Source organism: Quercus lobata, chromosome 5, assembly GCF_001633185.2.
Source record: "Quercus lobata isolate SW786 chromosome 5, ValleyOak3.0 Primary Assembly, whole genome shotgun sequence".
Classification (NCBI taxonomy): Eukaryota; Viridiplantae; Streptophyta; class Magnoliopsida; order Fagales; family Fagaceae; genus Quercus; species Quercus lobata.
This window is the reverse complement of record NC_044908.1, coordinates 49,080,889-49,225,067: the sequence shown is the minus strand read 5'-3', so window position 1 is coordinate 49,225,067 and position 144,179 is coordinate 49,080,889. Positions and strand designations below refer to the sequence as shown.

At 35.8% G+C, this 144,179-nt stretch overlaps 2 protein-coding genes across 2 annotated transcripts; both read left to right on the top strand.

Annotated features, from left to right (window-relative positions):
* Positions 1 to 78,227: 78,227 nt before the first annotated feature.
* LOC115990617 lies at positions 78,228 to 79,277 on the top strand. The gene has a single exon (XM_031114428.1). It carries the CDS (start codon positions 78,228 to 78,230, stop codon positions 79,275 to 79,277), a length of 1,050 nt encoding a protein of 349 aa, XP_030970288.1.
* Positions 79,278 to 91,830: 12,553 nt separating this feature from the next.
* On the top strand, positions 91,831 to 99,803 carry LOC115990616 (kelch-like protein 12). The gene is made up of 11 exons (XM_031114427.1): positions 91,831 to 91,926; positions 93,115 to 93,294; positions 93,994 to 94,175; positions 94,286 to 94,990; positions 95,087 to 95,164; positions 96,517 to 97,033; positions 97,122 to 97,321; positions 97,509 to 97,585; positions 98,004 to 98,105; positions 98,770 to 98,953; positions 99,437 to 99,803. Exons 2-11 carry the CDS (start codon positions 93,123 to 93,125, stop codon positions 99,524 to 99,526), a joined length of 2,307 nt encoding a protein of 768 aa, XP_030970287.1. The 5' UTR covers positions 91,831 to 91,926; positions 93,115 to 93,122; the 3' UTR covers positions 99,527 to 99,803.
* Positions 99,804 to 144,179: the final 44,376 nt, after the last annotated feature.

The window sequence follows — 144,179 nt, the reverse complement described above, 5'->3', positions numbered from 1 at the left end:
TTTTCTTTTTAAGGAAACATTCATTTAAAAAAAATGCATTCCTAACACATCCTACTCTACAGGTTACTGTGAAGAAATATATGCCGGCTATGTTGTTATAACAACATATTAAATGAAATACAAACTAATTAAGGCAAGTGCGTGTGGTAATAGTGGCTAGATATAATGCAGATAGAAAAATTATTAAGTAATCTCGGAGTACTATAAATGCGTACTCTCTCCTCTCAGGTGAATAGTAGGTCTCACTAATTAAATTAATGGTGAGACCTACCATTTATGTGAGAGGAGGGAGTACGCATTTATTGTACTCCGGGAGTAGATAAATACTAAAACAAAATTGACCATGGGAATATGTATATTTTTTCCATTTTATTTATTTTTCCAGATCAGTGAGGATATTTGCATATTCAAACAAAATTATGAGAACATGCCATTGGATCTTCCCTTTTCCAAGCTGTTTCTGTCCAATCTTTTGTCCCTCATCAGGTGGTCCTGCGTTAATCTTTAGCCAAAGTTGATCCACTTGTTTGGTCTTTGTGTGAAAATGTTGAGAAGGATTCAATTACCTTTCTGCTTGATATGAGATTGCCACTTTTAAGTAACGGCCGGGTACGTGCAAACTCGGCCAATCTTTTGGCCTAAATTGATGATCACACAAAAGTATTGAGATTGTTTTACATTGTTCAGAGCCAACCTCCATGTAGACCGGCAATTCAAACTTGTTGTAAATTCCAGTTTGTATAACCCACGAATAAAATGTTTCTTCAATGGTGTTACACACTAATAGAGTGATGCAAACATAATCCACAACCTAAAATCCTCACAGCACTCTGCAAACACTATGAGAATACATATTTCATTCTTTATTTAGTGGGTACCACTTGTCGTGTTTATATACACACCACTCCATTAATATTGTGTGATAGTGGGCACATACTGGGGTAGAGTAATGGTTCAAGTCATTACTTTGTGACTCTTGGATGTTACTCGGTGAGGTATATAGAGGGACATGCCCACTTTGGGTGTCCTTCTATTTTCCTCTTAGTTTCTAACATCATCCTATAGAAAAATGTTAAAGGTACTCCAAATTTGTTGGTCTTCAATTATATTTTGGGATGTTCCAAAATAAAATATGGGAATTTTTTAAAAAGTCAATAGATATACTATTGACATACTTCCAAATATAACGTGATTTTGAAAGTCAATTAATCTATATCCCTAAAGTTTAAACATGTTAATGAAAGAGTTTTATTTATTTTATATACAAAATAGAAAGCTTCAAACACATGTATACTTAGATTAAATTATAATTTAATCTAAGAGTACATGTGTTTGAAGCTTTCTTTTAGAGACTTGAACCCTGGTCCTTACCTCTCCATCTCTACATAAATTTTATACTTGTGGAGTAACTATCATGCCAATGAAAGAAATTTTGAAAACTTGAATATTTTTCTTTTTCTTGGTTTGAAATGTAAACTTGTATATTTTACTTATAAGGTTGGATTTCTAAATGAGTAGTTTTAGGATCAAAACTTCTTTGCCACAATTTTGACGGGACAAACTATGAATAGTTGACTACAAAGTGTGTATGTATATATATATATATATATATAAATTATCACTCTTATTATAAAACTATCACTCTTATTAGTGACCGTAAATTGTAGAAAACCTAATGTAGGGGGCTTTAGCCGTGTTTCTAAACGCAGCTCAAAGATGGTCTATAGCCGTGTTTTAGAAAACACAGCTATAGGTCCAGGCTATAATCGCATTTTAAACGCAGCCCAAAGTAGGTCTATAACTGCGTTTTTTACAAAACACAACTAAAAGTCTCAACCTATAGGGGGTGGAAAAACATAGCTATAGGGGGACTTGTAGCCGCATTTAAAAAAAAACGGCTATAGACCCCATAGGGGGCTATTGTTGCGTAGTAAAAGCCTCGTTTGTAAACGCAGCTATAGAAAACGCAACTATAGCCTATAGCTGCGTTTTTAGGAACTATAGTTGCATTTTTGAAACGCGGCTAAAGCCTGCATTTTTTGTAGTGCTTGTAGTTTTTTTTAATACAAGATAAGAATTCTATTTTAACATAATTTAAGTGTATATGTGTGTGAAACTCCATCCTGAAGGCTTAAACTCTAACCTTTGCCCTCCACCTCATCACAATAACCTTGTACTCGTGGAGTGACCATTATGTTAAGAATGCGCGGTAGTAAAAATCTTGAAATTGATGGTTGATATGCTTAGGTAGCATTTAATAATGGTAATGGTAGTACCTAATATGTAATCTAAAAAAATTGGGTTTGATATTATGTTAAAATTTTGTTTTAAAAAAAAAAAATGATTATACTAAATGTAATTGCGGTTGGCTATGAGTTATTGTGAACTTCATTTTTTTCCAATAACAATGGTTCCAAAATTTTCTTTTTTTAATTAATATTTAATTTTACATGAAAATTCTTATTTAAAATACATATAGTTTCACATACATGTAAATAGGGAGGAATGAAAGCAATATACATGTACAGGCAATTTCTAATTACATGGATCTGCAATTTCTAATAACAAGTTACATTTAACTTATTTTAGTTAGATAATTATGTTAATAAAACACTTATAACATTAAAGAAATGTACCCTGTAATAATTTCCCCAAATTCTCCCAAAACAATTGGACCAGTTTTAACAAATTCTCTACTACTTTTTCACAATTGAAACATAACCCAAAAACCAAAATGTGAGGTGGAATTCTGATCCAAACAATTCTAGTTTACAATTATTTTGCCGACAATCATATTCAGCTCTAATCTATTCGTAAGAATTCTAGGCCTCTGGGACCATGGAGAGGTGTAAACTTGTGACTTCTTTCTTGTACAGTCCTCATCAGACAACGGGACAACGATTGAACAATTAAACTTCATATATAATTAAATGCTTCTACTAATTTTTTGTATTCATACTCTTACATGCTTTACTCAATATTTTTTTATTTAAGGTGAATTTTGATAAACCCATCATTGCATTACATTTTCTTCTTATATTCTCCATGCTTGTAAAATTTCTAGAAAATTTAAGATCAATAGCTATGCTATCAATAATATTTTTTAAATTTCAAGTTTTTGTAATTTAAAATTATGCATAAAATATAAGCTTATAGATAATGTAATAAATAATATATAATTGATACAAAATTTGATATTTGTATTAAGAGCGTAAAAAACATGCAAATCAATAGTTATATTTTCAAAATATATAGTAATATATATTTTTTTGAGTAAGGATTTTCTTAAGCTACAATTAATTTTGTAGTTAAACTTTATTCTGTTAAAAATTATTGATTTCTTATTTCTTTCAATTACACCATTTTATTATGAGAACCTTAAAATTGATTAAAAAAACACTTTTTGTTTTATAAAATTCTTTAGATCCATTTGGTCGAAATTCACATTCTCTTTCAAAATCTCAAGACCTTAACTTCATAGTCATAATACATTTCCACAAATGTTTTAATTTTCTTAAAGACTTAAAATACCTCAAATTTTTATTTTAAAAAAGAAACCCATGTTTTCCAACTAAAATTATCAATGATGTGAAGCAAATAGTTATTCTTATCAAGCAATGATGATTTGATCTGTCTGTGAAAATTTTTATAGATAAACTATAGTCTTTATTTTTGTTGTCGTCGTATTAGTTTCATTTAAAAAAAAAAAAAATTTAATACTAAAAATCTATTAGTATTATTACGTAATAATAAAAAAATTGGCCATAAAGTGAATGTCATAAGTTGAAATTCTATTATATAATAATAATAATAAAAAGATTTTGATGAAGTTATTGTCAATTCTTCAATGAAACAAGTGTGCATTAGATAAGATTGTTGCAAAGTTACATATTGTTATCAGAGTTGTAAAATTAGCTAAATTGGTCGGTCTGTTAGTTGTTAGTTACTGCTCTACTGTAACAATTAGAGGATTTATTTAAAAATGGTTTTTAAATTTTTATTCTCATTATATATATAAATATCACCCTTGTATAGATTAGATTCACACAATCTCTCAAGAGTTGGATTTCACTCAATTGCTTTCCTTTCGTCTTTGCCTATCTCAATTGACTTTCCGTGTCAATTTTTTTTCTTCTTCAATTTCATCAATATTTGAGAATCTTTCGTCTTATAACATAGAAAATGATAACTATATCTAAAATGGGGATGTACAATGGAGTGTTTTTGTTTGTTTGTTTTTATTTTATTTTTATTATTATTTTTTATTTTATGCTTCTTGCCACTGAAATTTTATTTACTTTTAAAATCTTGGAGGTATTTTGAACTTTTAGAAAAAAATTCTAAACTCATGTTGTCAATTTGTATTCAAGTAAGTACCAAAATAGTTGCTGATGATAAAGATTTAAGAAAATGTTAAAATTATTACAAAATTTATGCAATAAAATCCACAAACTGGTTTGACAATAAATATGTGATTTGTTCATTTGAAAAATATTATAAATAAAGATCTAAATTACTTTTTTGTTATCAGCAGCACATCAATTTTGTAATATAAAACATATTTAATAAAATTTATAACATCATTGACACCACTCAAAAATATATAAAATCGTTGCAGGTTGGTATGGTAAAATAAAAACAGAGAGGGTTGAGAACATGGGAAGTTTATTGGCGGGTCTAGAATTGTCCAGATCAAGAAGGAATGCCTAATTCATACAATGTATAATTATTTAAAAAAAAAATGTAAAATACACTTATCAATAATTCATTGATTTATAACCACAAGCATTGTGATTGTATATCATTTTCTAATATTTCTCCACAAGTTTATTTTATTTTATTTTGAAAAATGTATAAAAATAATATATAATGAAATATTAAATACACTTTAACAAGTGTATTTAGGATACTTATTAGCAAGAACAATAAATCTAATGAGATAGAATTTTACAATCTTCAAAGTGATATATTGTGCTTAGCGCATAAGTGATATTGTAGTAAATTTATATAAAAGTAAAGTTACTTTGATCACATGTTAACGCTTTAACAAGTTTCGAAAATGATATCTATTTAGCAGTATTAGTGGCATTTCCTAATAATGAGATGTTGGCAAATTTGAGGTTGAAAAACCTAGGACAATTCCCTCTATATTGAATAATTAATAATAGCCATAAGCTTGAAAGAACCTTGCATAAAGGGACCTCCAACTCCTAGTACTTCTATTATGGATGGAGTAACAGAAATACAGAATACTTTTGCCATTATGAAGTATTTACTACAAACAGTTTTCTTTTGTATGAAGCTCTTGTGTGGACTTTCTCCAAGTAGCTCATCACTACTTCTACACCCTCTTTGACTGGGAATGAACAATGAAAGGATCATTTTCAACACAAAGCAAAAAAGTCAATATATGAAACAAAATGGGCATTGCCATATTCATTCTTTAAACACAGAGAGAGAGAGAGAGAGAGAGAGAGAGAGAGAGATTACCATACAAATCAAGAAAGAACGTAGTGCTGGTGCATGGGAAATTAAGTAGTGAAATGGAACAAATGTAGTAGTAGTAGAATGGCAGGACAATTCTCCTTTGGCAGGAATTGGCACTCATGCATGCAAATGCACACAACATTACTGCCTTAGGAGAATTGCCTGTTATTCTTCTCTACCCTCTTAACACATCCATTGCCACCATTCAGTTCTGCGTTTTGCCAAAACTTCCACGGCCAGCCTTTTATTCTGTGTGATCCGCACATTAGATATGGATATTCCATGGAACTAGATTGGCATATGCTCTGGATTATTCCCTCTCGATCCACCTCATCACTTCTACTATGGCCATCGTGGGCCCCCTTTCCATTGAAAGGACTTTTCTTTCCCCAATCTTTTTCATTCCGTACATTTTAGACCTGGTTAAGAGCAAATGATCAAACAGACATTGGGTTTTCAGGACGGGTTTTGGCATGAAGCTAAATCAATATTTTATTTCTTCCCTCTGATTTTGATATAATTTAACCATTATTCCTAACACATGCCTTTTGTTTTCAAGGAAATATCAAATATTCATTTAAAAAGAAAAATGCATTCCTATAAAGAAATATATGCCGGCTATGTTATATACATATTAAATGAAATACAAATTAAGGCAACTGCGTGTGGTAATACCGTAATAGTGGATAGATAGAATGCAGACACAAGAACAAAATTGACCACGGGAATATGTATATATTTTTTAATTTTATTTATTTGTTATTTGTTTTTTTTTCCTGGTCAATGAGAACATAATATGTTAAAAAATATATATATATATATGTATATATATATATTTATATGAATTATACTATATACTTTATTATATATCTTTAAGTGTATCCATGCATATGCGTAGGGATGCAACTTACAAGCTAATATATATTGATAGGTAAAAGTTAGAAAAAGTTCAATTATAATTTGAAATTATAATCTAATTTTGCACTGTGTCTAAATTTGTGTGGAAAATTTATGTGGAGACCACACCATAATTATCCACTTACATTGGTGCAATGTGTTCACTTAAGTTTTTTTAATCTTTGTGCCAAGTGAGTTAACAAGTGCAAAATACTAAAAATCTAATATTAATGAACTATAAAATAAAATAAAAAATCACATATACTCAATAAAAATTACCACACATTCTATCTAATTAAAAATTAGAAAAAAAAAAATTATCATAAGTAATATTATGTTAGGAGCGTGGTGTGTGTGTGGGGTGTTACATGCGTATGGTGCTAATGATGGGTGCGTGTGGTGCTGATGAGGCATACGCAGGGGGATTCATGTGTGTGGTGCTGATGAGGTGTGCCTGTGTTCCTGATAAGGGGTGTGTGTGTTGCTGATGGGGCATGCATGTGTAGCTGATGAGGCGGGCTATGTTAGTGTTGCTAGGGTGTACAATATAACTGTGCCATAGATGGGGTTGTGATTGCCTAGCAGGCATTGTGTACTTATACTTTAGTATACATTTTTTTGATAATCTATACTTTAGTATACATATACTTGTATTAGAGGTGTACCTACATTAATATTGTATTGTATTAGAGTTAGTTATTGGAGTTAGTTAGTTAGGATGAGTTGGATGGCTTAGCTGGCTTGGGAGGACAGTTAGGAAATTGGTTATTGGACTGATGTGCTATTTAGGGTATTAAACTGGAAGGGTGATTGTAGAATGGGAACATGATTGATATTCTTACCAGAATTTTCCTTTCAATTCTCTCCATCTCTCTTTTCCTATTTTCTCTTTGTTCTAGGAGGCCTGGTTGTCCTCGAACTCAACTGCCAAACTCCTTAATTCCAAATGCTACTCATCAGCACCTCACACAAGCCTCATTAGCACCACACGTACCCATCATCAGCACCATACGCATGCAGCACCACATACATACCACACTCCTAACATATTAAGTTTAGGTAAGAATTTTAATATGTGATTAATTATGTTTACTTTTTTTTTTTATATAAAATAATTTGAATCATTATATATATATTTTTATGATAAAAATTCTGTTTAATTTTAAATTTATTCATACGTATGCATGTGTTATACGTTATTCTTTTTTTAAAAAAATAATAATTTTACTAAGTATTTATAGGGCAAATTACAACTTACCCACCTATGGTTTGGCCGAAATTTAAATTACCTACCTGTGGTTTGAAATTTGACACCTTACCCACTTGAGGTTGGTTCAATTAAATTTCCTTAACCTCTGATAAAAACATGGCTAAATATGTGATTTTATTTCACTTTTATGTTTCTTTCCTCCAAAAATGCAAAAAACATAAAAATACAAGATCAAATAAGATAAAAAAGAATCCAGCGGAACACTTGCATCATGGGATTTCAAATCATAGGCAAGCAACTTAAATTTTGGTCAAATCTCAGATGGGTAGTGTCAAATTTTAAATCACAGGTAGACAACTTAAATTTCAGTCAAATCATAGGTAGGTAAATGGTAATTTGCCCTTATTTAAATTTTTATAATAAAAATTGTATTTAATTTTAAATGTATCCATGGATTTCCATGGGTTACATGCTAGTTTATTTAAAGCTGAAGCTTAGAAAAAATCCAATTGGATTTCAATTTAGCTCTAAAATCCATGGGTTTATTGATTTTTTAAATATAAGAATGTTATAACAATTTTTAAATTTTGGTGAAGGTTTTAACTTCTCATCGCAATAATCAATGAGTTTGTTCAAAACATATTAAAAGTTTCTTACAAAGTTTTTTTTTAAGAGTTTAGAAAATATAAGAATAATCATTGATAGTATTTAACTTATATAGGAATTGAACTATTTTTTTTTTTAAAAGAAAATTTATGTTTATAATTATACATTTTAGGTGTATCTATTATTATGTATGGGGTTACAAGCTAGTGGTAATAACTAAAAAGAATGAAAAAGAATGAAAGCTATTGTAGTGGATGAAAAAGTTAGGAAAAATTCAGTAATATGTCTTTTATAGTAGTTTGAAAGAAAAATTGCATAACCTCTATATTTAATCATACAAAATTTCTTAATAAATACACTTAGTTTACTTATGCAACAAGAATTTGAAGATCAATAGATACGGTCATGGAACATACTCCAATTACATGTTACAAGGAAGCTTAGTATGTAATTAGTGGACCTGAGTGTATGAATTAGAGATTTGTTTGAGAGTTTATTTTCAATTAAAGGACCAAAAGTCCATATCAAAAGAAAAGGTTAAATTTTGCTTGTTTTTAAACATGAAAAATTTTCTTAATAATTTTTATGTTCATATTCTTGTTATGTTACAAACGTTTAAACATATGTTCAATATAATTTTTGAATGAATCATATATATATTTTTGAAATAAGTTTTATAATGGTGGAGACCTATTTAAGATTGAAAAAAAAAAAAAAAAGCAACAATAACAATTTGGTTCCTACATTTTAGGGTCACTTTCAATTTGGTTATAAATTTCGCAGCAGTGAATTTGGTCTTTATTATTTTTAAATTGTGGTTAATTTGGTCCATACCATTAACTCATGAAAGGATAATACTTACGTGGCATAAAATGTGCCCAGTTGTCAACATAAAGCTTATGTGGCTACTAAAATAATAATAATCAGAGATTCAGTCATGGAGTCATGTCCAAATTCCAACTAAGATAACTTATGGGGATGTGAGATGGTAGTAAAATTTTGGGGATCTTAGTTCTAGGTTTTGAGCCCTTTTACTCTCGATCCTTCTTGGTTTCTCTTTCAATTTGTTGTTTTTGCTGTCTATATGTTTGAGTGTGACTTTCATTGCATTTCTATAGTGGGTTTTCACTTCTTAGCCTAAAGTTGTTCACTAAGGTCTTAATTAATGGCTGGATTCTCAATTTTTTCATATTTATTTATTTTTTTCCCAAAATTGGATTGTTGAGTTTTTTGGGATTTGTTTGATCTTAATTGTTATCATGCATCTGTCAATATGGAAACCCATTCCACATTACATAGCTCTTATTTTAGATAAGAACAACATATATTATACTAAGAGATGTTATCATTTTGGTACAAAAACCAGAAAACAATCGTTGATTCTTAAGAAATTGCAAAAAATCAATCGTTGGTCAAATTTTGTATACAATCTATCTAAAAAAATATGTTAAGAGTTTTATTTATTATAATGTGAAATTAGAGTACATTACAATTAAGGTCTTTGCTCCCTTATATACAAAGCAAATCCACCAAGAAAGGAAAATAGAAAAGAAACTTCCTAGTCATTGGAGTGGTTCTAAAATCAAATGCCAGTCATTAAAAATTTAAATGAAGATCATATATTCCTTGCATTCGACACTATACTTTCTTGTGCTAGACCTCTTTGCTCGAATTGTAGGGTTATGCCTGGGATACGATTTTGTACTAATCTCATGAATTTTTCTCTCTTTACAAGAGGAAGTAGAGATTGAAAACAAAATTTGTTATGTTTGTATTCACTATTGTTGCATATATATATATATATATATATATTTGGCAATGTATTTTAATCACCGAAAAGATTTTTATAATTTTTGCATTATCAATCTTGTTATGTTATGTATGTTTAGACATATGTTCAATATAATATTTGAATGAATTCGATATTTATTTGGAAGGAAATTTTATGACGGTGGAGACTTATTTGTGGTTGAAAAAAAAATTTGTAATGTTTGTACTTATTATTATTTCATATATGTTTGAATATATGTTTAAGAAAATCTTTAAGAAAGAAAAGTCTCTATTTAAAGTTTGTATTCATATTTCTCAAGCAAGTTAAATTACTTCTGTTTTATAAAATGCTTTATATATCTGTACAGAACGGGACCCCTAGACCTATTTGGGCCTTGGGCCTTGAACTCCAACTTTGCATTACGGCCCACAGGCCCAACCCATTTGCCCAAAACTAGACTCTAGGCCTGCCAAGGTCATGGGCCCGGGCCTCATGACATTACGAACGGCCCAAAACCTGTTGAGCAAACCGCTATAATACGTGTTCATAGTATCTCGTAACCTAGGATATGCCTGGCAAGGCACACCTCAAACCGGGGCATGATTGATCGGGGACACTATGCCTCGGTTACACAGGTATTGCCCTGGGAAAAACCTCTGCCGAACATCCCTTCTGAAGTGGGGAGCTAGTTCCAATGCCATTCTCACCACACCTCACTCCCAACTAAACATCCACTTAGCAATAACAACATTGGACCTCTCCTACCACTAACCACAAGAGTAATCATGACTCCCCACTAATCATTGGGCTATAAATATGAGAAGATAGTGAAGAAGAGGAGGTTGTTGAAAGGTTGGAGAGAAAATTGAGGGCAAGAGCAAGAGAGCAACATGAGAACAACAACAGTAGGAGTAGGGGAACTCCTTAGAAGAAGTTGCTATGTTGGGTCTCTGTGTTCGGAACTACCCAAGTTAGGAAATCCAAAGCCCACATCAAAAATAAATTGTGAGCCCAAGTGAGGCCTAGCCCATCAGCCTTATTTTTGGCGAGCACAATTGGCGCAGTCTGTGGGAATCTCTTATAAAGCTATGGTTCAAAGGAGATCCACACTCGGGAGAAATGTTTGAAAGGCGTTTGGGGAGTTACGCTGAAAGCGGTTCGATAGGATCTTCTTGAGGATCCATATGGCGAGAACAGAGACACAAGAGGCACGAAGATAGGGACCGTGAACAAGAAGAAGAACGTTCTAGCCTTGGGGAGGGATCGTACCAAACCCATCTGACGATATCAAAAGCTTCAGGGCACGGGTAACTTGATGAGAGGGATGAAGAACTTAAGCGATTGCACAGACTAGTGATAGATTTGGAATTATAAGTAAGGGGCGGGCAAAGGAGAAGGGACCGAGACAACTGAGAAGGGAGGTCTGATAGTAGGAGAAATCATTATGGGGAGGGGTCCAACCAGTCCAATTCCCGTCGACATCAGGACCGCTCACCCTCACAAGAGTCCCGTCGACAAAGAGGTCGTTCACATTCGTGGGAGTCCTATCAACGACGGGATCGATCACGTTCACGAGAGTACATAAATCGGGGATCAGATTCCTCGGAAGAACGACGGCCCCGTAATGCAGCCATGGACACTATGAGCCGCGCCTTACGCAGGGCAGCTCGATCGCCATTCTTAGAAGGAATTGAACGGGCCCCAATGCCGAGTAGATTTGTGCGCCCACCATTCAATTCCTACGACGGGAAATTGGACCCGGTAGAACGCATCATTATATCTAGATGATGTCTCTGCATACTCATAATGACACCTTGATGTGCAAGGTATTTCCCTCAAGCCTCAGGCCCACTACTTTGAGATGGTTTAATGGGTTATGGAAGGGCTCCATTCACAGTTTTGCCTAGTTAATACAAGAATTTGGTGTCTGATTTGTTACTTGTAGCTAGGTACCGCAACCTCCTTCGCAGTTATGCCAGTCGGTATTGGGAGCTTTATAATGAGATCGGTGGATGCAATGAGACGATTGCGGCAAGCACCTTTAGGTTGGGGCTACCCGAGGATTCCGAACTACGGGATTCGTTGACAAGGAGGCCTCCCGAGGATATGAGGCAGCTTATGAGGCATATAGAGGAGTACAAACGCTTGGAGGACGATCGGCTACAAAGTAAGGGCAAGGCCCCATTAGCGAATCGTCCTTGGCAGAGTGAATTTCAGCCAAGGCCTTGAAAGGATTTAAGGATACAAGAGCCAAAGCTACGGCTAGGAGAGGTGAACATGACGTTTAAGGTGCCGATACACAGAATCGTAGACCGGATCAAGAACGAGCTATACTTCAGATGGTCCAACAAGATAGGGGGTGACCCATCCTGCAGGAATCAGAATTTGTACTATACCTATCATAGGAATAAGGGGCATACCACTAAGTAGTGCCGGGTGTTAAAGGATCATCTTGGACAATTAGTGAAGGCAGGATATCTTAAGGAGTTTGTGGCGGATGCAGGGAATAGGGATGCCGGGTAAGGTATTTAGCAAAGAGGGAACCCTCTCCCGCCCCCATTAGGAGTGATCGAAGTTATCCACGCTGCCCCGAGGGGTACTGCAATGGCCGGGAGGAAAGGGGTGCTGACCGTAGTGCCCGTGGAAAATAGCTCGGGCAAGCAGCCACCCGAGAAGAAGTTAAAAGTTGTTTAGGAACCCATCTCTTTTAACGATGATGACTTAGAAGGAACGATTCAGCCGCACGATAATGCGTTGGTGGTGACAGCTCGGATAAAGGGTTTCATAGTAAAGAGGGTAATGGTGGACTAGGGAAGTAGGGCCAATGTGATGTATCCAGATTTGTTCAGAGGGCTCGAACTGAAGAAGGAGGACCTCTTGAAATACGATACACCCCTGGTCAGGTTTGACGGTCAAGTGATGATTCTTGAGGGGTAAATATTGATGTTTCTCACAAAATCAGTAGGTTGGATGATGCGGATTAAGATGATGTGTCTGACCTAAAAAAGAATTGACAAAAGTTAGAGGAGACTAGGGTGATCAGCCATAAATCCTCCGATGATGAAGTTAGTTTCTTTCTTCAGGAAATTTGAAATTTCAAGATTCTAGGAATGTTGTCTAGAATGAACTTACCCTTCTTTACAGGAGTCGAAGTGTTTATATAGGTCGATGTAAGCGGTTTTTCTCATAACTCCCCCTATTATTAAGGAGTCCGTAGGATTTGGAGTCAACTCTTGTAATTGCTGTGGGAGTTACGTTTCTTTGACTATCGTTTCCATAACTGTCGTTGGAAACGATTCATCACAAAGTGTAGAGCTCGTCCGCCCAAACGTTTTTAAGGACGGACGAGCTTTTTAAGGAAGCTCGTCCGTCTAAACGCTTCCAAGGACGGACGAGGTCATTAAAGACACCTAGGACGATCACGACACGCACTTGGTTCGCCCTAATTGGTCTTTCATTGGACGAACCATATGGACGAGCTCAGGAGTTTGTGTTTTTTGTAACACCATCAAATATCATTTCCCGTGAATATGGAAGGAAGGGAAGTGACAGTGGCTTTTGAAGTTGTCACTTCGTTTTCTCTTTATACGGCTATTTTGGGAAGGTCGTGGATTCATGCGATGGGGGTAGTTCCCTCCATCCTACATGTGAAGGTTAAGTTCCACACCGAGCAGGGCATTGCTATTGTAAGGAAAGTCAACAAGCGGCTAGACAATGTTTACTGGCTGTAGTCAATTGGAAGCAAAAGCAAACTAAACAAAATGAAACCGTCGAGGAGGTTCCTTTATAGCAATTACAAGAGCCTCGAGATGAAATGGGGGCTAGTTATGTTGAGGAATTAATTAGAGTAAAGATACTACCAGATGTTGATCGGTATTTTCAGATAGGGGCAAATATGAAGGACTGGGAGAAGGTAGATGCATTGTTATTTCTTATAAAGAATGTAGATGTGTTTGCCTAGAGCTCGTATGAGGTGCCTGGGGTTGATTCTAAGTTCATTGTTCACAAGCTTAACGTAGACCCGTCATTTCCTCCAAAGAAGTAGAGGCCGAGAAGATCGGTAAAGGAGCACATTGAAGCAGTGAGACAGGAGGTTAGGCGGTTAAAAGAGGCCGGGGCGATCAAGGAAACCTTCTTCTCGGAATGGCTAGCGAATACTTTGGTGGTCAAGAAGAAGAATAGCAAATGGCAAGTTTGTGTAGATTTCATGAATTTGAACCGAGCATGCCCAAAAGACCTATTTTCTATGCCAAAGATAGATCAATTGGTCGATGCCACTTATGGGCACCCGAGGATGAGTTTCTTGGACGCCTTTCATGGTTATCATTAGATCGCCCTAGCTTCCGAGGACCAGGAGAAGACAACATTCATCTCCCTTGATGCAAACTACCATTACACCGTTATGCCCTTCGGGTTAAAGAATGTCGAGGCAACGTATCAACATATGATGACTAGAATGTTTCGGGACAAAATTGGGCGTACGGTTAAGGTGTACATCGACGACATGGTAGTAAAAAGTAAACAAGAAACGCGGCATATAGAAGATCTCCAGGGGGTGTTTGAAGTTTTTCGGTAACATAAGTTGCGCCTGAACGCGGACAAGTGTGCTTTCGGGGTGGCGACTAGTAAGTTCCTAGGTTATCTGGTCACTAACCGTGGGATAGAAGTCAACCCTGATCAGATTGAAGCCGTGCAATAGCTCAAGTCACCATGCAATCCGAAGGAAGTGCAGGTGTTGACTGGAATGTTAGCCGCCCTTAATCGGTTCATTTCTAGGTTTGCCGATCACTGTTGTCCATTCTACCAACTTTTGAGGAAGTGGAAAGGGTTTCAGTGGAATAAAGAATGTGAAAGAGATTTTTAGGATCTAAAGGAGTATTTAATGCGGGCACCCATGTTAACAGCCCTGAAACCTAGGGAAGACTTGTTCATATACCTCTCGGTGTTTGATCATACTATGAGTCTCGTGTTGTTAAGGGATCAAGGAGTGCAGCAACTCGTGTATTACATCAGTAAGACCTTGGTTGATGCCGAGACAAGGTATTTACCCTTGGAAAAATTGGTGTTAGCATTAGTACACACTACGAGGAAGTTGCCTCACTATTTTCAAGCTCATACCGACCACATCCTAACCGAGTATCCTTTACAATCGTTATTGAAAAGGTCCAACTTTATGGGCTAGATAGCTAAGTGGGGGACCCGACTAGGATCCTTTAATATAAGGTACAAGTCGAAAAGTTCGGTGAAGGGCCAAGTTCTTGATAATTTTGTTGTAGAGTTTTCCCCTAGGAACGGAGGGGAGGTGGTTTGTCATGTGGAATGTAGCCCGTGGAAGGTATTTGTGGATGGCGCATCAAGTGCTATGGGGGCTGGTGCCAGGATTGTCATTATCACCCTAGAAGGAATACGATTGGAGCATTCTTTCAGGTTAGGGTTCAGGACCTCTAACAACGAGGTTGAGTACAAGGCCTTGCTTGCCGGATTAAGGACCGTTTTGGGTATGGGTGCCCGAGATGTGGAGATATATTTAGATTCTCGGCTGGTTGTCTGCCAAGTGCAGGGCAGTTTTGAAACCGGGGATTCTCGAATGAAAGAATGCTTACAGGTAGTAAAGTAGATCATAAGTAAGTTATGTACAACAAAGTTGGCACAAGTTACCAGGGTACAGAACAGACATGCTAACTCTCTAGCCACATTGGCATCATCAATGACGGAGGATGTGCCTCGGTTAATCAAGGTAAAACTCATAGCAGAGCTGAGCATTAATACGGTGATTGATGTTGAAATTGTAGTAATTTCGACGACTGAGCCATGTTGGATGGACCCAATCATTGACTTTTTAGCCGAGGATCGAGTCCCAAATAATGAGAAGGAAGCCAATAGGGTTCGTCGAGTAGCTGCTCGGTACTGGTTGTCGGCAGATCACAAGCTGTACCGTAGGTCTTTTGGAGGGTCGTACCTTTTGTGTTTGCACCCTGAGAAAGTCAATGAACTCTTGGCCGAGCTGCATGATGAGGTGTGTGGTAGTCATGTGGGGGGACGTTCATTAGCACATCGAGTAATAACTCAGGGGTTCTGGTGGCCTCAGATGCAGAAGGATGCGGTCGAGTATGTATGGAAATGTGAACAGTGCCAAAAACACGCCCTCTTGATCTACCAACCGGCAAGCCATCTGAACCCGGTAAGCAGCACTTGGCCTTTTGCACAGTGGGGGCTGGATATCCTCGACCTGTTTACCTGGGCCACGGGCATTAGGAGGTTTGTATTGGTAGCTGTTGATTACTTCACCAAGTGGGTGGAGGCTGAAGCATTAGCCAATATTCGAGATGTGGATGTTAAGAAGTTTATATGGAAGAATATAGTCATGAGGTTTGGGGTGCCAGACTCTCTTATGTCTGACAATGGATTGCAGTTCGATAACAGAACCTTTCATGAGTTTTTCAGCGGTCTCAGCATCAAGAACAAGTACTCCACCCAGGCATATCCTCAGAGCAATGGCCAAGCATAAGCCACTAACAAGGCAATCGTGAACGAATTGAAGGAAAGGTTAGCTGGTGCAAAGGGTAGGTGGGCCGAGGAACTGCCCTACATCTTGTGGGCATACTGGACAACTCCTAGAAGGTCTACTGGGGAAACTCCATTCTCTCTCTCGTATGGAGTAGAAGCTGTAATACCGGCTGAGGTAAATTTATGTAGTGCACGGGTTGATAGATTTGTCCCCTCCCAGAATGATAGATTGCTGGTAGAACGTTTGGATTTGCTGGAAGAATACGAAGAAACCGTGACTATACGGCTAGCGGAGTATCAACAAAAACTTGTCTGGCGATATAACTAGGGCGTAAAGACAAAGGAATTCAGTGCTAGGGAATATGCAAGATACGAATGCCGGGAAACTAGCCCCAACCTGGGAAGGGCCCTACAGGGTTACTGCCATTGCGGGTGCAGGAGTGTACTATTTGGAGGACTTAAACGAGAGACCGTTTCCCTGACCATGGAATGTTTATAATCTGAAAAAGTTCTATCACTGATCATCTGTACATAGGGGTGTGAATTCAATAAGATCTTAAATGTACATTCTGTTAGCTAATATGATGATGATATTTATCCGTGCCGGTGCATCATTACTTATGATTTTATTGTTATTAACTTATTAAATTCCGGGGGACGCACACGAGAAATCTCGTATTACATTATTCTAAGGATAGAAACCTGTCCTCGGTACAATTTTCATCACCGAGCAAGTGGAAACCTTGAACCAAAACTACTCTAAGGATAGAAACCTATCCTTGGTTCAATTTTCATCACCTAGCAGGTTGAAACCTTGAACTAAAACTATTCTAAGGACAGAAACCTGTCCTTGATTCAATTTTCATCACCGAGCAAGCGGAGACCTTGAACTAAAACTGTTCTTAGGATGGAAACCTGTCCTCGGTTTGACTTTCATCACCGAGTAGGTGGAAACCTTGTACTAAAACTATTCTAAAGATGGAAACCTGTCATCAGTTCAATTTTCATCATCGAGTAGGCAGAAACCTTGAATTAAAACTATTCTAAGGACAAAAACCTGTCCTCGGTTTGATTTTCATCACCGAGCCAGCAGAAACCTTGAACTAAAACTATTCTAAGGATGAAAACCTATCCTCAATTCGACTTTCATCACCGAGCAAGTGGAAACCTTGTACTAAAACTATTCTAAGGACGAAAACTTGTCCTCGGTTCGACTTTCATCACCGAGCAGGTGGAAACCTTGGACTAAAACTATTCTAAGGACGAAAACTTGTCCTCGATTCGACTTTCATCACCAAGCAGGTGGAAACCTTGTACTAAAACAATTCTAAGGACATAAACCTGTCCTCGGTTCAATTTTCATCGTCAAGCAGGTGGGAACCTTTTCTCAAAAACTATCAATGTATATCAAATTTGATTATTACTGTCGAGAAGCCAATTCTTTCTAGATACAAGTGACCCCGTCCATGCTGGTTCGGGCCGTCATGAATGGCTGGCAATTACCTGACCTTTAATGAGTTGAGAAAGTAGTTTCAATCATCGGGTTAAACCACCCGATCATTTGGAACACGTGTATATTTATAAAACAGAAAGACAATCGAAGAACACAACAGGAAAAATAGCAGCAAACATTTGTAAACATGATTAAAGCAAGCAAATAAAGGTTAAAACAATGTTTTGTCACCACAGCCCGGTGACTATAGGAAAATTAAACGTGGAAAAATGATTGTTCCATCACCACAACCCAGTGATGTAGGTGAGCTGAATAAAGAAGTTAAGCTAAAGAAGAATAAAAAGTAGAAACTGAGTTCGAGAATCCAGCTGAAGGGTCTGTGAATTGGAATTGGGTGACGTCCTCAAGAGGCTGCTAGGCTGCAAGAGGTGGCTAAACATTCCCGCTGGGCTGATCACCAACATGCAGGTTGCTGGTGGCCTTTAGGTCAATTGGCTCCATATGAAAGTCAATTGCCTCCACCAACTCCCTCATACTCGTAGTCTCTTACTCGTCAATGGCACCGGCAGGGTTCTGGGCAGCAGTAGAAGGGCCCGGGAAAGGGATTTGATTGGGAATTCTTAAAAGAGAGTCCTCGGGGACCCCCAGAGCTTGGAAGGTAGCTAATCAACCCTTTTCAAAGGCCAGCTTCCGGGCTTCATGTATGACGAGTTCTACCGAGTTTTCCGCATCGGCGAACCTCTCGTTATACCATTTATTTTCACAAGCCTCCAGAGCTACCTTCAAGTCAGCCAACTTCTCTGCTTGCGCTGTGTTCAGACTTGCAGCCTCTGCTAATTTTAGCTCAGTTTCACCCAGTTTGGCCTCTAGCTCCAAGGACTTCTTCTCCGCTGACACCCGAGCCTTCTCTGACGCAGCAGCCTTCTTTTCCACGGTCGCGGCAGCTTTGGTTTTCTCTTTAGCACTCGCCTCGACCATATCCTTGAGGGCCTTCTCCAACTCAGCATCCTTTGCCAGCTCCTTTAGCTGCCCATCAAGGACGTGAGTCAGTTGAGCGGCCTGATAAAACAAACAATAATAAGTACAACACAAGCAAACAATAATAAGTACAACAAAAACAATGTGTAAAATCTAGTAGAGAACCAAGGGACGAGATTACTGCAATGATGTGCCATTGCAACTGCTTGCCCAGTGACTTGTCCATCCCGTCCTCGAAAGTGTGCAGGTCCTCGGGCAACAAGAGGCTGTGCACCAAACTTTGGGCAACGCGTCCCCCTTCACCCTTTTCCCACACCCGTACGTTCGTAGTCGCGGGAAGTGGTTTATTGTCTAGTTGGAATGAAGGTGCCATCTCCGCGCAAGTCAGGAGGTGGATGCCATGTTCGTCCCCATCTGGGTTGTTGGCTCCTAGATGACGATATTCCCTGATGGCCGGGGGGGAGTCCTGATCGATGTGTCATCAGAACTGGTAAGAGTCTGCTCGATCGTACGTTGTCTCTTCTGGGAGTAGCCCGAAAGAGGAGGAGGAGAAGGAGGAGGAGGGGGAGTTTGGCCCTAAACTTGGGGTTCTTGCTGCTGCGTGGCCGGTTGGGCTCTGGCACAAAACGGTTGATCATCATCGCCTTTCTCGTCACCATGTCAAATTCGATTTCTGAAGAGCTAACTGATTCAACGGCTGCTTCCTCGACTGCCTGAGTGGGAGCCTCGGGCCCTACTTGAACCTCAGGCTGAATGGGGGCTTCTGGCTAAACTGGCATGTGTGCTTGTTCTCGGCGGCGTTGAGACACGCATTTAGCTGACTCGTCCTGTATAGGTGCAAGTTCGTCCGAACAAGTGTACTGCGGGCCAAGGTCATTAGCCTCGGCTACTGTGAGCCTTGAAGGAAGGAAATTCGCGTGCCGTACATCGATGTATGAAAGGAAGGGACTGTCAACTACAAGGCTTGGCTGAATGCTTGCCAAGTGGAATACACGGGATCAACGCCGAGGGTTAAATGAGATGCTCGGAGTTGTCTGTCCCAATGTACAAAAATTTCTGACCTAAGCACAAAATTTAGGTCCCGAACGTACACTACTCTAAGATCTTTCTTAAATCTTTTGCTCTTTGCATGGAAGCAGCACAAAAACTGGTTAGCAATTACTTGATCAAATCAAAATTGATAAATTAATAAAATCAAGTTAATAAAGTATGTATGGAACCGACCAACGTAGCACGGTGAGAACACGCAGGGGAGCTCCTCGGCAAACCAGTTGCCGCTTACCCATACAAACTCTCCAACTGAGTTCTTATTTGAGTCAGGCAGGCATGAAATAAGCCGTACCATCATGTCTATGGTTTTTAAGTAATAGTTCGAATCGATATTACCGCACAAACTATACATGAAATTAATTTCATGGTAATTTAGTTGCAACCCGAACAACTGGTTCAACCTACTGACGCAACTCACCACTAGGTAAAAGTTAGGGGGGAGTTGGTCGGAACACAAACCGTAAAATCTAAGTATACCTATGACGAAGGGGTCAACGGGGAACCTAATCCCATCCTCAAGAATTGTCATTAAGGGAAAAAAAACTGTATTTGCACCATGGCGCCTTTGGATGTCAATATCGCCCTTGTGACAGTAGGCGATATCAACATCCTCAGGGACGTTGTAGGCAGCCCTAAAAGTAGTCAAGGAGGCTTCTGAGGAAAGGAGATGAGAATAGTCCATTCTCTACAATAAGATTCCTAGAACTAAGATTACGACAGAACAGAAAGAAATAGAACAAGTAGAAGGAAAGGGAAAAGGAACATACTGAGGGCTCTAAGCAGGAAGGATGTTCTGGGCTAGAAGATGAACGCACAAAGAGTGTATGCTCGATAGAGTGAATGTTTGAAGAATGCAGAATGCAAAAGTGAATGAGAGACTCAGGGATGGCTATTTATAAGGGCCAAAGGGGGAATAAATGGTATTTAATAATTGGGGAGCGGGAAACCCTACGAATCCTTATCTTAACTGCCACATGTGCGCTGCCTCAGTCCATAAACCGTCAGACAATAATGACGGCTGAACCAACAGCCAGATGCAACACGCTTTTTGGAGGCGCATTAATGGGTTTCTCAATTGTCCAATATCTACATGTTGAGCTTCCCAGATAGTTATTGCCTCTTGAATTCCTTGATTTGTCCCTGAGGACCGGGCACGAATCAAGGGGGGGCTAATGTACGGCATGGGACCCCCAGACTTATTTGGGCCTTGGGCCTTGAACTCCAATTTCGCATTACAGCCCATGGGCCCAACCCACTTGCCCAAAACTAGACCCTAGGCCTGCCAAGGTCATGGGCTCGAGCCTCATGACATTACGACCGGCCCAAAACCCGTTAAGCGAACTACTATAATACGTATTCATAATAGCCCGTAACCTAGGATATGCCCGGCAAGGCACACCTCGGACTAGAGCATGATTGATCAGGGACACTATACCTCGGTTACATCAGTATCGCCCTGGGAAAAACCTCTGCCGAACATCCCTTCTGAAGTGGGGAGCTAGTTCCAATGCCACTCTCACCATATCCCACTCCCAACTAAACATTCACTTAGCAATAACGACATTGGACCTCCCCTACCACTAACCGCAAGAGTAATCATGACTCCCCACTAATCATTGGGCTATAAATATGAGAAGACAGTGAAGAAGAGGAGGTTGTTGAAAGGTTGGAGAGAAAATTGAGGACAGGAGCAAGAGAGAAACATGAGAACAACAACAGTGGGAATAGGGGAACTCCTTAGGAGAAGTTGCTACGTTGGGTCTTTGTGTTCAGAACTACCCAAGTTAGGAAATCCAAAGCCCACATCAAAAATAGATTGTGAGCCCAAGTGAGGCCCAGCCCATCAGCCTCATTTTTGGCGCGCACAATATCCATTTGTTGGAAATTCACTTTGTCTTTCAAAATCTCAAGGCCTTAGCTTCATAGTCATCATTATACTTTTCTAAAAATGTTTTCATTTTCTAAAAGGCTTAAAATACCTCAAATTTTTATTTTAAAAAAGAAACCTATATTTCCCAACTAAAATTGTCAATGGTGTGTAGCAAAGAGTTTTTCTTACCAAGCAATAATGATTTGATAGTTCCATAATTTTTTATTATAAATAAGCTATAGTCTTTAATTTTGTTGTCATGTTAGCTTCATTAAAAAAGCTATTTTTTTACCTATACTTAAAACTAATTGGTGTCTTAGCATGAGGATAAAGAATAATAATCATAAAGTAGAGACCATAGATTGAAATTCTATAATATAATAATAATAATAAAGCTCTTAAGTTATTTTCAATTTTTCAATGAAATGAAACAAGGGTGCATTAAATACGATTGTAACAGAGTTACATATTGTTATCAGTTGTTAAATTGGTCAATCTGTTAGCTTTTAGTTACAATTCTATTGTAACAATTAGTGGATTCAATTAAAAACATTTTTTTTCCCCTCGTAAAAAAAAAAAAAATTAAAAAAACAGTTTTTATTCTCCTTATAGATATAAATGTCACCCTTAATTGCATAAATTAGATTCATTAAGTAATACAATATCTCTTGAGTTGGATTAATCCACTCAATTGCTTATCTCAATTGAGTTTCCTAGTCAATTTGTTTCTTCTTCAATTTCATCAATATTTGAGAATCTTTCATCTTATAACACATAGAAAATGGGAACTTAATCTAAAAGGTTGATGTACAAATGGAGATTATTTTGTTTATGCTTGTTGGCACTGAAATTTTCTTTACATATTCCTTTAAAATCTTGGCAGTATTTTGAAATTTTTGAAAAATTTCTAGACAATTCATATTCAAGTAAGTATCAAGATGGTTGCAGATAATAAAGATTTAAGAAAATATTAAAGTTATTACAAATTTTATGTAAATAAAATCAACAAACTAGTTTAACAATGAATATATAATTTGTTTATTTGAACAATATTATAAATAAATGTCTAAATTACTTTTTATTTATTGGTAACACATTAATTTTATAATACAAAACATATATAATAAAATTTATAATACCACTAACACCACTCAAAAATATATGACATCATTGGTTTTTATGGGAAAATAAATACAGATAGGGTTGAGAACGTGGAAAGCCTATTGGTGGGTCTACATTTGTGTACTTAAATACTGGAGTATGCAAGCCTTGACTTAGGGTTAGGGGTAACAATTTTTATCCATATCTTTAAACCCACCAATTACCCACCTAATTTGGATAAGTTTTAACTGAACCCATTTGAATATTTGGATTAAGGGTCCGTTTGGATACAGCTTAAAATTGAAAACTGAAAAACACTGTAGCAAAATAATTTTTAAATGTGTGAAATCGTGGGACCCATTTTTAATGAAAAAGTTGCTGAAAAGTGTAGTTTGTGGGACCCATGAACAGTGCATGAGAACACTATTCACAGAAGAAAAGTCAAAAAGTTACGGCTAGGGGAAAAAAAAATATATCTGAAACGCACTCTAAATGGGTAAAGACCCATTAGGTTATTTAATTATATGGGTCTTAATGGATAAACCCACTAATACCTACTAAAACTCATCTAAAATTTAAATAAACAACAGAAAATATAAATTTCTAGAAATTGATTGAAATACCTCCAAAACTTAAAAAATAACCAAAGTGATAAAAATACCCTTGAAACCTTAAAATTACAAAAATAATCGTGAAACTTAAAAAATGACCAAAATACCCCAAAACCTAAAAATTACCAAAATACACCCTAAACCTAAAAAAATGACCGAAATACTCCTAAAACCTAAGAAATGACCAAAATACCCCCTAAAAGCTAAAGATTACCAAAATACCCCCTAAACCTAAAAAATGACCGAAATATTGCCGAAACCTATAAAATTACGAAAACAGCTCCTAAACATAAAAGATGATCGAAATATCTCTGAACCCTATAAAATGACCAAAATACTCCCCGAAACCTAAAAATTACCAAATTACCCCATGAACTTAAAAAAATGACCGAAATAATCCCGAAACCTATAAAAATGACTAAAATACCCTTGAAACCTAAAAATTATTGAAATACCCCATAAACCTAAAAGATGACTGAAATACCTCCGAAACAAACAAAATGACCAAAATACCCTCGAAACCTAAAATTACTGAAATTCCCTCGAGACCAATAAAATGTCTGAAATACTCTTAGAACCTTTAATTTGTCGAAAATACCCTTGAAACATCCAAAACATTCAAACCTCTATTTTGATAATTTTAGATGTTTTAGGGGTATTTTGGTCATTTTTTAGGTTTCGGGGGTATTTCAATAATTTTTTAGGTTTTGGGGGGTATTTTGGTCATTTTATAGGTTTTTGGGATATTTCGATCATTTTTTAGGTTTAGGGGGTATTTTGGTTATTTTTTAGGCTTCAGAGATATTTTAGTCATTTTTTAAGTTTCGGAGATAACTTGGTCATTTTTTAGGTTTAGGGGGTATTTTATTAATTTTTAGGTTTTGAGAGTATTTTGGTCATTTTATAGTTTTCTGGGGGTATTTCGGTCATTTTCTAAGTTTCGGTGGTATTTCAATCATTTTTTTTAGGTTTCGAAGGTATTTCGGTCATTTTTTAGGTTTAGGGGGTATTTTGGTAATTTTATAGGTTTTGGGGGTATTTTGGTCATTTTTAGGTTTATGAGGTATTTTGGTAATTTTTTAGGTTTCGGGTGTATTTCGGTCATTTTTAGGTTTTTGGGGGTATTTTGGTCATCTTTTATGTTGCAGGGTTATTTCGATCATTTTTAGGATTCATGGGTATTTCGGTTATTTTTTAGATTTATGGGGTATTTTGGTCATTTTTTAGATTTCAGGGGGTATTTTGGTTATTTTTAGCTTTTAGAGGTATGTGGGTCATATTTGGTTAAATGGGTGGATTACTAATTATATGGGTTGGGTTGGTAATGAGTAATTAATTTATATATAAACTAGTCATAGATGGATAAATAGGTAATTACACACCCAACCTATTTATGATCCAACCAGCCCATTTGTCATCCCTACTTAGGGTTGATACTTCTCCTACAATGGTGTTCAAGAAGGGATGCATAATTCGTATTTTTAAAGTGTTAATTTGTATTTGTATGGAAACAAGTTAATTAAATATTCAATTACAAATTATAATGTACAATCTTAAAAAAAAATAAATTAAAATGCACCTATCATAATCCATCTATATATATTTAAAACCAAAACTTAGAGAAAATCCAATTAGATTTTAATTGGTTTCTCAATTTTGTACCACATTTCCCATTTAATTTTTAATTTTTGTTCTAAGTTAATTTTTGAGTGTAAAAATAAAAAAGTCCAAATTGAATTAGATTCTAAATTGGATTTCAATTGGAGTCCAATTTTGCACCACATGTTCATATAATTTTTAAATTTTTGGGGCGAGTATATTATTGTATATATATATATATATATATATACATATATATAATGAGAAACCATTACAGATTTTAGAAATGTATGGTTTGAAAAATGTATAAACTAATACAATGTATAATTTGAACATCTTCTAAAAAATAGATATAATTTTAACCGCAAAATTGTGATTATTTTTAATTGTACCCATGCATATGAACGGGGTTACCCACTAGTTGATCAATAACTACAAGCATTGTGATTCTATGTCCTTTTCTTAATATTTCTCCACAATTTTACTTAATTTTGAAAAATGTATAAAAATAATATCTAATGACGTATTAAATACACATTAATGAGTGTCTTTAAGAGTGTGTTTGGTAGAGTGGATTTTAGGGAGGATGAAAAAAAAAGGAGAGAAAATGAGGTGGGAAATTTTTTTGGAGGATGTTTGGCTGGGAGGTAGAGATGGGAAAGAGATGGTGGGGCTTGGGTGTTTTCTCCCTTGGTCGACTAAAAAGTTTTATCTCCAAAATGAGGAGAAAATTGGGTGGGTGGAAGTCTAATAGGTAAAAGATGAGATTGCCCATGTGCAGTGCACCTGAGTTTTGTTAAGTTGCCCTACTTTCCTGGGATGCTGCCTTGGTTTTTCTTTTTGAATTTTTCTTTTGATTTGTTAGGGCCTTGGGCGTGGTGCTTTGTTTTGTTTTTATTTTTTATTTTGTTTTTTTCTTGCTTAACTAGACATAATTTTTTTTTTTTGGACATGATTTAAAAAAAAAAAAATTTGGGTGATTTTTTTATCAAGGGTATATGGGTAAATTTATACAGGCTTACTTTTTTCATCTCTCCACTTTTCCACTCCCAACCAAATAAAAAGGAGGAAAATTACAATCTTTTCTATTTTCCCACTTTTCTACTCCTCCAACCAAATAGACCCTAAAACACTTGTTAGCAAGGACAATAGGTCTAATCATATATAATTTTATAATCTCTCAACTAATATATTGTGATTAGCATTATTGATAACAGTAATGACTTTATATAAAAGTAAAGTTACTCGAATCACATGTTAATGGTTTAACAAGTTTTAAAAAGGATATGTAAGAGCACTACCATCAGGTGTGTCAAATGCCAAATATTTGGCATTTGACACACCAAACACCACTATTCAAGCTTCATGAAGTGTTCCAAATCTCAAAAAATTTTGAAACATGCTATAGTGTGGTTTCATTTATGAAACCGCACTATAGCATGTTGCAAATTTTTTTATTACTTGTTTATTCACCGAACTTTCTCTCTCATATATTCACTCAGACTCTCTCTCTCTCTCTCTCTCTCTCTCTCATCTGAGTTCTTTTTTCTCTACCCGCCATTTCTTCTCTCTCGTTGATCTCGCTAAAGCCACCAATCTAGCCGAAGCCACCAATCTTGCCGGAGCCATAGTCATCCTCTATAGCTCCCTCTTCACTCTCATTCTCTTCCTCTCTCATCCTCAAGCCACTTGAAGCCAATCTCGATCTCGCATAAAGCAACCTCAAGCCGCTGAAACTGATCTCGCCTGAAGCTACCTGAAGTCGATCTGACCGATCTTGCCGCCTGAGCTATGGTTTTGTTTGATTTAGGATGGGTTTTAAGGTTTGTGAATGTGGTGGCTTGTGGGTTAGTTGTGGTAGTGGTACTGTGGTTGTGGCAGCAATTTGGTAGTTGTGTTGTTGGGTTGTTGTGGATTTTTTTTTTTTTAAGGTGGTGTTGGTGGATGTGGATTTGTGCCAGTGGTGGCTATCAGTGTTGTTACGGCAATGGTTGTTGGTGGCCGTTGTTGCAGTAATAGTGGTTGTGCCGTTGTTGTTGTTGATGACAATGCTGATGAGGAGGAGGAGTTAATATGGTATTTTAATATGGTGTAAATATTATTTTAATATATAGAATTGAATGATAAAACGTGTGATAAATTGAATATTGTAAAATGATGTGGTAAAATAATAAAGTAGGCTTTTGGTGTGTCAAAATTACATTTTTTATAGAAAAGCTGATGAGAATGCTCTAAAGGTGGCATTAATAGAGATGTTGGCAAATTTGAGGTTGCAAAACCTAAAATAACAACTCCCCCAATAGTTAACAATTAATAGGACCTTTATATATTCGCATTATACTTGCAATGTAAATTTAAATTATAGATACAAAAAAAAAAAAGTGAAAATGTTGTAGGCATTTGCAAAGAGTGGTAAATACACAAAAAGTGGAAATGTTGTACACAATTTACACTGTAATGTACAATGTAAATTTGTAAAACAAGAATTTCCGTAATTAATAATAGCCTTAAGCTTGATAGAACCTTGCATAAAGGGACCTCCAACTCCATGTGCTTCTATTATGGATGGAGTAACATAATACTTCTGTCATTATGAAGTATTTACTTCAAACCGGTTTCTTTTGTAAGGAAATCTTTGACAGCGAATGGATAATGAAAGGATTATTTTCTTTTTTTTTTTTTTATACAGAAAGGATTATTTTCGACACAACGCAAAGAAGTCAATACATGAAACAAGACTGGCATTGCCATATTAATTCTTGAGAGAGAGAGAGAGAGAGAGAGAGAGATTACCATACAAATCAAGAAAGAACGTAGTGCATTTATGGGTAATTATGTAGTGAAATGAAACAAATGTAGTAGTAGAATGGCAGGACAATTCTCCTTTGGCAGAAATGGAAACTCATGCATGCAAATGCACACAACATTTCTGCCCTAAGAGAATCGCCCTGTTATTCTTCTCTACCCTCCTAACACATCCATTGCCACCATTTAGTTTTGCGTTTTGCCAAAACTTCCATGGCCGCTTTTTATTCTGTGTGATCCGCACACTAGTCACTAGGTATGGATATTCCATGGAAATAGATTGGCATATGCTCTGGATCATTCCCTCTCAATCCTCCTCTTCACTTCTAATGTATCCATCATGGCCCCTTTCCTTTTAAAGAACTTTTTTAATTCCATACCTTTTTAGACCTGTTTAAGAGCAAATGATCAAACAGACATGGGGTTTTTCAGTAAAAGTTTTGTCATGAAGCTAAATCAATATTTTATTTCTTCCATCTAATTTCGATACAATTTAACCATTATTCCTAATACATCCTTTTTCTTTTTAACGAAACATTCATTTAAAAAAAAAAAAAAATGCATTCCTAACACATCCTACTCAACATGTTACGATGAAGAAATATATGCTGGCTATGTTGTTTATTTTTTTCGAGAATGAAATACAAACTAATTAAGGCAAGTGCGTGTGGTAATTGTGGCTAGATATAATGCAGATACTAGAACAAAATTGACCACGGGAATATGTATATTTTTTTTCATTTTATTTATTTTTCCAGATCAGTGAGGATATTTGCATATTCAAACAAAATTATGAGAACATGCCATTGGATCTTCCCTTTTCCAAGCTGTTTCTGTCCAATCTTTTGTCCCTCATCAGGTGGTCCTGCGTTAATCTTCAGCCAAAGTTGATCCACTTGTTTGGTGTTTGTGTGTAAAGCTTAGCGTAATTTGAAAAGCCTTTTTTTTTTTTTTTTTTCTCTCACATGCACATTGTTAAATATTAGCATTGATACACCATGTTGAATATGCGATTATAGATGCGAAAGCGAAAGCATAAAGTATAAAACACAGTAACACATGAGAGTTACGTGGTTCAGCTTAACGGCCTACATCCACGGAAGAAACTCTAAAAGACTACATCAAAAATATATTAGAGTGTAGTACAAATCATGTATTATAATGAAATCATAACATGTGTTAAATAGTATCTCTATACGTTAGAGTCAAATTTCCGTGTGGAGAAATTAAAAATGGAATAAAGTGACAAATAATCTTCATGTACACAAAAGGGATTCATCCACAGGATATGCTATTAGAAGTTGAACTTATTACACTTACAATAGAGGAGAGAACTGAGAAAGAGGAGAAATATATGAATTTCTTTATATTGTATTTCTTCTTTTTGGTTAGGAATGACGATTATGGGTGCAGGGCATGTACCCTTCGAATTCTTACATTTACTTCATAACTTTAAGAAATTCTTCATATTGACTTTATATGCATACTTTTAAACTTCATCTGTAAGAAACAGACATTGTAGCGAAATTTTAATAATCGGTTTTTCTATATATCTTTTTTGGCCTAAACTGATGATCACACGAGTTTTGAGATTGTTCTACATTGTTTAGAGCAACCTCCATGCAGACCGGCAATTCAAATTCGTTTTAAATTCTAATTTGTATAACCCACGAATAAAATGTTTCTTCGATGGTGTCACACACTACTAGAGCGATGCAAACATAACGCACAACCTAAAATCCTCACAACACTCCTCAAACACTATGAGAAATACATATTTCGTTCTCTATTTAATGGGTACCACTTGTCATGTTTATATACACACCACTCCATTAATATTGTGTGATAGTGGGCACATACCGGGGTAGAGTAATGGTTCAAGTCATTACTTTGTAACTTCTGGATATTATTCTTGGTGAGGTATATAGAGGGACATGTCCACTTTGGGTGTCCTTCTATTTTCCTCTTAGTTTCTAAAATCATCCTATAGAAAAATGTTAAAGGTACTCCAAATTTGTTGGTCTTCTATTATATTTTGGGATGTTCCAAAATAAAATATAGGAATTTATTAAAAAGTCAATAGATATACTATTGACATACTTCCAAATATAATGTGATTTTAAAAGTCAATTAATCTACATCCCTAAAGTTTAAACATATTAATGAAAGAGATTTTTTATTTTTTATTTTATTTTATTCATATACAAAATAGAAAGTTTCAAACACATGTACACTTAGATTAAATTATAATTTAATTTAAGTATACATGTGTTTGAAGTTTTCTTCTAGAAACTTGAACCCCGGCTCTTACCTCTCCAACCCTACGTAAACTTTATATTTGTGGAGTGACCATTATGCCAATGAAAGAAATTTTGAAAACTTGAATATTTTTCTTTTTCTTGGTTTGAAATGTAATCTTGTATATTTTACTTATAAGGTTGGATTTTTAAATGAGTAGTTTTAGGACCACAAATTATTTCAAAACTTCTTTGCCACAATTTTGACGTGACAAACTGTCAGTAATTGACTACAAAGTGTCTGTATATATATATATATATATATATATATATATATAAATTATCACTCTTATTATAAACCTATCACTCTTATTAGTGACCTAATTTAAGTGTATATGTGTGTGAAGCTCTATTCTAAAGGCTCGAACTCTAACCCTTGCCCTCCACCTCACAAGAACCTTGTATTCGTGGAGTGACCATTACGCTAAAAATGTGTGGTTGTAAAAATCTTGAAATTAATGGTTGATATGCTTAGGTAGCATTTAATAACGGTAATGGTAGTACCTAGTATGTAATCTAAAAAAATTGGGTTTGATATTATGTTAACTTTTTGTTTCAAAAAAAAAAAAAAATGATTATACTAAATGTAATTGCGGTTGGCTAAGAGTTATTGTGAACTTCATTTTTTTCCAATAACAATGGTTCCAAAATTTTCTTTTTTTAATTAATATTTAATTTTACATGAAAATTCTTATTTCAAATACATATAGTTTCACATACATGTAAATACGGAGGTATAAAAGCGATATACATGTACAGGGCAATTTCAAATTACATAGATTTGCAATTTCTAATAACAAGTTAAATTTAACTTAATTTTAGTTAGATAATTATGTTCATAAAACAATTCTAATGTAAAAGAAATGTACCCTGTAACAATTTCCCCAAATTCTCCCAAAACAATTGGACCAGTTTTAACAAATTCTCTACTACTCACAACTGAAACATAACCCAAAAACCAAAATGTGAGGTGGAATTCCGACCCAGACAATTCTAGTTTACAATTATTTTGCCGACAATCAAATTCAGCTCTAATTTATACGTAAGAATTCTAGGCCTTACGTAAGAATTCTAGGCCTCTGGGACCATTGAGAGAGGGAGAGAGAGAGAGTGGTGTAAACTTGTGACTTCTTTCTTGTACAGTCCTTATCGGACAACGATTGAACAATTAAACTTCATATATAATTAAATGCTTCTACTAAATTTTTGTATCCATACGGTAGACGACTAAATTTCTCGGTTCGAAATAAGTCAAACAAGTAAAATAGTGTCGCAAATGCGAATTTGTATTGATGATTGTGTGGTACAATTCTCTGTAATTATAAAAGAGTTATCCTCTGATTCGATCTCCTTAAAAAACTTGTTGATTGGATTTGTAGTAATGTGATTTTGATTCGAACACCCAATGTACTTCAATTTGGCTGAAGAATGGATCAAAGATCTTTGGAATAGAATTACAATGAATTTCTGGCTATGAGCTTGTTGGAAATCCTTTGTTCTTCACGTTCTTCGTGTTCTTCGTGTGTTCTTCGTCTTTGAAGGTTTGTGGTGGAAGTTCTCCGGGGCTTTGGAGGCTTGAATCCGTGGAGCTTCACTGATTTGTGGTTGTTTGAGGTTTTTGGAGGCTTTTGAGCTTGATTCCAGTGAACTTTGAGATCTAGGCAGATAGTTTGGATGATTTTGCTTCAAATGTTCTTTGTATTTGAAGATTTGTGGTGGAAGTTCTTCGGGGCTTTGGAAGCTTGAATCCGTAGAGCTTCACTGATGTGTGATTTGTTGATGTTTTCGGACCTTTGAGCTTGATTCCCGCAAACTTTAGGATCTAGGCAGATGATCTGGATGATTCTGCTTCGAATGTTCTCCGATTTTGGGGTTGAAGTTCTTGAAGTTCCTGGAGGCTTCAGGGCTTGATTCCAGCAGAGCTTTTTCACTTCTGAATCCTGGTCCTCTCAATCTTGGTCCTCTTGAATCTTGGTCCTCTTGAATTTTGGTCCCCCTAAATGTCTTAGGAAGGCTTCTATTTATAGGAGTTTGGGGGTGGATGAGCGACACGTGGCGGAGTCTGATTGGTGACACATGTCACAGCCTGATTGGTCCGCTTATGTCATTGCTTACACGTGCTAGACGGCTTGTGTCATCGCTTACACGTGCGAGGCTGCTTGTGTCATCGTTTACACGTGCGCTGATGTGTAATTGGTTTTTGCATGACACTTGGCAAATTTCTATTGGCTTCTGAATAGTGATAGCAAAACCTAGCAACAGTACGTGCTGCTTTGAAATTGGCTGTATTTTGTGGACTTGATAATGTGACGTGTCAGCTTGTGATAGGTTGTGAATTTTCCCTCTCTACAAATGCCCCCTCGAGACTCGCTCACGCACACAGTCTCAGAGTGTGGTGTGGGAATGAGTTTCGAAAAAAATGGATTTTTGGTACTTGACTCTTTAAGTGAAGTAGTTGAAGGTGGTGGAGCTGTTGAAGGTGGTGGAGCTATTGAAGGTGGTGGAGCTTTCAGAAGGATGAGATAATTTCTGAAGAGTAGACCCACCCATATGAAAGGCTTTGATGAAACTGAAAAAGGGTCTGCAAATATTTGAACGTACTTGCGTGATGGAGCCTTCTTAGCAGAGGTTAAGTTGAAGTAGTTTCAAAAGAGTATTTTGGATTGTTGGCGGCGATCACAAGATGTTGAAGATGGGGAAGATGAGAGAATGGTGGCTGGATACAGCATGTAGGGTCATGGAGCTAGCCTCGTGTTCTTAAGAACTTCTGGTGAAGTTATTTCAGAAGATCATGCTTTGGATTACAACGAGGATAGGTGGGAAAGTGGTTGAATGCGCCTACGTAATTGTATCACTCAAGTTAAGTCGAGGTAATTTCAGAAGCTTATGTATTCTGGGTATGCTGGTGGTGGCAATGAAGAAGATGGAGATGAAGCAAAGCAAATGGGCAAAACTTACACCACCATGGTGCTGGCCCTGTATGCTAGGACCCTTCTGGTGTAGATGTTTATGGGAAGTACACCTTTGAATATGAGACTGACTGTATGCTGAATGAGGTCTGGCAGCAAGTAATTGAATGTGCCTATGTAATGGGACCATGCTGACGGACGTTAAGTTGAAGTAATTTCAGAAGAGTATCTTCTGAAATATTTCAAGCTGATTTTAAGTTGGAGTAATTCCAGAAAGTGAGTTTTAAGGTACCAGCAACGATGACCTTTGGGTCCCATAATAGTGGGAACATGGAATAAGGTTTTGGTGACCATTTACCGGCACCAAAGGCTGAATTCTGATGAGCTGGCGCCTTGGAGGTTGTTTTAAGTGTTGGATGGAAAACAATTTGTAGGATACCCCAACACTTTTTACCATCTTCATCTACTGCCATTTGTTGGAAAAGCACAGAAAAAATGAAAGATGGAGCTAACTTGTGAACCTGGTTTGGAAACCAAACAAGTTGCTGTTTGTTCCGAACCACTGCTTCTGCTAGAAGACCAAGCAATTGGAAAGAGACTACAGGAGCCCTGAGGTTAGGAACAGGTGTGTCCGCTGGACTTGGATTTCCTGGCCAACCAAGTCCACGGAAGCATGGGAGGACGATGCAGGCCTTGTTATGAGTAATTTTATGGACAAAGGTGAACGTTAAGTGGAGAAACAAAGTTTGTTTGGATCTCAAAACTGCAATGATGTTGTAAATAGGGTTTCGACCGAACCATGGGAGGGTTGATCTTAAACCGATTATGAAGCAAAATTGGTTGCTAGGTGTTGAGAATGATGAGGCCATAGTGAGAAATGGTTGTGAAAAGGAGGATTTGAAAGAGATGAAGAATGGTAGGTAGGTAGTTAAGAATGGTAGTTGAGAATTTTTGGTGAGAATGGTAGGCACTGAACGGGAATGGTAAGTTGGAGACTGGTAGGCACCGAACGGGAATAGCAAATTGAACTAATGACCTAGTGTAATTTTAAGACACACTTGTGAGAGTTCATTTGTACTTTGAAAGGCAAGTCTTGATGAAATCTGGAGAATAACCCTGCGGGGATCCCAATTAAATGGATGAATCTCAAATTTTGATATTGAGGGCCTAAGTTTTGAACACTTGGAATTGAGTCATTTTTGCAATTTTCAAGTCTCAAATGACGGAACGGACTCCAAAATTGGAATGTACTCGAAAAATTGAGCAAGATAGGTCCATCTCAAAAATTTTGACATTTGGTCAACATTTGCACAAAAGTCAACTTTTTTGGAAATTGGACGTTTGCACAATTTCTGAGCTTCGAATGAAGAAACGGGTCCCAAAATCGGAATGTACTCGAAAAATTGAGTGGGACAGGTCCGTTTTGAAAATTTTGACTTTCTGGTCAAGGTCAAAAGTCCACTTGGTCAAAGCATTTTCTCTTTCTTCTTTTTTTTTTTTTTAGGCGGTCGGACCGGGTCAGATTTTCAGGTCGGTCCGGGTCGAATCTGGACAAACAGGTCAGCAGTGGATGACGTCATCCATGACGTCACAGTGCTGAGGGTGCGTGTGGCACGAGTGGCACGTGCGGCACATGTGGCACGTGCGAGCGTTGGCTGTCCTAATCGGCGCGTGGGACTAAAGGCCACGCCGCCGAATCTTTTGGCAGCGCGTGGAGGCGCATGCTTGGGCTTTTGGGCCCCAAATTTTTGGGTTTTGTTGATCTAAGGCTGTAAAAAACCATGGTATAGTCAGTTTTCCAAAATCATGGGCAGATTTGCACAGATTTGGAGGATTAGGCCGCGGGTCGTCGCGAATCTGTAGGGGTGCGTGGAGGCGCGTGCCTGGGGTTTTGGACCTGAAGTTTCTGGGTTTTGTAGATCGAAGTCCATTTAACAGCCTTGTGGTATCAGTTTTGTGAAATGAAGGCCGGTTTTGCACAGATTTTGAAAGACTATTCCGTCGGTCACTGTGTGTTCGTGGCCGGGCTTTCTGAGGATGATTTTCCTGGGTTTTGTTCATCAAAGTTCTTGGAAGATTTCTATGGGTTGATTTTTGTGAAATCTTGTCAGAAATTTTAGAAATCCGGAATGGGAAACCGCATTGTTGGACTTGCTGTCATTTTAGACATTTTAGTCCACTCTACGCTGGCTGCTCTGTCAGGAGGGTGACTGCGTTTAGACTTGAGGGTCAAAAGGTAGGTGGTGAGCCTCCATTTTTTTGTTTCTCTGCATTAAATGCCATCTTTTATTTTCAAAATACGGTGCAGATTTCCTGGACTTTGAGTGCATTTGAGCTTGCAAAATCCGACTTTGAGCTCCAATTGTTCAGTGGCAGCATTTAATGACTTACCTAGTTTTCTTTTTCCTTTTTTGTCTTGTCTCTCAGAAGTTTTCTATATAAAGCCACCGGGGTATGCATTGAGTTGTACAAGCAGCATCTCTGATGGGTAGCATAATACTCTAAGTGTAGAGAAATTATGCCTTTTTTTTTTTTTTAATATATATTTACATTTTTTTTTCTTTATGACCTCTTTATTCGTACTGTTTTTTTTTTTTTTTTTTTTTAGACGTGCCATGAGATTTTCTTCTGATAAGCTCTTTGTTGTTGCTTGTTTTTGTTATGTAGCATGCTTTCCTTGGCAATTAAGCTGCACCAACACTTGTCTTTTCAATGCAGCCATTTCAAGAGTCTTTGCAACGTAGCCGCATCAAGAGTTTTTACCACGAAGCCATGCCAGCATCTGTCCTTGTATTGAAGCCGTGCCAACATTCAACTTTGTCATGGAGTAACGTCAACACTTCATTCGTGCCAACATTCATCTTTGTCATAAAGCTGCCTCAACATTTCATTCGCCAAAGCCGTGACAACATTCATGAAGTCACGTCGAAACTTCATTTGCACAGAAGTCATGTCAACATTCATGAAGTCATGTTAACACTCCACATTGCCATTGAAGCTATGTCAACACTTTATTCGCACCGAAGCTATGCCAACGTTCATCTTTGTCATAAAGTAATTTTTCAGAGGCAACATCGCTCAGACATCAAGGGCGTATAGCACTGTAGCCAGACATCAAGAATCTTTACCATGAAGCCATGCTAATGTTTATCTTTGCCATGAAGCCATGTCAACACTTCATTTTTGACGAGGCCATGAAGCCACGTCAACACTCCATTTTCGCCGAAGCCGTGCCAACGTTCATTTTTGCCATGAAGACACGACAACACTTCACATTAGCACTTGCACTCACATTGAAGTCGCACCAAATTTTTTAGAGGCAACATAACTCAGACATCAAGGGTGCATAACATTTGAAGACGCCAGAGCATGCTACCAAGATTTTGAAGATGTTGAAACATGCTACCAAGAATTTTGATATTGCACGAACATGCTCGTAGAGGAGAGATGATGCCACACCGACTTCAGATATATAATTTATCATCATTCCGGAGGAAGTTGACGTCATCCAGATTTCAGAGACATGATGTGAAATGACACCACTCAGAAGGGAGATGATGTGGTTCTAATTTCAGAGCTATGAAGTGGCACAACCTAGAAGAGAGATGATGTAGCCTAGACTTGGAAGGTACAAGGAGATGCCCCCAGGAGATAAATGATGCAAAGTATACCTCAGAGATGTGGGAGGATGGCCACAGAAGATGAGCAATGCCATGAAGACTTCATTTCTCGCAAAAGAGGTTGGAGATTTTATTTTACTCCACAACCAAGCATCAACCTATGTTTATCATCATTTCAAAGAAAGTTAAGCAACGTCAACTCCTTACAGTCTTCATTTTCTACTACGTCGATCTTTGATCATCCTATTGAGCAATGCCTTGCCAACCGAAGGGACCTTAAAAGTGCATTGATGACTGTTGGAAAACTCCTCAAGTTAGACTGGCCATCCTTCTTCTTTTCATGTGACTGAACTTAGTGACAAGTACTAAGCTGCCTACGTACCCCGGAGAGGGATCAAGTCATCATGTGGTTCAACAGATTTTTGTTTTGTTTTGTTTTTGTTTTTTTTTTTCTTTTTCTTATGTGTTTTTGCAAAAAGGGGGGGCGCAGTGTGTAATAGTGGGTATCACCACTGATCGAACCCAAGACCTTGGCCTCAAGGGAGACACGGGCGTCCAACCGCTACGCCACACTCGCAATTGTTGACATGGAGTGAGATTAATTTCTCCTTATTAGTACACTTTCAAGCATAGAAGCGTTTGAGGAACTTCCCATTGATGGGGTCAATCCTTGCATCATCATTCTTGATCAACTTGTGAGCTTGGTTAGTGTTTGCCCCCTGCTTGAGAATTGGAAGTACATCATAAGTAACGGTCACATGGTTTGATCCGACAACTTCATTGAAGTCTAGATCAATCTTGTTTTCTTTGACAAAAAAAGGAGGGCTCACGTGTGTAATCCTCGCCCCATGCCCCACAGTATTTCATGGGTACCAATTGTGCAATAGTGGGTATCACCACTAATCGAACCCGAGACCTTGGCCTCAAGGGTGACACAGGTGTCCAACCACTACGCCACACTCACAAATGGTGCCATAAAGGGGGATTAATTTTTCTTTATTTGTACGCTTTCAAAGGTAATGGGAAGACATCATGTACCCTTGCAGCATTGTAGTGGGTAGTTTAAGCTCTTACCGAGGAGCAATCCTCGATTTTCAAGCATAGAAGTGTTTAAGGAACTTCCCATTGATGAGGCCGATCCTTGCATCATCATTGTTGATCAACTTGTGAGCTTGGTTAGTGTTTGCCTCCTGCTTGAGAGTTGGAAGTACATCACAAGCAACGGTCACGTGGTTTGACCCAACAACTTCATCAAAGTTTAAATCAATCTTGTTTTCTTTGGCAAGCTTCATGATTTGTTATTTGAAGACGAAGCATTTTTGTATTGGGTGGCCAATGATGCAATGATATTTGCAGTAGTTAGGGTCATCAACTTTCCCCATGTCTTCTGGTCGCCTGCATTCTGGTAACTCAATTAGCTTCAATTGCAATAGTTGTTCTAAGATGTTTGGCACATCTTCATCGAGGAACGGATATACTTTTTACTCACGTTCCTTAAAGGTCAGGCGACGCACTTCATTCTTTTGCCACCCTTCAAGCTGTTCTTCATTTGCCTTTGCTCCTCTTCTTGGAACCTTAACTATGGCAGTGTTAATAACCATTGGGTCTTTGAGGTTGGCTTTTGCAATCCTATCATTCTTCCTTACTTCCTTTTTGCTTTCCTCAAGTATGGGAGGATTTGTACATCTATGGCTAGAGATACTCAATTCCATGTCATGCGCACGAGTTGCTAACTCTTCAAATGTTTGGGGCTTTATGCCTTGAAGGATGTAAAGAAGTCCCCAATGCATGCCTTGAATGCACATCTCTATAGCAGATATTTCAGAAAGTCTATCCTTGCAATCTAGACTCAAAGAACGCCACCGATTGATATAATCGACCACTGGCTTATTTTCCCATTGCATGGTATTAGTGAGCTCCATCATACTTACCGTGCGACGTGTGCTATAGAATCGGTCAAGAAACTCTCTTTCGAGTTGCTCCCAACTGTCAATTGACTCAGGTTCTAAGTCTGTATACCAATCAAAGGCATTTCCCTTGAGTGAACGGACAAATTGCTTTACAAGGAGGCTTCCTTGAGTCCCTGTGTTCTCACAAGTTTCTACAAAGTGAGCAATGTGTTGCTTAGGATTTCCTTTGCCATCAAACTGCAAGAACTTGGGGGGTTGATACCCATTTGGCATTCTCATGTTGTCGATGCGCTTTGTGTAGGGTTTTGAATATGTGAGAGAACTTGTAGAAGAACCTCCATATTGTGCTTGGATGGTATTTGTTATCATGTCTTGTAATTGTTTTTACTGACAACGAAGCAACCGAAGTAGATTGTTCTCGTCGGGGAGTGTTTTCATCATCCTTCGTAGATGTGAATTTATGACCATGGCTTGATTCACCAAGATCTTGTACTTCGAGTTTGTTCATCAAAGTTGCAATTTGGAGGTCTTTATTTTCAAGTGCTTTTGTGAGAAGGACAACCCTTTGTTCCATTTCGGCCATCTTTTCTTCCATTGTAGAGGTGTTAGTCATCATGACTGACACAACTTCCCAAGATGATGGAGAAGAAAATGATTTGATGCAAGCACGTGGAATCTCATCTTTTGGGTTCCCTTTGATGGGAGAGAAATCGTGCGACCAACTTCTTGTGTAGGAAGAAGGGGATTTGGCCCCATACTTGAGGTGTTCCAAGGTGGAGATGTCCTTGTTGATGACCTTGTTTCTTGTAAGAGGGTCTAAGGAGATGATTGTCTGGACCTTGGCTTCCTTGGTTGATTGAGATTGAAGTTGATTGTTTGCTTTAGGTTGGCTACAATTGATTGCACCAATGCAGTTGTTGGTAGTAGCCGTACCAAGTCTAATTGAAGTAGCTATTGTTGAAACTTGAATGTTCTTGCTAGAGGCCATTGAAGTTGGTAGCAAGGTGATGTTGATTACTTTCTTTGAAGGAGAATGAGATGAGAGGCAGAGATGTCCCACTGGGCGTGCCAGAATTTGTAGACGACTAAATTTCTCGGTTCGAAATAAGTCAAACAAGTGAAATAGTGTCGCAAATGCGAATTTGTATTGATGATTGTGTGGTACAATTCTCTGTAATTACAAAAGAGTTATCCTCTGATTCGATCTCCTTAAAAGACTTGTTGATTGGATTTGTAGTAATGTGATTTTGATTCGAACACCCAATGTACTTCAATTTGGCTGAAGAATGGATCAAAGATCTTTGGAATAGAATTACAATGAATCTCTGGCTATGAGCTTGTTGGAAATCCTTTGTTCTTCACGTTCTTCGTGTTCTTCGTGTGTTTTTCGTCTTTGAAGGTTTGTGGTGGAAGTTTTTCGGGGCTTTAGAGGCTTGAATCCGTGGAGCTTCACTGATTTGTGGTTGTTTGAGGTTTCTAGAGGCTTTTGAGCTTGATTTCAGTGAACTTTAAGATCTAGGCAGATAGTTTGGATGATTTTGCTTCAAATGTTCTTTGTATTTGAAGATTTGTGGTGGAAGTTTTTCGGGGCTTTGGAGGCTTGAATCCGTAGAGCTTCACTGATTTGTGATTTGTTGATATTTTCGGACCTTTGAGCTTGATTCCCGCAAACTTTAGGATCTAGGCAGATGATCTGGATGATTCTGCTTCGAATGTTCTCCGATTTTGGGGTTGAAGTTCTTGAAGTTCCTGGAGGCTTCAGGGCTTGATTCCAGCAGAGCTTTTTCACTTCTGAATCCTGGTCCTCTCAATCTTGGTCCTCTTGAATCTTGGTTCTCTTGAATTTTGGTCCCCCTAAATGTCTTAGGAAGGCTTCTATTTATAGGAGTTTGGGGGTGGATGAGCGACACGTGGCGGAGTCTGATTGGTGACACATGTCACAGCCCGATTGGTCCGCTTATGTCATTGTTTACACGTGCTAGACGGCTTGTGTCATCGCTTACACGTGCGAGGCTGCTTGTGTCATCGTTTACACGTGCGCTGATGTGTAATTGGTTTTTGCATGACACTTGGCAAATTTCTATTGGCTTCTGAATAGTGATAGCAAAACCTAGCAACAGTACGTAGTGCTTTGTAATTGGCTGTATTTTGTGGACTTGATAATGTGACGTATCAGCTTGTGATAGGTTGTGAATTTTCCCTCTCTACACATACTCTTACATACTTTATTCAATATCTTTTTATTGGAGGTGAATTTTGATAAATTCACTATTAGATTATATTTTCTTCTTATATTCTCCATACTTGTAAAATTTTTAGAAAATTTAAGATCAATAGCTATGTCATCAATAATATTTTTTAAATTTCAAGTTTTTGTAGTTCCAAATTATTCATAAAATATAAGCTTATAGATAATGTAATAAATAATATATAATTGATACAAAATTTGATATTTGTATTCAGTGCATAAAGAACACGCAAATCAATGGTTATATTTTCAAAATATATAATAATGTATATTTTATTTAGTAGGGATTGTCTTAAGCTATAATAAATTTTGTAGCTAAATTTTATCCTGTTAAAAATTAATTGATTTCTTATTTCTTTCAATTACACCATTTTATTATGAGAACCTTAAAATTGATAAAATATATATATATATATATATATATCTTTTTGTATTATAAAATTCTTTAGATCCATTTGGTGGAAATTCACATTCTCTTTCAAAATCTCAAGACCTTAACTTCATAGTCATAATACATTTCCACAAATGTTTTAATTTTCTTAAAGACATAAAATACCTCAAATTTTATTTTCAAAAAGAAACCCATGTTTTCCAACTAAAATGATCAATGATGTGAAGAAAATAACTATTCGATCTTATCAAGCAGTGATGATTTGATCTGTTTGTGAATATTTTTATAAATAAACTATAGTTTTTATTTTTGTTGTCGTATTAGTTTCATTTAAAAAAAATATTTTTTAATACTAAAAATCTATTAGTATCTTTACATTTAATGCACACTTGTTACATATTGTTATCAGAGTTGTTAAATTAGCTAAATTGGTCGGTCTGTTAGTTGTTAGTTCCTGCTCTACTGTAACATTTAAAGGATTTATTTAAAAATGGTTTTTAAATTTTTATTCTCATTATATATAAATATCACCCTTGTATAGATTAGATTCACACAATCTCTCAGAAGTTGGATTTCACTCAATTGATTTCCTTTCATCCTTGCTTATCTCAATTGACTTTAATTTCTGCGTCAATTTTTTTTCTTCAATTTCATCAATATTTGAGAATCTTTCGTCTTATAACACAGAAAATGATAACTATATCTAAAATGGGGATGTACAATGGAGTGTTTTTGTTTGTTTGTTTGTTTTATTTTTTTGTTTTTTTTGTTTTATGCTTGTTGCCATTGAAATTTTATTTACTTTTAAAATCTTGGAGGTATTTTGAACTTTTAGAAAAAAAAATTCAAAACTCATGTTGTCAATTTGTATTCAAGTGAGTACCAAAATAGTTGCTGATGATAAAGATTTAAGAAAATTTTAAAGCTATTACAAAATTTATGCAATAAAATCCACAAACTGGTTTGACAATAAATATGTGATTTGTTCATTTGAAAAATATTATAAATAAAGATCTAAATTACTTTTTTGTTATCAGCAGCACATCAATTTTGTAATATAAAACATATTTAATAAAATTTATAACATCATTGACACCACTCAAAAATATATAAAATCGTTGCAGGCTGTTATGGTAAAATAAAAACCGAGAGGGTTGAGAACATGGGTAGTTTATTGGCGGGTCTAGAACTGTCTAGATCAAGAAGGAATGCATAATTCATATAATGTATAATTATTTTTTAAAAAAATATTAAAATACACTTATCAATAATTCATTGATTTATAACCACAAGCATTGTGATTGTATATCACTTTCTAATATTTCTCCACAAGTTTATTTTATTTTATTTTGAAAAATGTATAAAAATAATATCTAATGAAATATTAAATACACTTTAACAAGTGTATTTAGGATACTTATTAGCAAGAACAATAAATCTAATGAGATAGAATTTTACAATTTTCAAAATGATATATTGTGCTTAGTGCATAACTGATATTGGTAGTAAATTTATATAAAAGTAAAGCTATTCTAATTACATGTTAATGCTTTAACAAGTTTCGAAAATGATATCTATTTAGCAGTATTAGTGGCATTTCCTAATATGGAGATGTTGCCAAATTTGAGGTTGAAAAACCTAGGACAATTCCCTCTATATTGAATAATTAATGATAGCCTTAAGCTTGAAAGAACCTTGCATAAAGGGACCTCCAACTCCTAGTACTTCTATTATGGATGGAGTAACAGAAATACAGAATACTTTTGCCATTGTGAAGTATTTACTGCAAACAGTTTTCTTTTGTATGATGCTCGTGCGGACTTTCTCCAAGTAGCTCATCACTACTTCTACACCCTCTTTGACTGGGAATGAACAATGAAAGGATCATTTTCAACACAAAGCAAAAAAGTCAATATATGAAACAAAATGGGCATTCCCATATTCATTCTTTAAACACACACAGAGAGAGAGAGAGAGAGAGAGAGAGAGATTACCATACAAATCAAGAAAGAACGTACTGCTGGTGCATGGGAAATTAAGTAGTGAAATGGAACAAACATAGTAGTAGTAGAATGGCAGGGCAATTCTCCTTTGGCAGGAATTGGCACTCATGCATGCAAATGCACACAGCATTACTGCCTTAGGAGAATTGCCTGTTATTCTTCTCTACTCTCTTAACACATCCATTGCCACCAATCAGTTCCGCGTTTTGCAAAAACTTCCACGACCAGCCTTTTATTCCGTGTGATCCGCACATTAGATATGGATATTCCATGGAAATAGATTGGCATATGCTCTGGATCATTCCCTCTCGATCCTCCTCATCAATTCTACTATAGCCATCATGGACCCCCATTCCATTGAAAGGACTTTTCTTTCACCAATCTTTTTCATTCCGTACATTTTAGACCTGGTTAAGAGCAAATGATCAAACAGACAATGGGTTTTTCAGGACGAGTTTTGGCATGAAGCTAAATCAATATTTTATTTCTTCCATCTAATTTCGATATAATTTAACCATTATTCCTAACACATCCTTTTTGTTTTCAAGGAAATATTCATTTAAAAAGAAAAATGCATTCCTATGAAGAAATATATGACGGCTATGTTGTTATATACATATTAAATGAAATACAAATTAAGGCAAGTGCGTGTGGTAATACCGTAATACTGGATAGATAGAATACAGACACTAGAACAAAATTGGCCACGGGAATATGTATATTTTTTTCATTTTATTTATTTGTTATTTGCTTTTGTTATTTTTTTTTTCCTCGTCATTGAGAATATGTTAAAATTCATATATATATATATATATGAATTATACTATACATTTTATTGTATATCTTTAAGTGTATCAATGCATATGCATAGGATTACAACTTACAGGCTAGTATATATTGATAGGTAAAAGTTAGAAAAAGTTCAATTAGAATTTGAAATTATAATCCAATTTTGTGCTATGTGTCTAAATTTATGTAGGGACCACACCATAATTATTCACTTACGTTGGTGCCATGTGTTCATTTAAGTTTTTTAATCTTTGTGTCAAGTGAGTTAATGAGTGTAAAATACTAAGAATAAAATATTAATGAACTATAAATTTTTTTTTAAAAAAAATCATATATACTCAATAAAAATTACTACACAACAAAGATCACCATACATTAGTATTATGTTAGGAGTGTGGTGTGTGTGTGTGGTGCTACATGTGTATGGTACTGATGATGGGTGCGTGTGATGCTGATGAGGCATGTGTGGGGTGCTGCATGTGTGTGGTGCTCATGATGAGGTGTGCGTGTGTTGCTGATGAGGCATGCATGTGTAGCTGATGAGGTGAGCTGTGTCAGTGCTGCTAGGGTGTACAATGTAACTGTGCCATAGATGGTGTTGTGATTGCCTAGCTGGCATTGTGTACTTATATTGTAGTATATATATACTTGTATTGGAGGTGTACCTACATTAGCATTGTATTGTATTAGAGTTAGTTAATGGAGTTAGTTAGGATGAGTTGGATGGCTTAGCTGGCAAAGTAGTTATACAACTGGCTTGGGAGGACAGTTAGGAAATTGGTTATTGGACTGATGTGCTATCCAGGGTATTAAACTAGAAGGGTGATTGTAGAATGGGAACATGATTGATATTCTTACCAGAATTTCCCTCTCAATTCTCTCTATCTCTCCTTTCCTATTTTCTCTCTGTTCTAGGCAAGGATGTCAATACCGTACCGGAGGCCGTATTGGTTTGGTCACCGGTACGATATATTTCGAATACCGGTCAATACCGGTGTACCGTTTCGGGTTTACCGCTATTTTTTAAATTTATAAATATATATATATATATATGTATGTATGTGTCTGTGTATATATATATATATATATTATAATAAATATAAAAGTTTACCATAAAACATTTCCTCAATTCAGAACTAATTATTCATGGTTTTAGACTTTAGTATCAATTAAAAGGGAAATAAAAATAAAAAAATAAAATAGAAAACTTAAAAGTTACCATTGCATACTAAGAAAACAAATAATACTAATAAGTTAATGTAAATAAGTTACCATTCTGTCCTAACAAAAATTCAAAAATTACAAGGTTGTCGAGTTCAGCACCATACACCTGCAGCATCACACACACACACACACACCACACTGCTAACATATTAAGTTTAGATAAGAATTTTAATATGTGACTAATTACGTTTACTTTTTTTTATTAAATAATTTGACTAATTATTTATATTTTTATGATAAAAATTGTGTTTAATTTTAAATTTATTCATACGTATGCATGTGTTACATGTTATTCTTTAAAAAAATAATTTTACTAATTATTTATAGGGAAAATTACAACTTACCCACCTATGATTTTATCGAAATTTAAATTACCTACCTGTGGTTTGAAATTTGACACTTTACCCATTTAAGGTTGGTTCAGTTAGATTTCTTTAACCCATTTCTGATAAAAACATGGCTAAATATGTGATTTTATTTCACTTTTATGTTTCTTTCCTCCAAAAATGCAAAAAATAAAAATAAAAATACAAGATCAAATAAGATAAAAAAGAATTAAGTGGAACACTAGCATTATGAGATTTCAAACCACAAGTAAGCAACTTAAATTTCGATCAAACCTCAAGTGGGTAAAATGTCAAATTTTAAATCACAGGTAGGCAACTTAAATTGCAGCCAAACCACAGGTAGGTAAATTGTAATTTGCCCTTATTTAGATTTTTATAATAAAAATTGTATTTAATTTTAAATGTATCCATGGATTTCCATGGGTCACATGCTAGTTTATTTAAAGCTAAAGCTTAGAAAAAATCAAATTGGATTTCAGTTGAGCTCTAAAATCCATGGTTTTATTGATTTTTTATATATAAGAATGTTATAGCAATTTTTAAATTTTGGTGTAGCTTTTAACTTCTCATCGCAATAATCAAGGAGTTTCTTAAAAATATATTAAAAGTTTCTTACAAAGTTTTTTTTAAGAGTTTAGAAAATATAAGAATAATCAATGATAGTATTTAACTTATATAGGAATTGAACTATTAATTTTTTTTTAAAAAAAAGAAAATTTATGTTTATAATTATACATTTTAAATGTATTAGGCCTCGTCAATGGGCCGGGCTGGGCCGGCCCGACCCGTTTTTACTTGGCCCATGGGTCTAATGGGCTGGGCTTAATGGGCTGTTGACTAGTCAATGGGCTGGGTCGGGCCGGGCTAGATGGAAAAACCCTAGCCCATGGCTCTACCCATGGGCAATGCCCATTTGGGATTTAGCGGGCTGGGCTAGTGAGGTGGGTTTAATGGGTTACCCATGGGCATTTTTAACAGGTCTTCAATGGGGTTATAAAAATTTAACCAAAAAAATTATAATTATATATTATTACAAACTATCAAATTGAACAATTAAATCTACTAAAAGATTCTATTAAAAAAAATACTAAGACATACCTCTTAAAAAGGTACTAAAATAAGATTAATTAACTTTTATTGATAAGAATAAATAAGTACATTGAATTAAATATCAACTCTTAAAGGAAATATTTGAAGAATAAATATCAATTCTTAAAGAAATATATAAAGAATCAAATATCAACTCATTAAGGAAAGAATTTCTTCCAACCAACGGTAAGCTTTTTTTTTTTTTTTTAAGGAATTTCTTCTATAATTGTAACTTGTAAGGAAAGAATTGGAATTTATCAAAGGAAAGACTGACTTTCTTTCCAGAGGCACAGAGGTAGGGCAACAGTCATCTTAGTAACTTTGTTTTAAAAATCAAAACTACTAGACTAATACCAAAATATATATTTATTATGCATATTGTATCACAATCATTCCAAATATTTAGTGGTTAGGTGTGTGGTCTTAAAGTTTTTATAATGTCTAAAGTTCAATCCCTCACCCACCCAATCCCCAAATTATTTTGTTATAAATTTGGGCAATGAGTCAGGCTAACGGGTCGGGCTACTGGGCTGGGCTAACGGGCCGGCCCACCGGGCGCCCATGGGTAAAGAAACCAACCCGTAGCCTGTCCCATTGGGCTACTGGGCTGCCCACGAGCTTCAATATTACCGGGCTGGGCTGTCCATTAGCCAGGTGGGCTAGCGGGCTACTGGGCCAGCCTATGGGTCATGGGCTATTTGATGACCCTTAAAATGTATCTATTATTATATATGGGGTTACAAGCTAGTGATAATAACAAAAAGGAATGAAAGCTATTGTAGTGGAAGAAAAATTTAGGAAAAATCCAGTAATATGTCTTTTATAGTAGTTTGAAAGAAAAATTGCATAGCCTCTATATTTAATCATACAAAATTTCTTAATAAAAACACTTAATTTACTTATGCAACAAGAATCTGAAGATCAATAGATATGGTCGTGGAACTTACTCCAATTACATGTTACAAGGAAACTTAGTATGTAATTAGTGGACCTAAGTGTATGAATTAGAGATTTGTTTGAGAGTTTATTTTCAATTAAAGGACCAAAAGTCTATATCAAAAGAAAAGGTTAAATTTTGCTTATTTTAGAACATGAAAAATTTTCTTAACTATTTTTATGTTCATATTTTTGTTATGTTACGAACGTTTAAACATATGTTCAATATAATTTTTGAATGAATCACATTTTTGTTTTTTGAAATAAGTTTTATAATGGTGGAGACCTATTTAAGATTGAAAAAAAAAACCTGAAAAAAGCAAAAATAATATTTTGGTTCCTACATTTTAGGGTCACATTCAATTTGGTCATAAATTTCATAGCAGTGAATTTGGTTCTTATTATTTTTAAATTATAGTTAATTTGGTCTATTCCATTAAGTCACTAAAAGAAAATACTTACGTGGTATAAAATGTGCACAGTTGTCAACATAAAGCTTATGTGGCTACTAATATAATAATAAACTGAGATTCAGTCATGGAGTCATGTCCAAATTCAGACCAAGATAACTTATGGGGATGTGAGCTTGTAGTAAACTTTTGGGGATCTTAGTTCTAGATTTTGAGCCCTTTTACTCTCAACCCTTCTTGGTTTCTCTTTCAATTTGTTGTTTTTGCTGTCTATATGTTTGAGTGTGACTTTCATTGCATTTCTATAGCGGGTTTTCACTTCTTAGCCTAAAGTTGTTCATTGACGTCTTAATTAATGGCTGGATTCTCAAATTTTTCATATTTATTTCTTTTTTCCAAAATTGGATCATTGAGTTAATTTTTGGGGATTTGTTTGATTTTAATTGCTATCATGCATCTGTTAATATGGAAACCCATTCCACACTACGTAGCTCTTATTTTAGATAAGAACAACAAATATTATACTAAGAGATGTTATCATTCTGGTATAAAAACCAGAAAACAATCATCGATTCTTAAGAAATTGCAAAAAATCAATTGTTTGTCAAATTTCATATACAATCTATCTAAAAAAAATATGTTAAGAGTTTAATTATTTAGAGTACATTACAATTAAGGTCTCTGCTCCCTTATATACAAAGCAAATCTGCCAAGAAAGGAAAATAGAAAAGAAACTTCCTAGTCATTGGAGTGGTTCTAAAATCAGAAGCCAGTCATTAAAAATTTAAATGAAGATCGTATGTTCCTTACATCCGACACTATACTTTCTTGTCCTAGACCTCTTTGCTCAAATTGTAGGGTTATGCCTAGGATACAATTTTGTACTAATCTTAGGAATTTTTCTCTCTTTACAGGAGGAAGTAGAGATTGAAAAAAAAATTTGTTATGTTTGTATTCACTATTGTTGCATATATATATATATATATATATATTGGCAATGTGTTTTGCATTAATAATCTTGTTATGTTATGTATGTTTAGACATATGTTCAATATAATATTTGAATGAATCAGATATTTATTTGGAAGGAATTTTTATGACGATGGAGACTTATTTGAGGTTGAAAACAAAATTTATAATGTTTGTACTCATTATTATTTCACATATGTTTGAAAATATGTTTGAGAAGATCTTTAAGAGAGAACAGTCCCTATTTAAAGTTTGTATTCGTATTTCTCAAGCAAGTTGAATTACTTCTGTTTTATAAAATGCTCTATATAACCGTTTGTTGGAAATTCACTTTGTCTTTCAAAATCTCAAGGCCTTAGCTTCATAGTTATCATTATACTTTTCTAAAAATGTTTTCATTTTCTAAAAGGCTTAAAATACCTCAAACTTTTTTATTTTAAAAAAGAAACCTATATTTGCCAACTAAAATTGTCAATGATGTGAAGCAAATAGTTATTCTTATCAAGCAATAATGATTTGATCGGTCCATAACTTTTTTTTATTTTTTATAAATAAGCTATAGTCTTTATTTTTGTTGTCATGTTAGCTTCATTAAAAAGGCTATTTTTTTACCTATACTAAAAATTAATTGGTTTCTTGTCAAATTTTCAATGAAATGAAATGAGGGTGCATTAAATACGATTGTAGCAGAGTTACGTATTGTTATTAGAGTCATTAAATTGGTCAGTTTGTTAGCTTTTAGTTACAGCTCTACTTCTTCTCCAAAAAAAAAAAAAAAAAAAAAAAAAAAAGAGTTACAGCTCTACTATATAACAATTAGTGGATTCAATTAATAACGGTTTTTCTCCCCCCATAAAAAAAAATAAATAAAAACACGTTTTATTCTCCTTATAGATATAAATGTCACCCTTAATTGTATAAATTAAATTCATTGAAGTAATACAGTACCTCTTGAGTTGGATTAATTCACTCAATTGCTTATCTCAATTGAGTTTCCTTGTCAATTTGTTTCTTCTTCAATTTCATCAATATTTGAGAATCTTTCATCTTATAACACATAGAAAATGGGAACTTAATCTAAAAGGTTGATGTACAAATGGAGATTATTTTGTTTATGCTTGTTGGCATTGAAATTTTCCTTACATATTCCTTTAAAATCTTGGTAGTATTTTGAAATTTTTGAAAAATTTCTAGACAATTCGTATTCAAGTAAGTATCAAGATGGTTACAAATAATAAAGATTTAAGAAAATGTTAATGTTATTAAAAATTTTATGTAAATAAAATCAACAAACTAGTTTAACAATGAATATATAATTTGTTTATTTGAACAATATTATAAATAAATGTCTAAATTAATTTTTATTTATTGGTAACACATTAATTTTATAATGCAAAACATATATAATAAAATTTATAATACCACTAACACCACTCAAAAATATATGACATCGTTGGCTTTTATGGTAAAACAAATACATATAGGGTTGAGAATGTGGAAAGCCTATTGGTGGGTCTTCATTTGTCTACTTAAATACCAGAGTATGCGAGCCTTGACTTAGGGTTAGGGGTGACAATTTTTATCCATATTTACAAACCCACCAATTACCCACCTAATTTGGATAAGTCTTAACTGAACCCATTTGAATATTTGGGTTAAATGGGTAAAGACCTATTAGGTTATTTAATTATATGGGTCTTAATGGATAAACCCACTAATACCTACTAAAATCGATCTAAAATTTAAATAAACAATAGAAAATATAAATTTCTAGAAAATGATTGAAATACCCTCGAAACTTAAAATATAACAAAAATGACCAAAATACTCTCGAAACCTTAAAATTACAAAAATACTCATGAAACTTAGAAAATGACCAAAATACCCCCTAAAGCTAAAAATTACCAAAATATGCCCTAAACCAAAAAAATGACCGAAATACTCCTAAACCTAAGAAATGACCAAAATACCCCCCTATAAGCTAAAAATTACCAAATTACCCCCTAAACCAAAAAAATGACCAAAATACCGCCGAAACCTATAAAATTACCAAAACACCTCCTAAACATAAAAGATGACCGCAATATCTCTAAACCCTATAAAATGACCAAAATACCCCCTGAAACCTAAAAATTACCAAAATACCCCCAAAACCTAAAAAATGACCAAAATACTCCTGAAGCCTATAAAAATTACCAAAATACCCTTGAAACCTAAAAATTACTAAAATACCCCATAAACCTAAAAGATGATTGAAATACCTTTGAAACAAACAAAATGACCAAAATACCCCTGAAACCTAAAATTAATAAAATTCCCTCGAAACCTATAAAATGAATGAAATACTCTTAGAACCTTTAATTTGTCGAAAATACCCTCGAAAAATCCAATACACCCAAACCTCTATTTTGGTAATTTTAGATGTTTTAGGTGTATTTTGGTCATTTTTAAGGTTTCGATGGTATTTCGGTAATTTTATAGGTTTTGGGGGGTATTTTGGTCATTTTATAGGTTTTGGGGTCTTTCGGTCATTTTTTAGGTTTAGGGGGTATTTTGGTTATTTTTTAGGTTTTAGAGGTATTTCAGTCATTTTTTAGGTTTAGGGGGTATTTTATTAATTTTTAGGTTTTGGAGCTATTTTGGTCATTTTATAGGTTTCAGGGGGGGTATTTCGGTCATTTTTTTTTTAAAGTTTTGGTGGTATTTCAATCATTTTTTAGGTTTCGGAGGTATTTCAGTCATTTTTTAGTTTTAGGGGGTATTTTGGTAAATTTATAGGTTTAGGGGGTATTTCAGTCATTTTTATGTTTAAGAAGTATTTTGGTAATTTTTTAGGTTTCAGGTGTATTTCCGTCATTTTTAGGTTTTGGGGGGTATTTTGGTCATCTTTTAGATTTTGGGGGTATTTCGATCATTTTTTAGGATTCGGGGGTATTTCAGTTATGTTTTAGGTTTAGAGGGTATTTCAGTCATTTTTTAGGTTTCGAAGGCATTTTGGTCATTTTTAGCTTTTAGAGGTATGTGGGTCATATTGGGTTAAATTGGTGGGTTACTAATTATATGAGTTGGGTTAGTAATGAGTAATTAATTTATATATAAACGAGTCATAGATGGATAAATGGGTAATTACATACCCAACTCATTTTTGATCCAACTCGCCCATTTGCCATCCCTACTTAGGGTTGATACTTCTCCTGCAATGGTGTTCAAGAAGGGATGCATGATTCATATTTTTAAAGTGTTAATTTGTATTTGTATGGAAACAAGTTAATTAAATATTCAATTACAAGTTATAATGTACAATATTAAAAAAAAAAAAAAAATGCACCTATCATAATCTATCTATATATATTTAAAACCAAAACTTAGAAAAAATCCAATTAGATTTTAATTGGTTTCTCAATTTTGTACCACGTGTCCCATTTAATTTTTAATTTTTAATTTTTGTTTCGAGTTAATTTTTTAGTATAAAAATAAAAAAGTCCAAATCCAATTAGATTCTAAATTGGATTTCAATTGAAGTCCAATTTTGCACCACATGTTCATATAATTTTTTAATTTTTGGGGCAAGTATATTATTGTGTACAATATATATATATATATATATATATATATAATATGAGAAACCATTACAGATTTTAGAAATTTAAAAAAATGTATAAACTAATACAATGTATAATTTGAACATCTTCTAAAAAGAGGTATAATTTTAACTGTAAAATTGTGATTATTTTTAATTGTACCCATGCATATCACTAGATGATCAATAACTACAAGCGTTGTGATTCTATATCCGTTTCTTAATATTTCTCCACAATTTCACTTAATTTTGAAAAATGTAAAAAACTAATATCTAATGACGTATTAAATACACATTAATGAGTGTCTTTAAGAGTGTGTTTGGTAGAGTGGATTTTAGGGAGGATGAAAAAAAAGAAAGAAAAAAAAGATAGAAAATGAGGAGGGAAATTTTTTTTGAAGGATGTTTGGCTAGGAGGTAGAGATGGGAAAGAGATGGTGGGGCCCGGGTGTTTTCTCCCCTAGCCGACCAAAAAGTTTTCTCTCCAAAATGGAGAGAAAACTAGGTTGGAGGAAGTCTAATAGGTAATAGACGAGATTGCCCATGTGCAGTGCATATGAGTTTTGTTGAGTTGCCTTACTTTCCTGAGATGCTTTTTTTTTTTGGATTTTTCTTTTGATTTGTTCGGGTGTATTTCGGATTTCTTTTGGATTTTTATTTTTTTTTATTTTTTTTAAGTTTCGGGTGTATTTCGGTCATTTTTAGGTTTTGGGGGGTATTTTGGTTATCTTCTAGGTTTTGGGGGTATTTCGATCATTTTTAGGATTTGGGGGTATTTTGGTTATTTTTTAGGTTTATGGGGTATTTTGGTAATTTTTTAGATTTCAGGGGTATTTTAGTCATTTTTACCTTTTAGAGGTATGTGGGTCATATTGGGTTAAATGGGTGGGTTACTAATTATATGGGTTGGGTTGGTAATGAGTAATTAATTTATATATAAACGAGTCATGGATGGATAAATGGGTAATTACACACCCAACCCATTTATGACCCAACCCACCCATTTGCTATCCCTACTTAGGGTTGATACTTCTCTTGCAGTGGTGTTCAAGAAGGGATGCATAATTCATATTTTTAAAGTGTTAATTTGTATTTGTATGGAAACAAGTTAATTAAATATTCAATTACAAGTTATAATGTACAATCTTAAAAAAAAAATTAAAATGCACCTATCATAATCCATCTATATATATTTAAAACCTAAACTTAGAGAAAATCCAATTAGATTTTAATTGGCTTCTCAATTTTGTACCATGTGTCCCATTTAATTTTGAATTTTTGTTCCTAGTTAATTTTTGAGTGTAAAAATAAAAGAAGTCCAAATCCAATTAGATTCTAAATTGGATTTCAATTGGAGTCCAATTTTGCACCACATGTTCATATAATTTTTTAAATTTTGGGGCAAGTATATTATTGTGTACAATATATATATAAAATGAGAAACCATTACAGATTTTAGAAATGTATGGTTTAAAAAGTGTATAAACTAATACAATGTATAATTTGAACTTCTTCTAAAAAAGAGGTATAATTTTAACCTTAAAATTGTGATTATTTTTAATTGTACCCATGCATATGAACAGGGTTACCCACTAGTTGATCAATAACTATAAGCATTGTGATTCTATATCCATTTCTTAATATTTCTCCACAATTTTACTTAATTTTGAAAAATGTATAAATATAATATCTAATGACATTTTAAATACACATTAATGAGTGTCTTTAAGAGTGTGTTTGGTAGAGTAGATTTTAGGAAGGATGGAAAAAAAAAAGGAGAGAAAATGAGGAGGGAAATATTTTTGGAGGATGTTTGGCTGGGAGGTAGAGAAGAGAAAGAGATGGTGGGGCCCGGGTGTTTTCTTTCCTGGCCAACCAAAAAGTTTTTTCTCCAAAATGGGGAGAAAACTGGGTGGGAGGAAGTCTAATAGATAAAAGATGAGATTGCCCATGTGCAGTGCACCTGGGTTTTGTTGAGTTGCCTTACTTTCCTGGGATGCTACCTTGGTTTTTCTTTTTTTGGAATTTTCTTTTGATTTGTTCGGGCCTTGGGCATGGTGCTTTGTTTTGTTTTTATTTTTCATTTTTGTTTTTTCTTGTTTAACTAGACATAATTTTTTTTTTTTGGACATGATTTTTTTAAAATAATTTTGGATGATTTTTTTTTTTTTTAACAGGAGTATATAAGTAAATCTATACAAACTTACTTTTTCCGTCTCTCCACTTTTCCACTCCCAAGCAAACAAAAATGAGGGAAATTATAATCTTTTCTATCCTTCTACTTTTCTACCTCTTCAACCAAATAGACCCTAAAACACTTGTTAGCAAGGACAATAGGTCTAATCATATGTAATTTTATAATCTTTCAAGTGATATATTGTGATTAACATTATTGATAATAGTAATGATTTTATATAAAAGTAAAGTTACTCCGATTACATGTTAATGCTTTAACAAGTTTTAAAAAGGATATGTAAAGGTGGCATTAATATAGATGTTGGCAAATTTGAGGTTGAAAAACCTAAGATAACAACTCTCCCAATAGTGAATAATTAATAGGACCTTTATATATTCACATTATACTTGCAACGCAAATTTATATTGTAGATACATAAAAAGTGAAAATGTTGTACACATTTGCAAAGAGCGGTAGATATACAAAAAGTGGAAATGTTGTACACAATTTACATTGTAATGTACAACGTAAATTTGTAAAACAAGAATTTCCATAATTAATAATAGCCTAAAGCTTGATAGAACCTTGCATAAAGGGACCTCCAACTCCATGTGCTTCTATTATGGATGGAGTAACAGAATACTTCTGTCATTATGAAGTATTTACTTCAAACCGGTTTCTTTTGTAAGGACATCTTTGACTGCGAATGAATAATGAAAGGATTATTTTCGATGCAAAGCAAAGAAGTCAATACATGAAACAAGACTGGCATTGCCATATTCATTCTTTAGAGAGAGAGAGAGAGAGATACCATACAAACCCAGAAAGAACGTAGTGCATGTATGGGTAATTAAGTAGTGAAATGAAACAAATGTAGTAGTAGAATGGTAGGGCAATTCTCCTTTGGCAGAAATCGACACTCATGCATTCAAATGCACACAACATTTCTGCCCTAAGAGAATCGCCCTGTTATTCTTCTCTACGTAGAGAAGAATAACAGGGTATACCCTCCTAACACATCCATTGCCACCATTCAGTTTTGCGTTTTGCCAAAACTTCCATGGCCGCTTTTTATTGTGTGATCCGCACACTATGTATGGATATTCCATGGAAATAGATTGGCATATGCTCTGGATTATTCCCTCTCGATCCTCCTCCTCACTTCTAATGTATCCATCATGGACCCTTTCCTTGGAAAGAACTTTTCTTTCATCAATCTTTTTCATTCCATACCTTTTAGACCTGTTTAAGAGCAAATGATCAAACAGACATGGGGTTTTTCAGGAAAAGTTTTGTCATGAAGCTAAATCAATATTTTATTTCTTCCATCTAATTTCGATATAATTTAACCATTATTCCTTGTTAGAAATACTGAATGAATGTATTGTATTTTCATCAATCAAAGAATATACATCAGTGCCTTAATATAGGAGACCTATGTGTGCGGTACAAGTAAAGTGTAGTACAAGTACAAGTGTACTATACAAGTAACCTAGTTGGGCCTAAAGCCCATAACATAATATACGTTAACAGCCCCCCTCAAACTCAAGGTGGATGTGAGACCAGCTTGAAGTTGTCAACCAAATCACGAGTGCGTCCCTTAGGAAGTGACTTGGTGAAGATATCTGCAAGTTGATCTTTGGAGGAGACGGAGAAAAGCTTGAGAGCACCATGGACAAGATGATAACGGATAAAATGACAATCAATCTCGATGTGTTTAGTCCGTTCATGGAAGACATCATTGTGAACAATATGAATGGCACTCTGGTTGTCACAATAAAGGGGAGTAGCAGAGGATGTGGACACACCTAAATCCTTAAGAAGCCATCATAGCCAAAGGAGCTCAGATGTGGTATCAGCAAGGGCACGATATTCTGCTTCAGTACTAGAGCGGGCCACAAAAGTTTGTTTCTTACTTCGTCAAGAAATCAAAGAAGAACCAAGGAGAAAGCAATAACCTGTAGTGGACCTGCGATCAGTGGGATCTCCTGCCCAATCAGCATCAGAGAATGCACGGAGTACAAGAGGAGACTGAGCTGAGTAGAAAAGGCCATGAAAGAGGGTGCCCTTCAGGTATCGAAGAATGCGCAGAACAGCAGCATAGTGAGTTGATCGTGGAGCAGACAGATACTGGCTCACCTGATGAACAGCATAGGAGATGTCTGAACGAGTAACTGTGAGATAAACTAGGCTGCCAACCAATCGTCTGTAAAGAGAGGGATTAGACAATGGTTTCCCCCCTGAGGGAGTCAGATGCGCATTAAGCTCAACTGGAGTGTCAACAGTCTTGCTATCAGTGAGTCCAGCTCGAGACAAGAGTTCAGAAGCATACTTAGTTTGAGTAAGATAAAGTCCATCTGTAGAATGAGTGATTTCAAGACCCAAGAAGTAGCTGAGATGTCCAAGATCTTTCATCTCAAATTGCTGACTGAGAAAACCCTTGAGTTCTTGAATGCCACTGAGGTCATCACCAGTTATGATCATATCATCCACATACAAGAGAAGTAAAATAGTGCCTTTGTCAGTGCGACGAAGAAATAAGGCAGAATCATAATGACTGGCCATGTAACCCAAATGAGAGATGGTAGAGCTGAATTTGGCAAACCAAGCTCGTGGAGCTTGTTTAAGGCCATAAAGTGCACGTCGAAGGTAACAAACCTTGTTTGAGTCAACAGAGAGACCAGGAGGAGGTTGCATATAAACTTCTTCATTTAAATCCCCATTAAGGAATGCATTTTTGACATCCATCTGAAAAAGATCCCATTTACGGGCAGCAGCAACAGCTAAGAGGGCACGGACAGATGAGATACGAGCAACCGGAGCAAAGGTCTCTTCATAATCAATCCCATACTCCTGTGTAAAACCTTTTGCAAAAAGACGAATTTTGTAGCGCTCAATGGACCCATCAGAGCGAGTCTTAATCTTGTAGATCCACTTACAACCAACCACAGATTTCCCGGGAGGGAGTGTCACCAAATCCCAAGTATGATTTTTAGATAATGCATCAAGTTCCTCTTTCATTGCAATCTGCCATAAAGGGTCAGTGGAAGCCTCACGATAGGTGTGAGGCTCATGTAGTGTAGTAAGAGCAGTGTAACAATGATAGTCAAGTAAATGTGCAGGAATAGATCTTACTCGAGTTGAGTGACGAGGTGGAATGTCTTGTGCAAGATCTTCAGGCGGAGCAGGAGCAGGGGACCCAAGCTCAGGGTTGGGGTTGAGTAGCTCGTCTTCAACCTGTTCATCTTCCACCTGTTCATTAAAGGGTGAACTAGGAAAGGGATCAGTGATATCTGGTGGTTGGACAGAGAAGTCTACAAGAGAATCAGGAGCAACTACAGGAGGATCAGGAGCAGCTACAGAAGGAATATGTGCCTCATCTGGAAAAAGATCTAAAACAGAGGAGGAAGATAGGGAGGCACGAAAGTGAGAGAGCTCGACAAAGAGGCGATGTTCCCAAAAGACAACATTGCGGGAAACACGAAGGCGATGAGAGACAGGGTCATAACACCGATACCCCTTTTGAGTTTCGCCATAGCCAAGAAAACAACAAAGCCTTGACCGAGGCTCAAGTTTGTTATGCTCATGTGGCTGAAGAAGAACAAAACAAGCAGAACCAAAGGAGCGAAGGTGGTGATAGTCTGGAGATGACCCAAAAAGGTGCTCATATGGAGTTTGATTTTGGATAACCGGACTCGGAATGTGATTAATAGCATGAACAGCATGAAGAGCAGCTTCGCCCCAAAAAGGAGCAGGAACTTTGGCAGAGAGAAGGAGAGCACGAACAGTGTCAAGAATATGACGAAGTTTCCGTTCGGCTCTACCATTTTGCTGAGAGGTACCTGGACAAGTTAGTTGATGAACAGTGCCATAGGAATGCAAAACAGCTTGGAAAGCATATTGAGTATATTCAAGAGCATTATCAGATCGAAAAATTTTGATGCGTTTGGAAAACTGAGTTTCAACCATTTTTGCAAAATTAGAATATACTTGCAATAATTCAGAACGATATTTCATATTAAAAATCTAGCTATAGCGAGAGTAATCATCAACAAAGACAATAAAATATCGAGACCCACCAATACTAGAGACAGAGGAAGGGCCCCAAACATCAGAATGAATAAGGTCAAAGATATCAGTGGATATTGATTCACTAGTATTGAAAGGCAAAGCTGGTTGTTTTCCTAATTGGCACGAAACACAATCAAAATTTTTTGTAGACACTGAACCTAACAAACCTCTAGAAGCTAATTGTTGTACCCGAGAGGAAGATGCATGACCAAGTCGAGCATGCCAAAGTGCAAGGGAAGGAATTGAAGAAGCTGTAGCAGCTGCAGCAACAGAAACAGGAGCAACAAGTGGAAGACGAAGGTTGTCCACGGGAAACATATGCCCAACTCTGGGACCAGTCCCAAGCTCCCGTCCCGTCCTCGGATCCTGCACAATACACCCAGAATAATCAAAGATAATGCGATAACCCAACTCGGCTAATTGTCCAACAGAAAACAAATTATAAGAAAGGTCAGGAACATTAAAGACTCCAGGAACCGAGAGATTGGAGGTCGCAACGGAACCTATATTATGACCAGACATTGTGGAACCATTTGCTGTGCGAATATTAAGAGGGTGTGATGCAGGTTTAAGGTCAGAAAATAAGGACGAGTGAGGTGTCATGTGATTGCAACAAGCAGAATCCATAAGCCAAGAGGTAGGAGACATACCAGATAAAGCTGAGAGAGAAGAGGAATAAGATGCATTACCAACCATACGAATGACATTGGCGATGATATTTATAAGGTCATCTCTGGAAATGGTGAAAGTCGATCCAGAAGACTAAGACTTTGCAGAGACGGGAGCCATAGGTTGGACACTCTCAGTGTTAGCAACAGTAGCAGCAGAAATGGAAACAACTGATTTGTTGCGTTGATAGTAAGTCTCAATATTATGGCCAAAACGTTTGCAAAAATTGCAAAAACGTTTGTTGGATTGTCGGCGACGATTGTTGCAAAAGGAAGAAGACTTGTCCTTATTCTTCATTTTGAAGCAAAATATGCAAAAATGGACTGCAAAAACGAAATCTACACAAAAAACTGGGTAAGGAGCACCTGGACAGAAAAAGTCAACCCCGGTCAAAGTCAACGGTCAACGGTGGTCAACGGTCAGAAGATGACGTCACGGGATGACGTGGCAATGACGTCAGCAGAATAGTGGATGCTGACGCAGCTAGGGCTGACGTGGCAGGTGCGATGACGTCAGCAGACCAGGTGAGGGCGCGTGAGGGCGCGTGCGAGCGCGTGAGGGAGCGTGTGAGCGCGTGCAACGCGTGGCAGCAAGTGGACGGCGCGTGACGGCGCGTGGGAAGCGCGTGGCTTGAAATTTCGGCGCGTGGAGGCGCGTGTGGCGCGTGATCGTCGAAGCAGCAACTTTGAGCGGCGCGTGAGGGCGCGTGAGGTCTCCGATGGCGACGAGGCTTCCACGGATGTGTAGATCGGCGCAGGACGATCTCATTGGTACCTTCAAAAATGAAATCGGAGCAATATTCGCAGCGGTGATGCAAAGAGCAGTGGTCTGTGTAGTGTGAAACTCCTGAACGACGGCGGCTGCAGGTCCGGAACCCAAGGACGACGGCTGGATGACGTCGGAGGTTCAACGGCAATAGGCTGCGGCGGCAGTTGTGATGGCGGAAGCGTTAGTAAAAGAAAGGAAGTCACACAATGAAGACAAGACTGCTAAGAAAAGGTCAGAGCAGTGGCTCTGATACAATGTTAGAAATACTGAATGAATGTATTGTATTTTCATCAATCAAAGAATATACATCAGTGCCTTAATATAGGAGACCTATGTGTGCGGTACAAGTAAAGTGTAGTACAAGTACAAGTGTACTATACAAGTAACCTAGTTGGGCCTAAAGCCCATAACATAATATACGTTAACATTCCTAATACATCCTTTTTCTTTTTAAGGAAACATTCATTTAAAAAAAAATTCATTCCTAACACATCCTACTCAACATGTTACTATGAAGAAATATATGCCGGCTATGTTGTTATAACAACATATTAAATGAAATACAAACTAATTAAGGCAAGTGCGTGTGGTAATAGTGGCTAGATATAATGCAGATACTAGAACAAAATTGACCCCGGGAATATGTATATTTTTTTCATTTTATTTATTTTTCTAGATCAGTGAGGATATTTGCATATTTAAACAAAATTATGAGAACATGCCATTGGATCTTGTCTTTTCCAAGCTCTTTCTGTCCAATCTTTTGTCCCTCATCAGGTGGTCCTGCGTTAATCTTCTGCCAAAGTTGAACCACTTGTTTGGTGTTTGTGTGAAAACATGCCATTGGATTTACATTGTCCAGAGTCAACCTCCATGTAATCGGGCAATTCAAACTCGTTTTAAATTCCAGTTTGTATAACCTACGAATAAAACATTTCTTAGATGGTGTAACACACTATTAGAGTGATGCAAACATAACCCATAACTTAAAATCCTCATAACACTCCGCAAACACTATGAGAAATACATATTCAAGAAATTTAGAAAACTTGAATATTTTTCTTTTTCATGGTTTGAAATGTAAACTTGTATATTTTATTTATAAGGTTGGATTTCTAAATGAGTAGTTTAAGGATCACAAATTATTTCAAAACTTTTTTGCCACAATTTTGACGTGACAAACTGTGAGTAATTGACTACAAAGTGTGTGTATATATATTATCACTCTTATTATAAAACTATTACTCTTATTAGTGACCGTAAATTGTAGAAAATCTTGACCTTTTTTTTTTTTGAGAAAATAGAAAACCTTGTTGTTTTTTTAATACAATATAGGAATTCTACTTTAGTATAATTTAAGTGTATATATGTATGAAACTTCATCCTGAAGCCTTGAATTCTAACCCTTGCCCTCCACCTCACAAGAACCTTGTACTCGTAGAGTGACCATTATGCTAAGAATGTGCGGTAGTAAAAATCTTGAAATTGATGGTTGATATGCTTAGGTAGCATTTAATAACGGTAATGGTAGTACCTAGTATGTAATCTAAAAAAATTGGGTTTGATATTATGTTAAATTTTTGTTTAAAAAAAAAAATTATTATACTAAATGTAAATGCGGTTGGCTATGAGTTATTGTGAACTTCATTTTTTTTCCAAGAACAATGGTTCCAAAATTTTCTTTTTTTAATTAATATTTAATTTTACATGAAAATTCTTATTTCAAATACATATAGTTTCACATACATGTAAATAGGGAGGTATAAAAGCAATATACACGTACAAGGCAATTTCTAATTACATAGATCTGCAATTTCTAATAACAAGTTACATTTAACTTAATTTTAGTTAGATAATTATGTTCATAAAACAATTCTAACATAAAAGAAATGTACTCTATAACAATTTCCCCAAATTCTCCCAAAACAATTGGACCAGTTTAAACAAATTCTCTACTACTTTTTCACAATTGAAACATAACCCAAAAACCAAAATGCGAGGTGGAATTCCGAACTAGACAATTCTAGTTTACAATTATTTTGCCGACAATCAAATTCAGCTCAAATCTATTCGTAAGAATTCTAGGCCTTTGAACATAACCCAAAAACCAAAATGTGAGGTGGAATTCTAACCCAGACAATTCTAGTTGACAATTATTTTGCCGACAATCAAATTCAGCTCTAATCTATTCGTAAGAATTCTAGGCCTCTAGGACCATTGAGAGAGAAAGACTTCTTTCTTGTACAGTCCTTATTGGACAACAATTGAACAATTAAACTTCATATATAATTAAATGCTTCTACTAAATTTTTGTTTTCATACTCTTACATGCTTTACTCAATATCTTTTTATTGGAGATAAATTTTGATAAATCTACCATTGAATTACGTCTTTTTCTTATATTCTTCATGCTTGTAAAATTTCTAGAAAATTAAAGATCAATAGCTATACCATCAATAATGTTTTTTAAAATTTCAAGTTTTTGTAGTTTAAAATTATTCATAAAATATAAGCTTATAGATAATGTAATAAATAATATCTAATTGATACAAAATTTGATATTTGTATTAAGAGCGTAAAGAATATGCAAATCAATGGTTATATTTTCAAAATATGTAGTAATGTATATTTTATTGCGTAAGGTTTGTCTTAAGTTACAATCAATTTTGTAGCTAAACTTTATCCTATTAAAAATTAATTGATTTCTTATTTCTTTCAATTACACCATTTTATTATGAGAACCTTAAAATTGATAATACATATATATATATATATATATATATATATATATATATATATGTAGATTCATTTGGTGGAAATTCACATTCTCTATCAAAATCTCAAGACCTTAACTTCATAGTCATAATACGTTTCTACAAATGTTTTCATTTTCTTAAAGACTTAAAATACCTCAAATTTTTATTTTAAAAAAGAAACCCATGTTTTCCAACTAAAATTATTAATGATGTGAAGCAAATAGTTATTCTTATCAAGCAATGATGATTTGATCTGTCTGTGAATATTTTTATAAATAAACTATAGTCTTTATTTTTGTTGTCATATTAGTTTCATTTTTTTTTTAATTATTTTTTTAATAGTAAAAATCTATTAGTATCTTTACGTAATAATAAAAAAATTGGTGTCATAAAGTGATCGTCATAAGTTGAAATTCTATTATATCTACATGATGATGATAATAATAATAATAATAATAATAAAATACTTTTATGAAGTTATTGTCAATTCTTCAATGAAACAAGTGTGCATAAGATAAGATGGTGGCAGAGTTACATATTGTTATCAGAGTTGTAAAATTAGCTAAATTGGTCGGTTTGTTAGTTGTTAGTTATTGCTCTACTGTAACAATTACAGGATTTATTTAAAAATGGTTTTTAAATTTTTATTCTCATTATATATATAAATATCACCCTTGTATAGATTAGATTCACACAATCTCTCAAGAGTTGGATTTCACTCAATTGCTTTCCTTTCATCCTTGCTTATCTCAATTGACTTTCCGCGTCAATTTTTTTCCGTCAATTTCATCAATATTTGAGAATCTTTCGTCTTATAACACAGAAAATGATAACTATATCTATAATGGGGATGTACAATGGAATGTTTTTGTTTGTTTGTTTGTTTTTTATTTTTATTTTATTTTTATGCTTCTTGCCACTGAAATTTTATTTACTTTTAAAATCTTGGAGGTATTTTGAACTTTTAGAAAAAAAAATTCTAAACTCATGTTGTCAATTTGTATTCAAGTAAGTTCCAAAATAGTTGCTGATGATAAAGATTTAAGAAAATGTTAAAGCTATTACAAAAATTTATGCAATAGAATCCACAAACTGGTTTGACAATAAAGATGTGATTTGTTCATTTGAAAAATATTATAAATAAAGATCTAAATTACTTTTTTTTGTTATCAGCAGCACATCAATTTTGTAATATAAAACATATTTAATAAAATTTATAACATCATTGACACCACTCAAAAATATATAAAATCGCCGCAGGTTGTTATGGTAAAATCAAAACAGAGAGGGTTGAGAACATGGGAAGTTTATTGGCGGGTCTAGAATTGTCTAGATCAAGAAGGAATGCATAAGTCATATAATGTATAATTATTTAAAAAAAATAAATTAAATTACACTTATCAATAATTCATTGATTTATAACCACAAGCATTGTGATTGTATATCATTTTCTAATATTTCTCCACAAGTTTATTTTATTTTGTTTTGAAAAATGTATAAGAATAATATCTAATGAAATATTAAATACACTTTAACAAGTGTATTTAGGGTACTTGTTAGCAAGAACAATAAATCTAATGAGATAGAATTTTACAATTTTCAAAGTGATATATTATGCTTAGTGCATTAGTGATATTGGTAGTAAATTTATATAAAATTAAAGCTACTCTGATCACATGTTAATGCTTTAACAAGTTTCAAAAATGATATCTATTTAGCAGTATTAGTGGCATTTCCTAATATGTAGATGTTGGCAAACTTGAGGCTGAAAAACCTAGGACAATTCCCTCTATATTAAATAATTAATAATAGCCTTAAGCTTGAAAGAACCTTGCATAAAGGGACCTCCAACTCCTAGCACTTCTATTATGGATGGAGTAACAGAAATATAGAATACTTTTGTCATTAAGAAGTATTTACTACAAACAGTTTTCTTTTGTATGAAGCTCTTGTGTGGACTTTCTCCAAGTAGCTTATCACTACTTCTACACCCTCTTTGACTGAGAATGAACAATGAAAGGATCATTTTCAACACAAAGCAAAAAAGTCAATATATGAAACAAAATGGGCATTGCCATATTCATTCTTTACACACACACACAGAGAAAGAGAGATTACCATACAAATCAAGAAAGAACGTAGTGCTGGTGCATGGGAAATTAAGTAGTGAAATGGAACAGATGTAGTAGTAGAATGGCAGGGCAAGTCTCCTTTGGCAGGAATGGGCACTTATGCATGCAAATGCACAAAGCATTTCTGCCCTAAGAGAATTGCCTGTTATTCTTCTCTACCCTCTTAACACATCCATTGCCACCATTCAGCTCTGCGTTTTGCCAAAACTTCCACGGCCGCCTTTTATTCTGTGTGATCCGCACATTAGATATGGATATTCCATGGAAATAGATTGGCATATGCTCTGGATCATTCCCTCTCGATCCTCCTCTTCAATTCTACTATAGCCATCATGGACCCCCTTTCCGTTGAAAGGACTTTTCTTTCACCAGTCTTTTTCATTCTGTACCTTTCAGGCCTGGTTAAGAGCAAATGATCAAATAGACATTGGGTTTTTCTGGACAGGTTTTGTCATGAAGCTAAATCAATATTTTATTTCTTCCATATAATCTCGATATAGTTTAACCATTATTCCTAACACATCCTTTTTGTTTTCAAGGAAATATTCATATAAAAAGAAAAATGCATTCCTATGAAGAAATATATGCCGGCTATGTTGTCATATACATATTAAATGAAATACAAATTAAGGCAAGTGCGTGTGGTAATACCGTAATAGTGGATAGATAGAATGCAGACACTAAAACAAAATTGACCACGGGAATATGTATATATATATTTTTTTCATTTTATTTATTTGTTATTTGTTTTTGTCTTTTTTCCTGATCAGTGAGAAAATGAATGTTGATGAATTTTTATATTTACAAAAAATTATGAGAACATGCCATTGGATCTTCCCTTTTCCAAGCTGTTTCTGTCCAATCTTTTGTCCCCTCAGGTGGTCCTGCGTTAATCTTCAGCCAAAGTTGAACCACTTGTTTGATGTTTGTGAGAATGTTGGAAACGATTCAATTACTTTTTTCTGCTTGATATGAGATTGCCACTTTTAAGTAACGGCAGCATATGTTGAACCACTTTTTAAGAATTATATCATGTACACGGAGCGAAATGACTTGGCGTAGTTTCAAAGCATTTTTCACTCAGTTTCTCAATAATGTGCATTATTTGGGTTTAGAATGGCTGGAGGTTAGTCCCTCCAATTTGGGAGAAATTATAATATTTTTGTTGGGACCACATTATTTGTCCACCATTTTACTAAAAAACTCTCACAGATTTAAAATTGCTGAGTTAAAAGTTAGTTTCTTACTGATTCAGCAATTTTAAATAGGTGAAAGTTATTTAGTAGAATAGTAGACAAGTAAAGTGGTCCACTATAAGGACCGTATAATTTCTCCTAATTTGTATCTTTTTTTTTACTAGAAAAGGATAAGATATATACGTTGGGACTAGGGAGTTCGTAGTAAGGGAAGAAATTATTATAGGAGAAGGCAAGGAGTGGGAAAGGAAGAGTTATCTATATTTTTCACTTGGATGTTTAAAACAATGAGAGGCAAAACAGAAGGATAAGTATTCTACTCATTGTTCGTTTGTTAGTGGAAATGAGAGGTGGGGATTAAATATAATAGGAGAAATTATTATTAAAAAAAAAAAAAAAAAACCTTACACTTTATACCTGGTTTTAAATTTGTCAATTAAAGTCTCAACTTTATAAATCATTTCAATTATTATTTTCCTTGATTCTAGGAGTAACATGATTCAAAAAAGTGGAAACCATTGAAAAAACTTCCAGTTTCACATAAAATTTATTCATAAATCAATTTGACAACCATTGAACAGATGATAGAGAAAAAAAAAATTGTTCAAAAAGAGTAAAATTTTCTTAAAGTAACAAATTTGGTAGGTTTTATTTTTGATTGACAATCCATGAACAAAACATGTCTTGTTAGTAATTTTAATGGTTTATTTTTTAAAACAATACAGTTTCCAGATTCTACATTTTACAGTCAACTTTCAGTATGTTTGCCAACTTTCAACAGCTAGTCAATCAATTGAGATTGTAAGTATTTGATCAATTGAGCACTTAAGTTGATCTATTGAATGACGTAGAACATATTGTAGATTTTAACCCTGCCTATTGTCCAAGCATCTAGGGTTTTGTGTCACTTATGCTAGACTATAAAAGAGACCTTATATGACGTGATTACAGAGAGAGAAGAGCCACTTATTCTATATCTAAGGTTTTCTTACCCAAAGCTTTCTCAAAGTTTCTACAGATGATATTTTTTGAGGAAAATTTGGTGTTGTTGAAGTTCCTGTTTACATAGTTGCTGAAATCAAAATCTTCAAGTGGGTACTTGGATTCGTTGGTTGGAGGTTCGCATTCAACTAAGTTTGCTAATTACAAGAGTCTGTGGATTCAGAGATGTGTTGGGTAGCATTAGTAAGTTTTATTAGAAATAGGATTATTCAGTTTCTATAAAACTTTTAGTCAATTACTAGATATGTTTTACCTTGATATTTTTAGGTTAAATCCCACTAGTGTTATTACTGTGCAATTTTATTCCATTTATTTTCCCTAGGTCACTATATAGATGTGTGCTATTCTATCTTCATTTCGCTTTTCTTGATTGATATTGGTGATTATTGCATTAACCATGGGCACTTCATAGTTGATCTAATTAATAACTGTCTTAAAATTGGTTAATATTTGTTATAATAGGGTCTAAAAACCAAAAAAATTAATTTAATTTAGTAGTTTAGTTTTAATTTAATTGCTTTTAATTAGGTTAGATATATGCCTTAGGATAGAGCAGTGTAGAAATTTGGATTATGGATCGGTTTGTGTGTACATGATCAATCCTGTGTATGCAACTCCACGAGCCTGTGTGCGCAACCTTAGTCATGCACACACAGGTTCACCCAAAAACTCAAATATTCAAATCATTCTTTTTTGTTTGTTGATTGCTTCTCTTTTATTCCTTTGATTACTTGTTAGTAACAAGCTTCTTTTGATGCTTTAAAAATATGATTAGGAATTAGAAACATGTGTAGGATGTGAATAAGATGTGAGCATGAACTTGGATGATGGAAGTGAAGAACTTGAATGATATTAACATGCTATGATGTAATGATGATGGGATAAATGAATAAATGATGTATGTGATGATGTATGATGAAGATGTATGATGAAGATGTGATGTATGGATAGCATAGGGTTTGTATTAGAGTGTGTGTATGTGTTTTACTTCTTGAATGTTTAATGACCCATTAGGGGATTGCTTGATACAATTAGGCAATTGAACACAATGAATGAAGCTCAGCCTACACGATGGGAAGGCATGAGGTGCCAAACACCATCCCATCATTTACCCTAAATCTAGACCCAATGTCTGGTGTGTAGGCCTCTACAAGGGGTCCAAGTTGGTTGCTAGATATAAACTAGGGGCGACTCTCAACCCTCTGCCTTTTAGGCCTACTCCGCTGAGGCATACTCCCAAAGGCAACACATTGCATCACATTGTATACTTTTCAAATGATCATCTTATATTTTATGTCTATAGAAGGCTTTCATGATTTCTACATTTGAGACCAAATTTACATATGTTTATGTTTATTGAAGGCTTTCATGATTTCTACATTTGACACCAAATTTACATATGTTTATGTTTATTTTATGTAATTAATCCACACATATATAATGTTCAAGTCTAGAATAAACTATCCTATTTAAAAATGTAGTAACATTTTTTGAAATAAGTTAAATTTTCTGTATAATTTTTTTTTTTTTTTTTGGTAAGTGATGATTAAGAAAAAATAATAATAATCTAAGAGGCCCCCCTATCTCTATAGCTCTACAAGTGTCTCAATATGACCATAGAAGCTCTACCCTCAAGGGTAGTGATTTGGACAACACAAATATGCCTAGCTTTATCCTATGTGGGAGCACTGTATTTACTCTAGAGAAGATCTACCCTTAGGGATGCAAGGAAATTGCCATACCATTGTATACCTATGTTGCCATTATTAGTCTCGTATCCATATACCATTTTATTCATTATATAGTTTGGTTGGTTTTTTCAGTCATTCAAATTATTAAAAAATTAACTAAGTAAAGGAAAGTATTTCATTCACCATTGAAATAATATGATGTAGTTTGTCCACCCTATGTTATTTGAATATAGTAAAGTTATTTCCTATTAAAAGTGTGATATATAATTAATTGTGATCATAGATAGAATAACTCCAACCAAACATAGTTAAAAAGTAAGATCTCACACACCCCAGAGTAGGTGAGGACGTATTCAAGGAAAGAAGTGTTGGCCAGAAAATATTGTAGCTGCAGAAGAACTAATCTATCACTACACTTGATTCTTAGAGATCTTCTCTCAACCAGGATTTTTTCAAAAAGATCCATCCTAATTTTGAGTTTGTATTTGTATTGACATCATTTGTAATGAAAACAATGTTGTTAGTTTTGTAAACTCTCTAACTCTATGTACTTAATTCATCCCTTTTTTCTTTTTCATTTTCTTGATTGTGCCTATGAAATTTTACATACATTTATGTTATATTAATATTTATTTTATGTAATTCACACATATATAATGTTTAAGTCTAGAAAAAAACATCCTATTTAAAAATGTAGTATCATTTTTTGAAATGAGTAAAATTTTATGTACATATATTTTTTTTTTTTTGTTATAAGAAATATGGATGATAAAGAAAAAAAAAATTAAATAATCTAAGAGGGTCCCCTATCTCATTAATTGTGCAAGTGTCTCAATATGACCATAGTTTTTCCATGGAACTTTTCTACTTTGCTTTACCACAAAAGACACTATTATATGTAATTCAACCATTACATAGTTGAGATTGTGGACATGATGTCCTTCTTGATACGTATTTATTATTTTTGTATTCATTTTTGTCAAAATGTTTGACTCTTCAAATATTGAAAGACAATACCTAACTCAATATTAACATGAAAATCAAATCTATTTTTATAACATGGCTTACAAACAGATTGTGGAGTAATTCAGGGATTGGATTTTAATCTTAATATTACTCCACTATTTGATTATAAGAGTTCCTCAATTGTGGAACCTCACTCAACACTAGTATATGAAACCTCAATCAACACTAATAATTAATCCTTGACTCATAATTACTCATTACTCATTATGATACAATAAACTAGCCAGAGTTCCTCAATTTTGAAGAGTGTAACTCTCTAAAACAAGAAGTGGAAAGAAATGTGTGACAAATCTTAAAGCAAAACTGACCAAAGGCCTAAAAGATGTTATTATCCAAACGATGGTTGTAGATGTTGTGGCCAAACAATCCAAGAAGATGAACTATCACATTATGAACTTCGAAAGTATTATTTGGTTATCACACACACACACACACATTCAAAAACAAATGTATGTAAATAGGTATGTATGTATGTACATATGTATTTATCAATAAGGTTTATGTTTATGTTTATGTTGACACATATATACAATATTCATGTCAATGTTTTTCATGCCCATTGCACGTGAAATAATTTTTCATATTAAAAAAATTCATGAATTGACTTATGTTCATTTCTCAATATTTAGTTTTTTTTTTTTTTTTTTAAATTTTCTTGTGGACAAAAACACATTTGGTCGGGGTCATTTCTCAGAAATTAAAAAAAAATAACTCTAATAAAATTTAAAATATTAGATCCAAAAAAAAGAGTTCACCCTCAAAAAGTGAGAAATCACCTCCCAAAAGAGAAATTGAGCAACTAGCCTAATAATCTCAAGAAAGTTGATTAAATGGCCCTCACCCCATGGGTCCGTGACCTCTGAGTGGAAGGACCAGTGGGGTGACGATTCAATCCAGCTTTCTAAGGAATTCCCCGGGCCTTGAGTCATCAAAATCATTAATGATGAAGGACACGTGGTGCTTATTGAATGGCCATTCACTTGGATCGAAGTGTCCCTTCGTCTTCCGTGCCATTCTCCCTATATAAGCCATGCTTTCTCCCTTTTATTTCTTTACTTTTCTACCGAAATTCATGACTAGAGCGCACCCGTCATCCCTGTCAGAGAAGCACACTATCCATCTGGTGCAACCGTCATTTACATTCTCCTTACAACCCATTTCCAACTAGTAAGTCCCCTTCCTTTACCATTCAAATTTCTTATCCTTTTTTGGACTTTACACTATCATTGACTATTTTAGTTCCGTCAATGTCTTAGGGTTTACCGTCATGTGTAGGTGACAAATGTCTAGTGCGTCGAGTAATCAGTCATGTGTCCGCGATGGAGCGGGCTACGATGAAATGTATCCGTTGGGTCATAAAGACCCCGACACATCAAGTGAAGAGAGGAGTATGTCAGCTTCCTCTTTAAAGGATGAGGATTTGGAGATAGAAAGGTCAGAGGGGGACTCCAGTGACGGCCTAATTGGTGCTGAACCCCCAATCCAATCCATTGTAGGACCTGATGGGCTCAAGAAGTTCATCCTACTCCCTTTATGGACGGTCAATGATTTTGTTTCTAAAATCAAAGAATCACACTTCAAAACACTAAGGGATAAATACCAGATACCCGTCCATATACCCATGCATCTACCTTATAAGTCAGAAAAGTGTTATTACGAGGGTCTTGAGGACGTAGGAATCTATGAGCAAATGCTGAAGGTAGGGCTCAAGTTTCCCTTAAGCACCCTCCACCTTCGTCTTCTCCAATACCTTGGTATGTCCGTTACCCAGATCTCCCCAAATGCCTGGAGGGTCTTCCTGAGTGTAGAGGTCCTGTATGGTGCCATGTTAGATGGGGCACGAAGGCTGACGGTGGAAGAGTTTTTTCCCTACTACCGTCCGGCTGAGGTCTCCTAGTCCAAAGGCATGTACAACTTTACACCCAGGAGCCCGTTGCTAAGGCTCATTTGTGAGAACCCCGACTCTAATAGGGATTGGAAGAGTCATTACTTCTTTTTGGAAGGTGATGGGTGGATGTGTCACTCTAGTGACAATGAATTTATGCCCGTTGACAAAACATGGGGCATAATGCCACTGTCGGGTATGTGTCCGTCTACTGTGAGATTCTTTTTTATTCCAACTGCCCTTTACTATAAACCTAATTGTCCGTCTTCTTTTGTAGCTAGGGATCATACTGAAGTTTCACTTGAATAGTTTAGCTTTTTGGAGAAAATTTTTAACAAGACCAAGCTCGAAGAGAGAACATGGGCTAAATTGGTCAATTTGGATACCCTATACTAGTATTGTGACAAACCAAAGCCGACCATAGCCGCCTGTCGATACGATGCCCAAGTCCGTCAATGTAAGTCCGTCACCTTGAGTTTTTTTTTATGCTTATTTTCGCTCTTTAAATGCCCGCCCACTATCTTGCAGAAATGGATGCTGCCAAGAGAAGGGCTTATATCAAGCAGCAAGCTGCTATGAAAAAACAAGTAGAGGGTACCTCCAAGGGGACGAGTTCATCCAATCCGTCCATTAAGAGGAAACCACAGGAGAAAATGGACTGTCCTCCGAAAAAGCCTAAGACTGCCCTAGAGACTGTCGTGGGTTTAAAAGTTGATATAAAGAAGACGGTTACCCTAATCGGAATAGGACGAGGGAAGGGCTTAATGAAGGGTCCGGACACCGTTGCTAAGAATCCACCCGTCCTCCTTCGTGAGGATTCTAAGTACGCTTTGGAGAAGCTCACGTCCATAATTTCAACCGATGACTATGAGGACCTGAGCAACCATGCTACTGAAGCAATGGGAGAGACGGGGCTTTTCTGCATTGCTCAAGTAATCACGTCCGTCCATTTTCTATTTATATTTTTTATGTTGCCATATTTCTAATTCTGCTTCGCTTTCAAGCAATGTTGATGATGAAGGGGCTAATGGGTCATTGCCTGAGCCATGGGACAGTCTTGGAGCATGTCAGGGCGAAGGCCAATTCAATGGAGGACGAGCTGAACGGGCTAAAGGCTTGGAGGATGGGTATGGAGAAGATACTTGCCTACTCGGAGCAAGCCAGAGTGGAGCTTGAAAAGCATATGGAGTTATTGAGGAAGGTTCTGGAGGACAAAGAGAAAAAAATTGCCAACACCAAGAACCAACTCCGTTAGGTGAAGGAGGAAGTGGTACACGAGTATCGAGACTTTGACGCCCTCCTTTCAGAACTTGGAGAATCATTTGCTGAAGGTTTTGATGATGCCCTCCATCAGGTGAAGAGTTCTTATCCAGACCTGGACGTGTCCCATGTCTCCATTGAGACTCAGGCCCAATCAACAGCTCAGTCCGTCCTTTTAGAGAGTATGGAGGACCTTTTTGCTGAAGATGTAGACGATGCCACTGTTGTCCTTTAAGGTGACAAGGATGCTGCTCCAGGAGGCCAAGAGAAGATAGTTGAAGAAGGTACCCGTCATCCTGAGGATGCAAATGAGGACAATACCCCGACCGTTCAGCAATAGATTTTTGTTTTATGTAAAGACTAGAACAATTAATTTTTTGATTTTAACCGTCGTCCTTTTATAGAATTTATTGTTGTGGTTTTCAATCAATATTTACTTAACTTATCTGTCATGTAGTTGATGTGAATGTGATATTAACTTAATGTGGTGTTGACCCCGTTCACTGGTCATTATTTATAGAATGAGTCGCTGAGGGACGAAATGTTAAAGTTGTCCATTTAACGGGTCCATCCTATTTCACCCATCTTGTAGATTGTTATTTGTTTTGGACGAGTCCTCTCGGGATGAACCGTCCATTTTATGGGGCTAATAAATTGCCCATTTATATTAGACCCATCAATTTGTTTGACTGATAAAACTTTCACCTTCATGGGATGAACCGTCCATCTTGTGGATTTTCGTTATTTCATCCTTCAGGATGAGTTCGTCCACTGTTTATGCTTAACAATCAGATTTAGTTTGTTAATGGTTATAACAAGTTCGTTCTGTTGAATCCGTCCTGTGATGATCTTAATAACATGTTGAGTATTTCATCCTCCTGGGGCAATCCGTCCACAAGGACTTTAAGTATTCCATCCGTCCTAGATGGATTTGTCCATTTTATGGACTTGAATAATGATATGTCCTTCTTATGGATTTTAGAACATCTCATCCTCTATGGGTGAGCCGTCCATTTTATTGGACTTCGTAATAGATCCGTCCATTCGTTGGACGGACATTTTCACCCTTCTTGGATGAACCGTCATAAGAATTTTAATAATTTCTTCCTTTACGGATGTATTCGTCCACTTTAGGGACTTGAGTAATAATTTGTCCTTTTTATGGACTTCAGAACATCTCATCCTCCTAGGATGAAAACCGTCCACAAGGATTTCAGTTATTCCATCCTTCTCGGATGTACCCGTCCACTTTATGGGCTTGATAAAATTTTGTAGAAAAAAGAACACTAGTCATATCTGAATACTGCTTTTATTATAGTCATTTATTCGTAGGAGAGTAATTTCTCTAGGGAGAAGCTTAAAAAGATACTTAAAAATTATTGTAGCAAAAATAGATTGTCTAAATAGTGAACTGAAAAAACTGGAAAATGTAGCAAAAATGATCTAAAAGTAAACTGAAGGTTTGGTGGATGTTGCTTTCTACTTCGTCATCTTTACTAGTAGTACTTCCGTAGGTACACGCTAACTTTGGTTTGTTGATTAAATTTTTCTTTTAAATACTTGGTTTAACCCTAATTCTTTTATCTCTCTCAGGTTCACGTACGCACAAATTTTTTGGATTGCATTCAGGAGTCAATGGAATGGAATATTAGATAAGTTCAGGTGAGAGATTTTACATGAATTATTATATGTAATAAACCTCACATAAAGTGGTTGTTATCTAAGAAATTGTTGTAAAAAAATTTCTTTTGTAATAGAAACTATATTTATCATTTGTATAAATCTATGTCAAATTCAATTTAAATTTTTTATCTTTTAAATTTCCCTAAAATTTAGCCTTTTATTTTCTTTCAAAATCAGATATGTTAGTGCCTAAATATAAGGATATGGATGGAGAAGTTATAGTAATAGTTTTATAGTAGGAGTCTTTCTCTCTCTCTCTCTCCAAAATATGGAAGAGATTTAAAAGAAGAAGAAGAAGAAAAAAAAAAAAAAAAAAAAAAGAAGAAGAAGAAGAGATGAAGAGGAAAACGTGAATTTGGGTTAAAAAAGGGTGATTAGGTAGTTTTTAAATGTGGGATAGAAAGTGGGCTTTTTTTAAATAGTTCATGGATAGAACATGGGATTTTTTTTAAACGTGTAGTTTGTTTTTTTTTTTTTTTGATAAACTTTTAAATAAGGATAGGGTCACACCAATTCCCCAACTTAATCTTTTAAATTTCCCTAAAATTTAGCCTTTTATTTTCTTTCAAAATCAGATATGTTAGTGCCTAAATATAAAGATATGGATGGAGAAGTTATAGTAGTGGTTTTATAGTAGAAGTCTCCCCACCCCCCCCCCCCCGGCACAAATATGGAAGAGATTTAAAAGAAAAAAAGAAGAAAAAAAGAGAAAAATGTGAATTTGAACTTAAACGTGAATTTGGATGCTTTCCTACTGCTATGAACTTAAACTACATTTAGTGTACTTTTGTTCAATAAAAAATTTAGAAGAACAAAATTGAAGAATTAAAATAAAAGTTAATTATTATTCCTATTGGGTTTTTGTTAAACCACCTTTAATAATACTTTATAGTATTTTTTTTTTCCTTCTCAACAAACAATCATAAAGTTTTTATACAATTTTTTTTCTAGATACTTCTAATCACTAATTCCCAATTGTATTAGCCTTTTGTTAAGGTTAAAGCACCATTTAATACTTTATTAAAAAAAATCTCAAAATACAATTGTGGTTTTATACAATAAACATGTATCTCTTGCCATAAAATTTTCAATTTAAGCTTTTATTTACTTATGTTATGGATTTGTAGTAAATGGCTAAATTTTAGGATTAAAAAAAACTACATTTTAGGATTAGACAAAAAATGACAACTGTCATACATAAAATTTGAAAAAAGAACAACATCAACAACACCAAAAAGGAAAAAACGCAAAATAAAAGAAAGAAAAAAACGTGGATGGGTAGTTACTAAATTTTAGGATCTTTTTAGGAGCATTTCCTTTAACAAAAATCTTATTAATTTACTACTCCATAGAAAATGTTACGTACCTTATTAAATACAATATAAATATTGACTAGCCTCCCGCGCGTGCTTAGAGGCTCTTCTATTTTTTTAAAGGTTAATTTAGAGCATTTATTATTGTAGGGGTTAAATTCCCAGACTAACAGTGGGCCTAGGGACCCACCCGAAGCCTAAACATGACCCAACAGGGAACAGGGGCCCAAATGACTTCTGGCCCAATCCTGTTGGGCCTAGTTCGTTTTAGAAGACGTCCGAGGAGGAATGCCTCCTCAGACACGCAAATATGGGCCCAAAAAGCGCCCCCTCCACAGTGAAGAACCCATCCAGGCGAACATGGGTAGGAGGGTGAACCTCACGCAGCAGGAAAGAGGAAAACGTAAGGCATCAGGGAGAAGCCACAACTGCCGCAATGCAAGAAAGCTACATTTTCAGCTGCATTAATGTGGAGAAGACAGGCGAACAGTGTTACATTGGCCAGTGCAACTCACAGAAGGATAAGGGAGATGTCCGATGGGACAGGCACTCAAGTGAAGGTCCAGATGGCTAACAAGTGTAAGGTCCTTATCAATTCAAGGAGGCTATATAAGAGAAGGAGGTCTCTATGAAGAAGGGATCGAAAAATAAAGAAAAAAGAAAAAGAGAAAGGAGAAAGAGCTCTATAGTCTGTAAACAGAGCAAGAGGTGCACTTATACGTCTCCTCGGACCGATATCCTATTAAACGTAAATGGAACATTCTCACGTTCAACATGTTGCATAGCGTACATCTAATTGACGTTCACTTCGTCTAGACCTAGCTCTGTAACCCACTCTCTACAAATTCATTGTCTAGGAACTTTTGGGCCAGAACCACTCACTTGCTGGGCCTGGACCCCAAAAACCGCCCCTACAATTGGCGCCGTCTGTGGGAAGAACTTGTGTCTCAACAAGTGAAACAGTAAGAGATGGAAGGATCAGGTCCGCGCCAAACTGGACGTGCAGAATCTCAACGACAGGACAACTTTTTAAATCTCGAACGGGGGAAGGACCAAGATAATCAACGAGAGGGCAGTGTGAACACCTCTCACACGAATAGGAGCCGCTCAAAGGGGAAAGATCATGCATCCCATAAGCAGAACGAGCGAAAGGCTCTACAGCAAGAGATTGATGGTTTAAAGAAGAAGCTGCGTCGAGCGCAGCGAAAACGTCCTTCACCTTATTCGGACACTAGCAGTGATAAAGATGGCGAATACAGGCGAAAGTCGAGAACTCCCCTGAGTGAGACTTTTTCCTATGAGGAAGAGCGGCCTCGCAAACGCGGCCACAAAAGCCCGTCTTACCAAGGTCTAGCCAATGATGCCATGAGCAAGGCCCTGGATCGCATCTCCCAGTCGCCATTCACGCGTAGAATAGAGAGGGCGGTACTTCCTCGGCGGTTCAATCAACCGACGTTCGCCATATATAATGGTCGAACTGACCCGGTGGAACATGTAAGCCAATTCAACCAGAGGATGGCCGTCCACTCCAGGGATAAGGCGCTAATGTGTAAGGTGTTTCCATCCAGTTTGGGACCCATGGAGATGAGATGGTTTGATGCCCTCCAGCCGAATTCCATAGATTCTTTCAAATAGCTGACACAGGCCTTTGGTTCCCGCTTCATCACCAGCACTAGAGTCCCTCGGCCCTTTGATTCATTCTTATCCTTGTCCATGCGAGAAGGAGAAACGCTGAAGGCCTACTCCAACAGGTACTGGAAGATGTACAATGAGATAGAAGGAAATTACGATGACGTCACCATTAGCACGTTCAAAAGGGGCCTGCCGACAGAGCATGGCTTGAGAAAGTCCCTTACTGGGAAGCCGGTCACCAGCGTGCGCCAACTCATGGACAGAATAGACAAGTACAAAAGGGTCGAAGAGGACCAGTAAATGGGGAAGGGTAAAGCAAAGGTTGTCCCTCAGGAGAGGAGGGACTTCAGGTCGGACCACTATAACAGCAGCAACAGGCCGAGAAGAGACTACGTGGAGCAGCCCGGACCTACTGGGGCTCAAGCGGTCAATGCTATGTTCCGAGAACCATTGCACAAGATCCTGGAGAAGGTGAAGTGCGAACCCTTCTTTCAGTGGCCGAACAGGATGGCAGGCGATCCCTCAAAATGCAATCAGAATCTGTACTGTGCGTACCATCAGGAGCCTGGTCACACCACCGACGATTGCAGGAATCTGAAAAACTATTTGGATCGGCTTGTCCGAGAAGGAAAGCTGAGGCACCTATTGCACCGCCCTGAACAGTCAAATGTCGAAACCAGACAAGGCACATTGAGGCCACCCATTGGCACAATAAATGTCATTCTCGCCGCACCTAGGAGGACCGGTTCCAGCCCTTTCAAAGTGATGTCAGTGGGTAGGTTCCCGACTGGGCCAGACGAAAGGGAATCCAAGAGAGCCAGAGTAAGTGCCACGCCATTAATTGGGTTCACGGAGGAGGACAAGCAAGGGACTATTCAACCCCATGACGATGCCCTAGTTGTGACGCTCAAAATAGGAGGTTATGACGTGAAAAGGGTGTTAGTTGACCAAGGCAGCGCCGTGGAGGTAATGTACCCAGATTTGTACAAGGGGCTGAACTTGAAGCAGGAAGACCTGTCACCATACGATTCCCCTCTGGTCAGTTTTGAAGGAAAGATCGTCATCCCGAAAGGCATGATTAGGCTGCCTGTGCAAACTGACTCGGACGTGGTAGAGGTGAACTTCATTGTCGTGGATGCATACTCCCCCTACACAGCTATTGTGGCCCGGCCGTGGCTTTACGCACTGGGGGCTGTGTCATCAACCTTGCACCAGAAAGTGAAGTATCCGTCAGGAGGCCAAGTTAAAGAAATAATAGGGAATCAAGGAATGGCTAGGCAATGCATGGTGTCGGCAATCTCACGACAACCAAATAGGGAGCCTTCCACTTCAGCCGAGAGCGGCTTATAGCAATCAATGACCCCGGTCCAAACTGCGGGTAGTGGAGGACTGGCCATGGAGGTGGATTGTGAAGAGCTGGAGAAAGTACTTGTCGGATCAGACCCTGAGAGGTTTTTTCAGATTAGCTCAGAATTACCAGCACAGGAGAAGTCAGCGCTAGTTGATTTTCTTTGACGGAATGAGGACATATTCGCCTGGGATCCCTATGAAGCCCCCGGGGTTGACTCAGATCTCATATGCCATCACCTTAATGTTAACCCGGTCGTAACACCAAAGAAGCAACCTCCTCGGCGGCCGTCAAAGGAACATGCAGACGCTGTGAGAGAAGAGGTCGCAAAATTGAAGAAAGCTAGGGCTATCAAGGAAGTATTCTACCCCGAATAGTTAGCAAACACAGTCGTGGTAAAGAAGAAGAGCGGGAAATGGCGGGTCTGCGTAGATTTCACGGACTTAAACAATGCCTGCCCGAAGGATCCTTTCCCAATGCCGCGGATAGACCGACTGGTAGATTCGACTGTCAGACACCCCCGAATGAGTTTCTTGGACGCTTTCCAGGGCTACCATCAGATATCCCTGGCTGACGAAGACCAAGAAAAAACCGTTTTTGTCACCCCAGTTGGCAACTATCATTATAAGGTGATGCCCTTTGGCCTGAAGAACGCCGGGTCGACCTACCAGAGGATGATGACTAGAATGTTTGAACAGCAGATGGGTAAAACCGTTGAAGTGTATATAGACGACATGGTAGTAAAGAGCAAAGTGGTGGCCGACCACATCAGAGACCTCGGCGAAGTGTTTCAAATCCTGAAAAAGTACAAGATACGACTGAACGCATCCAAATGTTCATTTGGGATGGGATCAGGAAAATTCTTGGGCTATATGGTAACCCACCGAGGAATCGAGGTTAACCCTGACCAAATAAGGGTCATTCATAGCTTGCAGCCTCCTCGGAATCCCAAAGAGGTCCAGAAGCTTACCGACATGATAGCTGCTTTAAACCGTTTCATCTCCCGCTCAGCGGACAGATGCAGGCCTTTTTTCCTCCTACTACACAAGTGGAAGGGCTTCGAGTGGACTGAAGAGCTTTAGCTTTCCAACAGCTCAAGGAATACCTCGCTTGACCACCGATCATGTCCAGTCCCGACGTTGACGAGGTGTTGTTCGCATACATCGCAGTAGCCTTTCATGCGGTGAGCTTAGTGCTAATCTGAGAAGACAATGGCACGCAGCGGCCCGTGTATTACGTAAGCAAATCGCTCCAGGAGGCAGAGACCCGGTATCTCCCCCTCGAAAAAGCTATATTGGCCGTCGTACAAGCCACGCAGAAACTCCCCCACTATTTTCAAGCGCATATAGTAGTGGTGCTAACTCAACTTCCACTGAAATCAGTCCTCCGCAGCGCCGACTACACAGGTAAAATAGCTAAGTAGGGAACAATCCTGGGCGCCTTCGACATTAGATACATGCCTCGCACCGCCATAAAAGGTCAGGTCCTCGCCGATCTAGTAGCTGAATTTGCGGAGCCCACCTTAGAAGGGATGGAAATGTCGGGGTCACCAAGTGCTGATGGGAATCTGGTCAACACGGTCTCCCAGCATGAGCACAATAGGTGGAGAGCACACATTGATGGTGCAGCAAACCAAAGGGGCTCAGGAGTGGGGCTCGTTCTAGTGTCCCCCGAAGGGCTAACCATAGAAAAGTCGTTGAGGCTCGGATTCCCGGTCACGAATAACGAAGCCGAATATGAGGCACTGTTGGAGGGGATGTCAATGATCCAGAAATTGGGTGGGAAATGCGCAAGCATGTTCTCGAATTCGAGACTCGTCGTGGGACAAGTAAATGGGGATTTGGAGGCAAAGGATGAAAGAATGCAAGGTTACCTTGCTCGGGCTAAACACCTGCAGACCCATTTCGATGACTTCCGTTTAACGCATATACCCAGGAGTGGGAATACCCAGGAGTGGGAATACCTATGCTGATTCTCTAGCAACACTGGCCACCTCCTCGGCGCAGCCCCTTCCGCGGGTTATTTTAGTTGAAGATCTCTGCTGCCCAATAACAGAGGAGGCCAACGGTGTTCGGGTACACAACGTCGGGGCAGGGCCTAGCTGGATGGACCCTCTGGTGCTGTACTTAAAGCACGACACCTTACCGGACGATAAGGTTCAGACTGACAAAATCAGGAGGAAAGCTTCTCGATTCTGGCTGTTCGAGGACTCCAAACTTTACAGACACTCGTTCTCGGGGCCATACTTGCTGTGTGTGCACCCAGGGGCTACAAAACTCATCCTGGAGGAGTTACATAAAGGGATTTGTGGAGGCCATACGGGGGGCAGATCCCTCTCCCACAGGGCCATGACGCTGGACTACTGGTGGCCAAGCATGCATAAAGAGGCTCTGGAATATGTGAAGAAGTGCGACCAATGCCAAAGGTTCGCCCTGAACATACATCAGCCTAGCGGAGAACTTAATCCGTTGTCCAGCCCTTGGCCATTCGCACAATGGGGTCTAGACATACTAGGGTCGTTCCCCAAAGCGGCTGGGAACAAGAAATTTCTTCTCGTCGGCACCGATTACTTCACGAAGTGGGTCGAAGTTGAGGCGCTAGCAAACATCAGGGACGTCGATGTTAAGAAATTTGTCTGGAAAAATATTATCACTAGGTTCGAGACCCCGCACACCCTGATCTCGAACAACGACCTCCAATTTGACAGTAAGGCCTTTAGAGAATATTGCAATGAGCTGGGGATTATCAACCGATACTCCATACCAGCCTACCCACAGGGTAACGGACAGGCGGAAGCCATCAGCAAAACCATAGTGAATGGACTGAAGAAGAGGTTGGACGACGCGAAAGGGAAGTGGGTTGAAGAGTTAGCCCACGTCTTGTGGACATACCGCACCACGCCTCGCAGGTTCACGGGGGAAACCCCCTTTTCATTGACCTACAGAGCCGAGGTTGTCATCCCATTGGAGATTAACTTCCCGACCCAGAGGACCACTACCTTCAACCCCATTGCTAATAACAGCCTTCTGGAGAAAAGCCTGGATCTCCTCGAGGAAAAAAGGGAAGGTGCGATGGTTCACCTAGCCTATTATCAGCAAAAGCTCAAGCAGGGCTACGACGCCAAGGTGAAGCCAAGGCCCTTGGCGACCGGGGATCTAGTGCTGAGGAAAGTCCTGGGCACCGCGAGGAACCCTGCATGGGGAAAGCTTAGACCAAGCTGGGAGGGCCCATACCGTATCACTTCCGTAGCCGGCATTGGGGCGTACTTTTTGGAAGACTTGGACGAACATATAGTACCACGTCCATGGAATGTAAATAACCTGAAAATGTACTATTATTAATGAAAGACACCATGTTTGACGCCGTGCTACTGTAAAGCAACTTTCAATAAGTGTTAAATAGAACCCAAGTCCTGCATGGCTCCTCGAACCACAGACTTGGGAGAAATTAACCACGCAATGATTCTCAATAAGTGTTAAATAGAACCCAAGTCCTGCATGGCTCCTCGAACCACAGACTTTGGGGAAATTAACCACGCAACGATCCTCAATAAGTGTTAAACAGAACCCAAGTCCTGCATGGCTCCTCGGACCACAGACTTGGGGGAAATTAACCACGCAACGATCCTCAATAAGTGTTAAACAGAACCCAAGCCCTGCATGGCTCCTCGGACCACAGACTTGGGGGAAATTAATCACGCCACGATGCTCAATAAGTGTTAAACAGAACCCAAGTCCTGCATGACTCCTCGGACCACAGACTTGGGGGAAATTAACCATGCCACGATTCTCAATAAGTGTTAAACAAAACCCAAGCCCTGCATGGCTCCTCAGACCACAGACTTGGGGGAAATTAACCACGCCACGATTCTCAATAAGTGTTAAACAGAACCCAAGCCCTGCATGGCTCCTCGGACCACAGACTTGGGGGAAATTAACCACGCTACGATTCTCAATAAGCGTTAAACAGAACCCAAATCCTGCGTGGCTCCTCGGACCACAAACTTGGGGGAAATTAACCACGCCACGATTCTCAATAAGTGTTAAACAGAATCCAAGTCTTGCATGGCTCCTCGGACCACAGACTTGGGGGAAATTAACCATACCACGATTCTCAATAAGTATTAAACAGAACCCAAGCCACCACAGACTTGGGGGAAATTAACCACGCCACGATTCTCAATAAGTGTTAAACAGAACCCAAGTCCTGCATGGCTCCTCAGACCACAGACTTGGGGAAAATTAACCACGCCATGATTCTCAATAAGTGTTAAACAGAACCTAAACCCTGCATGGCTCCTCGGACCACAGACTTTGGGGAAATTAACCACGAAGCAATTTATAATAAGTGTTAAACAGAACCCAAGTCCTGCCTGGCCCCTCGGGCCACAGACTTGGAGGAAATTAACCACACAACGAGTCTCAATAAGCGTTAAACAGAACCCAAGTCCTGCATGGCTCCTCGGACTACAGACTTGGGGGAAATTAACCACGCAACGATCCTCAATAAGTGTTAAACAGAACCTAAGTCCTGCATGGCTCCTCGGACCACAGACTTGGGGAAAATTGGCCTTGCGGCAATTCTGTCTAAATTGTTAACTATCATTCTATACACATTCGTTCATTCACGCTTGGCTTTTAGCAATTAATGGCAGAACAAACATCCATTTATGATAAAGACAGAAGAGAAAGTAAAACAACGAGAATAAAAGGAAACGATACCATTCATTGAAATCCCCAAAAGCAATCCTTTTACAACCCTTAAACATAACAGAATATGAAAAATCTAACAAGAAAAATCCTACACTACTTTCCTAGATCTGTTCCCTGAGCAGGCCCAGCTTGGTCGTCTACTGGCTGGGGCCCCGGAACAGTCTCCTTCGCCTGTGCAACAACCTCCCTGATTGAAAGACTGTCCTCGAGCAACTTGTCCTTCACGGCCAGCTGCGCACCCTTAGCTTCAGGCACGGCAGAGTCCGAGGCTAAAGCCTTCGTGGGGAGGGGCACTTCAGTCCCGACCTCGTCAGGGATCTCACGAACGTCCTCAGGAAAAAAGATGTTCTCAGTTTTCCTAAGATCGGAATCCGCTGGGACTGCCGCCCGGTCCAAGGCCACACCCCAAGACAGGGTGATGTATTCCTTGCATATAGTGGCCACCTCCTCGGCCAGTCTGACCTCAGTGTCCTTGACCCCACGATCATAAGAGGCTGCCACTGCTTTCTTGGCCGCCTCCCTGGCAAGCCGGGCCTCCTCCTTGACCTTTGCAAGCTCGGACTTGAGGTCTGAAACCGCCAGCTTCTCTGTCGTGAGATTTTCCTCAGATTGACGGAGCTGTAGGCGCAGATCATCAGCCTGCTTAGTAGCGTTTTTAAGGCCGGCTTCTGCGCTTGCATGGTTCTTCTTTGCCTCCTTCACCTCGTGGCTTAGGCTCTCGTTTTCCTTCTTGAGGTCGCCAGTAGTCCTCTCGGCAATGCGGCGGGACTGAGCCTCATTATGAAGGTCCTCACGTGCCTTTTTAGCCCACTCCTCAGCAACAAAGATTTGCTGAGTAACCTGCACCAGGAAAACAAAAGCTTAATAAAAAAGAATGGTGAATAAATGGATGCGTAACAAGAAAACGAGATAGTAAAAGTTTTCGCTTACCATTGCCATGTCCCTCTTCAGCGACATGAAGAGTTCTGGTTGCTGAGTATTTTGGAGCCCCTTCATGTTGCGAGGCAAAAGAAGAGGCTGCTGCAGGGCCTCGGCTAGGAACGACGCCTCCCGTCGTTGGGATTCCCACATGGTTGCATCCCAGGAAATTGGAGCGCCATCCAGTTCAGGCCGCGGCAACCATATCCGTTGTTCCCTCCGAATAGCCGCCTCGTCTTGGCTATCAATGGATTTGGTCCTCTTCTCTTTGGGCTCCTTGGTCTCTTTACCCTTCTTCTGAGGTTTGGATTTTTCCTGGCCAACCTCACCCTCTTCCAACTCCCCCACAAGCCTTTTTAGCCTTAAGTTGGGCATAGGCTGCAGCGCCACATCCGACGTGGGAAGAGGAAGAATAGGAGCTTTGGAGGTCGTCTGCTCCTTTGAGGCTTCCTTGGAGGATTGCCCTTTATTCCTATTGGTGAGGAGGCCCTTGAGGCCAGACCTTTGTCTCAAGTCTATTCCTTCTTCTTTTTCGGGCTCTTGGCTGGTACCAACTTGTGCGGTTACTAAACCCAAGTCAGGGGCTGCTGAGGCGCGGTCCAGATCTGAATCAGAATCCGAGAGCTCCACTATTTTGGCCGACACCTCTTCCTCCTTGGCAAAGTGAAATCGGTCTATTTGATCCTCCAAAGACGAGTGCGAGGAACCGACTTCTTCCTATGGGATAACTACTGCGGGAAAGGCACGCTGAGCAGGCAGTTGGACGGGGGGCAAATCTCTTGAAGCAAGAAAGCCTGGTATGGAGACGTCTATCCGTGCCAATCACGGACTACCTGCCCTAATTGCTTGGCCAGGCTTCACTAGGGCACGAGTGAGGGGCACGTAGTCCAAAATCAGAGGCGCGGATCGCAATTGCCCGTCTGTACTCACGTAAATCTCAGACCTTAGGAGGAAGTTGAGTGCCTGGATGTTGACCAAACTAAGCCGAGGAGTCGTGTGCTTCTTGTCTACAAGATCCGAAGAGAGGGATATGTTAATTCGAGGAGACAAACAAGTAAAGTCAGAATCAAAATAAAACAAAAAAAAAGGGGGGGAAAAGATCAAAACTAAAATCCCTTCCAAGGGATCTAACTCTATGGAGCCCCACCTGGTTCTCCTGCCTTGACTGGGCAGTGAAGACTGTCGTGCCACCGTCTGGAGACGATCAAAAGGTCATCCTTCAAGCCTTTGTTGGACTTGGGAAGGCAGGATATCAACCTCACCTCATCGGACCTGGACTTCAAGTAATATGAGTCGCCGAGGCTGTGCAGTTCATATAAATGAACCACGTCATGCCATGTAAGGCCAAGGTTCATCTGATTGTTCAGGACCTCTATGCACCCCAGGATCCGGAACATATTCGCGACGCATTGGTGAGGGGCCAACCTATGACCACGCAAATAATCCCTGGTTATCCTCCCCATAGGGATGGTCATTCCTCCTTCCACAAAGGCTATCACTGGAATGGCGACCTCCCCCGTTTTCCTCTTGATTATGACCTCCTCCAGAGGACAATACTCTAGACCTAGCTCCGGCGGAATACGGTATTTGGCCTTAAAGCCCTCCATACTGGCCGGGGAATTTACCAATTTGTCAAGTTTACCCATCCCCCTAATCCTAGGTGACGCGAAGACGATTTGTTTAAGGAGTAATGCGGGAAAAAGGCAATGGAGAGGGAACGTACACTTACGGGTGAGAAATTTGCAGGAAATCTTCAAGGAGACGACTTCGAGGGCTTGAGCGCTTTGAAAGGGAGAGTGCGAGAGTACTCTGAGTGTGTGAGTGCTTGTCCAAAAATGAGAAGGGAATGCTTTTTGAAAATCTTATGTATCCAGGAGAAGCCGGACAGACATACTCCCGCATAGGGAAACGGAGATTATCCCAACCGTTGATCTAGCGTCCCACCGTCAGATCAAAATATATAAAACCGCTAAAAGCAATAATTAGCGCTGCATGGGTTATCAACCGTCCCCGTCATTAATGAGGCACGTGAGAAGCATACTTCCGCGCGAGTGAAGCAGGGACCCACAGTAGATAAATTCTATGAGTGTCAAAATCCCGCCCTTCCTCCTCGGACAAGAAAGAAGGAGCCGGAATTTTGAGGGGCTATTGTAGGGGTTAAATTCCCAGACTAACAGTGGGCCTAGGGACCCACCCGAAGCCTAAACATGACCCAACAGGGAACAGGGGCCTAAATGACTTCTGGCCCAATCCTGTTGGGCCTGGTTCGTTTTAGAAGACATCCGAGGAGGAATGCCTCCTCAGACACGCAAATATGGGCCCAAAAAGCGCCCCCTCTACAGTGAAGAACCCATCCAAGCGAACGTGGGTAGGAGGGTGAACCTCACGCAACAGGAAAGAGGAAAACGTAAGGCATCAGGGAGAAGCCACAACTGCCGCATTAAATGCAAGAAAGCTATCTTTTCAGCCACATTAATGTGGAGAAGACAGGCGAACAGTGTTACATTGGCCAGTGCAACTCACAGAAGGATAAGGGAGATGTCCGATGGGATAGGTACTCAAGTGAAGGTCCAGATGGCTAACAAGTGTAAGGTCCTTATCAATTCAAGGAGGCTATATAAGAGAAGGAGGTCTCCATGAAGAAGGGATCGAAAAATAAAGAAAAAAGAAAAAGAGAAAGGAGAAAGAGCTCTATAGTCTGTAAACAGAGCAAGAGGTGCACTTATACGTCTCCTCGGACCGATATCCTATTAAACGTAAATGGAACATTCTCACGTTCAACATGTTGCATGGCATACATCTAACTGACGTTCACTTCGTCTATACCTAGCTTTGTAACCCACTCTCTACAAATTCATTGTCTGGAAACTTTTGGGCCAGAACCACTCACTTGCTAGGCCTGGGCCCCAAAAACCGCCCCTACAATTATAATTTGAGATTATTATATTTTCCAATCACAAAAAAATTTAGGGGTGTGGTGAAAAATTATTTCTTCACATATGATACTCATCACACCCCTAGGTTTTTTTTTTTGTGATTGGAAAATGTAGTAATCCCAAATTATAATAAATGCTCTAAATTAACCTTTACCCAAAAAATAGAAGAGCCTCACGCGCGTGCTCAGAGGCTAGTTAAAGATAATAGCACAAGTTTGTTAGAGTTTGTGTTTGATTTAAATTTTGATGAGATTATTTTTCCTGAAAATCCTATTAAAATTATTCAAAATAAAGATAAAGATTTTTTTAGAATTTAACTCTACGATGGACTCTTTAAAATCTTATCACCACATCATCAGCTATTTAAATAAATAACTAATGGAGATCTAAAAAAAGAAAAAAGAAAAAAGAAAAAAAAAAGGGAGTTAACGTGTCAAAATTACATTTAAGAAAAAAAAGAAAAAAAAGGGAGTTAACATTTCAAAATTACATTAAAAAAAAAAAAAAAAAAAAAGAGTTGACATTTCAAAATTACATTTAAAAAGAAAAAGAAAAAAGAAAAAAAAGGGAGTTAACATGATACATATAAAAAAGAAAAAAGAAAAAAAGAGTAGAACTCAAGGTTACTACATACCTAAATAAAAAAATTTAATCAACAAACCAAAGCTAGCGTGCGTGTTATTAAAGATAATAGCATAAGTTTGTTAGAGTTTGTGTTTGATTTAAATTTTGATGAGATCATTTTTCCTGAAAACCCTATTAAAATTGTTTAGAATAAAGATAAAGATTTTTTAGAATTTAATTCTATCATGGACTCTTTAAAATCTTATCACCACATCATCAACTATTTAAATAAATAACTAATGGAGATCTAAAAAAGAAAAAGAAAAAGAAAAAAAAAGGGAGTTAACATTTCAAAATTACATTTAAAAAAGAAAAAAAAGGGAGTTAACGTGATACATATTAAAAAAAAAAAAAAAAAAAAAAAAAAAAAAGAGAAGGTAGAACTCAAGGTTGCTACATACCTTAAAAAAAAAAAAAATTTAACACCAAAAACATATACAATAATAGTAAAAAAAAAAAAAAAACTAAAAAATTTTAACGCCAAAAACATATACAATGATGGTAAAAAAAACTTCCTTAAAAAGAAAAAAAAAATATGAAGAAGGGAAAAAAAAAGTGAGGAAGGAGAAGGAAATAGTAATTGATCATTTATATTTTGATCATTAATCAAGGAGTATTGTGGTAACTATTTTTATTTCAATTCCAAATTTTTAAATAAAATGTAAACAAAGGCTATTAAAGGAGGTAAGGGAAGCCATACTATTTAATTGTTCACGAATGATTTTGAATGCTTCTTTTGTAGCATAAAGCAGCCCTGTCTTTGGATCACAATACCTACAACATGAAATGACAATTCATTAAGAAGTACAGTGGTAGAGTATATGAAGGAACCATTCATTTCAAAATTACATTTAAAAAAAAAAAAGTAAAAAAAATTGTTAACATGATACACATAAAAAAAAAAAAAAAAAATTAGAACTGAAAGAAAGTTAATCATAAATAAAAGAAAAGAAAACAAAGAGGAACTTGCAAAAGATAGAACCTGAAAATTTGTTGGAGTATCTGACAGTAAATGTCTTTAATCTAAAGAAAAAGAAAGGAGGATGTAAAAACTAAACTAAATGTCTTCAATCTGAAGAAGAATGAGAGATAGAAAGTGAGATAGAAACTACAAAGCGTATGTGAGATTGTGGGTCTTAAAGTGTAAGAGTTTTAATTTACATATTTATCTCCGTTAGTTGAAAATTTGTAAGTGGGTATGATGAGGGTATTTTAGGCATAAAAAATGAGGAATTCAAACAAGGGAAGCCCCTTAAATAGTAGTATAGATTGTGATAACAATTTTTATTTCAATTCCAAATTTTTAAATAAAATGTAAACAAATGCTACTAAAGGAAGTAAGGAAAGCCATACTATTTAACTGTTCATGAATGATTTTGAATGCTTCTTTTGTAGCATAAAGCAGCCCTGTCTTTGGATCACAATACCTACAACATGAAATGACAATTCATTAAGAAGTATAGTGGTAGAGTATATGAAGGAACCATTCATTTCAAAATTACATTTAAAAAAAGAAAAAAAAAAAGAGTTAACGTGATACACATAAAAAAAAATGTAGAACTCAAAGAAAGTCAATCATAAACAAAAGAAAAGAAAACAAAGAGAAACTTGCAAAAAATAGAACCTTAAAATTTGTTGGAGCCTCTGACAGTAAATGTCTTTAATCTAAAGAAAAAAAAAAGGATGATGTAGAGCTAAACTAAATGTCTTCAATCTGAAGAAGAATGAGAGATAGAAACTGCAAAGCGTACGTGAGTTTGTAAGTCTTAAAATGTAAGAGTTTTAATTTACATATTTATCCCCGTTAATTGAAAACTTGTAAGTGGGTATGATGAGGGTATTTTAGGCATAAAAAAAATGAGGAATTCAAACAGGGGAAGCCCCCTTAAATATTAGTGAGTTTGTGGGTCTCAAAGTGTAAGAGTTTTAATTTACATATTTATCCTCGTTAATTGAAAACTTGTAAGTAGGTATGATGAGGGTATTTAGGCATAAAAAATGAGGAATCCAAATAGGGGAAGCCTCTTAAATAGTAGTGAGTTTGTGGGTCTTAAAGTGTAAGAGTTTTAATTTACATATTTATCCCCGTTAATTGAAAACTTGTAAGTAGGTATGATGAGGGTATTTTAGGCATAAAAAATGAGGAATCCAAGCATGAGAAGCCCCTTAAATAGTAGTATAGATGAAAACTTATAAGTAGGTATGATGAGGGTATTTTAGGCATAAAAAATGAGGAATCCAAGTAGAAGAAGCCCCTTAAATAGTAGTATAGATAAAAATAAAGTAGGAGGTTATCCAAATGTAGTTTTTAGCTATGTTAATGGGAAGTTTTTGTTTTGCACGTGGGTTGGTTGGCAGATTGACTGTTTTATTTTTTTGGCAATATGGATAAATATGTGTTTTCAATTTTAAGTGATTATTATTATTATTATTTTTAATGAACACATGGAACGTGGGTCGGCAGATAAATTGGGACATATTGGGTGTTTCTTTTTTCGCCAATAAAGATAATAGTGTGTTTTGAATTTTAAGTGGGTTTAAAGTTTGGATTTTTTTTCCGCATTAGAGATAGTTGTGACTTGTGTGACCTATTCTTAGGGGCAATAGGAGAACGTGGGTAGGAAGAATTGAGTAGTTTTTTATTTTTTTTATCATTAAATTATTAAATTTAAATTACTTATATACCCTAAGTTATTTATCTGACTAAAGTAATATTTTGTAAAAATTAGGGGTTATTTAGGGAATTTAGTCATCAGATAACTAACATATAACTAATTTTTTGAACCCTCTTAATATATAAAAATAGAAAAGAGATAAATAGTTTTGTAAATTGTAACGTAGTGAGTTAGAAGAGTAACTTCAAGCTGGTTTAAAACTAAACTTTATCCATATTAAATAGCAAAATTTTACTATTGTTTTTTTGAAATTTCCAAAATGTAAATTGTGACCACATACATTATATAGTTAGCTCGTTTCTAGATACTGGAACTTCATTCCTTACCCTCCACATCCTATAATACTTATACTTGTAAGGTAACCATTATACCAAAAGTATGCAATGATCCATCTTTTTTTGTTTTTTTTGTTTTTTGTTTTAATAAGAAGCAACCGTAAGCATCTAGTGGACTGGTACTTTACAATTAATGGGTATTAAATAATAAAATTTCCATTTGAGGTAAGGTAACCACGTGACAGCCTTAAAAAACAGGAAGCGGAAGCTGCGTGCGTATTTTGTTTGTGTAATTGTGTTGTCTGCGTTTCCACTTCGTCTCTATAAAGTTTTTAAAATTAACGCCTACATATACATACAAGTCACTCTCGGTTATCATTTCGCGCCTTAGCGTGACGGCGTGACCTCTCTCGCTCACTCACTCACTCTCTCTCTCTCCCTCTCCCTCTCCCTCTCCCTCCGAAGCTTTTTTCGTTTCCAAAAACAAACCTGCAAAACCTTCACTCTCACGGTATTTCTCTCTCTCTCTCTCTCTCAAATTTTTCTTCGCTTCGCTTCGAAGTTTTTCATGAACAAGAAACAAGAACAATGCTATGATTTTTTTTTTTTTTTTTTCATCTGAAATGGATTGGCTCTAATTGATGCGATCAACTTCGTTTAGTTTAGTTTTTGTAGTTTTTCAATTTCTTTTCAGTATCGGAGTTTTATGGATTTCTAGGGTTTTGTTTTGAGCTGTTGGATTATGCGAATATTAATGTTAGTGCTAATTGTTTATTACTTGTTGAAATCTTTGTGATATTTCTCTGTGCGATTTCTGATTTCATAGCCATTTGGTACGTCTAGGGTTTAATCGTTGAGTGTTAGATTTTTGATGCTATTTGTTTGTAGATTGTGTGGTTTTCTTATGATTGATGTGTGTTTGTTTGTGTAGTATTTTGAATATGTGTTACTGATTCTTAAATACGATGATTCTTTGTTTGTTTTTGTTTAATTTAGTATCATTCTTATTGTATTGTCTGAATATCTGGTGTATGATATTTGAAAACAAGAATGGGATTATAGTATCCTGCACTGATATTTTATATGATTTTTCCGAGTTATAGTCGAAATGTTGCTTATTGTTGATGTTGACAAAGGAGTTAGGCTTCAATCTTATAATAAGTGGTCGTTTTAATAGAAATGATAGGAGTTGAATCTTGAACCGATGATGTCCGCTCCATGAGGATTGTCTTTTATCTTCAGGCTAAGACACCAGTTGTATATTCATTACTTGCATTAATTGTGTGCCATGTGTCTCAGGCTTGTGCCAATTGATTTGGACAAGTTACATAAAAACTATAATGTAATGAATTTTCTAAATATAATTTTTGATGCTTATTAGTGCGGTTTAATGACTTCTCATAGAAGGAAAGTGAATGTGGTTGGAATAATGGATGTCTTTTCAACTCTTGTTCATTTATTAATCTATATCTATAGCTAAGCCCAAAATTTTGGGACTAAGGCTTGGTTTTTGTTGTTGTTGTTTTGTGTCCTATGGTTTTTAATCAATAATCCCACTATCATCAAATAAATATGAGGAATGTAATAACTTGTAAATTTTGGAATAAGGTTTGGTGGTTGTTGCTTTGTCCCCTATGGCTGTTTTAATCAGGAACCTCCATTTGTTATCTGAGTTTTATTTATATAGATTTGCCTCTAGATTGCAGAATGGGTGCAAGGAGGAAAACACAAAAATTTATTGTTAGTGAAAATGCACCTTCTCCAAAGTCAGTGAACAGCACTACAGCTGCCAGAAATTTGAGGAAGAATCACCTGGGTGGAGTCATATTTGGTTGCAAGAACAGTACCATGAAAGAATGCTTATTGAACCAACTCTTTGGTCAGTCGTCTCATCTGCCTTTGTTGCATGTCCACCAACCTGATTTTGCATTTGCTTTTCTTTTTGAGCTTTCAATTTTTGTTTAGCAATGTGAAGCCTTTCTTAATAGGGATAACTAAACTTGATCCATATGTAATTTTTGGCAGTTTCACCTTGCCTACCCATGGTTTAAAAGTGACATTTTATCTTACTAAGGTTCTTTGTTTTATGCTTCTGCAACTTACCCCTGCCTAGTGGCCCCAACTAAAAAAAAAAAAATGTAAAAATTCTCAAAATTAACCACACAACTACCGAATCTGTCTCTCCCTCCATACTCTCTGAATGTTCACAAAAGCCCAAAATAGAGCCTTTATTAATCAACATACCTTATACAATTAAGAAAAAAAACACATGCGAGCACCATGGTTGAACCCATGACCAAAATTTCACAAAAACCCACCAATAATTAATGATAAAATTAGTGCCAAACTGTGATAGATGCTCCCAAATTATGATCTAAATACAGAATAATTGTTTTTTATATTTTTTTTTATTGGTAAGTTACACAAGCACCCAATGGGTTAGAAAAGTGAAGCACATATTTTTTAAATTATGAACTATAAATCTAATTAATTTGTGAGTAATGTGGTAACTGATGATTTGTCATTTTTCTCCCAGTTTTGGCTATAATAATAATGGGATATGTTCTTCATTTGACAGGCTTACCAGCTCAACACTTTTCATATGTGAAGAAAATTGATCCTGGCTTGCCACTGTTTCTATTCAACTACAGTGATAGAAGACTTCACGGAATCTTTGAGGCTGCTAGCAATGGCCAAATGAATATTAACCCCTATGGCTGGACCACTGATGGTTCAGAGAGGACATCATATCCTGCACAGGTATCATATGAAATTTTCTCATATATGGTCTAATTGTTTTGAGTTGTATGTTGGATTTGGCTGAAGATATGGGTCTAGTATTGATATTGCACTTCATTTTACTTAAAAAGGTTCAGATTCGCGTCCGCCTACAGTGCCAACCACTACTTGAAAAACAGTTTAAACCAATAATTTCTGACAACTATTACTCTCATAACCATTTCTGGTTTGAGCTTGATCATGCTCAAGCAAGTAGGCTCATGTCGTTATTATCATCTTTAGTGGTTGCTCCAAGTGCTTCTGTACCACAGAATACTGCAAAGTGGAAAAATATTTTTCAAGCACTTCCCCCAAATGACGCTGGAGAGGAAGGTGAAGGGTTTAAGCCACTTTCTTTGGAAACTGGGCATTCGAATTACTCAAGTTGGAAATCAGATTCTACAGTTGTTGCTTCTCCGTTTGATGGAAATAACCAGCCATTGGGAGCTTGCTTGGACACAAAGCTAGTTAAACAAGATGAGAATGACATTATATGTATGAAATTGAAAGAATTGTCACTTCAGCCAGTGAGCTCTAGCTCATATGGCACCTCCTTCCCTTGTAATAGTCAGGTGGAGGGTCAAGTCATTGGTTCAAGACCCAATGGTTCTGTGTGTGACTTACCAATTGAAAGAAAAGAATTGGCTGTTCCAATGTCAGGTTATGTAGACGATACTACTGTTCTGAATGGTATTCAATTGGAGGACAAAGGTTTTCAAGTGGAACCAATGGGTGTAGAAGAGAAGAATGAAGAGTGTCGTCATTCATCATCTGAGGGTCAGTTGATCATAGCTCAGGTATTTGAGCATGTAATTGTCCACATTCTATAACTTCTATTCATTAGTCTGGTTTTGTTTACCACCATTCTCATATATTCTTATGTTTATACATAGTTGATTCGAGAGGTACAAGAGCTAAAGGCCTTTAGAACAGAACAAATTCAGAAGACAAGTATTTTGGAGCAGAAGCTGGTTCTTCCTTGCCATATTCTTAATTTTAAAATTTTCCATTTTCTTTGAATGTTTTTAGCCCTTATCTTGGATGTTTAAATTAGTAAAATGAAAAACAAGCATTGAGGGTTTGTTTGATTAGCCCATGGGAATATGGTGGCTCAATTTTATTCTGATTGGCATTTTAAGGAACTTGTATGTGGCCATTTGAGAACTGCTGTTGTCAGTCAAATTGATGTTATGACTTCTGTTCGAACTTCTCATGAATGTTTCTGTTTCAAGTTTATTATATTTTTGCTGTTGATGACTGCTTTTTTGGTAATGGTCCTAATTAGAGTGATAGATTTCTCTATGAAGTTATATAAAATAATGGTTCTTTTTAATTTCCATGAGATGTTCAAATGCATGTTAAATATATTTTTTTTGATGTTTCTGTGGCTACTTGATGTATATGGATGGGACCATTTGAATTTTTATTCTATGATGGCTTTACAAGAAGTTGCACTAGAGATTCTTCTAGAATAAGGAGTTTATAAATAATATAAACATAAAATCTCAGAGTTCATAAAAATTTAGGTGTAAGGATATCAGAAACGTCAACTTGAGAATTGCTAGGAACTTGGTAATGAAGAGAGCTTTTGCTGGATTTGTGTTGGAATTACTGTGTTTTTTTAAGGGGTTGAGTTTTAACAATCTGGGTTGTTTTCTGGTTTTAGTTTGATCTGTTCTTGTCAGTTGTTGAGTGTTTGTATCCTGTTATGGTGAGTTCTTTTTTCTTTTTGTATTAGTCATTTGTTGTATACAATAATTTTGACTCATAATAGGAACAAAAAATGTCAAACAAAGGGGAAAGTGAGAACTTAGATAGATTCTGCAAAATATTAGGATTATTTTTAAGAGTGCTTCTGCAAGGTTGAATGAATTTAATAAACCATGTATAGATGACACTCCTACTAGCGTGTAGAAAAGCATAGTAAAAATTGGCTATGAATGGTTGATTGTGCAGTTAAATAAAATTTAGGCCCTTGAACATAGAAGAAGCTTTGAGGAGAAATTAAAAATAAAATGTTCTTCTGGAAATCTTTAATTTGGCAGATGATGTACATGTTAACATAACTGTCAACAGAGTCTCATAGATCAAAACCCAGTTATTATTAACTGCAAGTAATGTACAGTTCATTTTTCTAGACTTTTTGTTTCAAATTAAATTACAGTCCATATGCCAGAAGCTTTGAGCTTATGCTATGACTCTTTTCTTGAAACTTGATACTGCACACACACACACACACACACACACACACACACATATTTTTCCCCCTATCTTGCTTCTCTTCGTAATGTTTGGATGAACACATTTTACAATGGTTATTCAGATGGAGGCTGAAATGGAAATTCATCAGTTGAAAGATTGTTGTGTGATGATGTTGGAACCTGTGTCCAATCCTTCTGTGGCACTTGTTAATGAGACAGTTAGTGAGGTGATTGATGAGCTCCATTTGGATCATAATGAGTCAGCTAGTGAGGTGATTGATGAGCTGCATTTGGATCAGAATGAGTCAGTTAATGAGGTGATTGAAGAGCTCCATTTGGATCATAATGAGTCAGTTAGTGAGGTGATTGATGAGCTCCATTTGGATCATAATGAGTCAGTTAGTGAGGTGATTGATGAGCTCCATGTGGATCATAATGAGTCAGTATTTCTAGCAGGAGGATATGATGGTATATCATGGTTGTCAGCATTAGATTCATATTATCCTTCTCATGATGTGATCAAATCTCTTAAGCCAATGAGCTGTGCCCGTTCATATTTTTCGGCTGCACAGTTGAATAATGATCTTTATGTATTTGGAGGTGGTTCAGGTCAAGACGGTTCCGAGTATTATGACACAGGTGTGAGCTTGGACCGACTCTTTTAAACTGTTTTTCTTACTGGAATTTAAACTTTTGCTAACTTTTTTTAAATCATCTTTCTGTGAAGTTGAGTCATACAGCCTAGCAAATGATCAGTGGACCCCACGCCCTTCACTGAATCAGAAAAAGGGAAGTTTAGCTGGAGCTACTATAGATAACAAAATATTTGCTATTGGTGGGGGGAACAATGTGGAATGCTTTTCAAATGTTGAAATGCTTGACTTAGACATTGGAAGATGGATCCCAACGCGTTCAATGCTACAAAAGGTATTATAGATTGCTTAGCTTACTTGTTTTTCAGTCACTTGTGTTGCTTATGTCAAGCCTCATTCTTATTTTTATGTGTTTCTTTCCCTTAAGGTACATCCTTTTTTTTTTTTTTTTCTCAAATTATTAATGTTTGTGCAAACTTATCAACTCTTTTTCATCGGGAGTGCTTCTTTTATTTTTCCAGCGCTTCGCTATTGGTGCAGTGGAACTGAATGGTGCTCTTTATGCTACTGGTGGTTATGATGGGAAGGATTACTTGATGTAAGATATCACTGGTTTGCTGACCAAACTGCTTGCTACTTTGAGATCATGGCTGCATTTAGGAATGATCTTTTCTTTGGATCAGTTTCTCTATAAACCTGTATGTTTACATCTACATGTATGATTTTAGAGATATATTCATAAGAATATATATATATGTTTTTCCCAGAACAACACTTGTTGGTGCACACCCCTCACACACATGTTACATGTATGCAGAATGCACTTGTCAAAAAAATGAGGCATGCACACACAAACGCTCTCACAAACCAAATGACAGACATAATAGTTTGAGAGGGTTTTAATACATTAAAGAGAGAAGAAAACATAAGAACAATTGTATCTGAAATCTTTTCTTTTTATATTGTTACATGTGCTTTCTGTATCAAGGGTTCATTGAAATTTTCTACCGACTCAGGTCTGCTGAAAGATTTGACCCTAGAGAACATGCTTGGACCAAAATTGCAAGTATGAATACAAAGAGGGGCAGCCATTCCCTGGTTGTTTTTAATGAAAAGTTGTAAGTTTTTATTATTATTTTATTTTTACCCTTTCAATGGCCTTTCATATATAGGTTTCCTAAGAAATGCATACTTCTGTACTAGATTAGATATGAATATTGGATACAAGTCATTCTGCCCAACATTAGCTGTTTGGGAAGCTATATATATTAATTTTCAGTTGATGAATTTATCTAAAAATAATAATAATAATTTTCAGTTGAGGAATTCATATTACTAAGTTTGCTACTACTCTTTTTAACAATTATTATTATTATTATTATTATTATGATAAGAAATTTCACGTAGATAATAATTAAGTAATAGCTTAACATTTATCCAATATGGAGAGCTACACTAATGCTGCGAAATAATGTTCATGGATCAGAGATACCTAATTCCAGTTTTTGATGTGCTGATAATGAATCAGGACAGCTCTGGGAAGATCCATCAATCACTTTTGGTCACTGGCTGTTATGTAGGGGGGTGGGCGTTTGGTTATTGTGAAATTATGGTCTTCAAGCACACATGTTAAATCACATTCAATTGAATTTTTGATATTTTAATCTAAGTGCATTTATGTCTTCACCATAACCGCCTTCTTTTTCCCCACATTCAATTGGATTTTGATATTTTAATCTGAGCACATTTATGTCTTCACTGTAACCGCCTTCTTCTTCCCAGATATGTTCTTGGTGGATTTGATGGAAGTAGAACGGTTTCAAGTGTTGAAATATTTGATCCACGTCTTGGGTTATGGATGAGTGGAGAACCAATGAAAAAGCCCAGGGGATATTTTGCTGCTGGTGTCATCAACGAATCTATCTTTGTAATGGGAGGGATAGTTGGCGAAAACATTCTTGAGACGGTAAGTTACATTTTGCTATGGTTTCCGTCATTCTCAATTTTATTTTTTTAAAAGATCAAATTACTGATACCATTCATGTGGTATACCTTTAAAATATGGAACTACTTTATGCATGGTTGGAGACAGTGTCAACATCACGTATTAAAGAAGAATTTAAGGGAAAAAGAAAGGAAAAAAAAAATCATTCTACCATAAAGTTTAAGTTGTGTGAATACACAAACCCCAAATAAGGATTGAAGTAGAAAGTTAGGGAGGGAACTAGAAATATTTTTATATAATTCTTTTTCAATATATAATGTTAGCACTTACCGCATTATCAATTTTAGTTAAAGTTTATGAAAATGCCGCGTGGGAACATGGCATCATAAAATATTGCACAACGTAACTTCATGTTTTAAGGGTGTACCACATGGTGTTATATTTACCCTTTTAATTTTTAAAACCTCATCAATATTATGCTGAGTTTCAATTGTAACACGGCAGGTTGAAACTTACAAGGATGGTCAGGGTTGGCAAGAAACTCAGACAAGGGCCATCGGGAAAAGGTGCTTCCTGTCAGCCATTGTTCTATAATCATATATGAAAGGGCACTTTCACGTTTGTATAGAACGATAGGTTAATTCAGTGATGGGCCTGATATGGCCATTAAGATAGGCACTTATAGAATCGTCTCAGCCATTTTGTTTTTGTGAAGGCCATGGGATGACAGCCATTTTTTTTTTTGTAGAAGGCCTTGGGATGACGGCCATTTTGTGGGATGAATGGACATACGTCAGAAAATATTCTAGCTTTAGCGTGAATACCATATCTTAGTCAATTTAGCATAGTCATCAACTTTTGTTATTTCTAAGTTTTTTCCATTATTATTTCCTACCAAATCTTTTAGTAAGAAACACTGTCAATCTTTATGCATCTACGCTTGATGATATTTCTTTATCATCAAATTAAGATACCAATCGGTTTCTATTATAGACGGAGATTGAATCCAAAATCTCTTATTCAACAATTAGAGACTTTACTAGTTGAGTTAATCGGAACTTACTAATAAAACTTGTAATATATGTAACATTACTCCATCTTATATTGTTGGTCATCTACTTTATTTTGAGATATCCCAAAAATAAAATATAGTAATGTTTTAAAAAGTCAATAAATATTACTATTGACATACATCCAAATATTTCAACTACAAAAACAGAAATATTTCCAAATATTTCAACCAAAAAAAAGACATCTATAAATATAACATGATTTAAAAAGTCAAATAATCTATATACCTAAAGATTAAACTAATAATGAAAGAAATTATGAAAACTTGAATGATTTTCTTTCAAAGATAATGCAATAAATGAAGTTATTTATATGATTGGAATTCTAAATGAGTGGTTTTAGGACTATAAACTATTTCATAATTCTGACGCGACAAACTATGAGTGATTGCTTAGTACCTACATATGAGCCCACGAAATTGTGCAATAAATTAATGACCTTACTTATAAGGTTGAATTTCTAATTAGAACTAACAAAGTGAGACAAACAATGTATATATAAAATTCTCACTCTTATTAACACCGTAAATTGTAGATTTTTTTTTTTTTTTTAAGAAAATAAAAAATCTTGTGCTTGATAATTTTTTTTTGATATGTTGTTTTTAATAGTAATATTGGCAAATCATGATCAAAACGTTTTAGTCTTGTTTAGATTTGCTCAAAGTATGTGGTTATATGTAAAGTTGGAATCGAGTAGCTGCAGGATTTACTGTGTAAATCTGCCTGGCTCGATCGATCGAGAATTAGACTCGATCGATCGAAAGTCGTGCAGATTGTTTTTTTTGCAGAATTTCCAACTCAGCCCAAGCCCGTTTGACGTGTAGGGTTTTATGTTTTGCCTTAGGTATAAAAGGGAAAACCTTAGCCACGTTTTAGGTTGCTCTTTATACTGTGTGTGAATCTTTTGTGAGATCTAAAGGTGGTTGCCTTCACATACACTTAAGGTTTCCAAGATTCAAGATTTCCAAAATTCAAGATTATGTTAAGAACTTGGTGATCAATTCAGTTGCAAATTCAAGAGCTTAAAGATATACAAGCAGGAGTGCTTGTGCTTGCTGGGAATCTAAGAAAGAAGTAGTCCGTGGACTCGGAGCTATCACGTGGTCGTGGTAGTAAGTTTCTTACTCAAGGTAGCAATAGGATATTAGTGGTCTAAGTCGCTATTGTGTAAACTTCAATTCTTTCATAGTAGATTTAGTTTTACCTTGAAAATAGTTAGGTTAAATCATTCTCAGGTTTTTTACTGGTTTGGTTTTCCTGGGTTATCATATCGTTGTATTCTTTATTTTCTGCACTTTACAATGATATGATATGTTTGAGTTAACCTAGATTTGATAATTTACCTAAGTTAATCACTTGGCTAAATAGCTAGGTTAATCTGGTTGTGTTTAAGGGATCTAAAAACGTACAGGGATAGTAGCTGCATCCACATTTAATGCACCTCACCAAACACCCTGGTCGCATTTATGTGGAGAACACTCCTGAACAGTGCTGTCTTGGTTGCTGCAACTCACAGAAGACTAGGGAGGGCGTCTGATGGGACAAACACTTAAGTAGAGGCCTGCATAATCAACAAATGGAGGGCCAAGATCAGCCAAAGGAGGCTATATAATGAGAGAGATCCTCCAAGGATAGGGATCAGAGAATCTGGAGAGAAAACACTGTAGCAACAAGAACTGAAATTGTATCCAAGTCTAAAAGAAATATATCCAAGGATCACTCTCCTTAGATTTTGTCGAGAAAGGATTTCTTTACATAGAATTTGTCTTTCTTTACTTTTTTTTTACTATCTTTCATCCACTGTGTGTGTTGCTTGTTCCGTTGAACCCTAGTTTTTAAGTCCACTCTCTACAAATTCATTGTGTTGGGCTTTTTGGACCCTAATTCAGTTACTTCTTGGGCTTAGGATCCAAACCGTGCCTCTACAACTAGCTTTGCAAATATCTCAATATGACCATAGTTTTTCATGGAACTTTCCCAATTTGCTATGCTACAAAATATATAAATATATATATATATATATATTATTTATAATCCAACCATTATGAAGTCGAGATCATGGCCATGATATCCTTCCTTACATGTCTTTAGTTGTATTCATTTTTGTCGAAATGTTGGATTTTTTAAATTGAGAGAGATAATATCTCACTCAATATTGGCAGGAATGTTAAACTTGATGTAATAAGATGACTAGAGACTCTTTAAAACAAACTGCAGAAGAGAAACAGCCTTTAAGCCTGGTCACTGAACGCTAATATTAATCCATACGCATAAAATTGTTTAATCCTCATTATGATACAATAAACTAACGAGACTTTTCCGATTTGAGGAGTGGAACTCTTTCAAAGAAGGTGCGGACAACAAAGGGTGACAAATCCTAAACCAAACTGAGCAAAGCCCTACAAAATAATTTTGTACTAAATTTTGTAACAATTTCCCCTTCAATTTACAAAATTAAAGTTGAAAATCTTTAAATAAATAATTTATGGAGTTCAATCCTATTTGAGTAATTATTTTGATTCAATTAAAATTCAAATTGTTTCTTAACTTGTAAAGATACGGGATTTTATCCTATATAAAAACTGATATTTCCAATATTTTATTAAATTACTTATTTAATTCATTTTTATATGTTTCATCATTCCCAGCTCTTACAATCGTATTGAGTCAATAAGTTTTTATAAAAAAAGATGCATATATAAGAAAATGTAATAAAAAGTGCGAAAACTCCTATAACTTTTTTTTTTTTTCAATTGATGATACATTAATTTATAAAATTTATATTGTAAAATTTGTAAAAACAACTATTCTATTCCATAATATCCCACATAAAATTAACACTAAATTGCTGACAAACAACCAAAAACAATTAGCAAGTTAAAAAGAAAAAAAAAAAAAGAGTTAGATACTTTAAGTTAAAAATTAATTGCCGTTTCTCAATAAAATAAAATAAAATAAAATAAAATAATAATAATAATTACAACACACCCCTGCCACCCCACCCACTGATTAATGGCCACATAAGTACACACCCTCACTCTCACTCAATATAAGTAAATTTTAATCATATGTTGCAATTTTGAACATGAGAAATGTTACGTTTACAATATTTTTATAACATTTTCATAACAAATCATAGGTAGTCAGTTGTTATTAGTTCTTGTACGGCACCAAGATCTCAGGCCCATACAGGCCCCGGGCCCAGTCCCAATCGTCCAGCGCGAGGATCCCTGGCCCATACAGGCCCTGGGCCTAGTCCCATACCGGCTTTGGGCGCAGGCCCAGTAGAAAGGTCCAGTCATCCTGCGCCCTCCCTGGTGCTTCCATAAATACACAGACAAGTGTTGGGCATTAAGTTCCAAGAGATGATCGGTCAAACGTTCCCGGACAAGTATATGAATCTTTCCCAAGAGTCGCACCGGCAATCACGGGAACCACGCCATCGGCGGAACCGTTCGCGGTCACACGGTTATGATCACCAAGGATCAGAATCACCGAAGGAACGACTGCACCACAACGCCTCCATGGACGCAATGAGCCGGGCTTTGCGGATGGCGGCCCGGTCACCATTCTCCGATGAAATTGAACGGGCCCCGATGCCGAGCAGATTCACACGACCACCATTCAATTCGTATGAGGGAAGGACAGACCCCGTGGAGCATGTTAGCCATTACATCCACATGATGTCTCTGCATGCGCACAACGATGCATTGATGTGTAAAGTTTTCCTCTCTAGTCTCGGTTCCACTGCACTGAGATGGTTCAATGGGTTGCGGAAGGGTTCCATACACAGCTTTGCCGAGCTGATTCAAGAATTCGGCAGCAGGTTTGTGACATGTAGCCGGGTGCAACAGCCGGTCGACGCACTACTTTCCATGAAGATGAGGGTCGGGGAAACCCTTCGGAGTTATGTCAGCCGATACTGGGAACTCTACAAAGATTGGTGGAGGAAACGAGAAAATCGCGGCAAGCACCTTCAGAATGGGGCTCCCTGAGGATTCTGAATTACGGGAGTCACTGACGAGAAGACCCCCCGAGGATATGAGGCAACTGATGAGACGCATAGAGGAGTACAAACGCCTGGAAGATGACCGGCTGCAAAGCAGGGGGAAAGCTCCTTTAGTGGGGAGATCTCGGCAAAGCGTTTTGCCGGCAAAACCGAAACGAGACTTCAGAATGCAGGGACCAGAGGTGCAGATCGACGGGGTCAATGTGGTGTTTAAAGAGCCAGTGCATAAGATCCTGGAACGGATCAAAAACGAGCCATTCTTCAGGTGGCCGAACAAAATGGGGGGCGACCCATCTCGGAGGAACCAAAACCTATACTGCACCTATCACAGAGACAAGGGGCACACAACCGAACAGTGCCGGGTATTAAAAGATCATCTCGGACAGCTAGCAAGGGCCGGGTACTTGAAAGAGTTTGTAGCAGATTCCGTTGACCGAGAAACCGGGCAGGGCGCCCAACAGAAAATGAATCCCCTTCCACCACCCCTGGGGGTAATCGAAGTCATCCATGCCGCACCAAGAAGGGCAGCAGCGGCAAAAAGGATACTGACAGTAGCCTGCGCGGAAGGAGAATCATCCAAGAAGAAAAAGAAAGTTGGACGGCTGACCATCTCGTTCGGAGAAGACGATTTCGAGGGGACGGTCCAGCCCCATGACGATGCTTTGGTGGTGACAGCCCGGATAGGCGGATTCCTGGTGAAGAGGGTAATGATTGATCAAGGAAGCGGAGCCGACGTCATGTACCCGGATCTCTTTGAAGGGCTAGGGTTAAAGACCCAGGATTTGGCAAAGTATGACACGCCGTTGGTCTCGTTTGATGGGAGGGTTGTAATTCCCGAGGGGCAAATCTCTCTCCCAGTGGACATGGAAGGCAAGGCAGTTATAGTTACATTTATAGTAGTCCGATCATTCGCACCGTACACCGCAATCCTGGGAAGGCCGTGGATTCACGCCATGGGGGCTGTCCCGTCCACCCTTCACGTGAAAGTGAAATTTCCTACTGAGAATGGAGTTGCCGTGGTAAGGGGGAATCAACAGGTGGCGAGGCAGTGCCTTGTTGCCGCGGTCCGGTGGGAGAAGGAATAGCTCGGTCGAACTGAGGAGAACGAGAAAGAAGATTCATAGCAATTACAGAAACCCCAGGGGGAAGCTGGGGCGGACGTTGCCAAGGAGGTGCTGAAGGTAAGAATTCTCCCAGATGCCGACAAGTATTTCCAGATAGGTACAAGCATGAACGACCGGGAAAGGGTAGATATGTTGCTGTTCCTATTGCAAAACGTGGATGTTTTTGCATGGAGCCCGTATGAGGTGCCCGGCGTAGATCCCGAGTTCATTGTCCACAGACTCAACGTGGATCCATTATTCCCCCCAAAGAAGCAGAAACCGAGAAGAGCGTCGAAGGAACACGTCGATGCAGTAAACCTGGAGGTACAGCGGCTGATTGGATTGCCGGGTACTGGGCACGAACCGTTCTATTGACATCACCTTCCTGGATACCATCCTTCCCCTAGGCTGGATAGCTTCAGCTAGCAGGGCAGCCGCTTCTATCACTTGTTGTTGAGGCACGGCGGCTAGATTCTCGGGAATGGGCTGCTCTTGCGCTTGGCCTTCTTGCTGAATGGCTTCGTGGGCTATCTCCCTGAGGCGCCGGGATGCTTGCTCCGCGGATTCGTCTCGCAAAGGAGCTAGCTCGTCCGCGCAAGTAAACCGCCGACCAAATTCCCTTGCTTCCCCGGTTGTAAAATTCGGCGGCAAAAAATTTACATACCGGACGTCTATATATGATAGCAGGGGGCTGTCAACTATCAGTGCCTGCTTGAAAGGCTGCCAAGTAGAATAAACCGGATCCATTCCGAGGATCAAGTGTGAGGCCCGGAGCTGTCCGTCCCAATGCACGTATATCTCAGAATGGAGGACGAAGTTTAAGTCTTTGGCGTGGACGGCTCTGAGGTCCTGCCCAAACACTTTGCCGTCTGCAAAAGATCAGGTGACACGTTAGTCTACAATAATAAAGTTCTTTTTACTCAAATAAGAAGAAAAGGAGAGGTGGAGGGAAGCAGTTATATGAAGGGGATGGTACGAACCCACTTCACGCTGCGTAAGGGGGCAAGGGATCTCCCCGGCAAACCATTTGCCGCGCACCCTAACGAACTCCCCGGCGGAGTTCCTGTTTGAATCAGGTAGGCATGATATCAGCCGTACCCGTGCATCTCTTGTCTTTAGGTAATAACCGGTGGCTTTGCTCCCACAGAGCCTATACATTTGGTTAATGTCATGGTGATCTAGCTGTAAGTTAAAGGTGTGGTTCAACTTACTGACACAACTAACTACCCGGTAAAAGTTGGGGGGAAGCTGGTCGGGCCACAGCCCATAGTAAGTGAGTGTGTTTATCAAGAGGGGATCTATAGGGAACCTGACCCCACCTTCTAAAATGGACATCAAAGGAAAGAAGGCTGTACCCTGTCCTCGGTGGAGTTCAATATCACTCTCGTGGCAGTAAGCCACATCCACGTCATCGGGAATGTTAAATTTATTCCTAAAGGTGGCCAAAGCAGCCGGGGATTCTAGAAGGTAAGAGTAACCCATCTATAACGCCTAAAACTACAGAAGTAAACTCAAAGAAATAAAAGCTGAAGGAATAGGAAGGGGAAGAAAAACTTACTTTGGGTTCTAAGGAGGAAAAGAACACTGGGTAAGCAAGCGCACAGAAATGTGATCGGCAGAGGAAAAGCTCTAAAGATCAGAGGCGAAGGAAAAATAGAATGGTGTTCAGAGGGAGACTATTTATAGAGCCAAAAAGAAATGGGGGAAGAAGAAGCGCTTAATCAAGCAGTAAATGGGCACAGTTTACGAGCGACCCAGCGAATGCCAAGCGTACCCAATCCGCGGGCCGCTTCGGTTCACGAGCCGTCAGACAATAATGACGACTGCGTCTGGCGCCGCGAAACGGCGCGTCTTTTGAGATGAACATTAATAAGAAGTAACAGTCATAGGTCCCAGGCTAAAAGACTCCCGAGGTCAAAAGGCCCAGGCAGCTCCTTGATTCCTCTCGGCGACCGAGTATGAATCAAGGGGGGGCTATTGTATGGCACCAAGATCTCAGGCCCATACAGGCCCCGGGCCCAGTCCCAATCGTCCAGCGCGAGGATCCCAGGCCCATACAGGCCCTGGGCCTAGTCCCATACCGGCTTTGGGCGCAGGCCCAGTAGAAAGGTCCAGTCATCCTGCGCCCTCCCTGGTGCTTCCATAAATACACAGACAAGTGTTGGGCATTAAGTTCCAAGAGATGATCGGTCAAACGTTCCCGGACAAGTATATGAATCTTTCCCGGGAAAATGTGGTGTGCACGGGAAACTGAGTTGCTGAGCATAATCGATCCAGCTGAAATCAAGTTCCAAGATCATAAATGCAGCACCGCCCTCTCACCTAAACATCCACTTAAATCAAATAATATTGGATCTTCAAAAGCACAAACGGTGGCTGTAATCATAATCTTCCCACTAACCTTGGCTATAAATAGAAGAAAGTTGGGAGAATAAAGGGTTCAGAAAATTTGAGGGAAAAGAGTGAAGGAGTGAACATCAATTGGGCGTTGTTTTGAGTCTCTCTGCCGAGAACGACCCATAGTAGGAAATCTTCAAACCCACTACAAATAGATTGTGAGCCCAAAGTAATCCAAGGCCCATAGGTCTTATACTTGGTTCTTACAGTTCTAATTTGAACTTACTACTGAAATTACTTTTTTACCCTACTAATAACAACCTATAATAACTTGTCACATAGGATTTGTTGCGAAAATATTGTAAACATATCATTTCTCTTTTGAACATAGGGAGGAAATTGTTGCTAATTTTTTTCCTTATTTATTAAATATTTTTAGGTTTAGATTGAAATTGCATTATGTAAGTTTAAGAGTGCTTTTAACATCATGAGATTTAAAGAGATGTTAAAAACTACATAAAAAATATTTTACATAAAAATTTCGTGCATTGCGCAGGCTATAAGCTAATATCCTCAAATAATGCATGCATTCGAAAAGTCAATATCCACCACAATCCAGACGGCAATATCATGTCATAATTCAAGCATAGAACCCATGTGTAAATATTGCGTCGAGTTTCTACATACATAAAATCTGTTAACATGTATAGTGTTGTGGGCTTTAGGCCCAACTAGATTACTTGTATAGCATACATTCTTGTACTACACTCTTACTTATACTGCACTTATATGCCTTCTATATAAAGACACTCATGTATATTCTTTCATTTTAGAGAAATACAATATACAATCATTCAGTATTTCTAACATGGTATCAGAGTCACTTCTCTGACCTTTTCTTAGCAGTCTTGTCTTTATTGGTGTGACTCCATTCTCAACATCGCTTCCGCCATTACAGCAGCCGTCGCAGTCTCTCGCCGTTGAACCTCCGACGTCTTCCAACCGTTGTTCTTGGGTTCCGGACTTGCAGCCGTCGTTGTTAAGGAGTTTCACACTGCACAGACCACTGCCCTTTGCATCACTGTTGCAAATATTGCTCCGATTACGTTTGTGAAGGTATCATTGAGATCATCTGGCCTCGATCTACACATTCGTGGAAGCCTCGACTCCATCGGAGACTGCATGTGCCTCCACGCGTCGCTCAAAGGTTTTGTTCTGCCGCTCACTCACCACACGAGCCTTCCATACGCCACTGCACAACTGTGTTTTTCCTGACGCGCTCCCACGCGCTCTCATGTGCCTACATGCGTCTCACCCCTCCTGCTGACGTCATTGTTGACGTCATCCACGTCAGCCCTAGTTGCGTCGTTGTTGACGTCACTTGCTTGCGTCAGCCGTTGACGTCATCATTTGACTTCTGAAGGTTTAACCATTGACTTTCCTAAGGTTGACCGTTGACTTTTTGTCAGGGTTGACTTTTTGCAGTTCAGGTACTCCTTACTCAGTTTTTCGTGTAGATTTTATTTTTGCAGTCCATTTTTACATATTTTGCTTCTAAATGAAGAATAAGGACAAGTCTTCTTTTGCAACAACCGTCGCCGACAATCCAACAAACGTTTTTGCAATTTTTGTAAACGTTTTGGCCACAGTATTGAGACTTGCTATCATTACAACAAATCAGCTATTTCAATTTCTGTTGTTACTGTTGCTAACACTAAGAGTGTCCAACCAATGGCTCCCGTCTCTACACAGTCTCAGTCTTCTGGATCCACTTTCACCATTTCCAAAGATGACCTTATAAACATCATTGCTAATGTCATTCATATGGTTGGCAATGCATCTTATTCTTCTTCTCTCTCAGCTTTATTTGGTATGTCTCCTACCTCTTGGCTTATGGATTTTGCTTGTTGCAATCACATGACACCTCACTCATTTTTATTTTCTGAACTTAAACCTGCACCACACCCTCTTAATATTTGCACAGCAAATGGTTCCACAATGTCTGGTCATAATATAGGTTCCGTTTCGACTTCCAACCTCTCAGTTCATGGGGTCTTTAATGTTCCTGACCTTTCTTACAATTTATTATCTGTGGGACAATTAGCTGAGTTGAGTTATTGTATTATCTTTGATTATTCTAGGTGTATTGTGCAGGATTCAAGGACAGGACAGGAGCTTGGGACCGATCCTAGAGTTGGGCGTATGTTTCCCGTAGACAACCTTCGTCTTCTACTTGTTGCTCTTGTTTCTATTGCTGCAGCTGTTGCAGTTTCTTCTGTTCCCTCCCTTGTACTTTGGCATGCTCGACTTGGTCACGCATCTTCCTCTCGAGTACAACAATTGGCTTCTAGAGGTTTGTTAGGTTCAGTATCTACAAAAAATTTTGATTTTGTTTCATGTCAGTTAGGAAAACAACTAACTTTGCCTTTTGTGAGAGTGCCTTTTTCGTGACACTCAAGCCCAAGGATCCCGGGCCTAAATGAAAAGGAGGATTTGGTGAACCGGGCCTTGACTCACCGCAGCTAACGAGCTGTTTAAGAATCAAGTGGGATGCAGAGGATGCTCCTGACAATGTAAAAAAAAAATGACAAGCAAGGATATTAAAGAGTGCCAAAGATTAACAAGGTAAAATTCAAAAGGAAAGAAACAGGATTAGCAAAGCGATAAGAGATTAATGCTGAGGGGATCCTGGGAAATATGAAGCATGTTTCATTAATACATTATCTGTTTGATTACAGAAAGCTCACTAGGACGTGATACAAGGTTCAGTCAAGCTCAAAAATTACAGTCTTGAATGGCTATTTCAGCCTTCAAAACTTGCAAAGTTTGATTCTCGTTGAATCCGAGTATGTGCAATAGTGGCTTTTACAGGATACCGGGAAGCAATATTTGTTTTTCCCTTAGTATTTTCTCTTTTCCACAGATTTTTCTGACAGTTTTTCTAGAGAATTTCTTCTTTCTTGTGTTTCTCCCTTTTTTCGCTGCTTTTCTTCACAACCCATCCCCTCCTTTTATAATGGAGTTTTTTTGGTCTTCCCGGGGAACTGTTGGTTCCCCTGTTTTACCCTTTTGCAAACAGAGCACGTCCTGTATCCATCATCTTGGTAAGTCCCATTTCCGTTTTTTCTCATTTTTTCCTTCTTTCAGCTCTGATTCTTTTGAAAGTTCCTGGTTGGCCATCTTCTTTGGGATGTGCTGAGATATGCCCTTCTCGGCATCCCCGTTTCTGACGTTTCCCACTTTTCCCTTTTCTTTCCCATCTGGGCGGAATCCTATTCTGCCATTTTGAAAGCCGCTTGTTATCATTCTTTCTTTTATGCTTCTCCGTTCTGGTTCCTTGAGGCTTTTTTCTGTCTGTGCCATGAGAGGTCGTTGGGTTCTTCTGGCGTTTGCGTTCTTTTTTGCTTTTGTTTCTTGTTTTCTTCTTCCGTCTTTTTCTTTCGAGCTGTCCCAGTCTTCCTTTTTCTTTGTGCCTGAAGGGATCCGGGCCTATTGATGGTTCCTGAGGATCCTTGCTTCTTATCCCTTGCCGTGGTCCTCTTTTTTGGATGCTTCTTTTTCTGGGTTTCAGGATCTTTTGGGTCTTTCTTTTATTTCCTCATGGGTCTCCTGTATCTACTACTTTGGGCTTAGCTTGATTTTTCCTTTTGGACTTGACTTATCCTTTTGGGCTTGACTTATTCTTTTGGGCTTCCTTCACTATGATCCTTTTTAGACCTCAACACCTTTCAATACTAGTGAATCAATATCCACTGATATCTTTGACCTTATTCATTCTGATGTTTGGGGGCTTTCCTCTGTTTCTAGTATTGGTGGATCTTGATATTTTGTTGTCTTTGTTTATGATTACTCTTATTATAGCTGGATTTTTAATATGAAATATCGTTTTGAATTATTGGAAGTATATTCTAATTTTGCAAAAATAGTTGAAACTCAATTTTCCAAATTGCATAAAATTTTTTTGATCTAATAACGCTTTTGAGTACACTCAATATGCTTTCCAAGTTGTTTTGCATTCCTATGGCACTGTTCATCAACTAACTTGTCTAGATACCTCTCAGCAAAATGGTAGAGTCGAACGAAAATTTCGTCATATTCTTGATACTGTTCGTGCTCTCCTTCTCTCTGCCGAAGTTCCTGCTCCTTTTTGGGGCGAAGCTGCTCTTTATGCTATTCATACTATTAATTGCATTCCAAGTCCTGTTATCCAAAATAAAACTCCATATGAGCGCCTTTTTGGGTCACCTCCAGACTATCACCATCTTTGTTCCTTCAGTTCTGCTTGTTTCGTTCTTCTTCAGCCACATGAGCATAACAAACTTAAGTTTCGGTCAAGGCTTTGTTGTTTTCTTGGTTATGGCAAAACTCAAAAGGAGTATCGGTGTTATGATCTTGTCTCTCATTGTCTTCGTATCTCCTGCAATGTTGCCTTTTGGGAACATCGCCTTTTTGTCGAGCTCTTTCATTTCTGTGCCTCCCTATCTTCCTCCTCTGTCTTAGATCCTTTTCCAGATGAGGCACATATTCCTTCTGTAGCTGCTCTTGATCCTCTTGTAGTTGTTCCTGATTCTCTTGTAGACTTCTCTATCCAACCACCAGATATCATTGATCCTTTTCTTAGCTCATCCTTTAATGAACAGGTGGAAGATGAACAGGTTAAAGACAAGCTACCTAACCCCAACCTTGAGCTTGGGTCCCCTGCTCTTGCTCCGCCTAAAGATCTTGCACAAGACATTCTATCTTGTCACTCAACTCGGGTAAGATCCATTCCTGCACATTTACTTGACTACCATTGTTACACTGCCCTTGCTACACTACACGAGCTTCACACCTATTGTGAGGCTTCCATTGACCCTTTATGACAGATTGCAATGAAAGAGGAACTTGATGCATTATCTAAAAATCATACTTGGGATTCGGTGACACTCCCCCCTAGGAAATCTGTGGTTGGTTGTAAGTGAATCTACAAGATTAAGACTCGCTCTGATGGGTCCATTGAGAGGTACAAAACTCGTCTTGTTGCAAAAGGTTTTACACAGGAGTATAAGATTGATTATGAAGAGACCTTTGCTCTGGTTGCTCATATCTCATCTGTTCATGGCCTCTTAGCTGTTGTTGCTGCCAGTAAATGAGACCTTTTTCAGATGGATGTCAAAAATACATTCCTTAATGGAGATTTAAATGAAGAACTTTATATGTAACCTCCTCCTAGTCTCTCTGTTGACTCCAATAAGGTTTGTCACATTCGACGTGCACTTTATGGCCTTAAACAAGTTCCACGAGCTTGGTTTGCCAAATTCAGCTTTACCATCTCTCGCTTGGGTTACATGGTTAGTCATTATGATTCTGCCTTATTTCTTCGTCACACTGACAAATGCACTATTTTACTTCTCCTGTATGTGGATGATATGATTATAACTGGTGATGACCTCAGTGGCATTCAAGAACTCAAGGATTTTCTCAGTCAGCAATTTGAGATGAAAGATCTTGGACATCTCAGCTAGTTCTTAGGTCTTGAAATCACTCATTTTACAGATGAACTTTATATTACTTAAGCCAAGTATGCTTTTGAACTTTTGTCTCGAGCTGGACTCATTGATAGCAAGACTGTTGACACTCTAGTTGAGTTTAATGCGCATCTGATTCCCTTAGGGGGTAAACCATTGTCTAATCCCTCTCTTTACAAACGCTTGGTTGGCAGTTTAGTTTATCTCACTGTCACTCGTCTAGATATTTCCTATGCTGTTCACTAGGTGAGCTAGTATCTGTCTGCTCCATGATCGACTCACTATGCTGTTGTTCTGCGCATTCTTCGATACCTAAAGGGCACTCTCTTCCATGGTCTTTTCTACTCTGCTTAGTCTCATCTTATTCTTCGTGCATTTTCCGATGCTGATTAGGCAGGAGATCCCACTGATCGCAGGTTCACCACTAGTTATTGTTTTCTTCTTGGTTCTTCTTTGATTTCTTGGCGAAATAAGAAACAAACTCATGTGGCCCGTTCTAGTACTGAAGCAGAATATCGTACCCTTACTGATACCACATCTGAGCTCCTTTGGCTACGATGGCTTCTCAAAAACTTAGGTGTGTCTATATTCTCTACTACTCATTTTTATTATGACAACCAGAGTACCATTTATATTTCTCACAATGATGTTTTCCATGAACAGACTAAACACATTGAGATCGATTGTCATTTTATCCGTTATCATCTTGTCCATGGTGCTCTCAAGCTGATCTCAGTCTCCTCTAAAGATCAACTTGCAGATATGTTGACCAAGTCACATTCTAAAGGACGCCTTCGTACTTTGGTTGACAACCTCAAGTTGGTCTCACATCCACCTTGAGTTTGAGGGGGGCTGTTAACATGTATAGTGTTGTGGGCTTTAGTACACATTCTTGTACTACATTCTTACTTGTACTGCACTCATATGCCTCCTATATAAAGACACTCATGTATATTCTTTCATTCTAGAGAAATACAATATACAATCATTCAGTATTTCTAACAAAATTAAGACAAAACCATACCACTAGTTCTTGAAGTTTACCTTATAAGGGCAATTAGTCTTTTTAAGTTTTAAGTGAGTGCTATTGATTTCTTAAATTTAAAAAATGAACACTATTAGTCCTTTTGTTTACCCTGTTAGGATTATTGTCTGATGGGTATGTAATGACATATCAGCTATTTAATTTTGCTATGTAACCTTTCATTAATATTTATATATTTAAAAAAAGAAAAAAGAAGAAGAAGAAGATTGGCTTCAGCCCCTCCCTCCCTCCCTCCTCTTTCTCTGCTCCGCCGTCTTCCAAACCTCCAATTCAGTCACCAAATTACATCAAAGGCAACACAAATTTGTTAGCAAAGTAAGTAGATCCACCTCTAACCATACAAAATCTTATAAAACTCTCTCTCTCTCTCTTTCTCTCTCTCATATCAAGATTCATTGGACACAAATATTTATTGATTGGGTGCAAGAAACCCAACAAAAGGATTCAATCAATACAATCTTTCTTGTTAAAAGGCAAGCGTTGATCCCCACAAAGATTGGTTGGGCTGGGGAAAAAAAAAATCTTTAACATTATGCAAAAGAAAACAGGCCTGAATATAATACTTAAACCTCTTTATATTATTTATAGATCCATTGGAAACAAATCTGAAGAACAAAGATACATAAAGATCCTTCAAGATTAGCCTTGGAGATCCGTGGTGATTGGCGAAGGACATAGAGATGTTTTGTGCTACTGATGTAGTGGCAATGACAACAGTTTGAATCGCCAGTAGCTAGTGGTAGTGGGAGTGGCTGAAGCAGCAGCAACGATAGCAACAGTGACAGCACCACCAGCTGGGAGAGGAGGAAGATAAAGCGTAAGGAGAAGTCACAAGAACACGTGGATTTTTTTAGCAAAATAATAAAAAATAATGACTCACATGCTAGCGTGGCAAATTCATCAACGTGGCTATTGCCATGTAGGCTTACACTAAAGTTACAAAATGCCACATCATTTTTCTGTTAACCACATAGACAATAATGCTAACTACAATTAACTAAAGAACTAACAGTTATCATTTTTTAAACTAGAGGGACCAATAACACTCATTTGAAACTTAACAAACTAATAACACTCACAAAGTAAATTATAAAGACCAATAATGTAGTTTCGCATAAAATCAACTTTTGGGTTCACTTGCTAGCATGTAAATAGTGGTGTCAGACATGGAAGATAAAGATAAATTCCATCTTGAAGCATCAATCGAAGCTTGTTCTCCTTTTTTATTCCGTTTCTAATTTCTCCAATATGGTCACTACCTTCTCAAGGATACAAATTGAAACCAGAATTTCAATTTGATTCTCTCTCTATGAACCGACCTTTTATATTCCTTACCTTGGGTTTTTTTGTTGGGTACATGAAAGAGTGGAAATCCCATAAAGTAAAGATTTTTTTTTTTTTTTTTTTTTGAGAAATATAAAGTAAAGAATTTGGAAGAATATTTTATGTAACATGGTTGGATTCAAGTCACAAACTTATTTTTTTGGGTTAAATATAGGAACGGCTAAAGATTTTAAGCTAGGGGTCTGAAGTATAATAAAAAATAAAAAATCCGAATAAGCATTCATACAGTATTAACAAATTATTAACCAAGATAAATACACAAAATCATTGTTTTATAATACATTAAGATGCAACCATCTACCAACAAAGATAATAAATAAATAAATAAATAAAAACAAAACAAAAAAATTGTTTCTTAATATTGGGCTGGCTAAGATTTTTAAATTTTTTTGAATCTTGTTTTTGTTAAGTTTTTGAGTTGGATAGTTGCTAAATGGGCTAGGTTAGCTAGACTAATTAGAGAAAATGGGTCCATCTACAAAAATGAAAAATATATCCGGAAAAAAAAATAATTCTTAGGACAGGGTCGGGCCCTCTTGGGTCCATCTCTAGTTAAATAATATCTTTATATGTTAGTCAAATTTCCGTACGAAGGTATTGGATGCGAAACTTTTCTTGAGGAAGTGGTCATGATATATGGAATAAAGTGACAAATAGCCTTTATGTATACAGAGGGGGTTGATCCACAGGAGATGCTATTGGAATGGTGAACTTACTCTCACAATAGAAAAGAGAACGGAGAGAGAGGAGAAATATATGAATTTCTTTGTATTTTATTTTTTCTTCTTCTTGGTTTGGAAACTAGTATGGGTGCAGTACTATACCATGCATGTACCCTTCGAATTCTCGATCACATTTATTACATAACTTTATGAAACTCTTCATATAGGAATGTTTTAAAAAGTCAATAAATATACTATTGACAAATTTCCAAATATAACATAATTTAAAAAGTCAATTAATCTATATCCCTAAAGTTTAAACTAATTAATGAAAGAAACTTTGAAAACTTGTACCCCCTTTCTTTGTCTTGGTTGTAGTTTTAGAATTACAAACTAAATTTTTGTGCTACGACTTTAATGTGGTAAATGTGAGTGATTGTCTGCCTATCACTTATATATAATAATAATAATAATAACAATAATAATAATAGGTGGAACTGAGAGAAAGTTAAATTAGAATTTCAAATTAAAGTTATAATTTTGTGCTGTGTCTTAAATTATTTATTTTTAAAGAGTTTTATTTCTTAATTTTAGAATCAAATGTAGGACCACATCATAAATATTCATCCAAATGAGTTATTAAGTATAAAAACCAAAGAGTCTAGAATAAATGAATTGTTAAAAAAAAAAAAATTGCTTAACAATAATAAATAAATATGGACAATTTACATTTTATACTTAATAATATCCTTACAAAATTTTTTAATGAGTTAACAAAATATAAAAATGACTATCAATAGTATTTAAATTATATATATGAATTATATTATGTATCTTATTGTATATCTTTAAGTGTATCCATGCGATTACAAGCTAGTATATGAGTAATGCAACAGTCACAAGCTATTTTACAATATTTTTACAAACTGTTGATATGACTAACTTTTTACTGGTTTTTAGGCCCACCATTAACATTACTTTTTCATTTTCCAATAATTACTCACCACATTACCAGTTTGTAAATTTTTTTGTAAAAAGGTTTGTATCTCTAGCATTACTTCAGAGATATATATATATATATATATATATACCATTACCGTTATTAAATTCTATAAGGATATGATGTAAAACCTATGTTTTACCCTTCCAATCCCAATATGTTACATTATCTTGTTATATATTTAAAAATAAGCACAATCACACCTAATCAATTCTAATACTCATATATAAATCCAACCAAATTAGGAATTTATTAAGATATTATTAGATGTTGTAGGATGTATTGAATGTTAAGTAAAATGTTGATATGACAATCTCTTATTGGAAGGTGTAAAACTTGGGTTTTACACCCTATCCTTATCAAATTCGGACTCTAATTTCACATACATATAAATAGGGAGGTATAAAAGTAATACACATGTACAAGACAAATACTAGGATTCTTCTCCGAAACTGTGAGTTCTTTCTTGTACAATCCTTATTGAACAAATTGAACACAAAAGAAATATACACTGTAACAATTTCCCCAAATTCCCCAAAAAAAAATTGGACTAATTTTATCAAATTCTCTACCACTTTTCCGCAATTGAAACATAACCCAATATATAACCAAAACATGAAGAGGAATTCCACCCAAACTAGTTTTTTTTTACCAATCAAATTTAGCTCTGATCTAGTCTTAGGAATTCTAGTCCCTTAGGACCATTGAGAGAGAGAGAGAGAGATAGAGAGAGAGAATTCCTTGACGATTAGGTTATGTTGCGATTGTAAATTCCTTGACGATTAGGTTATGTTGTGGTTGTTAAGGATGGTGAGGATTCGACAAATACTAGGTTTTTTCTTCGAAATTGTGAGTTTTCTTGTACAATCCTTATCGGGAAATGATTGAACAATTAAACTTAATATATGATCAAAAGCTTTAACTAAACTTTAATTTGTATCCATACTCTTGCATGCTTTATAACATAACGTGCCCTTAGCCATGTTACGAATTAATTGACTTCTTATTTCTTTAAATTACACCATTTTATTATATGAACCTTAAAATTTATAAAACTAAGTTGAATTACATTTGTTTTATAAAATTCTTTAGATCTGTTTGGTGGAAATTCACATTCTCTATCAAAATCTCAAGACCTTAACTTCATAGTCATAATAGGCTTCTACAAATGTTTTAATTTTCTTCAAGGCTTAAAATACCTCATATTTTTATTTTAAAAAAGAAACCCATGTTTTCTAACTAAAATTATTGTGATGTGAAGAAAATAGTTATTCTTATCAAGCAATGATGATTTGATCGGTCCATAAATATTTTTATAAATAAACTGTAGTGTTTATTTTTGTGGTCATATTAGCATCATTAAAAAAGTTTTTATTTTTCTTATACCAAAAATAAATTGACGTCTTAACGTAATAATAAAAAATAAATTCTTCAATGAAATGAGGGTGCGTTAGATAAGATTTTAGCAGAGTTACATATTGTTATCAGAGTTGTTAAATTAGTTAAATTGGTCGGTTTGTTAGCTGTTAGTTACTGCCCTACTATAACAATTAGAGGATTCAATTAAAACGGTTTTTAACTTTTTATTCTCCTTATATATATATATATATATATATATATATATATCATCCTCGTAAAGATTAGATTCATTGAAGTAAACAATCTCTCTTAAGTTAGATTTTACTCAATTGCTTCCCTTTCTTCCTTGCTTATCTCAATTGACTTTCCTCGACAATTGTTTCTTCTTCAATTTAATCAATATTTGAGAATCTTTCATCTTATAACACATAGAAAATGAGAACTGCATCTAAAATGGAGATGTACAAAGGGAGTTTTTAATTTTTTTTTTTTAATATTGTTTTTATGCTTGTTGCCACCACTGAAATTTTCTTTACATCTTTTTTTAAAATCTTGGAGGTATTTTGAAATTTTAGAAAAATTTCTAGACTTGTTTTCAATTTGTATTCAAGTACCAAAATAGTTGCAGATGATAAAGATTTTAGAAAATATTAAAATTATTACAAATTTATGTAATAAAATCTACAAACTGGTTTGATAATGAATATATATATATATGATTGTTTATTTGAACAATATTATAAATAAATATCTAATTATTATTTTTTTGTTATCGGTAGCGCATCAATTTTGTAATATGAAGCATATATAATAAAATTTATAATATCATTGACACCACTCAAAAATATTTGACATTTTTTTTTGAGAAAATTAAAAAATATATGATATTGTTGGTTGTTATATACGGTAAAATAAAAACAGATAGGGTTGAGAACATTGGAAAGTTTATTGGCGGGTCTAGAATTGTCTAGTCAAATACTGGAGCCTTGACATTGGGTTGAGACTTCTCTTGCAATAGTGTTCAAGTACGCATGCATATGTCATATTTTTAAAGGGTGTAACTGTATGGAAATAAATAAATTAAATATTCAATTACAAGTTATAATGTATAATTAAAAAAAAAAAAAAATCAAATTACACCTATCAATCGCTCATTGATCCATAACCACAAAAAAAGTCAATACATGAAACAAGATGGGCATTGCCATTTTCATTCTTTAGAGAGAGAGAGAGAGAGAGAGAGAGAGAGAGATTACCATACAAATCAAGAAAGAACATAGTGCATGGGTAATTAAGTAGTGAAATGGAACAAATGTAGTAGTAGAATGGCAGGGCAATTCTCCTTTGGCAGGAATTGGCACTCATGCATGCAAATGCACACAACATTTCTGCCCTAAGAGAATTGCCCTGTTATTCTTCTCTACCCTTCTAACACATCCATTTAGTTCTGCGTTTTGCCAAAACTTCCATGGCCGCTTTTTATTGTGTGTGATCAGCACATTAGATATGGATATTCCATGGAAATAGATTGGCATATGCTCCGGATCATTCCCTCTCGATCCTCCTCTTCACTTCTACTGTACCCATCATGGACCCTTTCCTTTGAAAGAACTTTTCTTTCACCAATCTTTTTCATTTCGTACCTTTTAGACCTGTTTAAGAGCAAATGATCAAACAGATCAGGAAAAGTTTTGTCATGAAGCTAAATCAATATTTTATTTCTTCCATCTAATTTCGATATAATTTAACCATTATTCCTAATACATCCTTTTTCTTTTTAAGGAAACATTCATTTAAAAAAAAAAAAAATGCATTCCTAACACATCCTACTCAACATGTTACTATAAAGAAATATATGCCGGCTATGTTGTTATAACAACATATTAAATGAAATACAAACTATTAAGGCAAGTGCGTGTGGTAATAGTGGCTAGATATAATGAAGATACTAGAACAAAATTGACCACGGGAATATGTATATTTTTTTTCATTTTATTTATTTTTCCAGATCAGTGAGGATATATATATGTTGATGAGAACATGCCATTGGATCTTCCCTTTTCCAAGCTGTTTCTGTCCAATCTTTTGTCCCTCATCAGGTGGTCCCGCGTTAATCTTCAGCCAAAGTTGAACCACTTGTTTGATGTTTGTGTGAAAATGTTAACAAGGATTCAGTTACTTTTTTCTGCTTGATATGAGATTGCCACTTTTTAGTAACGGCCCCGGCCGTAACTTAAAAAGGCAATCTTGATTAAGAATTATATAATGTTCAAGGAAGGAAATGACTTGGCGTAATTCGAAAAGCATTTTTTTTTATCTCTCAATTTCCCTCACATGCACATTGATTAGAAGGGCTGAGGGTTACTCCCTCTCATTTGGATCTTTTTTTTAATAGAAGAGGATAGGATATGTTGGGACTTCGTAGGAAGAGGAGAAATGATGATAGGGAGAAAGCATGGAGTGAGAAAGCAAGAGTTATCTATGTTTTTCAATTACTTGGATGTTTTAAAGGATGAAAGGAAAGAAAGAGAGAGGAATAGGTATTCATCTCAGCTTGGTTGTTAGTGAAAAGGAGAGATCGATGGGGATTAAATATAATAGGACATTTAAAAAATAATAATTTCACTTTATACCCGGTATTAGATTAGGACTCAAGTTTTTAATTTTTCAATTAAATCTCAAATTGATAAAATCATAATTTGAAGCCTCTTATCATTTCTATTATTATTTTCCTTGATCCTAAGAGTAACATAGTTGAAATAAGAGGAAACCATTGACAAAACTTTCAATTTCACCTAGGCTATATTCATAAATCGATTTGACAACCATTGAACAAAGGATAGAAAGACAAATGTTTGTTTAAATAGAGAAAAAGTTTCTTAAAGAATAAGTTGTTAGGTTTTATTTTAGCTTGGCAATCCATGGACAAAACATGTCTTGTTGGTAGTTTTAGTGGTTTATTTTGAAGATAAGATGGCTACTAGGTTTTGCATTTAACTGTCAAGTTTCAATATGTTCGACAGATTTCAATAGCTAGTCAATCGATTGAAGGATACAATGTAATTGTGTCTTACTTCTTCCTAGTTCCTTTTATTTAGACTTCTCTAAGTCAAAAATTACGTATCAATGATTATATATCAAATGAGTTGTAAATTGACATGATGAAAGAACATGTCCACACAAATTTTCAAGGTTAATTATTTTTAAGAATTTCAAACAAAAACGTAATACTACCTTTACCCACAATTGGAAAAATCATGAAAAATATGCTCGGAAGTTCTTTGACTTCAATTTTATAAAAGACTATCAAGATTTTTTCATTCGATATCAATTTTATATATGTTTATGTATTCCACACATATATAGTTTTTAAGCCTAGAATAATTTTTCATATTTATAAATGTGGTATCATTTTTTGAAATAAGCTAAATTTCATGTATAATTTTTTTATTAGATATATAGAATATTGAAAGGGCTCAGATTTGTACTAAAACACACGAGCTTGTTTAGACCTCCAAATTTTAAATTACGGCTAGATTACTTTTATGCATACTTAATCAAAGTGTGAAACAAGAGTAAATGCGTGCAATGAACCAATAACTACTCTAGTGCATAAACATGAACAACAAATAATAAATGTAAAGCACAAGAGTAAGGGAAGAGAGATGCAAACATAAGATAATACCAAGACGTGTTATTGAAGAACTCAGCCGAAAACCTTTACGTGATCCTCCAAATCGAAATCGATCCACTAGTGAATAAGTTGGAGTACATGAATAACAAAAGACCCTCCAAGCTTAGTCTACCCAATATACTTGAGCCTTCTAAGCTCTTGCTACCAACAGACTTCTCGGAGTCTTGTCTTCTCTAGCTTTCCAGATCCCGCAATACGCCCGATTGCATCTGCCAAGCTTCACCGGTTTCTTTTGGTAAATCCCCAAATCTTCCCAAGTTCCAAAACACTCTCTACACTTTGAATAGATGTGAGTTGTGTTTGGGTACAAATCTCCTCTCAAGGTATGACAATGGGAGAGGGAAAGAGAAAATGCTACAATAATTTCTCACTAAAGATGAGTAGCTCTCTCTTTAAAAGATGGATGTGTTGTGTTGTAGAAAACTTCTTTAGGGTTTTTTTTTCTCTAAATAACTTCTTTTACTTTTGTGGGTAATGAGAGTATATATAGTATCGGTGAAGGGTAAGAAAGTCATACTTAAAATCCTCCAAGCAGAATGTTTCGTGGGTACCTCGCGAGATGGCTTGTCTCACGAAGTACTCACGAAATGAAGCCTGACACTTGACTCTTTAGCTTCTAGCATGTGCTTCTCACGTGCCCTTTTCGCAAGAACCTTTCTCGCAAACTTCTTGTAAGCTAGTCATGAAATAGCACTAATCTTCATTTCATGCTTGATTCTTCACCAACTTAATACTAAATTCAATACAATAAAATCCCACAAAATACAAGGAAAAAAATTAATGCAATTACAACACTTTCTGTCATGGAATAAAACCAACATAAAATATAGTTGTAAATCACAACTTTACAAAGATAAAGAAGAAGAAAAACAATCTAAGAGGCCCTCCTATCTCAAAAGTTCTGCAAGTATCTCAATAGGACCATAGTTTTTCCATGAAACTTTCCCACTTGCTATGCTATAAAAAAACATTATTATGTATAATTCATCCATTACATAATCATGATCGTGGCCATGATGTCCTTACCCGTCTTCAATTGTATTCATTTTTGTCAAAATTTTGGATTTGTCAAATTGAGAGAGATAATATCTTACTCAATATTGGTATGAATGTTAAACTTGATGTAACAGGATGACTGGAGACTCTTTAAAACAAATTGTAGAAAAGATTGAAAAAACCTCTAAGCCTGGTCACTCAACGCTAATATTAATCAATAGGCATAATTGTTTAATACTCATTATGACATGATAAACTAACGAGAGTCCCTGGAATTTTTGGAGTGGAACTCTTTGAAACAAGGTGTGGACAGCAAAGTATGACAAATCCTAAACCAAACCGACCAAAGCCTACAAAATGATATTATCCAAGACAGTTGTTGAAGTTGTGGCTAACAAACCCAAGTAGATAAGCATCACATTATGAACTGCAAAAGTATTATTTGGTTAGTGCACACACACTCAAACAAATGGATGTATGTACAAATGTACATGCATATGTATGTATCTATAATGTTTATATTTATGTCTTTTTTTTTTTTTTTACACACACATTGTTGTGATGCCTTAAATTGAATGGATATTTAAAATTATTATTATTTATTTATTTATTTTTTGAGATAATTACAATATGTTACTAACCTCACAGCTCAAACCCTTTCTCTTTTAGAATTTTCTACTTATGCCAGTCTATAAAAGAGACCTTATAATACATGATTACAAAAAGTCAAGAGTAGCACATTATATATCTGTAGTTTTTGTACCCAAACTCTCTTAAAACTACTACTAGTGATATTCTTTAAGGAAACTAAAGATCCAGTGCTGTTGAAGTTGCTTTTGTATCCAATGTACATAGTTTCTAAATCAAAATCTTCAAGTGGATAGTTAGATTCGTGGATTGGAGGTTGATAACTAAGGAAGTCTGGGGGCTCGAAGCTGCATTGGGTAACAGTAGTAAGTTTAGTAGTAAGTTTTATAGGAATGAGGTTATTCAGTTATCATAAAACCTCAAATCAATTAGTTGATATATTTTACCTTGGGAATTATATGTTAAATCCCTCCAATTAAGGGTTTTTTTTTTTTTTTTTTGTAATTTCTATTCCTATCTCTAATTCATCATATCAATATGTCTTATTTTATTTTTGTTGTCAAGGATGGAACCATGATCTAAACTTAGTGGGGGCCAAAGTCTCAATAAAAAAAATTTCTTTAAAATCCAAAATAGCATACATTTAATGTTAATAAAATATCAACAAAAGAGAGAAGAAACAAAATAACTGTTTCTTAATACATTTTTACTTAATCATCTAAAAACAGAATTAAAAATTCTTTTAAATAACAAAGGAAAAAGTTTGCATATACATGAATATATATTTCAAAAATTTAATCGTTGGATTGTATGTTCTTCATCTTCTTATAAAACATGTAAAATTTTATGCTAATTAGATTTTATTTATTTTTCGATTTATAAACTTATTTTTTATGCATAATTTTAGACTACAAAAACTTGAAATTTAAATAGTCTGATTGATGACATAGTTATTGATCTTTGAATTTTTTAGAAATTTTGCAAACATGGAGGATATAAGAAGAAAATGTAATCCAATTGTAAATTTGTTAAAATTTACATCCAACAAAAAGATATTGAATAGAGTTGTAGCCTTAGGCTATGATCAAGTTTGTTGTCAAACTTTGTCCAATAACAAAAATAACTATATGGTTGATTTTGTACTAAATTTTGTAACAATCTCCCCTTCATTTTTCAAAATTAAAATTGAAAATATTTAAATAAATAATTTACGGAGTTCAATCCTGTTTGAGTAATTACTTTGATTCAATTGCTATTCAAATTGTTTCTTAACTTGTAAAGATACGAGACTTTATCATATATAAAAACTAATGTTTCCAATATTTCATCATTCCCAAGTCTTACAATCATATTGAGTCAATATGTTTTTCTTTTCTTTTCTTTTCTTTTCTTTTTTCTTTTTTCTTTTTAAATAGATGCATATATAAGAAAATGTTAAAAAAAAAAAAGTTATACCTACTATAAAATTTATTTATTTTTTATAATTGATGATACATTAATTTATAAAATTTATAGTAAATTATTTATTTATTTATTTATTATTATTATTATTTTTAATTCTAGTGGCTACACATTTCACATTAGCACCAATTTATTAAAATAACTATTAAATTCCATAATGTCCCACATAAAATTAGCTCTAATTTACTAACAAACAACCAACAACCAGCAAGTTAAAAAAAATAAATAAATAAAAGAGTTAGATAATTTAAGTTAAAAATTTATTGCCACACACACCTGCCACCCCACCCCACCCACTGATTAATGGCTGCACAAGCACCTCACTCTCACTCACTACAAGTAAATTTTAACAACAATTTTCACCCTATGTTCAAATTTTGAGCATAGGTGGAAATTGTTGCTAATTTTTTTCTTTATTCTAAATATTTTTTTTCTAGATTGAACTTGCATTATGTAAGTTTAAGAATGCTTTTAACATTATGGTATTTAAAGAGATGTTTAAGAACTAAATAAAAATTATTTTACATAATAATTTCGTGCATTGCGGGGGTTAGAAGCCAATATCCTCAAATAGCGCATGCATTGGAAAAGTAAATATCCACCACACTCCAGACGGCAATATCATGTCATAATTCAAGCATGGATGATAGAACGCATATGTAAATACGGCATCGAGTTTCTGCATACATAAAATCAACTTTTGGGTCCACTTGCTAGAATGTAAATAGTCATGTCACGCATGGGAGATAAAGATATATTCCATCTTTTTTCCATTTCTGATTTCTCCACTATCACATGTAAGAGTGGAAATCCCATAAAGTAAAGAGTTTGAAGAATATTTTATATAACATTGTTTGATTCAAAACTACAAACTTATTTTTTGGGGGGTTAAATAGTATCTCTATATATTAGAGTCAAATTTCCGTGTGGAGATATTTGATGCGAAACTTTTCATGAGAAAGCGATTATGATATATGGAATAAAGTGACAAACAACCTTCATGTACACAAAAGGGATTGATCCACAGGATATGCTATTAGAAGTTGAACTTATTACACTCACAATAGAAGAAAGAGCGGTGAGAGAGAGAGAGAGAGAGAGGAGAAATATATGAATTTCTTTATGTTAGGTTCTAGAAATTTAGAATAATTGGCAAATCGTGAACATAAACTTGTCTAGGTATAAATCTTAGAGTCTATAGGATTTATTAGAAAATGCTCAAGGTGTTACAAATCAGAATACAAAAAAAAGGAAGCTGTAGGTTCAAGAAATCAAAAACTTGCTAGGTTTGACCGATCGAAAATTGTAGACATGATTTTTTTGCAAAATTTAAATCAAGCCCAAGTTCGCGAAAACGTTTAGGGTTTCAGTTCAACATTACTAGGTATAAAAGGAAATCTCTAACTACATTTTTAGAGTTCTTGGAAGACTTTGGAGGTGCTCTTGTGAAATCTAAAAGATATTGTACCTTCCTCTTTCAAAGTCACTATTGGAAATTATTCTCATATCTTCAGAACTGGTGGATTTGAAGTTGTTGCAACAAGATAATACATAGTTAATGATTTAAACATTCAAGGGTGATCTTGAAGTCATAAACTGGAGAGTTTATGTTGCTAAACCTTTTAGTGGGATCTCAAAGTCACAAATGACAGAGTTTATGATCAGCAAATCTAAGATAGAAGAATCTGTGGAGTCGGAATTGCACGTGGTCGTGTGAGTAAGTTCTACAAGAGGTATCATTAGATTTTAGGGAGAAAAACTATTGTAAATTTCCATTCTATCATAGTGGATTTGTTTACCTTGAGGATAGCTAGGTTAAATCATCCCTAGGTTTTTACCTTGAAACGGTTGGTTTCATTGGTTTTTATAGGTAATCATATCGTTGTCTTATTTATTTTTCCACACTGTATGATATGATCTATTACTGTTTAGCCTAGATTTCATAATATCCTAAGTAACTACTTGGCTAATTTCATTAGCTTAAAGTAATCCGGTTTACAGGGGTCTATGCAAACAAACAAGTGGTATCAGAGTGGGTTCACTTTGATTGGATTAACGTCTTGAGTGGGATCCTTGATCCTTGCTATCATGGATAACTTTAAGTGTTTGTCTGCTCATATTTGTGATGATTTAAATAAAAAGGACACTATTGTTTCTCTTGATCTTATTGATGCCTGTCAAACTCTCTGTAAGAAATTATTTAAATCTATGAAAATTGCTAAGAAATTCAAGGAAGAGTTAAAATTGGCTAATCTTGAAAGAGAGGAATTTATTGTGAAATTATATAAATCTAATAAAAAGAATGAATTTTCAAGAAATCAATTTTCCTCTTATTAAGGACGTATTTTATTTAATTGGATAATTTTTTGACAAAATGCATTTTACTTGTAATTGGGTAGATTTATGATGAGTTTAGTACTTCAAGAAACAAGAGTTCAAGTCAAGTATTAAAGTTATGAAGATTGGACTAAGAAACAAGTGAAGAAAAGCTGTTCATTAAAGCTCGACAGAAACAATATCTATCGAGATTTAAAAACGAAGTTTGATAGAAGTTGAATCTGTTGAGATCTATGAAATTAGAATTTATAGATCTAATATTTGGCCCTAGCTGACATGTATGTGTATGATTTATTTTTCTCACAACCCTAAACATAAATAAGGCTTATTTTAAAGAACATTATATATGGAGAATACATGCAGAAAGTGACCTAGTGCCTTATTTTCTCTGTAAGAAGTTATTGCATCTTTTGCGCCTTAAGGTTTTGTAACCAAGCATTTCTTGATCTTCATTATTGATGAAGTGAAGAACTTTACAGCCAACAACATCTTCAAGTTGCTAGAGTTAGTCACATACTGGGATTCATGCAAAAAGGTGGCGTTCATATATTGAAGAGTTCAGAGGTTTTGAAGCGGTAGAAGGTTTCTGCTGTAAGTTCATCTACGAGAATTATAGAGTCTAGGGACAAAGGTTTTATACTAGATCTGAAACTTCTCTTTATTATAGTGGATTGCTTTTCGGGAAGGTTTCCCCCCAGGGTTTTTACTGTGAAACTAGTTTGTTTCATTGATTTTTCTGAGTCATCATATCTTATATTCTTTACTATTCCGCTGTGCATGATATTGATACTTGTTTGTTTAACAAGGTTTATTCATAATAAATCTAATTAACAACTTAGGTTTAAAACTTGTTTAATCTATCCACCAGGGTCTAAATTTCCCAACACTTCTCAAGATGGAAAGATAAAAAGTTTGGAACAAAATTAGGTTAGTTTGAAGCTAAACTTGAAAATTTGTCTAATACCAAACTTGCTGTTGATAACAGATCTGTTTCTATTTTTGTTCCTCTTAAGCCTAAAGATAAAAAAAGTTTATATCCCTCATTTTAAGGGGAATTATAAGGAAAAGACTTATTTTGCTAGGTTAGACAATGGTAAAAGTTGTGATGTAGACGCTGAAGTTTCTAAACCTAAGTCTAAACCTACTGTTAGAGTACAAAAGAAATCTGTTTTTGTGCCTACCTTTTATCTCTGTGGTGTTGTTGATCATATTAGACCAAATTGTTCTTTGTTGAGAAAATCTTGTAGTTTTTTATTTATTTATTTTTATATAAGATAAAAATTCTATTTTGGTTTAATCTAAATGTATATGTGTGTGAAACTTCATCTTAAAAACTTAAACCCAGACTCTTACCCTCTACCCCACAAAATACTTTGTATTTGTAGAGTGATTATCACGCCAATCATGCGCGGTTGTGAAAATCTTGTAGTTTATTGTTGATATGCTTAGGTAGCATTTAATAACGGTAATGCTGTAATAGTAGTACCTATTATGAAATCTAATAAAATTGGGTTTGGTATTATATTAAATTTTTGTTTTAAAAATATAATTATACTAAATGTAATTGCGGTTGGCTATGAGTTATTGTGAACTACAAATTTTCCCATAACAATGTGATGGTTCCAAAATTTTATTTTTTTAATTAATATTTAATTTTAAATGAAAAGTCTTATTTCAAATACATATAGTTTCACATACAAGTAAATAGGGAGGTATAAAAGCAATACAAATGTAAAAGGAAATTTCTAATTATACAGATATGCAATTATTAATAACAAGTTAAATTAACATAATTTTAGTTACATAATTGTGTTCAATAAAACAATTCTAACATAAAAGAAATGTACCCTGTAACAATTTATCCAAATTCTCCCAAAAAATTGGACCAGTTTTAGCAAATTCTCTATTATTTTTCCTCAATTGAAATGTAACCCAATAACCAAAATGTGAGGTGGAATTTCAACCCAGACAATTCTGGTTTACAATTATTTTGCCGACAATGAATCAAATTCAGCTTTTATCTATTTGTAAGAATTCTAGGCCTCTGGACCATTGAAAGAAGGAGAGAGAATTAGTGGAGGTGTGAATGAGTGGTGTGAATGAGTGGGCCATTAGATTATGTTACGGTTATTAAGGATGCTGGAGATTCAACAAATACTAGGTTTCTTCTCCGAAATTGTGAGTTCTTTCTTGTGCACTTCTTATCCGACAACGATTGAACAATTAAACTTTATAATCAAATGCTTCAACGAAACTTTTGTATCCATACTCTTGCATTCTTTACTCAATATCTTTTTATTAGAGGTGAATTTTAACAAATCTATCATCAAATTACATCTTCTTCTTATATCCTCCATCCTTGTAAAATTTCTAGAAAATTAAAGATTAATAGCTATGCTATTAATATTTAATTTAAAAAACTAATATATAACTTTTTAAAAAAAAAAAAAATATTAAAATACACTTATCAATAATCACAGGCATTGTGATTGTATATCATTTTTTAATATTTCTCCACAAGTTTATTTTATTTTATTTTGAAAAATGCATAAAAATAATATCTAATAAAATATTAAATATATTTTAACAAGTGTCTTTAGGGCACTTATTAGCAAGAACAATAAATATAATGAGATAGAATTTTACAATTTTCCAAGTAATATACTGTGATTAGTGCATAAGTGATAATAGTAGTAAATTTATATAAAAGTAAATTTACTCTGATCGCATATGAACGCTTCAACAAGTTTCGAAAATGATATCTATTTAGTAGTGTTCGTGGCATTTCCTAATACGGAGATGTTGGCAAATTTGTGGTTGAAAAACCTATGACTACAACTCCTATATTGAATATATAATAATAGCCTTAAGCTTGAAAGAACCTTGCATAAAGGGACCTCCAACTCCTAGTACTTCTATTATGGATGGAGTAACAGAATACTTTTGTCATTATGAAGTATTTACTTCAAACGGTTTTCTTTTGTAAGTAGCTCTTGTGTGTGGACTTTCTCCAAGTAGCTCATCACTACTCCTACACTCTCTTTGACAGCGAATGAACAATAAAAGGATCATTTTCAACACAGCAAAAAAGTCAATATATGAAACAAAATGAGCATTACCATATTCACTCTTTACAGAGAGAGAGAGAAAGAGAGAGATTACCATACAAATCAAGAAAGAACAAATGTAGTGAATGGAACGAATGTAGTAGTAGAATGGCAGGGCAATTCTCCTTTGGCAGGAATTGGAACTCATGCATGCAAATGCACACAACATTTCTGCCCTAAGAGAATCGCCCTGTTATTCTTCTCTACCCTCTTAACACATCCATTGCCACCTTTCAGTTCTGCGTTTTGCCAAAACATCCATCGCCGCTTTATATTCTGTGTGATCCGCACATTAGGTATGGATATTCCATGGAAATAGATTGGCATATGCTCTTGATCATTCTCTCTCGATCCTCGTCTTCAATTCTACTATAGCCATCGTGGACCACCTTTCCTTTGAAAGAACTTTTCTTTCAGCAATCTTTTTCGTTCCGTACCTTTTAGACAAATGATCAAACAGACATGGGATTTTTCAGGACCGGTTTTGTCATGAAGCTAAATCAATATTTTAATTTTTCTATCTAGTTTCGATATAATTTAACCATTATTCCTAACACATCCTGTTTCTTTTAAAGCAAATATTCATTTAAAAAGAAAAATGCATTCCTATGAAGAAATATATGCCGGCTATGCTGTTATATACATATTAAATGAAGTACAAATTAAGGCAAGTGCGTGTGGTAATAGTAGCTAGATAGAATGCAGACACTAGATCAAAATAGTCCACGGGAATATGTATATTTTTCCATTTTGTTTATTTTTTTGTTTTTGTTTGTTTTTCCCTGATCAGTGAGAATATGTATGTTGATGAATACGCATATTTAAACAAAATTATGAAAACATGCCATCGGATCTTCCCTTTTCCAAGCTGTTTCTGTCCAATCTTTTGTCCCTTAGGTGATCCTGCGTTAATCTTCAGCCAAAGTTGAACCACTTGTTTGATGTTTGTGTGAAAATGTTGAAAAGGATTCAATTGCTTTTTTCTGCTTGATATGAGATTGCCACTTTTAAGTAACGGCAGCATATGTTGAACCGCTTTTTATGAATTATATCGTGTACATGGAGCGAAATGATTTAGCGTAGTTTCAAAAGCATTTTTCTCTCAATTTCTCTAAATTGCACATTTTTTAGAACGGCTGGAGGTTACTCCCTCCAATTTGTATCTGTTTTTTCTTTTACTAGAAAAGGATAAGATATATATGCAGGGAATTCATAGGAAGAGGAGAAATTATTATAGGAGAAAGCAAAGAGTAGGAAAGGAAAAGTTATCTATATTTTTTTACTTGGATGTTTAAAACAATAGAGGAAAGACAAAGGGATAAGTTTTCTACTCATTGTTTGGTTGTCAGTGGAAATTAGAGGTGGGGATTAAATATAATAGGAGAAATTGTTATTTAAAAAAAAAAAAAAAAAAAAAAAACCTTACACTTTATGCCCGCTTTTAAATTTGTCAATTAAAGTTTCAGATTTATAAAATCATTTAAATTATTATTTTCATTGATTCTAGGAGTAACATGATTCAAAAAAAGTGGAAACCATCGATAAAACTTCCAATTTCACTTAAAATTTATTCATAAATCAATTTGACAACCATTGAATGGATGATAGAGATAAAATAATTTGTTAAAAGAGAGTTAAATTTTCTCAAAGTGACATAGTTGTTAGGTTTTTTTTTTTTTTTTTTGGGTTGCCAATCCATGAACAAAATATGTCTTGTTAGTAAGAGCGTGTTTGGTTTATCAGTTTAAACAGTAGTGTTTAGTGTTTAAACACTAAACACTAGTGTCCAAAAACAAAAAAGGATGTTTGGTGTGTCATTCCTGTTCAGGGATTGTTTGAAAAATAGTGTTCAAAAATCAGTGTTTAAAATGATATTTTTGAAATCATTTCAGACCTGTTTTTAAACAACAAAAACTAGTGTTTTAGTGGCAATTGTGTAATTATGTTGAACATTGTATGGCCCACGTCAGACATCAAAGCTGTATTGTCTCGGCAGTCCCACCCATACAGTCCTGTTAGGCATTAAAAAAATATTTTTGAATAAAAAAATATTTATTTTGGTTAAAGGTGTCAGTTTTTTTATTTTATTTTTAAATCAAACACACATACCAAACACATTTTTATATTTTTTTGAACACTAAACATGTTATTTAAACTATGATACCAAACATATTTTTTTGTTTTATAAACACTAAAAACATGTATTTTAACAACACTTTTTAAACAACAATTTTCACATCTTTTTAAACAACAATTTTTAAACTCTATGACCAAACGGGCCCTAAATTTAATGGTTTATTTTTTAAAACAAGATACTTGCCAGATTCTTCATTTTACAGTCAACTTTCAGTGTGTTTCCAACTTTCGATAGTTAGTCAATCAATTGAGACTGTAAGTATTCAATCAATTGAGCACTTAAGTCGATCTATAGAATGACGCAAATCAGATTGTAGATTTCAAACCTGCCTATTGTCCAAGCTTATAGGGTTTTGTGCCACTTATGCTAGACTATAAAAGAGACCTTATATGAAGTGATTACAGAGAGAGTAGAGCTGCATATTCTATATCTAAAGTTTTCATACCCAAAGCTCTCTTAAAATATTTTTTGAAGAAACTCCGGTGTTATTGAAGTTCCTATTTACATAGTTGCTGAAATCAAAATCTTCTAGTGGGTACTTGGATTTGTTGATTAGAGATTCGCATTCAACAAAGTTTGCTAACTATAGTATTCTGTGGATTTAGAGATGTGTTGGGTAGCAATAGTAAGTTTTACTAGAAATAGGATTATTTGGTTTATGTAAAACTTTTAATCAATTACTGGATATGTTTTATCTTGAGATTTTTAGGTTAATTAAATCCCTCTAGGGTTATTACTGTGCAATTTTATTCCATTGATTTTCCCTAGATCACTATATAGATGTGTACTTTTCTATTTCTGTCGTGCTTCTCTTGATTGATATTGGTGATTCTTGCATTAACCAAGGGCACTTCATAATCGATCTAATTAATAACTTGGTCATAAAATTAGTTAATGTTTGTTATTAGAGGGGTCTAAAAACCAAAAAATTTAATTGCATTTAATTAGGTTACATATATGCCCCGATAGAGTAGTGTAGAAATTTGGATTATGGGTTGTGTGCATGATCAATCCTACATATGTAGCTCCATGAGCCGGTGTACACAACCTTAGTCATGCACACATAGGTTCAACCATAAACTCAAATTTCCAAATCATTCTTTTTTGTTTGTTGATTGCTTGTCTTTTATTCCTTTGATTACTTGTTATTAACAAGCTTAAGCTTCCTTTGATACTTGAAAATTATGATTAGGAATTAGATACATGTGTAGGATGTGATTAAGATGTGAGCATGAACATGGATGATGGAAATGATGAACTTGAATGATATTAACATGTTATGATGTAATGATGATGAGATAAATAAGTGATGCATGTGATGATATATGATGATGGGTGTGATGTATGGATAGCATAGGGTTTGTATTAGTGTGTATGTGTGTGTTTTACTTCTTGAATGTTTAGGATGACCCATTAGGAGATTGCTTGATAGAATTAGGCAATGGAACACAATGAATAAAGCCCAGCCTACATGGCAGGAAGGCTTAAGGTGCCAAACTCCATCCCATCATGTACCCTAACTCCAGACACAATCTCTAGTGCGTATGCCTCTACAAGGTGCTCAAGTTGGTTCCTAGATCTAAAATTGGGGGCGACTCTCAACCCTCTGCCTCTTAGGACCACTTCGCTGTGGTGTACTCCCAAGAGTAACATATTGCATGTAGGGTGTTGAGTTCATTGTCTATACTTTTTGAATAATTATTTTATATTCTTATGTTTATAGAAGGCTTTAATGATTTCTACATTTGACAACAATTTTACATACGTTTATGTTAGTTTATGTTTATTTTATGTAATCCACACATAAAAATCCTATTTAAAATTGTAGTATCATTTTTTGAAATACTTTAAATTTTATGTGTGTGTGGGTGTGTGTGTGTATTGTTAAAAGAAATATGGATGATAAAGAAAAAAAAATTAAGTAATCTAAGAGAGCCCCTTCTCTCATTAGCTCTACAAGTGTCACAATATGACTATAGTTTTTCCACGAAACTTTTCCACTTTGCTCTTCTACAAAAGACACTCTTATATGCAATCCTACCATTACATAGTTAAGTGTGGTCATGATGTCATTCTTGACATTTCTTTATTATTGTTGTATTCATTTTTGTCAAAATGTTTGACTTTTCAAATATTGAGAAACAATACCTAACTCAATATTAGCATCAAGATTAATTAAAACTTGATTTTATAATCTAGCTTATAACTAGATTGTAGAGTAATTCTAGGATCAAATCCTAATAATACACTATATCTAGTTGTAAGAGTTCCTCAATTGGGGAACCTCACTCAACACTAGTAATTAATCCCTGGCATATAATCGCTCATTGCTCATTATGATACTATAAACTAGCTAGAGTTCCTCAATTTTTGGGAGTAGAATTCTCTAAAACAAGGAGTGGAAAAAAGTGTGACAAATCTTAAATAAAAATTGCACAAATCCCTACAAAATGTTATTACCCAAGCGACGGTTGTAGATGTTGTGGCCAAAGAACCCAAAAAGATGAATATTTCATGTTATGAACTTCGAAAGTATTATTGGTTATCACACACACATGTACACAAACAAATGTATGTAAATAGGTATTTATGTTTGTACATATGTATTTATCTATATTGTTAATGCTTATGTTGTTTTACGCATATATATATATATATATATATATTTATATAATGTTTATGTCAATGTTTTCGTGTCCATTACATGCGAATTAATTTTTCATGCTAAAAAAACTTTAGAAATCAACTTATTTTCATTTCACTAATTCATGTCAAAGTTCTAGTCCACACTCCACATGTTAGTAATCCCAATTGTTACTTTTTACCTTTCAAAAAATAAAACAAAACAACTATTTTGCACTGGCAGGCAAGCTTGACTGAGGGCCCTCACTGTAGTAGCAAAAGCCCTTGCCTCGCCAAAAAGGCCGTGATGGGTAATATCAATAGTATGGGTTATATTAACTTCATGTATTTAAACACTATCGACTTCACCTATTCACTTTATATCATATTCATATTGGTCTCCATCCCCCTTAAAAATAATTTTAGTACTATCTAGCGGTAGTGATTTGTACAATCAAAACATGCCTGATTTTATCTTATGTGGGAGCACTTTATCATATTATGCTAGATAGGGTTTACCTCCAGGGGTACAGTGGTATAGTTTTTCCTTTGTATATTTAAGTAGCCATTGTTAGTTTCATATTCATATACCATTTTTTCATTATATAGTTTGGTTGGTTTTTTCAGTCATTCAAATTATTAAAAATTTAACCAAGTAATGGAAAGAATTTCATTCACTATTAAAATACTATGATGTAGTTTGTCCACCCTATGTTATTTGAATATAATAAAGTTATGTCCTATTAAAAGTGTTATATATAATTAATTATGATCCTAGATAGAATAACGCCAACCGGACATAATCAGAAAGCAAGATCTCACACACCCCATAGCACGTGAGAAGCATGTGAGGACGTATAAAGAAAGAAGTCTTGGCCAGCTTGCAGCTGTAGAAGGAAGAAACTGTTAAGGCACTCGATTCTCAAATTTTTGTCAACTAGGAAATTGTCAAGAAGGTCCTTTTTTATTTTGGATTTGTATTTGTATTGACATCATCTGTAATTAAAAAATGTTATTAGTTATGTAAAACTCTCCTTTGTGTACTTAATTCATCCATTTTTCCTTTTTCATGTTCTTGATTGTGCCAATGAAATTCTACATTTGTACGTTTATGTTTATTTTATGTAATCCACACATATATAATGTTTAAGTCTAGAATAAAATATTCTTTAAAAATGTAGTATCATTTTTTAAAATGAATTAAATTATATGAATGTATATATATTTTTTCTTATATGGATGTTTAGAAAAAAAAAAAAAAAAAAAAAAAATCTAAGAGGGCCCTCTATCTCATTAGCTCTGCAAGTGTCTCAATATGACCATAGTTTTTCCATGCAACTTTTCTACTTTGCTCTACCACAAAATACACTATTATACGCTATCCACCATTACATAATTGAGAGCGTGGTCATGATGTCCTTCTTAACACGTCTTTACTATTGTTGTATTCATTTATTTATTTATTTATTTATTTATTTTTTAATGTTGACTTTTCAAATATTGAGAAACAATACCTCACTCAATATTAGCTTGAAGATTAAACCTCTCTCTCTTTTTTTGAGAGGTTTAATTGGTCAGGGCATTTCCCAAAAATTTTAAAACTAATTTTAGTATCATTTAAATATTAGATCCAGAAAAAAGAAAGAATTCGCCCTCAAAAGGTGAGAGTCCACCTCCCAAAAGAAAAATTGAACAACTAGCTTAATAATCCCAATAAAGTTGATTAAATGACCTTAAAAAAAGAAACAAAGAAAGCTAGAGTTTTTAATGAAAACAATTGGTCCATTTTTAACCAAAAGTTGGGAGAAGAGTAATTCTAAAATAATGCTTCTTCATTTGAATTAATTTTTCCCTCTTTTTGACTAGCAAGTTATGGTTGTTGATTCCAATAAGTGAATTTTTAATAAAAACCAATTTTCTCTTGCACCTCATAATTTTGAATCATTCGTAGTTTCGAAGATTTAATTGGATCATTTGAAATTTTATTTTATTTTCTTATGGATTATAAATAAGTTTATTTATGGGCCGGGTGTGTAATATAAAAAAATTGTAGAAATGTTTTATATTTTCACTAAGGTTTTTATTATTGTTGTTAAATTTTAATTTTTGTGTTGCCTCAAATTGATTAGGTATTGAATTAATTAGTTTGTTGAGTGTGTTGTGTGAGTGTATGTTTAGTCTCACATCAGTTATATATTATCTCAATTTGGGCTTTATAAACAATTACGATGAACCTTGATTGTCACTAAATTAATCCTTTTAAGTTAAAGCACATATGTGGCAAGTGTTTTTTCTTAGCTCATTAAAAATTGTATCAATTAAAGCCGACTAGGTAACTTTATGTGGGCTTAAAGATATTGCTGAATAAGAAATATTTATAAAAATTATAATTAAAAAAAATGATAATTTTTTACTCAAATATTAAAAACTAGGTATTTTTGTATTCACATTAAGGTTTATAAAATAATTTCTATTCACACATGTTTTTTTTAAAGTTTATTTTGGCACTCAAAATTTTTTTGCATAATTAAAAAAAAAAGGGAAATTAGACAACCTGTGGTTAGACTAGTTTTAATAGTGCCTATCTGTGTTTTGCAGTTTGTCACTTTACCCATCTTTGAATCACTTTACAGACTATGATACACTCCACCAAGCCTCCGTAACCCATCTCACCTCATTCTGTTTGTAAACCTCATTTATTATATTAGCCAACTTTTAGAACAATCTCTTAAAACTCATTGATTCTTTTTTCCTTGAATTTTTATTTCCAATTTTAATTCGTACACAACGATCATTATATTATCTTGTTTTTTAATATAAAAAAATTCATTCAAGTTTTCTAATATGGTCCAAACCAATTCCACCCATGGCCTATCTACCAATTTTCATGACAATCCCCCATCATGGAAAAAAATATTTAATCTCTAGGGTTCATCAAACAAGTCTCTATTAGATCTTTTCTGTTAACGTAATGCATTGATGTACGCACTGTGACAAATTTGCATGCTGCACATATGCATAATATTCTGAATACCACCGTCTAGTTAGTTTCGCGAGTCAATAAATTAGGTCTTTTCCCCCCTTTTGGATTTTATCCAATGAGACTCTTGCTTAAGGATCTGCTATCGACATATAATATATCCAGAGAAAAAGGTCTGAAATATAGACCTGAATCAGCTAATATATGGAAAATAGTGAAAGCATGAAGTCATAAGTCTCATAGAGATTCATCTAGTAACCTTACATATTCATATATATTGCTTATTCTCTGTTAGAGATATGTTAGCCCAATATAATAGGCCCAACCCCAATCCTTCTTAAAAGCTCGAATGTGTGAGAAAATACAAGAGTTGTGTAGATTCCCAAATTAAAAATTATGGCTCGGTTGATTTTACTCTAAGTTAAATTAAGTGCGGAATAGAGTAAATGCGAGCGAACAAACAAAATAATTGCTCTAAGCTATATTCATCAAATATCAACAATAAAATAAAAGCTAAAAGAGTAGGGAAGAAGAATCCAAACACAAGATAACACCCCAATGTGTTATTGAAGAGGAACTTGGTGAAAAACCTCTCCACCGCCCTTCAAGTGGTAAATCAATCTACTAGAGAATAAGTTGGAGTACACGAATAACAAAAGACCCTCTAAGCCTAGTCTACCCCATGTACTTGAGCCCTTCAAGCTCTTGCTACCAACTGACTTAATGAAACCTTGTCTTCTCTAACTCTCCGGATCACGCAATTCAGCCTGATTGTATCCACCAAACAAATGACTTCTTCCAATGCTTCGCAGCAGCACCAAAATCTTACTTTACGCTCAAGATGGGTGTGGTAAGTGTTTGGGCCATCAACCTCTCAAGGATTTGGATATAGAGGTAAAAGTTGAGGAAAACCACAATGGATTGTGTAGAGAATTGTGGGTATGACAATCTTTAACTCTCAAGGGTTATGGCTAGGGTTTTCTCTCTAAAAGCACTCCACTCAATATGTGGATAATGATGGTATATCTAGTGTGGGTGAAGACATAGTGGAGCAGATATGCCAAAATAACAAAACAGAATGTTTTGCGGATATCTCGCGAGAAAGCCTTACTTGCAAAAACCAGCTGTGATGACTTTTTGCATATCTGTCATGTGCTGAGCACATGGCTTCACTTCGCGGGAAGTCTTCTCACGAGCTACACATGAAAAATCTTTTGATCTTCAATGTTGTCTTGAGTTTTCACACTCTTTCTCACATACAAACCATACAATGAAATCCCACATAAAATACATAGTACATAAGATTGAACAAAATTACAATCAAATTTGGCACGGAATTAAAACCAACACAAAATAATTGTAAATAACAACTTTACAACCTCCCCCTTTGGCTATTCCGTGACAAAACCCCTAAAACAAACTCTAGACTTAAACGTGAGTTTGGAACAGCGGTTAAACTCATTCACACCTATTCTAGAAGCTGTGAAGCATTTGCATGTATACACCTGTATCATGAAACACTCGCACACCCTACACTAGAAGGATTAGGCTAACATATCTCTAGCATTCTCAACATTGAAAACAACCTTTAAAACAATGTTGTAGATTGTGTTAGGAAGAATGTCCATGTATTCTCATAAGAACGTGAAACGATTTTATTGTTTATTTGAAAACAGCATGACACTTTTGTAGACACTGCATTTTGTATCCGTTAATAAATTTTTGTCCTTGGTTGCAATGATGAGCTTGAAACATGTCATCCAAGGGTAATTAAAGAGTTCACAATAGTTTGGAAGTAATCACAACTCAAAAGTGCTTAAATCGCTTTGAAATCTATATTGAAAAATGACCTTTGCTCACTATTTTGACCATAACTTTTAATTCTCAAAGAATTTTTCCAGTAAGGTTTGTTTCATTGGAAAGTAGATATCTTGGGTTTCAAATTGAACACAAATTTTGCCTAATTTGGACTAATATTGAATAAGTTATGATCATTTAAAGTTGGGCAAACTGAGCAGTCCGATTTTCTGTGTTTTAAAACTTCATTTTGAGGGCCCAAAACATCATGCTTTGATGTGGGCTGATCCATAAACTCTTGAAAACGTCCAAAGATCATTAAAAAAAAAACCCCAAAAACCCTAATTTTAACTTTTAAATACTCATCTTATATCTCAAATCAAAACCCTAGCTAGAGAGAGTATTTTTTGGCCTCCATATTTTCTAAAACCCCTTTTTTCTCTTTTCAAAACCCGAGGGCAGCACCTTAGAACGTTTTTTTTTACAACATTAAAACCTCTCTTTAGTTAGTTCTAAGGTAGAAACTATTTATCTAAATTGATTTCTCAAAACCCTTTTCAAAACTTTTTGTTCTTGAGTTGTGATTACTAACAATTATTGTATTCTTTGATTATCTTTGTTTTCTCAATCTAATCTTTGTGTTGAAGGCATTGAGCTATCGGTTAAACAACTTCAAATCTGTGATTCTAAAGCAAGATGAGTCTCTTTTCCATGATTTCCCACTTTGTTACATAGGATTCACATGATTCTTTGTTTGATCTTATCTTAAGATTCCTTATCATTTTTTATTGATGTTCTGATCTTTTTGATATGTTCTAATCTGATTTTTGGTTGTTTATAATCTATTCTTTTTGTTCTTATATTGTTATTTCAATTCCTTGGTTAGTTTGATATAATTTAATGTAGTTTATTATACTTGTTGATTTTGGTTCATGTTTATTTGTTTATATTGATGTTTGTTTTATTTGCTTCATGTTAGTTTAAGTGTTTAAGGTTCTAACATGCTCGTTTGATTTTTGTTTTAATATCTTTGAATGTTCAAATCTGTAAAAATGTAATTTTTTTTGAATCTATGCTAAAGGATGCATACACATGATTGAGTATGCGTACGCACCTCGAACCCAGATTAGGGTAAAATCTTGTTTTTATTATTTTAACCACTTTTTAACATGTTATTTGATTCTGTTTGACTTTGTTTAGATTATTTAACTGTGTTTAACTATTTTCCATGCTTGTTTGTGTCATTTCGCCATGTTTGGTTTATTTAATACTTTTCCTTGTGTGTTTTATTTAATTGTTTTCTTTTCCTTTTTTAGTATAATATGTTTTATTGTGTTTTATTTGTTTCCTTTTATATTGTGACGTGATATTTAACGGGTTGTGTGTGTTATTTTCCTTAAGTGCATGGTGTATTTTTAAGTTAAGATTATGGCTCTATTAATAAACTCTTTAATTAAATATGGCCTAGCAATAGATAATGGAGGCCGACCCACAAGCCGGGTGGTCTTGGGTGCCTAACACCTTTCCAAGTCGCACCCAAATTCCGGACCCATAATCTAGTATGTGGACCCATGTATGTAAATGATTTGCCCAAAAGGCCCAATATGGTTCCTAAACCTAATCTAGGTGGCGACTCCGCTTTTCTCCACCATGGTCCACTCCGGCGTAATCTCCTTTGCACCCACAACTTTTTCCCCATGAAATAAGCGTGATAAACTTATGTTTCTTCATATAGAGAATCCACTAAGCTAGTTGACACAAGTTGTATGAAACCATTACAACGAAGAGCACAAAATTCAGGCAGTGATTGCAAGTTGCCTATAATGCTTTTGCTACCTAGAAAAGTAAAAAAAAGAAGCAGAAGCTTCAATTTTAAACACACTAAATTGAGTTATCATATCAATCAGATTCTTGTAATCCATATACAACCTTAATATAAAGATCTACTTAAACTTGATAATACACGCCCATGTTGGAATTCAGAAATTTAGTCAAACTTCTAGTGCACGTGTTGATGATCGCAGTTGTTACTTGTTACAGTTCAGCGTTTACCTGCCAAAAAAATTAAAGCAATACAACTATTATCATGGCAAGAGAAACCAAATACTTGTACTAAAAAACAAAATTAGAAACCATAACAAATTTGTTGGTATAGCCACAATACTAAAAAAACAAAATTAGAAACCATAATAAACTTATTTGTTGGTGTAGCCAAAATACTGAAGCTGTTGGCATGAAATACATATGTGCAGGTGAATGGCAGGACAATTCTCTTTTGGTGAAACATATGTATGCAATATGCATTTCCATGTTCTCTTCTACCAAAGGAGATTTGCACTGTTATTCCTTAACCCCACATCTGCTTTCCTTACTATGCCTCATGTTCAAGTTGCTACTGTAACTCTACTGTGCCTTTTATACCATATGATTCCCACCAAATTTTGAATATGCGGGGGAATGAAACAGGATATCAGGATATGCCTGCAGAAGTGGTATATAGCATCGCTTTCTCATTTTTCATGGCCTCGTGGTCCCAATTCCCACACCATCAGAGCTGGAAACCAAGGATTTTAAAAATAACTTTGTTACATATTCAAGCTCGGTTTCTTGGTACTTTCTACACAATGAAAATGCTGAAGACACCAGCATTTATGGTACCTCAATTTATTATATGACTTTCAGAAGTATACACAAAGTTTATTATCAACAACAATTTTCTATTTTAGTTTTTGTGTTTAACGTTATACTTTATCAATCATAGTGTACCATACGTTTTGTTTTGTTTTTTGTTTTTTTATTTTTATTTTTATTTTTTCATTTTAAACTTCGGTATACATATATGAAAAATAAAAATAATATGTGACAAGCTATAATTAATATAGTATAAAGCAGGACAAAGTTATATTTTTTCTTGTCTGTCCCAAAGTTGACGTAATATGGAACTTAAAACCCTAACATTTTATAAGTTTGAGACATCATAGAATCTCATCTTTCCAGAGTGAATGATGGGGTATGTTGGCTGATCGATGTGATTTTAACTAGGGGATTACACAAAGGGAGACATTATTCAAGTTGTCATTTGTCAATGAGGTTTTTGAAGAGGAAAATAAGTTTTAAACCCCCAAAAAAAATTTAAAGATTTTTTGATTGGGAAAACCGTAAATTTAATTTAATATTTGAAAATAGATTTTGAAGTGAAATATCATGATTAGGATTGGATGTTTGAAAACTGGTTTTTGAAGGAGAAATCCATTACTAGGGTTTAATCTTTGAAAAATGGTTCTCATATTTTAAAAGGTTTTAAATGGAAAACCATTATATCAGAATTTTGGCAAAGTTTTAACAGATTCATGCGTGGTCATATAATATGAGAGCGGCATATCATTTAAGCGCATAGTACTCATACTATGGCATCTAGTTAGCTACTTGTTTGATTGAGCAACAATTATCTTCGAGTTTGATCATGGCACAATAGTAGTTTAATATTACTATAGCTACACTGTTAGGAGCAACATGATATTTCTAGGTACTTTTCAACATTGACTTTGATTTCTGGAGGCTTATTTAGGGTTTTCTGATTTTCTCGGTCTCGAAATTCCACAAACAAGTTACATTTTGAAATTTCATCAAACTATATTTCAAATAAAAACAAGTTTTCATAAATCAAAGCTTAAGATGAGAAGTTATGGCTCCTAAAAGTTGGTTCCTCATAAACTTTTTGGACGTTGAGTTTACCATCGTGAAAGTTTGGGCGTTTGCATGGAAGCCTTACAGAACACAGAATTAGGAGCTCCATACGTTGTTGGAAAGCTTGTGAGATCTAATGTCAATTGAAATTTTAGTTTAGAAAGTTATGGGCCTTTAAAAGTGTTCGGTGCATGTAGACACTCAAAACAAAACTTATCACACAAGCTTTCAAGTTATATACGACTTGCACAATTCCGAGATCATTTGACCGAGTTTTGATCAAATCCTAGTTTTGGCTAGGGATAAGGTTTTTTCTTGTCGGTTTTGGAAGGCCTTTTTTTTTTCCTAGGATATCTAATTTATGGGGGTACATCTGACATTGGAAATCTACAATTATTCCTAGTC

Coding starts and splice junctions, on each gene's coding strand:
- LOC115990616 (XM_031114427.1), top strand. CDS start 93,123: ATGGGTGCAAGGAGGAAAACACAAAAATTTATTGTTAGTGAAAATGCA. Junction 94,176..94,285: donor GGACATCATATCCTGCACAG/GTATCATATGAA, acceptor TTACTTAAAAAG/GTTCAGATTCGCGTCCGCCT. Junction 95,165..96,516: donor GTATTTTGGAGCAGAAGCTG/GTTCTTCCTTGC, acceptor ATGGTTATTCAG/ATGGAGGCTGAAATGGAAAT.
- LOC115990617 (XM_031114428.1), top strand. CDS start 78,228: ATGGGGAAGGGTAAAGCAAAGGTTGTCCCTCAGGAGAGGAGGGACTTC.